Below are 121,058 nucleotides of genomic sequence, written 5' to 3' on the forward strand. Positions count from 1 at the left end.
CTCAGTGTGCTTCCTGAACTGGCGTAATACGTCTTTGGACGGATGTCCTAATCGACGATGCCAAGTGTCAAAGGTTACACTGTTCAATGCTATCGGAGTACAGTCAAACGATGTTGAATGTGACCCATTTCGAGACTGGAGATTTGTGGAAGACGCTCTAGTCCAATAGCACTGGTCTTCTAGACCACGGTGGTATCCAGTTAAGAATATCCGATCGTGCAGTGTTTTATTGATGTACTGCAAAACATCACGGTTACCTTCGAGTGTCACTTCTGGATTCATTAAGATGGTACCAGTGGACAACAATCGAGTGGAACCGAGGGATGGCATGTAATATGCCGGGTAAAGCCTCATGGTTTTGAATAGTCTCACGAGGTTGCCTTTCCTGTCATTCCGGAGTTGTTCGTACTTGAGTAAAATCGTTCCGACTCCAGTAATGAAAGCAGGTGTGCTGGCTGTTTTCACATGGATATGATCCTTAGTTTTGAAAGCAGTAAAGTCGACGAAGTCAGACTTATTACCAGTCACATGTTGTGAGCAACCTGTATCGTGTAACCACCAGTCCATGTCTGGTGCAGCTTCAATTTCGATATCAGAAACGTTGTATACATTTTTAGCATACAAATCATTAAATTGTCTACAGTGATCAATGGCGCGAGACAAATCTAATGTATCTAATGGTACATTTACATAGGCGCGGGGCCTTCGGCGGGCTCTTCGTAATAGAAGGGAGCGCTGGAGTAAAAGTTTCATTAGAACGTCTTCCGAATATGGAAAGAGCTGGTTAAGGGTTTCGTACCTGTCCTCTTCTTGGAGTGCAACATCCAAGAAGTTAGGTTCCGGACTCGGTTCTTTCGAGTCGCCAAAGATGGATTCCATCTCCACATCCTGTTCAGGGTAAGGAGTGGCGGACCGATGCCGCTTTCTAGGCGTGGTCTCCATCTCTTCATCTTCACCATCAGAAGGAGTATCTGGAATCTCGACAATTTTGGGAGAAGATTTCTCTACCATGTCGGAGTTGGATAGTTCCGGAAGCTTTCCGGCTATCTTTTCCAGTCTTCTGATACGTTCCGCACTCTGGGGAATCCCAGGCATCAAGTCGAGAAGTTGTCTCGTCTTGTGGTGCGTCTCGTAATCACCACCTCGGTATGTAGGCTTGTTAGTGCCTTGATACTTTTGGGGTGTTTCTTCCTTATGCCTATTGTTAAAAAACTTCGGCTTAGGAATTTGGTGAAGTCCGGCGAGTTTAACAGCTTTTGCTGTACTTCCGGAGATCAAAACGGACGGGCGTTTATCAGCCGTCAACTCAGGTCCGTTTAGTCCAACCAGTTCACGTGGTGGAGTACCAACTCGAAATTCGAATTGGGGGACCGACTGGTTTGATGAACTCGCACTGGGTGTGGTTCTTTCATACCATTGTTGCGGTTGAGGTGCCACGATCCTATTGATCAGGCGGCAAACTGGATCAGTCGGGAGAGGTGGGAATTGCCTCTGATCCTCGACTATTGGAAGCCTGCTCATGTTGAGCATCTGGGCGAATCCACCGTTAGGCAAGTCAGGGATAGCAGCGTGAGCATGCGTATGTCCTTGACTTTTGGTGCCCTTGCGAACACGCTTCCTCTTCTTCTGCTGTCCATCAGACTGCGGAAGCTTAGAGGGGCCAGCCTCAGCATTTTTGTTGCCTTGCTGTTTCTGCTGCTGGAATTGAGGCGCTTTGCCTTTTCCTTTTACAGCAGAAAGTTTGTTCGCATTGCCCTGCCTTGGCTGCTGCAGTTTATTTAGCTGTCTGCGCTGCCATTCGGCTTCGATGTACGCAATGAGTTCATCGAGGTCCAGATTTTCCAATTTCTTGTTAATCTGGGCCTGGGCAACTGATTCATACTCTTTGGGCAGAGCCGAGAGCATGATCAGGGCGAGGAGTTGACTCGATATGGGTTGATTCAACTCCTTGAGTTTTGCCTGTGCGGTCTGAAACTTAGCAATGTCCGCATGTGGGGCTGAATGGGAGCTGATCTTGAAATTCATGATCTGCTTCAACCATTCAAACGCAGCGGCAGTATTAGTGCCTGCATACGTGTCCTTAAGACTCTTCCAAGTTTCCTTGGAAGTGTCCTTCACATGGGTATTGAGATTCGCGGCTATATATAAAGTGATATAGCCGAGGGCCATGCCGTCTTCCTTTTTCCATTCGCGGATGAGTTTTACCTCATCTGCGGTGGGAGAGGAAGCGTCCTTTGGGGAAGGAAGCGGGTAGCTTCCGTCGACGTACATCCAAAGTCCTTTAGACTTCAGGAATGCAGTCATGGGGCCCTCCCAGGCGTTCCAGTTGGAACCGGTCAAGACCTTAAGGGTCTGGGTATGGTTCTCAGTTTGGTTCAACATTGTTTGTTCGGTTTGAGGTTGGTAAGCCTGCAAACGGAAAAACATGTCAGCGAACTGAACTTCGATCCATAGAGAGCAATCGAAAGAAGCTCTCAACAAAAGTCCCTTTTCCGCGGATATAGCATAAATATATAAATAGCTATTCCGGGGGTGAGTTGTGTAACGCGTCAAGCTGAAACACATTGCACCAGGTGGCTTTAACCCCTTCAGATCTCATCAAGAGATCTGGGGTGCGAGCATATAGGCGGCATTAATAGCAACGCCATGCTAGCTTATACCCAGGGTTAGGTTATGGCTGACATAGTCACCACTGGTGTGTACCTGCCGCTAGTTTCCTAGGAGTGCAGGGTCCACCAATGGGCGTCTCCAGGGCCCATAACCTGTTGAGCGAGCATCTGTCCATCAACCCTAACGGGGAGGACGAGCGTGCGCTGAGTGAAAGACTAGTGTCTACTCACTGGTTATAAAACTAGTACTACTTGTAGCTAGGTAGTCTTGATGCACACACTTAGGTAAGTTCTCTGGTAGAGCACTTGGTAGATTGTAGACGGATACAGGCTCCTTATATACTACTATCTACCTAAGATATAAATAGATGCGCAGTCAATACTTAGTCAGTATGACTCGGTATGAGTCGGTATGACTCACGTCATTAGTAAGATACTTCTATGAAGTTCTACTGCGGACTGCGTGTCTGACTCATGTCCTGATGGTCATGGTCATGTGGAGGTGCATGCGCAACATATAGTCCTTTAAACTCTCCTCCTCCGCGTCGGACCCTTCATAGAAATCCCTGTTGTTGTCGTTCAAGTCTGTATCGTCGCACAGTTCCATAGTGTCTGGTGATTGAGTGCGGGATGGGACAAGGGTCTGCTGATCACTTTCCCTGTTGGCCGAGTTCTTGGGAAGGTTCACCAAGAACCTGTCGAAGTCCATGTCCTAGTGCAGGGAACGTTGAACGTTGATGTATGGTCGACGGTGCGAGGCAAGAGCTCAACGGTCAATAAGCGCTGGTGAAATTGTGTTTGTTATACTTTAGGGAATTTTCCAAACTGGTCAATTATCTGAGATGTTCAAAATTTGTTACATTTCGATCGATTCCCAAGAAACCTCGAACACGCTGTAATAATTCAGAATACATGAAGTGTTCGGGGAAAACGGGAACAGTTTTCGTACTAGCGTAACGAATCGATGAACGGAAGTGGCACAATTTGTTCAGCACTTATTGATCCTTCAGTAGCGCAGGAAGTTGATGTAGTCTGCAAACAAGGATATGCGACTTAGATCTAGGCGCAGTAGTGGCAGGACTACCATACTATACGGTCCAAAAGTACCAGGCAAGCGAAACTACACAATATACAGACCAAATGAGGAACATCCACAAAACAACAATCTCGAAATACATCTAATACAGACCACAAATTCTATCCAAATGATAGTCACAGTCATAATCCTTTGGCGGCATCGAAGGCACTAAGCGCAACGTAGCCATTCGTGGTCCAACACCTTCTGGGCCAAACTCCCCTTCGATCTTCGCTTCTGTCGCCGCCGCCGTGCCGCAGACCTCCCAAAATACAAGGGAATCCGGTGTGAGGGGTTCATCGTCGGTAGCTGGAGACGAGTAGCAGCATCCGCCGGCAGTGTTGCTATTGCCATATCGTATCCCGATTCCCGGACCTCGGTTATAATCGGCCACACCTCCTCGAACATACTCCATCCCGTCCCTGGGCCTGCAAACCAAACATCTCTCTGCTCCTGCACCTTCGCCTGCCCACTGTGTCCATTCATCCTGCCCATAGAAAGCCGATTGGCTCACTCCCCGAATCCCTCGTCCAATACCGCCCGGCAACAGCCTCATATGCCTCGCGTGTGTGCTCTGCTGCTTGGTTGGGCGGCGGGAATGCTCTGGACGCGTTTCGATGCTGGCGAGTGAGCGCCGCGACGCCTGTATAATTGCCGTGTGAGGAGCTGATGAGGAAACGGCCTCTCGGTCGTAGCGATGCACATGAGGGCTTATGGATATGGGTTTCATTCCTACGAATTGAGGCTTCGAACGTCGCCCCGAGCGTTCGCTGAATTGTGCGTGGTTGGTCCCCTACAAGTGATCTCCTCTCATCGGTATTCATGATTATCGAGTCCGTTCGAATCGAGGGTGTTATTAATTAGCATATACACGAATAGCATTACATTGTTAAGCCGTAAATCCACCACATAAGAATAAATTTAAATGACATGCAGTCAGAAAGTTCCTGTTAAACGAATGTCTTTGATCGATGCTCCGATGTAGACTTTGAATTGTCCAGACGGTACAACCCATTTCTGGGTAACTACATCCCAGATACTGAAGAATACATCGGTCAGTCATATGTGCTGCGCAAGTAGATATAACCCACCTTCTGTCTCGGACTGATAGTTTTACCTCTACGGTCTTGCTGCTCCCCACAGTCAGCCCGACGTCTGAAAAGCCCCGAAGAACCTTCTTTGGCTCCCCAGAGCCGTTGGGGAAGCCCAAATACAACTGGGGGATTTCTGTCCCGTCAACGCTGCCGGAGTTTCGAACTTTGAATTTGATGACCTTGAAGGGACCTTGATTCGAGATTTGAAGGTTGCTGTAAGAGAATGCAGTGTATGAGAGCCCAAAGCCAAACTCGAAGCGGGGAGTAATGTTATTCTGTTCCATGTATCGGTAATCGAGGAACAAGCCCTCGGTATAGTCAATCTATGGAAAAGATCAGAACAAGAAAATGATACAATATACCAGGGAAATGTACCGTCAAAGGTCCGATTGTCTTATCGTAGACAATCTCGGTACCATAAGCGGCTTCGCTCTAATGGACGCGCAGATCAGTACCAAAAAGAGCGGGAAATGGGGTAATACCCACATCTGCGATACTGAAGGGGAGTCTGCCGCGTGGGTTGTAATGTCCGTATAAGACGTCAACGATTGACGGCCCAGTCTGTTCTCCGGGAGCTCCAGCGTAGACGATAGCAGTGATATTGGGATTCGTGGACCATGGCATGAGGACGGGACCGACGGAGTGGACGATGACAATGGTGTTATTGCAAACGGCTGCGACACTTTCAATCTAAGTCGATGTCAATTAGTACATTATCAATCGAAGTGAAAATGCGCAGCAACATACCAATTCTTTGCCGTTATAATACAATTCGAGATCGTTCCTGTCGCCTCCTTGGTCGTGTACAATATCGACGATCCATTCACCACTCATGCTAAGTAAGGGTTGGAGATCAATACATCGTTCGGGTTGACAAAGGCTCTGGATGCACTCACGCATTGACGAAGACAAACGCTACGTCTTTACCGGCGGCGGCAGCGGCACCAGCGGCAGCGTCGTTTGACAGGGAGCTGGCGATAGTCGCAGAGGTACCGACGTAGGCGGAGATAGCGTCTGCAGGCGCAACGAGGAATTCCAGGGAATTGGCACCCGAGCCCCATCTACCAGTGAAAGTCAGCAATTGACCACCGGTCGTAACAACAATACATACCCAACAGACATCGTGCCCAGGGTACATTCATTCAAGGAGTTGCACAAGGACCTGTCCATGAGCTTGGCGTCTTCACCGATGACAGCCATGTTCGCGATCTTGGACTTGGTGACGGGCAAGCCGTATTCGCGTTGGTTTTGGCCGCCATTTCCGTACCATTGCCCAGGACGCCTTATTGTCCGTACATTCTTGAGGAGGACGGCCGAGGCGGAAGCGATCTCTTTGGCGAGCGCAACGTGCTGAGGCGTACGGACCACGATGTTCTGGTTGTAAGGGCCACCAGTCTGCTGCGTGTGGAAGTTCGTCTCGGGAAAGCCCTATCGGATAGCCGGGAAAGTTAGACACATCCGTCGAGAAAATAAAGGAGTGACGTACGGAATCTTGACCAAGGCGGTAGAATGGTGTTAACACCCTTTTGACCATCTCATCAAGGCGCTGGGGAACCAGGATCCGTTAAAACCAGTATATGTGAAGTCCGGCGATCGGAAGACTTACAGCAGCCGACACAGTACCGTTCAAAACCGAATCCTTGAGACCACCATTGGCGAAGAGACCTCCACCCTCGACTAGAGGAGACGCTGAGATGCGCGATCGTTCGATGCCAATGAAACTACTTACGTTGAGGGTCGTACTCGCCAGGTTGCTCCATTTCCAGACCAGCGTTAGCATTTTCCGCAGCAAAGCCGTGATCAGCACCCCAGTCAGTGATGACATAACCCTTAAAACCGTTGGATCGAAGGAAGCCGGTATCGCTCAAGAGCTTTGGGGAGCTACATGTGAAGGTGCCGTTGATGCGATTGAAAGAGCACATGATTGCCGAAACGTCGGCCTAACGAAGTTGATGGTAAGTTTGGAGAAGATCAGTCAGTTGTGTCGAAGCGTTACCTCAATGCTGCGAAGGAATGGATAGCCGTACATCTCCCATAAAGAGCGGTCGTCCACTGTCGACGACCCGTTGTAACGATTGTGCTCCTGGTTGTTGGCAGTGAAATGCTTCGCGCAGGCTTGAACGCCTCTGCTTTGGATACCGACGATCGTCTCATAGCCGCCTTCGCCGTTGAGGTAAGGGTCCGGTCCGAAGCTTTCCCATCCACGACCTCCTTTGGGATTACGCATCTAGAAAGACAGATTAGGCGGCTAAGAAAGTCGCGTCCAAAAGGCTTGCGTACGAGATCCTGAGCGGGGCCAAACCAAACGCTACGGCATGTCTTAAAAATGGAAACACGATCAGAACGCTGCGAAGACGTACTGGATACCCTTGCCGCGTAGTTCGTCGCCAATTGCCGCGCCTCTCTCACGAATCAGACGACGGCTGAAAGTAGAGGCGGCGTTGATGCCTGAGGGCCAACCAGTCACTCCAGTTCCGGGACGAACACCGGCAGGACCGTCCATAAGACATAATGCCGGGATACCGAGGCGGGCTACCGGGTGTGTATCACCATTGCATCGACCTAGCGCGCTGAAGGTCAGGAAGCGGGCCGAGTGGGAGCAACTTCGGGGGACGTACTGCCAGCCATTGTCACCCCAGTCAACACACCAACCTTCTCATCTATGGTCATCGCCGCCGTCTTCTGAGCAGCTAGTTGGCTAGCAGCTTGCCACGAGCCTGTCAGCGTTATGTGAGCACCCTCGCTTATTCATGGAGTCACTGGACACGTACGGGTTGTGAATGCAGTGGCGCATAGGATGAAGTAAGGGAGTAGGAGGACAGTCAAACGAAGCTGGGAGAGAGCCATGACGCCTCGTTCAATCCTTGAAGCGGGGCACGGGGAATGCGGAATCGATCAACGGCAACATGGCTGCCTTATAAGCGATCATGACTTCGTATGGCGCGCGTGATTTGGTGATCTGGTGAGCGCGATAGCCAAGGCCCAAGGCGCACGTTGAGCAAGCCAATTTACTTCTGATTGGAAAAGCCACTTCGCCTGCGCGACTGTTGCGTTGGCCCTCCTGCAGAGAAGCGGGTTGCGGAATCAAAACATCGGTGTACGGAGGCACCAGGTACAAGGAGATAACATAGACCCACAGGGACCCTTGTCCGGAATGAGTAGCCGGGACAGTCAATCGTGTGGACGTCGGATTTCTGCCCTGTGGCTGTGATGGCATTTTTGAGAGATGGGATTAATATCACCGATGTGCCATGTCACTGAAAAGTGTCCATATGCGATTCGAGGATACAGGGCGATTCAGTGTTGAATGCGTAGGTAGAATAATGCAGCAAACTGGCATCCCCAAGGGAGTTTTGCTGGCGTACAGATACTCGAGCTTGAGATGTAAGAGTCTGGAAGTAGAAGTAGCGGTTAAATCTCGGAAGCAAAGCTTTGAGACGCCAACTCACTTTGTCTTCAATCACCTGATATCCACACGACGCTAGCAAACTTCACAGGACTCTCAAGAAAATAGTTTTCGTCGTCCAAGTCCTTGAAATGAAGTCTGACATGTACGACGCATGCGTTTGAGAAGATGTCGAGCCTCGTTACGACGTTTACTGTTTTCCTCTTTTTCAGCTGGATGAATGCGAACCATTCAGTGGGGTTCCACTTGCCTTCCCCGCATTGCACTTTTATCAGCCCATTTCGGGTTTCATATCGCTCGATCGTGCATGCATATGGGGCACCCCAGCTGATCGCTGCGCTTATGATGGTAATGCGATTCGTTCACGAATGCACGCTTGCGCGGCGCCAAGAAGGAACGACCGAGACTCGTCTGCCACGGTACCGATCAGGCATCTCTTCTCTTGTCCTTGGTGTAGGAACGAACGTTGGTTTGGGAGGGCAAGGCGACGGCATTCAGATTTCAGAGGGTCGCCAAATGGCACCGTCGTCGAGATCTTCCGGCCGCCGTCCTCGCTAAGTCATCCAGCGGTTATCATATAGGCGCGCCGATGATGGCCGTGCACGTCCAGGTCCGTCCTGGTGGGCACAATGATATAATGAGACTCTAAAGATCATCAATAATCAGTTTAGATATTAAGGAACGGAGATGCGCCGGGGACCAGAAAAGTGTGTTATCGGTGATCATTTCGATCCAAGGAACAGTGCTATAAGTGCTGACAGATATAAGATTATATTGGGCTACCCAAGACGTACCTCATATTCCGCCGACATAGCGTAGCGCACACGCGTCGTCTCCACCACGTCCAACACTTCCATGACACCCTCACCAGGCGCCTTCAGGCCGCCAGGGAATTCGAGGCACCATGTCAACATCGCCACTACTCTGATCGCAGACTGGGTGCCTCTGGATCCATCGGTACCGGCGGTAATGTTGTATTCCGAATGCGCAAATGGCAAACGTCAGTCATCTGGGTTCAGTCACAATACGCGTCAGAAGGCCATAAAAAAGGTAGTCGGAACACTGACCTCCAGCCTTCAGGCGCGGAGTCAGCCAGTCGCCGCTATTTACGATCCCAGACTCGCGTTTTCACTTGGGGAGGCCTAGAGGTATGAGCGCTGAGCTGGAAGTCTTCCTTGGTCTGCAACGGATGCAAGATCGAAGTGGCGAGCTCCGTTCTGATATCTTGATATAGCATTCACGTTCTGAATCGAAAGGCTCAAAGCTGGTCGTTCAACGCGTCGCCGAAAGGAAAGAACGCGTCGGCGCGACAGAACCAGACGGAAGTGGACGGGCCGACTCTGACTAGCGCCTCGTGGCAGAGCTCCCACGATCGTTGCGGTTTGAACTTGGAATCTACAAGTTAGATTCTTGGCGTCAATTCTTGCTCGCACTGTCCGTCCCCTGCACGCTCCTCCCGGTTCGTATACGGTTTCGCGTATGGGAGCTCTTATGCTCTCAGCTAGGCGCCTGATAGTCGAGCCTAGCAAGGGCAAGGGTCCATGCAGTATGTCCATCAAGCTCTCATCCGTGCCTCCGAAAGACAGCTGACCAACTTTATCCGCCATTCGCAAGGACAATAATATTCTGGTTCCGACCGTATGTGATGTGACACTCGAAGGTAGCCAGAGACAACCCTCGTGCTCGCCTGATCAGTGGGCTCCTCGGTACGACGGTTCGCGGTTCGCGACATCCACCGGGACCGCGACTATGGTGTCTCAGGGTGTGTCCGACGAACAGGTAGCCAAGTTGCGCCAGTGGTAGCTCGCGCGCTTGCTTTTAGGATTGAACGTTGAACGTTGAGAGCGCCACCTCCTTCTTCGTCCTCCTTCGTCTGGTGTCTGTGCCTGCGGGTGGGGTGACAGACCTGTACGCGCGAGCACATCTCGATGGACTCGAAGTCCGCGGGCCGTGGCCCTCTGTGGACGAGTTTCATACTGGGACGATGCACACTTGGATGGTTGTATGATTCCCAGGGCGCGCATTACCGCGCCGCCAGACGAATCCAAGGAGATATGGCGGCACATTCACGAACGCATCGCATCGAATACGGATGAACAACCCAATAATAATATCACTAACGTCACTGAATTCTGACTGCGGGGGGCGGCAGCACGGACGCCTCGCCTGAATACCGCTCAGTCGATACGTCGTTCGATTCTCTTTCTCTGGGGGATACCACTACTTAATCGCCTCCTCAAGGGTCTAGGGAATACGCGAAATATATCGATGTTCCTTCCTTGGGACAGGAAACATGAAAGGGTGGTGGTGCAAGTAACAAAATAATGCGAGATGCATGCGAGACGTGTGTGACCTCCCTCGGTATGAGGTTGAGGTTGAGTGCTAGGCTGCGCTCCATATGGAAGAATCAGAATGCGTGTTTCGGGAGGCGTATACCTACGGTCTGGAGCGATAATCTCTCGTACCTATCCGCGGAGTCCTTCTCTTCGATTGCAGTGCAATAGGCAATAGGTCTTACGCACCACCTCTAAATCACCTCGTAAATCACCTCGTGGATTCTCGCTGGCAGCTCTTATACCTGGGGACTGGGGTATTACCCCTACACGCCAATGTTCGCCAAAGCGCGCCTCCGGTTTACCCGATTGCGGGCGTATGCGTATGTCCTGGCGTGCGTGGACGAGGCGTTACGCGTTATCGATCATCCTTCTCTTCGCAATTGCTGTATCTAACCGCGTCGCGTCGCGTCGCCCCCGTGATACTTATGGTGACGCATGGGCACACTCTCCCCATAAACCCGTCCTCGTCTTGGTCGAAGCGTTAAAGTTAGTCTCCTGGCGCGTATCTGATATTGGAACGCGCAGCGCTTTGAAGAAAGAGTCCTCATGAAGATGCCGTGGAGAAGGGGATGTAGGAGTGAGGCGCGAGCTGCTGCAAACGTCGAAAGTGGGCGCGTTCAAGGAGGCACATTCGAGAGGATAACGTCGACCGTTTGAACATGATGTCGCTTTTGTGATAGCTCTTTAGCAAGCAAAAAACCTCTCATATTTTATACCTAGCACAGTGATGTGGCTCCCTAAGTGAGCAGGCTCCAGTGTTTCTGAAGAGCCGCCACTCGCCAACCACGGTTTCGTAGAATTTCGTATCCGCATACCTCAGACTTACCAAGCACCGAAGTATACTCAAAGCGTTCGTTTCAGCGCGACGCTTTGCTGCGGAGGGCGGTCTTCTCAGCCTGAGCGTGGCTGCGTGGGGGGAAAGTGTGATGTTCTCATCGGGCCGGAGCGCGAGCGTCTAATAGTAACCTCAAGGCCCTGAACGGTGGCAGTGCCTACCCACTGATCGCAGTCCTCTGCAGCCACAAGCAGTGTTGCGCAGTAAGCAGCCTTGATCCCAGTGTTATACGTGTCGCTGACCTCTACCTTTACTAGCCATGATCATCGAAAAGACCCCCCTTCCCGCGGATCCCACTCCGACTGACGCGCCCCCTTCCTACGACGATGTCGGCACCAGTGCCGGAGCGCCTCGTCTATTCCCCACAGACGCAAAATTACCACCCATTCCCGATGAACCCACCACCCCAATGCCCAAATCCCCGTATCTAAAATCGCCAGTACCGTCAGGATCGTCGCACAAGGGCAAAGGACCTGCGACATGGTTCAATTTTGGCTTCCCATCTCGCTCAGGTCGAGAAGTACGGACTACGGTTCTTGGCTTAGTCCGGGACTTGGTTCGGCACCACAACGCGGACTCTACGTCAGCCCTTGGCATACTGCAGAGCTGCGCCGAAGCATGCGCAGCATACGAACTCTCCTTGTCTACGATTCTCCAGGAGCGTTCCGTTGAAGACCACACGCCGTTATACTGGGCGGTCATCAAACGCCAACCAGACGAGTCCATGGACGACGATACCCAAATACCTGATCTACTAACGACCCTGCTGAGCTTCTCAGCACCTCTGACGCCGGAGACGATTTCAGAGATACGGCTGGCATGTCTTATCACGTCTGACCAACAGCTATTCCAGCGTCTTCGTCTTTCCCCCCAATTCTCTCCTCTATCGGGGACGGATGAGATCATCCTCGGGGGCCCCATCCCACCAGACGAAATAACGGTCGAAGACACCGTGGGCGACGAGGGCGCGTTCGCGGTGAACATGGCGATCGTGCAGTTCCAAAAGCGCATGCAAGTTTCGAGAGAGGTCATAGTCGAGTTTATCGCGCGATGTGAGCCTTTTTTTCGCCTTGTACACGTACCCGCCGGTTGACGATAGCAGCACGGATGTGGCGGCTTGCTTTCAGAGTGATGCCGAGTCAGGAACCAGCAGAAAGGTACCATACGCGGTCGTTGCGCCCGGGGACCTGGTGCGTCACGCTCTCGCTGCTGGAGCACAGCCCGCCGACTTGGATCGATTCGCGTCTTCTTATCGCCGACTCTGGAGATCCACAAAACGATTCCCTCCTCGACTCGACGCCTCCAACGACGCCATCAGGCTCTCCCTCGCTCATCTCACTCCCTTTCTCCCCTTCGCCGCCCTCTGCATCACGAAAACCCAAGCCCACCATCAGCCTTCGACTGAAATGCTCGGAGCAGCTCATTCCCGCCGAAGGAGCTCGTCGACATCCACGAAACGCGCAGTCATCATTGTGGCTTCCCTCGAGGATAGCCTGATGGGCGCAAGCTTGCAGTATTCGTGAGTAGCGTTATCAGTTGAAGGTTAAACTCGGCATCCTTTCTGACGCTCACCAGAGGCACGTCGTATATTGCCAGGGACGCCATGTTGAGGGCGCGCTTGGAAGCGCGACTACGCAAACCCGAAGCAGAATGTGTCATCTGCTAACTCCCGTTCTGACTATACTGCATCTGTATCGTTATTCGCTCTCACTTGTCGCGCACGTACAAACAATCTCAGAAACTCGACTGTGTCTCATTGTGCGCGTCCTGGCGAAGCGGCTAACTTCGCAGGTCAACGACATCTGCAGAGGCATTTTGATTCAATGTTACTCAGCGTCAAAGGGACACCTCGCTTCTCGTTTCAACGATCCTCGTCATGGGGCTAACCCCGCATTTTTGCTTCAGCGTCTTCCACCCCTTCAGGACATTTGGGCATTTACTTTTTCCTAGTCGACCGTGGTCAAAGGCCCTCGTCAGTGCAAGACTCGCTGCCGTCTTCATCGGCTAGACACTCTACTACATTTAGTATTGCTGTGAAGCTGCACCGTCGATCTAACGCGGGATCTGATACAGGACTCGCACCCTTTCAAACTTTTCCCTTACGACCACGATGCTGATATACAGTGCGCCACGCCGAGGAACGGTCTTCCAGGAATATCCTTGAGGAAGTGCGTAAACCTTCCGCGTGTCAAACAAGGCTGCCCCCCAGTCGAACTATCCGCACCCGCATTCCCTCGTCCCACCTCCCCAGCTTGGCGGATTCACGTTTCCGACCACGAGTACGCTGATGCGAGCATTGGAACCGGTCGACGAGCTACTGCGGCGAGCTCTCGTGCATACGCGTACGATGGGGTCAAGAACACCCAACACGCTCCTCTGCTCGAACACGCTCTTGCTTGGACAGGACATCGCACATCGCGCAGGCAGTTCCGCTCACACACGACCATTCGGACGAGCTGGATTGTGTGTTGAACGCTGAGCTGTCAGGCTCCGCGCGCGCGAAGCAAAAGCAAGGGCTATTCAGATGAAGATGCGGATAGCGAATGAGTCCCGCCGCGCAGTGTTGTTGGTGGTGTTGGGCGTCTGGAGATGGACATCGGGATGTGGTGTGCGTGTCGTACGGTGGAATCATGGGCGGAGGCTTTGGAGATGGGTCTTGGCCGAAGAGGTGTTCGGGAATGAAAATCACTTGATAATTGTGGGTAAATGAATTCAGTGCCACCAACTGTATGTGTGTAGCCAGGTTAGCGTGCTGATTACTCTCCGATACTCTCCTGGGTCGCGCACCCTGCTGGCTCGTAAGTTCGTTCCAATGCCGCTACGAATGGTCACCCGCCAACGCATGTGCTTCCTTTACACGTCACACTATAATTACGTCCAGAGCACCGACGCGAAGCGCAATTTCTACGAGACGGTCCGTTCGACGGCCCGCTGACACGGATGGTCCCAATATAAGCAGTGCACCATGCGCCATGCACCTGAGGACACCTTCGACACCATGATATACACGCTGTTGCTTTTGGCGGCGGCGGGGAATGCCCTAGCGCTGACGGAATATAGCGGTATGTTTGCGTTTTACGACCGAAGGCGCGTTGCATCTTAAATCAAACCTTTGGACCCGTCTTCAGGACCTGTCCCGAAGCTGAGCCACATGCCGTTTGGGTTTGCGGGGCAGGCTACAGGTGGTTCGACAAACGTGTCTGCAGTGTATGTCGTGTCCAATGCGGCGGAACTGCGCGAAGCAGTGGCCTTGCCCTACGCGAAGACCATTTATGTCAACGGGACCATTCAAGGTAACCAGCTTCCTAACGGTGAGTCGCACGGCCGTTGTACTTTCATCATGCCTTTCCTGGGCGCACTCCTCACGCAATTTAACCACATAGGTACACTAGCGAAGTGCCAGGACTACATAGACATGACTGGTTCGCCCGGCTCGGCGGTACACGGGTTCAACTTCGAAACCTACCTCCTCAGCTTGAACGCCACGTATGTCTCGCTTGTCGAGCAAGCCATCGCGGATAACGTGCCCTTTGATGGGCGCAATGCGACAGAGTACCGCACTTTGCTCGGCCATCAGAATGGGTATCGCCCGGTTGTCGCTGCAACGCAGAAAGCCCAGGTGGGGTTCAAGTTGACAAATAATACATCGTTGGTCGGTTTAGATGCGAATGCGGCGCTGAATGGGATCAACTTGTACCTTTCGTCCGTCAATAATATTTGGATACGGAATTTGAAACTGGTGCCGCCGCAAGATTGCTTCCCTGCCCCGGAGACCTTTCCATCTTCATGGAACGCTCTGTGAGTCGATGTTTGTCTTTTCGATCGAGCCAGCTAACACGGCATCTGACAGGTACGACGCTGTCGGACTTGTTACAGCAAGCAATGTCTGGGTCGACAATTGCGAGCTTCAAGATCAATTGAGCGGCGAATACGTGGAACCGGATATCATCGAGCCTGGGTGGCAGGTCAGTCGTCTTTTACATCCAGTGTCTTTATGTAAGATCCTTACGTCCCGCGCATGCGCATAGGTAGATCGCTTCGACGGTAGGCGCCAAAATATACCGGATGTTGGGATGAATTCTGCGTTCTTACTCTTTGTTAGGCTTGTTCGACTGTGAAGACGGCACAGACAATGTGACCTTTTCCCATAACATCGTTCGAAATCACCACAAATCCCTGCTCCTCGGCGGAGGAACAAAGGAAGCCGATCGTGATTTGGGCAAGATGCACTTCACTATCTTCGGGAACTACTTCAACGGTTCCGCTTCACGAAACCCCCTCATGCGCTTCGGCTCCTTCGATATCTTCTCGAACGTTTACAAAGCGCGCAATGACAATCCCCCGCGTTTCGGCGATGCAAGTCGGACACACCGAGGGAACGTCGAGAGGCATTGGATCAGACGCCGCTAGATGCAGTATTCCAGTACCATCTGGGCATTTACAATCAGTCGAGGGTGCAAGTTCAAGACAACGTGTTCCTCCAGTACGGCGCATTCCCGAACGACACTTCCCGCATCTTCACGGTCGGCGAAGCTGCCCTTTTGGATCGCCCCGCAAGGGTCTGCATCCGGGAAACACCCCCGCACGTTCCGCCGACTATGAATGGTGTGGCTATAGCCAGCCTGCACCAGGTCATGGCCGACACGGTGGATTTCTTCGTGGATTCTGGGAAGGCTGTGGAAGGAGCGGTGGTGCTGACTTGTGACGGATTCCAGGATTACGAGGTACCCAAAGTGTTTGAGGACTCGGAAGATGTTCTACAGTACGTACTATCAGAGGCGGGGCAGGTCCGTTGATCCCATGGTCAAGTAAGTAGTTCGTCAATGGCGCCATGCCTGAGCGAGGTAAACAATGCGCAATATTGTATTCTTACGCCCGCCGCTTCAGTTTGCCAGGTTCTCGACGAGACCAATTCTAGCAACGACGTGCGTGAGGATGTTCCCAAATCTAGTTCATTAGCCCGTTCTCCCTCGCCGAGAAACGAATTCACCTGTAGAAGCCCAGTTGAGCACTCAGTATCCAGTATTCAGTACTCGGTACCCCCCATTCGCACCACCAAGAGGTCTTGCAAGTGCGCCGATTATACATATTATATGCGAACATACCCAAATGCACCGTCGCTGAGCCCCCGGTACCCAATCGTCGGTGTTACTTGATGTTTAGAGCTTTCAACATGTGTCAACAATGCGAAGACCACGAGCCTCCTGCCAGTTTGAAGATTCGTACCACCATACTACATTCCCACCGCTCCTATGAAACGAATATCAAATCCTTGTCCGGTTGCCTTATCCTAAGCCCGAAATGTCAAAAGGTTGTGCGTGCGTTTGACCATTCAAACCGACCGCCGCTTCGCTTCGCCGCTCCTTTAATACCATGGTCTCTGCCAGTCTTTGAATCTTTCGGCTGTTTCAATGCGCTGCAGGACACGGGAGGCAGATGTTAAGAAACTCTCAGCGCATGCATCGGATACCGCGCTGGCGACTCTCAGATGTGCGTACCTACTTCTTGCCGCCCACGTATACAATAACTAAAGAGCCCCCAGGGAATATGTGCGGGCACGGCTTGCAATAGATATCGGTACAGGAATGAAAATGTTGCCTGGCGCCATGGTCCGGCTCAGCTGTCCCCATCCTTCGTAGCGCGGCGGGTCCAATCTTCAAACCAATGCGAATTGCCCTCACTATTATTGTCATTTCGCGTGCCCTTGCTTTTCGACATCATTCCCATCACGGCTCCACGCTATCTTCATATTTGAACCGTCTCAGGTATATTGTATACATCTTGTCAAGACCCTCCCGAGAATCCCGAAATACATCGGCTTCCGATGCCGCCTGTATGCATAGCATGATTGATACAACAAGACGACAGTAATCCTCACAATAACGAGGGACCCGGTCACTCCGGGTGTAGCGGACCGCATTTTGGCGATACAACGAAGTACCCGAGGCATCACTAGGAACGATCAGGCTTGTATTGTCTATGCTCTGGGACAGCATCGTGCTGCGGCTATTGTGGACGTCGGTCACCGCCCATGCGCTCGTGGGTCGTATATATACTGGAGTGATACTTCGTTCACTCCAACGGTCAGCAATCCCCTGGTAGAACATACGCCCTACTCAGGCCTCCGCCGATACATCACTTCCTCCGCGCACTCGGCGTCCTTCATCTACCCCCAACCGCGTCGCTGCCATGGACTCCTTCACTACCTTCCTCGCTAGCGCACTAGCACCAGAGATCACCTCTCCTGCGTCGATCAAAATCACACAATCGACATCCGACGTGGCAGACATTGAACTGGTTGACTCGGAACGCAACGGCAGCGGAGGCGGCTGCTACTGCGTTGTATCATGAACTTTGCGACCTTGCGTCTGCTCTTCCTCCGCCTTTGCGATATATTATCTTGTTCGTCACATTTAACATCCTTCGGAGTTCTTCTTCTAATTGCTTGTTATACTAATAGCACCGCCATCTCTCATCTGTATCCCTGCTGGCTCAACGCATTATACCATGGATCGGTTTTACCCATCATTTCAGCCGTTTTGGACTGAAGATACCCCCACTTCGTTGAACTGCTTACATTCAATTAGTCGTCCATTATGTTAGACCATCTCCCTCTCTGATTTCTGTTCGCTTATTTCGTTTCAACTTGCCACGTTCCTTGGATCCCCGTGATGTCGATTTTTCCCTCTATCTCTGTATGCTTTTGTAGTCTTACATCTATACCACCACGCATTGTATCTTTATCACATCCAGCTGGTCAACGTTCTTATCTGTAACCTCTTTTTGCATCACTGTACCGATGTGCATCGATTGCACCTTGCCTCCTATTACCCCTGTCCCCTGTATCCCCCCCAACGTGTTTGTGTCGGCTTCGGCATGGCTGTCGGGGGGTCAGTCGCATCGCTGCGCCCGCAGTTTGTGCCGACAGTACTCGTACACCATGCAGACAAGATATAAACTCCCCATAAGACCCTGGCTGGCTCCCCAATCAGCAATCACCTATCAAACGACATCCACCCTATAACCTATAACCCATGGGTCATCTTCTGGCTTTCCTCGCGGGCGCTGGCGTAGCGACGTGGTACGCCCGACGGCACTCACCCTACCACTTCCCTCCCTCCGGCGCCGGGCCGTACCACTCCGCATATCCATCGCAAGAAGAGCGGAACAAGGAATGGGAAGAGCATCGGGCGCGATTTAGGGATATGAGCGCTCAGGCGGGGAGCACGGTGCGTGGCTACGCGATCACTGCGTTGGAGCGGGGGTACTGATATGCTCGACGCTATTAGATGATGGACGTTACCGAAGCTTCGCTGGACGTTATGCAAGTCGCCGTTCAGACTCTTAGAGAGGTGCGTGCCGACTTCCTCTTCCTGTGTTCGTGTTGAGGAGACCAGCCGCTCAATCGTTTTTCTTTTTTCTGATTCTTAGAAGCTCGCGGAACATCGTACGATAAGAATGGAGCATCAGCAGCCTGTTTCTCCCCCGAAAGATCAGACACATAAGCCGCTGGAAGCATGATCAGTCAAATGCCTCTTATTAACGGTAGCCGGCACAACCCCCACTCGTGCTCTAATGAAGTGTAATAATAACATATCTAGCAATTGAACCCGCCGTCCACTTTGAGCACGCCGTGTGGCGGCCAAGGCTATTATGTGTGTCGAAGTACGTCGAGATCCAAGCAGCATGCATCATTGGGCAGTCTCGAGTCTTCAGAGTTGGGCGAACCATATGATGGACGCCTGGGGATTCCAACATGCAATGCCAGGACGTCCCTAGGAATAAGCTCATGCACTGGTATGCATCGCGGAGCAGAAGCAGACGAAAACATCGGCGACGAGCAACGCATCCCGATTGCTGAGTTTTCAGAATTTCAATACTCAAGCTGCATGCCCTACCCCCGCCACGCCACGTCCGAACTCTCCACGCCTCAAGAATTCACGCCTCAATAACTCACTTCGGAGGCCTTCCAGGTGTCCAAAGCGCTAACCGGGGAGACTGTTTGGTACTTCAAGTGCCATTAGTGCCTTTGAAAATACGTTAAGGAGTAGACGTGCATACTCTCAGCGGACACGCTTTCAACGGACGATGCTACGTATACTCCCACCCTAAGCGAGAGCGAGGACGACGATCATCCCTAAGGACTCGGGAGTCCCCACGAAGCTGACTCGGCCACAACTCCCCCGCGTTCGCTCTGTTCGCTACAGGCTTCTACTTACATTCTCGTTGATTATAGGCAGTATGCCACTGACTGGCTCGAGCCACGAACCCGAGGTCAGTGTCGACTGCCATCCTTTACATTTTACAGGAAGGATCTTTCCGTTCCCCACCGCTCCGTGTTCCGTGTTTCGAGCCGCAAGTTGCGAGAATTGCTGCATACCATTGGCGTTCCTCTCCTCCTCTCCTCTCCTCTCCTCTCCTCCGACGTTAGCTGTGGCTCATATGTCTTGGCTGCACGTTGTCAGGCTTCAACGGCTACCCTCCAGCAGCCAGCAATTCGAGCATGGAGCGTAGTGGGCACCCCAATTTGACTCCTGGTGCAACTCGTCGAGCTGAGTACTTCAGTTGCACACAACCAATCCCCTCCGTCTTCCCACCCTCTCCCCTGAGCCCAGGAGGAGGCCTGGGCCGCGCATCTCGCGAGTCCCAACGTGATGACGAAGAGATGCGTCCAAGCAGACCCCAGGCGACAGGCCGCGCCGTCAAATCTGGCCCGAAGATACACGAAGAACGGGATATGCGTATTGTCTACCGACGCCGCGCGGCCTGCGTTAAAATTCGAGTTAGACGCCTAAGTCTTGTGCGTGTGCATGTGCTCGAGAGTCTTGTATGAGCTGCGTCTTGCCCGCGTCAAGATAGTTGCTCAGGCATCTGTCTGGGCGCCACCCTACACCATGCCTTCACTCATTAACATCACGTCGGCATCGATATCGGTGCAGCACGGAAGGCGAAGAGCAGAGCTGCGATTTCGAGACCAATGGGAGGGGGAGACAGAAACTAAAGGCGGGCTCGGATGGATGGCTTGCACTGCCAATATACACGATTCTAGAGAAGGACGGCCGAAATATTGTTACCCTTTGGCCACCGATTTACGTACCGCATCGCTTCCATGAGACCAACGTCGGAAATACCAGAGCATGTCATTTATTCCACGTTTTCGTAGTGAGTCCCTACATCGTGCCATAGCTCACGCATCTGCGAAAATTGAGATATCGTACACAGTCTCGCGTTTCAGGAATGGACGCGCTACGTTGGGGACACAGCTTTGACAAGGTGGCCTTCCTTTTGGCCTTACACAGCCATCACCTCCCCTCACCCAAACGGACACCGAGATTCGATCACTAGATGTATTCGGAGGATCTATGCAAGTATTCACAAATGAAGCCATGGCTGTCACGATAACGATATCCTCACCGTATCCATCGGAGCCCTCTCCGCGGGGGAGGTGGTCAAGGAAGACATGAATATAACTTGCAATATCGGCACTGCGTCACGAATAAGCCATGATTTATATTGCCTATCTCATATGGCATATACGCACCGATATCGATCTGGCATAAGCTGATGGGTATGCCAGATGAGATCATCTCTCCACTGCGGGTCTCTTCGTTTGACGGTAACACTTCGCTCCAAGAAGTCATTGTACTGGTCGTAAGCCATATCCAGATCTTCATCAGAGGGTCCGCCAGCCCACCCTTGGCGATAGACATCCTCTATAAACCAACGCTGATGGTGTAACTTAAAGAGGTAAGGACTCAGTCTCAGACATTGTGTGCTCGTATACTCACAGCGGTAGTGACGTCTTGTGTGAAAGGATAAGAATGCTCAAAAGCTCGAAGAAGTAAAGGAATACTAAGGGAAAGGTGTTCAGCCCCTGGTAATGATTTCGTCGCTCGAGTGCTAACCTCTCTGGCCGCAGGGCAGAGTCAGGTAGGGTGAGCTTTTTCGCGATATATGTCATCATGTCGCCGCGCGCAGTAGCAGCTGACATTGCGAGATCTTTCAAGGAGTGGAACTGGCCATCACTGTTCTCGAAGCATCCAGAGACTTCATCGACAATGGCCGGGCAGCGAGCTTGAACGTCAAGGTGGGCTCCGAGAATTATAGACGTGTTCCTATGAACCAGAAGATATCAAGATCGATCAAGTCCATCGTTGCCACGCATAGAAATGAAGTACCCACGGTAGGCAGTATCCTCGATCTTTCTTGGCTTGATTAACAGCCTGGAGGAATTTTCCCGCCCGAAGCGTGTCGTGGGTGAAGAGCTCATGGCATTTGGGGCACTTGTGCTCGAAAGCGGCCTGAGCGAATCCTCGAGCCCCATTCCACAGGATGTCCTCAGTTTTGCCGCAGAAGGGACATTGTACGGACCTTGTGGTATCGACCCGCATCGATTCAATGGCGTCGAATGCGAATCCAGTGCGAGTCCGCCAGTATTCTGCTGCCAAATGGCATTTAACCTCGTCGTATCCCATCTTGTTTACGTCTAGGGCGGCTAGCTATAAAGAATAGTTAAGGGTAAGGGTCATAACCAGGCCTAGTCGTTAAGTAACGAAACACACTATCATCGAAAGAGGGTATTCGTTAATGCGTTTCAATTGTTTGAAACGAACCATCGAGTCTTCGAAGTATCGCCGAGGGCTCAACATCAGTGAATGCAACGCCAGAGCGACGTCAAGCGGCGGAAGTTCGCGATCCTGCAATGGTTTCTGCTCTTCATCGCTGGTACTGATGATCTTTTCGACCCATAGCTGAAGGCGATATGTAGACCGTTGAAAGAATTCGTCCAGAAGTTGCTCGTCAGCGTTCGCCTGAATCAGTTGGAAGAATGTCCCAAGTACTCTGAGATGGTCTCTGACGTAGCTTTGCGGGATATTGCTCTGGGATCTGATCTTGGGAGCTGTAGGCGATCGCGGCATCGTGTCAAGGATAATCTATCTCTGGTCCCTGGAGAGAGCCTTTAAGTACGCTGAACATACGATCAGGCTCTGGGTTGAGGGTGTGTAGCGTCTACTCATTCTTCCATCCGAAAGTCATTGTGGTTTCCGCATACATCTAATAGCACCGCGCCATGGCCATGTGTACTCTCCCACTTTCCATAAACCATCGATCATCTTTGATTCTTCCGCCTTCAGGCGATTATCGGTACACCTTAGAAACACCAAGGTAGCATCTTACTGATCCTACATTTTATCCGTGGATAGGTCAATCAGTAAAGGGTGTGCAGACTTTTCACTTACCTTTTGGTACTTTCGTAGTAATCTTGAATCCTACGCACCCTTTGATCAATCCTGCTGCTGCGGAACATCAGCGGAACTCATCAAATGATAGGTACATATGCTGTGAACAACATTTAATGTATCCTAAACCCTCGCTGTGAGAATGAGTTAGTGTGCCACGATATACGCTCCCGAAACCAAGTCCTCCAATGATGGCTCAAGCGCTTATCATCTATCATCTTTCCTTCCGACTGCCGAGTCCTTCGCAATTATAGCACCGCCCTCGAAGTTCTCGAACCGCCCTGACACCACTGCAGATATCAGACCAGAGAAATACTGTCCTACCAAGGACGCCACTTGAAAGTACTATTGCGAACAAGGGATACATAATTTGTGCTGCAAGCTCATGATCTAATTCAAACCAAAACCACCTACCCACAGTTCTACTGTGTGCACAGCCGATCCGTATGCGTCAAGTCATTTCATTGCCCACAACATCGCTCGCATCGTCAGGACGCTGAGGGCTGGGAGAAAGAAGGAGGGAACCTCGACTCCCGGGTTGTTGAACTTCCCACATGGAGTCCCGTCAACACGTAATATGCCGTATCAAACGGCCTCGAATCTAATCAAGCAACGAACTGCAGATAAAGTACTGATAAACGTCCAAGCCCTTGCTGGCACCGCCGTGTATTGAGTATTTTTGTTTTGTTTTCTGTAACATGCAGTGCTTATTCTTCACTACTTACTAGGCCTGAAGTTGTCAATCGATAACGGCATGGCGGTGTATTTCCTCACTTGGGAAAAACTTGACATGATACGACGGAAAGCGATTGTGGCGATTGCCAAGGTGTGTGGCATACGAGCCATGAACCAGGCAGTGCCGTTTATAATGGGTGGTAACTGAATTTCAAGGCAGGATTGTCATATATAATCCCTGCTCCTCCCCGTCCTGTCGTTCAGCTGAACCCACAAACACCTTCACTTCATGGCGCTGCACCGCAAACTCGCTGGCAAGGATTCTAGGGCACGTCAGGCTAACATCATTGCGAGTTCCATTCGCGTCTTCCGGGTCATCGAAGGACTGGCGGAGCTCCCGTATCTCTCGCCGCTCAAACCAATTTGCGGGCTGGCAATCGCGGTATTAGACGTTGTACAAGTCAGTCCCTCATGTTCGTTCCATGTATACTTTCTCCCTGAGACATGAACAGACCCTTACGAAATTGACGGACGATCACGCAGAGTTGATTTTGCGTATTCAACAGCTCGCTCAAGTCCTCGAGCCAATGAAAAATGATGCGCGAGCAACCGTCTCAGAGGTGGAAGACCTAGAGAAGTGTGCTTGCTTGCCTCGTTCAGTACTGCGGTTACTAACAGTGGTGGCAACAGAACGCTAGAAGAGGTACTCGTTATACTCAAAGCGGAGGGACGTTTGAGTCGTGTTCAGAGGGTACTCAAGATGCAAGAGCTCAAGAACAACATCTTAACGTGCACCGCAAAACTTGATTCTTGTATTCAACGCTTTACCGTGCGCATGGTCGATGTCAATAAGAACACTTTTCTCACTGATTTCGCAGGTCACATCGTTACTTCGAATATACCAGCTATTGATCGAAGACAGAGACGAGGTTATTCGTTTCTCCTTTCCATGATGTAGCTTCTATTCATTCGGAAAATATTTGCCCTTTTTGACAGATAAAGGTTTTCAGACGAACAGTGTAGGCGCGAAGTCGTATTCGCTGGTGTGAATGCGAGGACTGGGAATGGTGTGTTCCCACCAAAAGACGAAGTAAGAAGGAACGAATGAACGGGATCCGAACGCCACGTGACGAACGGAACGGAGGACGGAAACGCGACCAAGCAGCGCCGCGTGCGACTGCTGGACTCGACTCAAACGCAACGCAACGGAGGGAAGGGGGAAAGTGTACTTATTATTATTATTTCCAGGTAAGTAGCTAGGTACTATATACTATGTAAGTAGGTAAATAAGCACGCTAGTTCTGCGTGTGCTAGTAACTAAGTAATACCTAAGAAAGAATGTGCCGCAGCAGCTCGTGTTCGAGTGCTCGGACCGAACGAGGAAGTAAACGAAGTAATGTAATACGTACAATATACCGTGTATCAAGGGATGGACGATGTCCAATCCCTACAACAGACATAGATTTAGATCATCAGGTTCAGCCGTTCCCCCATGGCAAACTTTACCGAGGTACACTCGGCCGATTAGCTCCTCGAGTCATTGTAAAAAAATATCATCAAGATAACGTTGCGAAACAGATCTTCAGATCTGATCTAGAGCTATTCCGAAGACTTTGGTAAGTTTGATATATGTTTCCGAGTACAGTTCGCTGATCACTTAACACGTAGGCACCCGAATCTCCATAAGCTAATAGGGCAATCACCCTCAACAGCCGAGTTGCCCTTCCTAGTTTTCTCAGAGTGTACGCTATTCCGTGTATCTTGTTTATGTGTTCTCAACAAGCTGTAGATGAATCTGGCGGCGTGATTGGGTATATTGATCGTCAACTAGCGGGAAACGGGTCAGTTGTTGATAGTTTCATGGTGGCATTGCGTGTTGTATGTCCAAGTATTTCCCTCTTGGTGCATATGCTAACTATCACCTTGTAGTGCCAGGGCATCTCAGTAGGTGCTCACGTTCAATAGTTGCAACGCATGCCAATGGCTAGACCAGTCAGGAATGGAATACCTTCGTACAGAATGCATCGGACTTCATCAACGCGAACTAGAGGCATGTTTTGATGTACGTATTACATTGTTGACCTCACTCTTCATCTCTGATATAACGAACCAAGCCGTCTAATATCGTGCTGACACCAGACGGCCAGCCAATTGTTGGGCACAATCTGGTTATCAACGGGCCGAAACTCGTACCTATGCAACAATCGCCGGGGCTAGATGCATGGATGAAGATACAACTTCAAGATTTTGTCAATTCCGTGAGTTACAGAGCCCACTCCATCCGACGAAAAGTATGCCAACCGGCACTAGTTTACATATAGAAAATTGGATCTCTCCGACTGGGATCGTAAGCGCCTCCACTATCTTATCGCTCATTTGTTTGGCTGATCTGTGTCTGCGATAGTGCTTATGGCTCGTAAACACGGACGACGAGCTAGCCACATACGCCTGCTCGAACACTTTACTTCCCATGCCATCCCGAGCTTTTCGGAAGCGGCTGAATGCTTCGAATCACTCCTTGCCTCCCTCGAGCCAATATATCAGCGTCGTGAACTCACCTTCCAGACCATCCGATCTTCAGCGATTCAGACATGGACCGGGGCATATGTCTATCGACCCGCCGACGCCATCGATTGTGCGCTAGGCGACATTGGATACATGCGTGACGATGGGAAGTTTGTCGTCTTGACCAATGAATCAGACCCGGTGGTGCTGAGTGTGTATGAAGACTCAGTGGTCTCATTGAAATCGGACAGCAAGGATATTGTCAAGGGGTCTTCCAACGGGACTGGAGTGATACGGTAAGTGATGGCGTGACTCCAAGTACGTCTGGGAAGAATCATGTTCGATGCAGGCATCAATTTGGGAAAACTCACTTTGCATCAATACGGCATTCCGTAACATCAGAAATATGGAATACTTGGGACGCATGGAGCCATCTCATTGCCCGCGCGAAGCCAATATGTCGGGCGTTCTCTACGGATGAGATAGAGTTGAAGATCACCGATCTAGTCTTCAGTAAGCCTTCGACTTCTTATCCTCTAATACTTTTGAATGACGTATATTGATTGAAGTTGTTGGAGTGGAGGAGAACCTCCGAGTCTCTACCTTCGAAAGGAAAAGTGACTCTGACGAAGTTCCGAGCCACGTCGAATATATAGAATCGGAGAATGCAGAGGAGGAGCCACCTTGGGGGAAGTGGTACCCAGAAACGCCAGACGTGCGAATAACAAACAAGAGGTAAGAACCGCTCTGCGTTCATTAGCCCCAGTTCTGAATACGATTTCCAGCTGGGCGCAGAGTCTTCTCTTCATCCAACTGGAAGAAGAAGATGTGGAATAATTACCATCACTTATTTAGACATCGTGAACTGCACATTATTTGATTCACAACTTTATTGGCTCCGGGATCCGCCGGAACGCCCTTGAAGCAGACCACCAGTGACTTTGTGTGATGAGTTCATCATCTCTGCATCACTTCTTCCTTGAGCCTCTTCTTACCCGTAGTCGCACGGATGTCCCGTATAAGGGAGACAGAGGGACCTGCCAAGACTAGCGGCGGAGGATGGGGGGAGCAGGGGCTGCGTCAGGCAGCGCCGACGTGCGTATCATCGCCGGATATCCAGCGCGTTCCGCGAACGACGATGGCGGGACGAACCAGTGCAAATGTCTGCTTATCCCCGTCGCCAGGCATGGCCTTTCTTATTGGTGCTTTCACCATTCGCAATGCGCGCCGCATTCAGCCCCAATCGAAGCATGAACCCTGCGCAGAGGGCGCTAGCGAGATGGTGGGGAGAACCTATTTGTCGATATTCGTAGGGGACCTGGCGAGCCTTGCGTAGAGACACGTCTGGACGGTCTGGTAGCGCACCTTATGCTGCACCTCTCCTTCCGCCGCCCGCGCCGGTGGTGAACGTTGGAGGTGGTGGGTAATTTGTTTGGAGCGTGATCTGGTTGACGGTTGTCCACCGGCTGTGCATCCTTCCTCCTCTCGCCGCCTCTTCCCATCACCTCTTCGCACACACCGACCGTCCCATGCTCCACATGCTCCCAATCCTCTTCTCATCCACTCTCCCCCGCTCCGCCCACACCATTCTCGTGCCATCTTCGCCCGGAACTTCGTGGCGCGCTAGTGCTCGGGACGGGACGATGATGATGGTATAATGGTATGGCCGCTGTATGGTATTCAGGTATGCGGCATCCTACTCGTGTTCGCGCTTTTGCTGCTGCCTCGTCCGGCAGGCCGCGCCCCTCCTCCCCCTCTCCACTACACGCGTGCATTCACCCGCTCGCCTACGCAAATATCCCGCCAACCTCCGCCGATTTCCCCCTTCCAGTTTCCATCTGGCTGCATGACACCGAAACCAGGGATCCGGAAGGAAGGGTCCGAGACTCGAGTTGGCACGGGAGTAGAGGAGTCAGCGAGGGGGGGAGTTGAACGTCGAGCGCGATGGAAAATCTGCATGTATACGCTGATTTGAGCTTGATGCGCAGGAGGTAGTGCATGTGGTAGTCATAATCATGGATTCGGAGCTTGTGTTGTGGTTGTATCCTGTAGGGTTGGCACCCTGTTCAAGCCCGGATACACGATTTATTGTACGTATACTATCGTTTCGTTTACTTCCTGTTTCGGTCCGTCATCAGCTGCGGCCGCATTCTACGTTAGGTACTAGATTACTTACTTACACATGCGCATTCTGCATGTCTAGTTACATGTAGTACAAGTATATATAGTACCTACATATCTACCTATAAGAATAACAAGAAGTTTCCCCTTCCCTCAGTTGCGTTGCGAAAGTCGAGTCCAGCAGTCGCACGCGGCGCTGCTTGGTCGCGTTTCCGTCCTCCGTTCCGTTCGTCACGTGGCGTTCGGATCGCGTTCATTCGTTCCTTCTTACTTCGTCTTTTGGTGGGAACACACCATTCCCAGTCCTCGCATTCACACCAGCGAATACGACTTCGCACCTACAATCCCCTATTCCTTTGTTTGGTGCATGGGCGCTTCAAAGACGCTTTACGATGGGTATGCATCGTACTAATACTATGCGCGCGGTCACTGCAGGACATGTATATCAAACTTCATCGCATTCGTGATTCATGATAGGAAAAGCGCAGAGAACATGACACCTATAAGTGATACCAAGCCCGACGTCACGATGTTACCACCGTTGTCCGCCGTTTGGTTCGCATTTGGCGCGCTACCTGTGCCCGTCCCCGATGACCCGCCGCGTGTCCCAGCGGCACTGCTCCCTGACGCAGACAGCGTCTGGGATGCAGGCGCAGCACTCCCCGACGGTGTGACCGTGGCGAGCGCAGCGAACAGCTCCGTGCTCTCGAACGGCACGCAATCACTCGACGCCGGGACTCTCGGCTCGTACGGCAGCGTCGTAATAACACCCAGGGCCTCAGGGGGCTGCGTATACGTCAGCACCGCACCATTAAGAGTGTATACCCCAGGGAAGTCCTGGTTCTCGCCCGCGCACGCCTCGAAGGTGCCGTTCTGCGCGTTGTTGGGCGCGTTGTAGGCGCAGCCGATGCGGTCGTAGATGTGCTGGCAGAAGCTGGCGGCGTTGGGGCGCGAGGGGTCGCAGGCTTTGAAGCAGAAGGCGTCCCCGCCCATGAAACTACAGGGCCGGGCGGGGAGGTCAGCCAGGTGGGTACGTCAGTGAAGTGAGGGGGACGCACTTGTGCCATTCGATAACCTGCGTGAACGAGTTGTTGTTCCCAGACCAGGCGGTGGAGTAGACCAGACCACCGAGCGGATTGCCACGCTGCATGCAAACGTCAGGATCGTGGTAAGCGATGCACAGGCAGCAGTATACTCGCCAGATCAGCACCGTGAGGGTCGAGCTCTCCGCCGAAATCGCCGGTTTGGATGTTAATGAGGCGCTGGTCGATGAAGCCGACGACCTGGACGTAGTCGGGCGTGCGCATGAACTGGACGCCTTTGAGCGCGCCCGCGGGGATGAGGCGCGTGCCGCGCCCGGGCTTCGTGCACCACGCGACCTCCTCGCCCTCGGTGTCGGGGATCGTCGAGTTGGGGTTTATGGGCGCCCATAAGCAGAAGTCTGCGAACCGCGTGTAACGTGCAGTGGGGTGGCTGTGTGAGCAGGCGGGCCCGGGTGCGCAGGGAAGGTCGTGGGAGCTAGGACTCAGTACTCACCGTCGAGGGCGTTGAGGAAGGAGGTCTGGCACAGCGAATTCTGGTTCTCGGTCGTGGAATTGCAGATGTTGTACCCCGTCTGCGTCCCGCGTATGAGTTGTTCGGAGTCGGCTTGGTAGGGCTGATGTTCTCTGTTGAGCATCAACTAGGGCTGGGGAGGAGGCGTGTACTTACCAGGCCTGTGGGATAGGCGAAATGCTTCGAGGCGAGCGGTGTGGCTGGGAATGTTGCTAGGTTGCCCTGGGCATTGACGACGGTGCTTGGGAGCAGCAGCAACGAAGCGACCAGAGCTGGAAGAGTGATGAGAGCCATTGGGAGGGGAGGGAGGGAGGAGGACGCTTCGGACACACGCCGTCGACAATGAGAAGGGGTATGGGAACTCTACGCGTATATTTAGCCCACTTCTACCGTTTACCCAGGTCCTAGGCCCTAGCCTCATGTCGTGGCAGCGAGTTCCCTACTCATGTACATCGATGGGTGACTGCGAGAAAAGACAACGACGGCGCTTTCCGCTTGTAGACAGTGAAGCTTGAAACCTCCGTTGTCGGGTGCTACATATGGGGAGGGACGGAAGAGTATAGCGAGCTGCCCCTCTCCGAGCCTAGTTCCGCTTGGCCTCTGCGACTCCGCTCCCGTTGTCACTGGCACTAGCCACGGCTCTTCCCCATATCCCCGCCTTCCTCTCAGCATCCCCTTGTGCCGGCGATTCTAAACGCGCACCTACACTTCGACTCCAGCGTTTCAGAACGACGAGTCTCGTCGGCGACTACTTGTATCTCAATGGACGAGACATCAAGGAGCTAGCCCACTCTCTTGAGCTTTGCTTGACACGCGTCGCCACCCATCTTAGCACAGTACAGCAAGGACTGACCTTGTTGAAGAACGCGTGTCAAATTACGCCTCGCATTTCGAAGTTGTCGCAGCTGCGTGAAGAAGATGAATGGGGGACGCATAGATCCAGGGTCGGATCCGCGCGTGTGGATGGGGGTTGAACATCGCAGCGCGTTGGCGTGACTCAAGAGACACGTCGACGCTTCTGTTTATCTTATTTGTACACCTATGTTTGTACACCGGCTACCGATAAGCGCCTCCCGCGATGGCGCACTTACGATTGTAGATGTAAACGATGCAAAAAAGCCCAGGGGCAAGCTATGGGGATAGGAGGGCGATGGCATCAAAAGAGACTGGATAATTATCAGTGAGATACCAAGTAGGCTAATATCTCTCACCGTTACGCGCATCGCGGGCTTAGGCTTTACGTCGGCCTAGGTCAAGGCGTTGCAATTCCGAGCCTGGAGTTCATTCGACTTGAGGGCAAGGACGGCGCTGGAGGTTGCGACGAACAAGAGTTGCAAAGGAATAGGGTGATGCCATTGATGAAGGGAAAGCATAAGGTGTACCGTGGGTCTACGTGTTTCCCTCAGAATATTGAACGTTTAACGTTGAATATTGGATGGCGCTGCACGAGGCAGGAAGGCAAGACACGACTGAGCGCATTCGGGTCCCAGTTTGCCGTGCATAGCACTCTTGATCCATGCAAGGCGCATTAGCTACCTCGAATGCGCCACAAAGAGGGCTTTCGCTGCAAATTTAAAAAACCTGCAACCCACGAAAGAGACAAAATTTGAAGGAATGCCGGAATGAGGGCAGCGAAGCAGAACCCCGTTACGGATGAAAACGTGAGCCAGGCCCAAGGCTGTCCAGGCTGAGCGCTGGGGACTCGAGAAAATCCCGTCGAGTGAAAGAGATGATGGAAGGAAGGAAGGTAGAGCCAGAGGACGTGGCGTGGAGGGGGTCGGGCAGCGGAGTTGAAAAACACCAGATACTCAGCGACAGCTGTCGACTCGTACGTTGCGATCTTGGATCCGACGGTGGTCGATTCGAATTTTATCGAAAGTCGGCACCTTGTTCGTCTATATTACTTTGAGTCTAAATACTCATGATGTACTGATATCGCCCAGAGTATCGTGGATAACTGCCCACCGACAAACCCTCTATTCTGTGTCCTACAGCAAACCAGGATACGGCCTCTCCCCATCAGGGTGGTAGAGAATTAATCGCTTATCCGTAAAGTTTTCCACATCGAATCGCCCGTAACCTGATGACCCACTACACAATGCAGGCCGTAAGTCATGAGTTACAGGGGGGAAGGGAGAAATACAAAGAGTCATGGCAAACACACGAGGAATGTGAAAGATATGGCACTGAGTACTCACCCAAGGCCCACCACACCTACATATGCCTCGGAGTGAAAGGTCGGCCCATTAACGCTAGTGACGCCTGTGAATAGAGCGCCATAATCAGCGAGCGAGTCGAGTACACATTGGGAAGTATTTACGTACCAGCACGAATGCGTGGTGCAACAGACATTGCATAATGGATGTTTGTCGTCCACAAGGCCGCGCTGAGGGAGTAAGTGGTCGCATTCGCCATTTCCACGGCCTCATCAATGCTGTTAACCGACATAAAAACCGTAACTAAATAAACATGAAGCCATCCTCAGTTCTGAAGAGCTAAACGTGTAACCGGGGACTTACCTGGACCGAAAGACTCCTCCCTCCATATCCTCATCCCCACGTTCACATCCGCAAGTAAATGCGGCTGCACGACCGAACTTTCGTGCTTCAAATCTCCCAGCACAAGCCTCGCACCACCGTCCACCGCCTCCTGCATCATGCTCACTATGTTCCGCGCAGACGCCTCGGAGAACAGCGCTCCCAACTTCACCTGCCGGTCACTCGAGCGCGACGGGTCCCCCGCCTTGATACCCTCACAAAGGCGCTTGACCTCTCCCAGCAATTCCTCGGCAACGTCCTGATGAACGATGACACGTTCAGAGGACATGCAGACTTGACCGGAGTGAGCCATGGCTCCGAAGACGATGGATCGAGCGGCTTCGTTGATATTTGCGTCACTGAGGACCTGGATGGAGACAGCAAAATCAGTGAACAATATACGCAGAAGGAGAAGGAGACGTACGATGACGGGTGCCTTGCCCCCGAGCTCTAGGACACAAGGCTTCAAGGACTTGGCAGCCTCCATGGCTAATATCCGACCAACGCGTTCACTCCCCGTAAACTGATCACCCACCCTCATGAGATATGGTGATATTGACAATGACGCAGACGTACAGCGATTTTGCGAATCATCGGATGGGCGATAATCTCTGCCGTCAGATGCGGCGCCGTTTCTGGTGAAATCGAAATAATGTTGAGGACGCCTGATGGTAAACCCGCCTGTCCATTCAAGTAGTTCTCCGTGAGCCAGTGTCACGGGACGGAGACAACGATGGCTTACCTCTGCAAAGAGATCTGCAACAATCGCTTGGCTGCGTGGACTGAGCTCGGAGGATTTGAACACAATCGTGTTCCCACAGAGGATGGGGACGGCAATGGTTCGTAGAGTTAAGGTGAGCGCGGCATTCCATGGTGCGATAGCGAGGCTAGTGGTGTCATCAGCGGTGCGTAGTCGATTGCCTTGATAACTCGACTCACATCACACCCAAAGCCCTCCTCTGCGTGACGGCCTGCGCCCCCACTACGCTTCCACTAACGAATGACTCGCCTTTCAGCTCATTAGCCATGCTAGCCGTCGTTCTGAGGAAGTTCTGCGCTACCACCCACTGCCCATACCCCCATCCGTCGGTTGCCGCCGTCTCCTCACACTGGCTAGTAATCAACGCTCGCTTGTACTTTTCGGTGATAATGAGATCGGCTGCTTTGAGGAGTATGTCGCGGCGGTGCCAGGGGCTCGTCTTCTCCCATGAGACAAATGCTCTGCTAGCTGCCTCGATGGCGTCGCGGCAGTCCTGGCTGGACGCGGTGGAACACAAGCCGACGACTTGATGTGAATACGGATTAAGGACCTCGAAGATGGGAGGTTCGGATGACGACGGTCTGTATTCTCCATTGATAAAAAGCTCGGTGAGCGGCGGCATCGCTTGGATCGTTGTCTACTGAAATCGTGGAGGGCTGAGCACCGATGCAGCACTGAGCAGATGAGAAAGTTACACCATACCGAAGTTGCGGACCGACCACTAGAGCATATGGGTGCATTTTCACACACAAGAGATTCCAGCACGCCCAACGCTTTGCCTCCTCATCCGCTCGAGTTCGGCGACGAACGAGAGACAGTGGTCGTGGTAGGCGCGTCCTTAGGCGGCCTCAGGGGCGAGGTCACACGCAACAGGTACAAGTTTCTTCTCTTCCACGAACTCAACCTTTGCTGATTTGTAGCAATTTCATACGCTGAAAATACCCTCTTATAGATCCAAAACGATATTGACGATGACAGCCCCTCGAGCATTCCTTCCGAGGGCACTCGCGTCGAAGACAACGTAGTTCCTTGCCTTGCGTTTCGTGTCCGAGCCACAGATATCCAGGGCGATGCGCGGTTATGCACTATCATGCCTCGCGTCTCTACGCGTTGATGATGGAAGGGAAAGTTAACGTGAGCTCAATGTCTCAAGTGGGGGTTGGCAAAGAGCTTACAACAAGTCAGTGTTTGCCCAAAAGCGTGACGCCTTTGCCTATCGCCTCCATGCTTCAAAGCTTCATGTCTCATCTTCCGGAGCCCCGCAGCACCTTCCATTCTCATTCATCATTTGACGACACGTCCGGCTATCGACGTGGCCCCTGCAACTCGCTTCCCCACATCTCTGCATCATCGATCAGAGAGAGCCTCGTGATTTCGACGTGTGTCTTTATAAACGCTCTGCATTCGACATGTGCTAAGTACTCTCGACTCCTGCGCCTGCCATCATGGCCGTATCATTCGCCGAAACGCACTGGCAGCAACTACTTGCGAACTACTCCGAAGGAACCATCGAGATCATCGGGACTCTCGTCTTCCACCTCATCGCTTTCTATGTTCCATGCATAATTTACGCATCGCTTGAAGTCCTCTTCCCAGCGTTCAGTGAATCCCACAAGATCCAGCCCGCACCGAAGCAACCAACCCGCCCGGAAGTCTGGCAATGTCTCAAAGTCGTATTGCGCAACCAACTTCTGTCCTTCTTCCTCCAGCTCGGCTCGGTATACTTTACGTCGGGAACAGGCCACCACCCTTTCCGCTTTGACGCCAAACTCCCTGGGATCGCTGAGGTGGCGTTCCAATTCGTCGCGTGTATCCTCTTGCGCGAAATCTCCTTCTACTACGCCCACCGACTTCTCCACATCCCCGCTCTCTACCCAAAGATCCACAAATTCCATCACCGATTCACCGCTCCGGTAGCCCTCGCTGCGCAGTACGCGCACCCCATCGAGCACGTATTCGCAAACATCCTGCCGATATCCCTTCCGCCACAGCTCTTCCACGCTCATATCGTGACGTTCTGGGTGTTCATGAGCTTCGTGCTGTTCGAAACGGCAACGGTTCACTCGGGGTACGACTTCTTCGGAGGGGCAGCTAGGAAACACGACCTTCACCACGAGAAATTCATGATATGCTTTGGGACTATTGGGCTGTTGGATTGGTGGCATGGGACGGACGAGTTCAAGAGTCGGGCTGACTGACGGGGTTGTGTAGTGCATCCCTTGATGGGCATCTGGTATATCTCCCCTTCTGTAAAATCATCCCGCAGCATAGAATGGGAGTGGATATTCACATTGAAAAATATCCATGTCTTGCGGCGCTCCTTCGGACATTCAGCAAAATGCGGCGAGGCGAAAATATCGTTCGCATGAACTTTACAAACACGGCCCACCGGGACCGCCAGTGCCGCGGGCTGCCGCTTCGATGGTATGCCTGCCCGTCTCTGCTCATGCGACTATCTAAAAATGCACGATTTATTTATAAGTCCTCGTACATGCATCGTATCACCAGACCGTAATTCGGCGCAGTATCCAAGAAACCCCGCGCGTCAAGAACAGGGCATGACGCAGTGACCACCTCGAACGTGTGTTGTATCGACGATAAATAGGTCATCGTACACAGGATGCTCAGGTACTCGTTAGTCACTTGTGCTCTACTATGCTGGCATGAGCAACGGAGTCTTATATTTACTCTTCTCGAATTGCCTCCGTGACTATAGATAACTTATTCACTACGAATAAAGCGCCCTCATCCACTGAACTGAAGGTAAGGCCCCTGATATCTCATTATCTACTAGGCATGACCCGCGAGACGCAGCTTTCTTTCTCCAGCCGGCTAGCGGCGCTAGCATTGCTTGGCCTGGTTCAAGTGGTATCGGGAGGAGCAACAACTCAATCTCCAGCGCTCCCAGCCTTGACGTCTCCTCTTGGGCCCGTCGTCAACTTGGGATTCGCCGCCTTCGCAGGAAACGATACATCGCCTGCCGGAGAGCCTCACTCGACGGTGACTTTCTTCGGCAATATACCGTACGCTCAGCCTCCAGTAGGAAACCTCCGCTTCAGAGCTCCAAGACCGCTAGACGAAACAATCAGAAACCCTGCTCGTGTTCCCATATCCGATGCACGGGACTGGGGCGCTCCTTGTATTCAGCAGCCAGCGCAAGTTGGAATCGGCTCTGAAGGTTGGTGGAATTGTCTTACTCGTTCTCATGTCATATTTCTGACTTTCGACCATGTAGATTGCCTGAAGTTGAACATTTGGAAGCCTTCGAGCGCATCGGAAGGAAGTAACCTTCCCGTCATTGTATACTTCCACGTACGTCTTACCACTTTGAACTTGCGGGTTGCAAACTGGCTGACTTGCCCTTGGCGAAAGGGAGGTGGTTTTTTTGCGGGGGTAAGTTTATTTCATGTCTGACCACGACTTCATTGGCACTTATATCAGATTGATCAAGTCGCCTCTTGGGTTTCCCTTTTTCGACTGGCTAACACAAAATCAAGGTATCGTCGCCGTATCTGTTGCCTATCGACTTAACCTCCTGGGGTTCCTGGGGGGCGCTGCTGTCGCTGCTGACGGAGACTTGAACGCGGGACTTCGTGACCAGCGGGCTGCATTGGAATGGGTACAGAGGAATATCCATCGGTTGATCTATCTCGCACTTGCCCCACTCTCGTTACTGATCAACGATGTCCACAGATTCGGGGGGGATCCAGACGAAGTGACGATTGCAGGCGAAAGTGCGGGAGCTGCGAGCGTGGTCATGCAAACGGTGGCATTCGGCGGTACGCTTCGTAAATCGCAGCGTATGTCAATTCATCTCTGATGACCTACAATGTTTTAGGATCTAAGCCGCCTGTTTTCAAGCGCGCGATTACGCAATCGATTGGATTTGGGCCAACGCCTACTTCGGAGCAAGTCGAAGCTACCTTCCGTACGCCTCGTCTATATGGACTAAGAAAGAAACTGACTTGCCCGTTCCTTGTAGAAAACGTTTCTGCCGTAGTTGGTTGCTCAGGACGGAATGTTATGCAATGCTTGCGCAACGCCTCCATAGGTACGAATATCCCTTCTGTCGATGTAATCACTTACGACCCTCATCGTGCTTGATAGGTGCTATCGTCAGTGCAATCAATCACGCCAGTGTCCCACCTGTGATTGAGGGACCAAACGGGTTTCTCCCTGATCTCCCTTCACATCTTATCGTGTCTGGCAGGCTCAACAACGTCGGGTTCATTGGCGGCCATTGTACCAATGACGGGAGGACTTTTGTGGGCGGCACACCCGCACAATTCGTTTCGGAGGATGATATCAGAAGACTGCTCTTCGCTCGTTACTCAGGAGTGGTATGTACTCGTATTGCTTTGACTAGCAAAATATGGACTCATACTTTTATTTGATTGTGGATTAGACTGCTGCGACGATGCAGCGGGCTTTTGAACTCTACCCAGCACCGGACGTGGCTGGGAGCCCGTTCAAGACACAATACGAACGCGCTTCACAGATGTCTCAGGATATCGTACTCGGTTGCATGTACGTATCAGGCGTCTCTATGATATTACGCGCATCTCAAGGGCTTTTGCAGGGATCTACAGCTCGCTCAAACACTTACGAACCGCGGCGTAGATAATGTATTCACATTCAGGTTACAACACTTAACTCACCCTTCGCCCTCAAACCGAGATCTTACCTCCTGTTCTAGATGGAACTCTCCTCACGCAGTTTTGTTCGAAGAGACCCCTTTCGAAGGAGTCATGCATACATCTGACCTATACTTTCTGTTCGATGGTAAGTGAGATTGATGAGGGGCTTCCGGCCGCGCTAAGATCACTCTGTATGCATAGGTACCGTGTAAGTTACATGATTGGCTACGGGGGTGAATCGGACATTCACTTCGTGTCTGGTTTAGACGTTTACCCAATGCTTTGAATTCTTTCAAAGCTTTCAATGAAGTGTGTCCATTTCACTGTGGATCAATTGGCATCAGAGCTATATGTTGATTGTGAATCAGAGCGAGGCAAGGCTTTCTCAAGAAGCGATCGGCTTCTGGACTTCGTTCATCTCCTCAGGCAACCCCTCCACGGAGAATACACCGAAACGCATCACTTGGGCCCCCTTCGTGTCAAACACATCGTCAAATGCCACCAATATCACCCGTAATCGTATTGTATTGGAGAGAGGCAGCGATGAAGTGGCGCAGACAAACTCAGTGATCGAGTCGATTCCGAGCGTGGAGTTCGAGCGATGTAGCTTCTGGATGAGCGCAAATGTGACAGCGGAAACGAGGGTGTAGTCATCGCGAGCGTCTCAGTTTCACGACAGATTTCGATTATATCGATACCTCCACAAGCAGAGCTGCCTGTACTTATGAAGTGATCAAAGGAATCAGAAACACGTAGAACACGGCCACCCTTCTCCAAGTTCTGTTTGCCAGGTGACCAGCAAAGCAATATGTCCCACAGTCACAGATATATACCCACGATCACAATCGACAAGCAGCTCTTGACTTGGTCGTTGCGTCCCTGTTTCGCCCCTTCTCGTCACCATCTACGATACCGTCTTCGACCCTCTCAGCGCTAGAGGATGGCGAACGCTAATCTACTTTACGCGAACTTCAACCAGGACTACTCGTGCGCCGCTTACTTCGAGTGTTAAACACACAAAATGGGAGCTAATGGCAGTACGCAGATGCGTTTCGGTTGGAACGCGGAAGGGATACAGCATTACGAATTGCGAGCCATTTGGAAGGGTCTACACTATGAGTCAGTTCGCTCTGCTGGATATGTCGCCTCGAGATCTTATCTAGTGGGCTTCGTAGACAACGGCGCGCGCGGTATAGTTGAGATGCTATTTTGCACTTCTCTTCTCGCCCTGGTTGGGGTCGCAGACGTGTTAGGATCCAGCCCTCGAAAGCTGCAGATAGTCAATACTAAGGTACGCTCCCCTTCGGAATCTTGACAATTCCCTCAGATGAAGATGAACGACTCTTCTAGCGACAAACCATGATCTGCGAGCTCCTTTTCCCCTCGTCAATCCTCGCCGTCAAAATGAACCGAAGGGCACTCGTTGTCGTCCTGGAGACGGAGATATACATATACGACATAAGTAACATGCGGTTGCTGCACGTAATCGAGACGACTGCGAATCCGGAAGGTGCGTTAGCTACTCCGTTCTCGATGTCCAATATTGACATATCCTAGCGATCTGTGCTCTTTCCCCGAATGTGGAGGCGTCATATCTCGCTTATCCATCGCAAGTACCGTCGCCAAATTCTCCGCTATCTGCGTACCCTGGCTCCGACACGGCCGCAGCATCTTCAGCGGCCACCCCTCAGTCCAACGGCGACGTGACCATATTCTCAACCACATCCCTCACCACAGCAAATATAATACCATCCGCCCACAAGTCTCCCCTATCCATCGTCCAAATCTCCCAGAACGGATCGTTGCTAGCCACCGCCTCGGTCAAGGGCACGGTGATCCGCGTATGGAGTGTGCCGAAAGCGGAGAAGTTGTATCAGTTCAGGCGGGGGTCAAGGGAGGCGAGGATATACAGCATCGCGTTCAACTCTGTGGGCTCGCTCATGGCCGTCAGCTCGGCCAATGAGACGGTTCATCTATTTAAATTGGGACGTGGCCAAGACGCGCCGAAGGCTGCTTCGGAGGCGACGCCCGTCAGCCAAACGGGGTCGAACGAAAGTCATGGCGGGCCTCTAGAAGGTGGTTACGAGGCCAAGAAGGGCAGTAGCAGCGGCGTCTCGTGAGTACACAATCGTGTTTCTCTACCTAGTGCATCCTTTCTCATATTCCCAAGGTCGTCCCTACGGCGGAAATCGATGCAACTGTCCAAGACGCTGACGCACTCCGTTGGCGGTTACCTGCCTAATACCGTGACGGAGATGTGGGATCCGTCGCGCGACTTCGCGTGGCTGCGGCTGCCCAGTAGCCCGCTCGGAGTAAGGTCTATTGTTGGGTTGAGCGGGTGCGTTCTTTGCCCTCCGGTTTGTGTCGCGCTGACAGCTCTTTTCACGACCAGTACTATGCCCCAGATCATGGTCGTCTCCTCAGAAGGCTACTTCTACGCTTACAGCATCGATCTAGAAAAGGGGGGCGAGTGTGCGCTCATGAAGCAGTTTAGGTGAGCGTCCATCTGGCATTGTCTCAGCGTGATGGTTTACGCTTGCGTTGACAGTTTGCTGGAGTCGGGGGACGAGAGCTCGAGTGTCAGTATCACAGACTGATATTCCGGCTAGGACGAGGGCCACCCTCGGCCTGGATGGCTACTGAGTTAAACATACATCAGTGCAACCCCGATGCCCAATGATCGCCGACAGCTCATAAATCCCTTGAAGGATATGAAGAGGGTGGTGGCTCAGGATCGGCGGTGGGATGAATACTGCCTCAAAGAAGGCGCACAGCTGTAGTAGCCACCATGAGACAGTACAGCTTTTTGCATGCGGGCGCGCTCGAGGCTGCAGTTTGCTCTGGAACCTCGGAGCCTGATAATTGGGCCGGTTGTGCGCTCTGCCCGATGCTATGAAGCTTTGGCGTACTCCAAACCTATAATCTTGGGCTTCAACGTTATTGTTGTTTGTCGTTCTTACGGCGCGGCAACCCGTCGCGGACGCTGTTCCATACACAAGAAGAGCACTGTCTAATATCGATGATTTGTCTCACACCCACGTTACTCAAGTCGAAGCCTTCAATCCATTCCAGGTCAAAGACAGCAAGTCACGCTCAACGCTGCCTTCGCTGCAGAACTAACACTGCAGAAAGTAGGAATCCTGATTTATATAACCGACACCAATCGCACTTGCACGAGGATACCGAGTCAAAGATTGTATACCTCATGCTTGGTCATCGATCATTGGCGGTTCGTTCTACTCTACACGCGCCCGGCTCTTGAACCTGTCTGTCTGATGCCACCAATCCAGCAAACCAATCGTTCCGAAATAGATCATGAATTTCTCGTGATGCAGATCATGCTTCCTCGCCGCCCCTCCAAAGAAATCGTACCCCGAGTGCACCGTCGCCGTCTCGAACAGCACGAACGCCATGAACAGCCAAAACGTCACCACATGGGCGTGGAAGAGCTGCGGGGGAATGGTGATCGGCAGGATATTAGCAAAGACGTGCTCGATTGGGTGCGCGTACTGCGCGGCGAGGGCCACGGGCGCGGTGAAACGATGGTGGAATTTGTGGATCTTCGGGTACAGACTCGGTATGTGGAGGAGGCGGTGGGAGTAGTAGAACAGGACTTCGCGCATGAGGACGCACGCGACGAATTGGAGGGCTATCTCAGCGATCCCGGGAAGTTTGGCGTCAAAGCGGAAGGGGTGGTGGCGCGTGCCTGAGGTGAGGTGTACGGACCCAAGTTGGAGGGCGATGGAAAGCAATTGATTGCCCAAGACGACTTTGAAGCATTCCCAGACTTCGGAGCGGGTTGGCTGCTTTGGCGCGGGCTGGATTTTGTGCGATTCACTGTACACCGGGAAAAGAACCTCCAGCGAAGCGTATACACCGCATGGAATGTAGAACGTCAGGATCTGAATGAGGAGGGTCCCGATGATCTCAATGGATGCTTGCGAGTGATTTGCCAGCAGTTGCTGCCAATGTCTATGCGCAAACGCTTCGGCCATGGCGCTATATGAAGAAGACGGTGGCCAAGATACACTTGCGGTTGGGCGCCGTTTATAAAGACTGGGAGCACATGTCGTTATCACAAGGCTCCTTGAGGTTCCCTGATCGACGATGTGGGGAATGTCAGAACGCGGTATGCGAATTTCAGGGTCTGTTCCCAGGAGTAGTGCGCTGAGCGGTGCGCTCAACTGCGGAAAGCTGTAGGCGCGGTGCGAGAACGGCACTGCCATCAAGCCAGTGATGCAAGTCCAATCACTTTAAGAAGATCTTAGTTTGCCCCACTCTCGTCTTGTCTCTTCATCCGCCCATGACTATGCTAGCCGGAGAACACAACAAAGGCTTGCCCGCTGGGTACACCAAGCTCGATAGTACTCCCCCGCAATCCCATGAGACTTACCCCCCGCTCCCTCCATATTCTCGCCCTTCAGAACCCGGTAGCAGTAGCGCCCAAGGAGAGCCACCATGCAACTGGTTGAGCGTTTCTCGCGACAAGTCCGAAAGCATCAGAGGCGTGTACCTCGTCGACCCCTATCTCGACATCCCTGAGGTGCTACTCGCCGTCCCCCAGAAGGAAACAGAGAAACAGGCGAACTTGGTGCTTAAGACCGAGAGGGGGGACATAGACGTGACTGTGCGTATCCTTGGTGTGGAAGGGGGCACGTATATGAGGCCCTGCCGCGATGGAGATGCCGCGAGCGAGCAGGGGGATCCAGTGTGCATCACGATGTCCACATCAAAAGGGTCGATCACTAGTAGACTTGTATGTACCTCGAGTTGCAATCTCTCCTCCAGGATTTTCTGATTGTGCAGCCAAGGTTTCTGTCGAAGGTTCAGGCGCCAATCCCCGGGCTAAGCTCCAATTTATGGCCCGGGCGGACAATGGTTCAGTCAATCTTTTGCTCCCTCGATCATTTCTGGGGATGATCTCGACTCATCCGCCTCCGGCTTCAGTACCGTCGCCAATAGTACCTGTAGAGATATCCCCCGATCTCCAAAGCAATGCAACAGTAATCATGGACACCGACAGGAAGCGATTCTTCATCGGACACTCAACGCAGCTGCCCAATCACTCGAACTACGATAAAGTAGAAATTTGTATTGCTGGAGGCAGCGTGAAGTTGGGATACAATGACGAAGTTGACGCGGAGTGGTTGCTGCAACCGAAAACCTTCATTCAGAGGTTACAGGAGTGGCGAAGGATCTTATGTTGTTGATAATTTGCAGTTAGGTTCCGTATATGAGTAACACATATGTATCTGTCTTCGTCGAAATCTCGTCTTAAATCGGCCAAGGAGTTGACGGAGAACTCATAGGCTGATGATAAACCAGCCTCTCTTCGAGAGTATGACAGTTGATGCTCTCAAAAGAGATATCTAGGCGGCTTTAGAGGACACGATACTCACATATTCCACGGATGCATAGACAACCTGAAATAAACCGCACAATTCGGTACCGTCACACCCTCCACAGCCTTTCCAGAATGCGTGAATAGATCCGCGGTGTAGGCCGGGTGACGCTGGCTATCATATCAGCACTCATTGTCGACATAACATTAGTTGAACACAGATCTTTGCGGGGTGTTTCGAAACAAGTGGCTTCGCTATGCGAGAAGTACCCTCTGGGAAGACGCAGTTAGAGGAATGTGGTTTTCGTTTCGATGCCCTAACCAATGTGCGAGGACCAGAATCGTTGTCGTTAATTAAGATGGGTACTGGAATATTGCATCTAGTGGCGTTGTGTCCAACCCCTCCCGTCGTCGACGTCCTTCGTTCCATCACCGAGGAGCAGGATTTGTAGTAGTTTCGGATGATAGTGTGCGAGAAGGTCACATTGTCTGTCCCATTTACGCAGTCGAACAATCCTAGGTAGGAAGGAGGGGCTCTGGGTTAGAAAGCGTTCCACGAAGATGGAAACGTCTTTGACACGTTCCCTATAGATCTGGAATTGGATGCCAGAAGGGTGATAAGTTAGCGAGGGGATGCAAACAGGTGACCGTCGGCATGATAAGGACAGCGACCACTATGCAGACGAAAAGATATACACAACAAACGACAAAGATCCACGAAACAAGTCGATATTTAAACCAATCTAATACAAGCCTTGAATTCTATCCAAATGATCGTCGCAATCCTCTTGCGGTGTCGAAGGCACTAACCGCAGCGTAGCCATTCGTGGACCAACACGTTCTCCACCAAACTCCCCTTCGATCTTCGCTTCCGTCCCCCTCTCGGCACCACAACCCCCTCCAAAAACAAGGGAGTACGGCGTGAGGTGTTCGTCGTCGGTAGCTGGAGACGAGTAGCAGCATCCGCCAACAGCGTTGCTATTGCCGTATTCCATCCCGATACCCAGACCTCGATTGTAATCGACGGCACCTCCTCGAGCATACTCCATCCCGTCCCTAGGACGGCAATCATCTCTCTTCTCGTGCACCTTCGCCTGCTGCCCACCATTTCCACTCATTTTCCCCATAGAAATCCGATGCCTCACTCCCCGAATCCCTCGTCCAATACCACCCGGTCTTGCAAGCATGTGGTTCACCCGAGGCGGGATCTGTACTACACATGGTATTGTGAAGACTGAATAAATATATTATAGGTGCGTTACTTGAACAAACTGTCTACAACTAATGAAAGCGCCAAGGTTGACTAGGGATAGGTAAAGAAATACATGAGTTGTAGTAAAGTAGAAAATGACAGCGTAGAATCGCGATTAGTTCCGAGGAATTACTCAGGCGTCTGCCTGCCTTCGTCTAGCTTGAATGACGAAGACTGACGGCTCGGGAACAAGCTGAGGCTGGGCATCGCAGATGCAGACGAAGTGGAGCCTTTCAGAGCCTTCGCATTCATCCTATGTTGCCCTGATACTAAATGTTAGAAAAGAGCAAAGAGAAGCGTAGAGAACTACGTACGTTTCGATTGTGATTCCTCTCGTTCCGTTGAGTTCGCCCGTTTACGCCCGCTGAGAACCTGGCCGTGAATGGGATAGTTTTTTCCGGGCGCCATCTGCTTTCGTTCCTCCCGTGGGTACGACCGAGGAGTCACAGTGTCCAGCTCGACGTTCAACTTTTGACATTCCCAAAGGTGGACATGGTTGAGTATCAAGCGCTGCATGGCTTCGTGGAGATGAAGGGGTTTGGGTGCCGGAGTCACAAGTGCCCATTCAGGGGCGATTTGTTCGCCGAGATCCTTCATCAAGGGAACGATGAAGGAGAGGTCTTCGTGCAACCATAGCGCCCAGTAGCTCATCTGGAAGAAAGACGACCTTGAGTCCTGAATTTTCCCAACTTCATGCTCCGCAATGTTCGACCATATGTCACGAAGTCCCTTGGCGTTGTTGTCTTCGTCGTTGTTCAATGGCTTGGCAAGTAAGACGAACGCAACAATACACCAGTATACAGACTCGGCGTCGTGACGGGGTTGATGTTCAAAATTGGCCGACCGAAGGGCATCGTTATCTTTGTAAGCCTTCTGGAGCTTTTTTGAGAGATGGCCACCATGCGTAGTTGTGTCATCGTCAGAGAACTTTCGCATGTCGGAGGTGTCGTCGTGGTACACTTGATGGTACTTCTCCACGATGTCTGACTCTAGCTCCGGCATAGAGGGAAACCCATAGAGATCCAGGATTGCACCGAGAGCGACAGATCGAGAGATGAACTTTGGTGTACCCTACAGAGTTTGTCAGTCAGAAGCAGCGACGAGGTATAAATGATTGAACTCACAGTACGGTACCTCAATGGTTTGTCGTCGGTGTCCTCTCCCTTCGCCACGACCCTGGTTTTATCGAGGTTGGCACAATTGTCCATGTCGATTAGTCGCGCCATCGGATCTGCCCTCGCTTTGCTATGGGACCATTGTGAGCGCGTGATATTGTGACCGCTATCCCACTTACCCTGTCAAAACTTCGTTGATATACACTGGACGCTTCTCGCCTGTGAATGGGACAATGCCCGTCGCATCTTGAGCGTCGACAACAATGTTTCCGTGACTGATGTCCCGGTGGAGCAACTTGCGCTCCGAGAACATGAAGCGATGGGCTAAACGGTCTCAACATCAGCGAGCAGAAACAGAAGAGAAAGAAGATACTCACCTTCAAGAATGTCGTACATCCCTTTGAAGAAGTCCACGATGTTCTTGCATTTCGTGAGAGGCCGACCGTATGTCTGCATGATCAAGCGGGTCTTTATTCTTATGCAGTCGTTAATGCAGACCGTAATTGGGTACCCAGGGGCGTATTCGACCTCATATTCGCGCTCGACAGCGGCAAATCCAGGCACGGTCCCTTCTCGATGAAGGATTTCGTACATTTCGCCCTCCTTGAAGCGGGTCCGAGCGTCACGGTACGTGTCCTTGATCATGATAGGACTTTTTGGCTCGTCACCCCCCGACTTGACAACCCATGTCATCCGCGTCCACGGCTGTCCGACGAACGTGACTCGACAATTCTTGTAGATTTTGTTACCGACATCGATGTTCCAAGTAGGCGGCCGAAAGATGTCGTCGGTGGAAGCCAGGGTTATGGAGGGGTCTCCGGACGGCCTGTCGGGGCGGGGACAGTAAAGTGTGTAGACATACTGCAAGAGTCCGATGACATCGCCCCAGTCGAATTCTTCGGATGTGGTGAGCCCCGCAGAACAGCTGTACTGGATTTGGTAACCGCAAGGCGAGACAGAGAGGCCGTACATCCCCACCAAGTCTGGGCGGGACTGATTGCCACATGCAATGTAAGCGCCGCACTGCCCTGCACCGGCGCGTGAATCAGAGGCTTGCTTCTCCTCGATCGCTGACAGGACAAGGTGCCACGGCATTCGCTTCCGGGAGTCGAGATCGAGCATCGCAATGATACTCGCAAGTGCGCAAATGAGATCTGGCCGGCCGGTTTCTATTCCATTCGGGTGATGTGCTGGGGTATACCGGCTGTTGGTGCGAAAGGTGAGGGGTTCTACCTTCGGACAAATATTCTCTACAATAACCAACATGGTTAGTGGTGCGATGGAGAGGAAGAAAACGTAATTACCGTGTATCTTTCTACACATGTGGTTGAGAAGCTGCTCGACCATAGTGTAGTCAGTTTTCGTGCTGTCCCTGAAGGCCAATGCAAGTGCGAGTAATTCAGCGTCGGTGGAAAGAGCCTCGAGGTCGTCGTGCTTGTTCAGGAAAATTTGACAGAATTCGGGGTTGGGCACAAGCGAGCCCTTGGGGAGATGCGTCGATGTCATTTCTCTTCTAGTATTGGGAGGCGGCTTTGTCGCTTTCACTGGGCTGCTCTGAAGACGAACTGTTCGGTCAGACATGTTGGGTTGACAGAACGAGAAGCGGAGGCCATCACATTTATACTCACTTAAATGGCCACAGAAGTGATACAATGGATTTCTGCCAACTGCCCAGGTTGCTTGTTCTGGTAGATGTGGAAGTCAGTGGCAAGTCAGAACGAAGTGGCGTCCATTGTCGAACTCGAATATTGCCACACACGTGACCGCAATATTTGATCTCCGCACTTTCCCAATACACTACCTTCCAAAACAGGACAGTGGAACGCTCTTCGGCCACTCGAACCGACACCCCTGTTCTTCCTTCACAATGGATCTTTATGCAGGTGGCCTTGACATGATGGTTGAACGTTGGTCGTGTGGACTGGGTACGATATGTGGCTACGCCGGAGGAAATAACCACGAGAAGCAAGTCACATGGTCGCGATATGATTTCCTGAACTTGTCTGCGTGTTTCGACAATCCACGCGACATTGCATGTATGAAATGTAGAATAGAAGGGCAAAATAACCCTCAGTTGGGGGATGATTTGCGATACGTGGCGGCCTACTACGACTAACGATCATTACTCGACTGAGCGAACATGGAAGAAAGTTGCTCCGACTAGCTTGAGCCCGTACGTCTCGCCAAACTTGATCGCTCCCCAGCTCCTCCGCTCCTCGAGCGCCGCCCCGTATTCCGGCGAACCTGCTGGGATGGTAAATTCACCAGCGCTAGACGGCTCTTCGAAGAGCAAGAATACTGTCGGGGTGATCAGGGGCCAGGCGAGACTGAAGAGGGAGATCGCGCACCATAGCGATGTAGTCCGCTGCCTGGAGGTGGCCCAGGTGGTCTGTAAGGCGTGGTGGATGGCTTCGTCTTTAGAGCGCTCAAACTGCTCGTTTGGTCAGATGTTCTGGCAGGGGACTTGAGGCCAGTTATCTATGAAATAAGTCGTTTACTTTGTGCTTTGATTATAAATCAGAAGGCATAGTAAACGCACCACCCAGTGCCTGAACTCCTTATACTTTGGATCAGCCCGTGAGGGGGCGTCTGGATCGCACATAACCAACGTATAGCTCGTTTCGCTACTACCCTCCCCTGAGTTCGGTGTACCCATCGGAGTAAAGACGATATCTGGTTCATCGAGCGTTTCGTCCCTGGTTAGCTCGTTCCCAAGAAGCGCTTCCTTCCCAGTCGGCCATACGACGGAGAAGAGAACGGAAGGGGAGAACGCAGCAGACGGCGGGATGACGTCGGGGATCAGCTGGACTGAAGCGAGAGAGGCGGTCACTTCTGCCAAGGGGTCGACGTTAGACATTGTCGATGGACGACAGTAAACATCGACGTGGTGGTCTCAACAGAGAGTGGAGTTTAGTCGGACCGTTGACTGGTTGTCTCGGCCCGGCGAAGAAGGTTGCCATAATAGTGTACGTCCCCTCTAGTAGACGGCGCCCAATACCCTCCTTGTGGCTTCGACAATTACCTCCCACACTGAATTGTGTATTCTTTCCTCCAATGTTTCCATACTTTCCCCGGATCGCATGTATACTTCCCGGACCAATCCAGGTTGCCCTTGATCAAACACTCACTACGCGATGGACCGTCACTCCGGATTTGGTGATTTCTTCCTTTCGAAAGGCCTCGAACACGAGGTGGGTGGTGTGCATTCCGTCGAAAGCACCAGGGAGTACGGGATGCAGGCTGATCAACTGGATGCCACTCCTCCGATCAACTGGATGCCACTCCTCCGATCACCTGTGGACATATCCTCCAGAAGCCGAAGACGGCTGTACGACACATTCGACATCTCTATCTCAATCAGTCAGACATTCGCATAGGTTCGCTTCCAAGTAAACTGGCGAGATGTGTGCGGTTGGGGTCGGGGGTCGGATGCCTGTGATGCGCAAGCGATAAACCATATGCTGCCTTTCGATTCGAGGCTGGTTCCTGCGAGGAAATGAGGGCGCTTTGGCGTACAGGCGAAGACAGCGACTTACTACCTGACCCTCATATTACGACTATACGACTCCACAGCATCGGCCATCGTCGTTGCAGGTAAAAGGGAGGGGGGTGGCAATGAAACTTGGCCGTCTAGAGGGCATCCATCGCACACCAGAAATCAACATTATTGTGTTATCAACTTATCCAGTGTCCGGAACGCAGCATGGCCAGTTTTGTGGAGACTCGGGAGAGTAATTCCCGTGCGCAAACCTTGCGCTCATTATCACCGCCTCAACAAACATCAACGAGAAACGCCGAAGATATACAGAAAATCTTTTCCGCACCGCTGCACTGCCCTCTATGGATGACCCCATGGTTCTATACCCAGGGGATATATTCCATTCAGCAACGAGTTATATCCTATCCGTTCAATCCTGCCTCCTCGCTCTCTTTTCTATTGAAAGATAGACTATGTCATGATGGTGTACGCCTGTTCGGAGACGACAGTGAGGCTCTGGTGCTATTCCACATGTCCGAGTATAAGGATAACCACTGCGCCTGCCGTATAAGGTCATCTTCTACCTTCTATACACTAACTTGACTCACGTAGCGGATCATTTGTCGATATAGCACACTTTCAGAGTCACTGATGTTTCGAGGTTATGTCTGAGTTAGGTAACTTTCTGGTTCCGAGACCTGTCTCCTGAGTCATGTCGCCGGCCGGTCCGTCCTAGGCGCCAACGACCGGTATTTTGGCAGGCAGAATTGTGAGCAAGCTCTCGAATTGGACGAAAAATAGGAAGCCAATATTTGACTTTTAGTCGAAGACGGGCGTACCCCGAGAAGTCGAGCCTATTAACTCAGCATGCCAAAGTGCTAAGGATAAGAAAAGAAGTTTCAGCGCCATCGCTTTTCGGCGTATTGTATTATGTAAACAAAGCGCGAGGTGAATCGGAGCCCAAGTGTGGGAATTAGTCAGTCTTACTGGTTGTCGTCGACCCCCATCATCTCGCCTCGCATCCACGTCGTTGGGCACAAAACGCGCATTTGGACGGTCAAATTCGCCTCGAGAGCACCAGCTCATTGCCATACGGCATTTTCTCTCTTTTTCCTGCTTTCAATCGGTTCAAACTTCGCTTTCAATCACGTATCTTCAAAAACGCACCCCTCAACACTACACACGCTTTAATCTTGGTTCTACGTCGTCTCATACACCCTTATAATTATGCTGGGCCATCAGTTTGCCTTCTCTGCGGCCCCCATCCGCAAGGTGAAGGAGGTTCAGTTTGGGATTCTGTCCCCGGAGGAGATAGTAAGTTTTCCAACAACCGCCCAGCGTCACCCCTCATTTTTTTGCAGAAAGCCTATTCTGTCGCCAAAATCGAGCATCCGGAAGTAATGGATGAAGCTACTCATAAACCGAAAATTGGAGGTCTGATGGATCCGCGGATGGGGACTATAGATCGAAATTTCAAGTGTCAGACGTGCGGAGAAGGTATGTCTGAATGCCCAGGTCATTTCGGTCATATAGAGTTGGCAAGACCCGTCTTCCACCCTGGTGCGTCGCGTATTACAGTCGTCGTTTTCTCTCAGACTCAGCTCTCTGTAGGCTTCATCCTGAAAGTGAAGAAGATCCTTGAGTGTATCTGCGTAAATTGCGGGCGACTAAAGGCTGATATCGTGAGTTGACATCTTGCTTCCTCTACTCGTTTCGCACCCCCACCATCCCATTTTCTGGGGGCTCTCTCCAAATCCATGGAGAACCCCAAACCCGCACCACGTCAGTTTCTCGACAATCGAGGCGTTCTTCTGCTCGTGCGCATTCGGGGGACGAGGGAATCGAATGGGCTTGTCGCTTGACCGGTCTCGCTCTTTTCTTCTCGTTTCCCACCTGTACATATAATGCCACGAGCGGTTGGACACGAGGTTGCGTGGTGAAATGGGGGGCTGAACGAGATAGTGCGAAAACACAAATCTGGCTGTACCAGTTGACGCCCGCGTCGCTGATCGGTCGTGATGGACAGCTCCTCCGCTTCTCGCTGTGACGCAGCTTGAGGAGCGTGTGCTGGGCTTTTGCACTAGTTTTAGTCTCACCCCCTGTGTGTACTTCACCTTTAAGTGTCGGCCTGGATGTCCTTTTGTGTATATCCCATGGAAGACAGTCGCTGACGTCTACTGTCCCCTTTCCATGATGTCGTCGTCCTGGCCTTCCCCGTCCCTCGATCTGACCTCCGTTGTCTGAATGCTCGTGAACGTCTGTTGGACATGTAAGTCGGACCCCAACTTCTCGGACAAGATCCGCCACATTCGCGATCCCAAATTGCGTATGGCGGTCGTTTGGAGCCACTGCAAGACGAAGATGATTTGTGAACCCGATGAGCAGAAGGACGAGGCCGATGGTGCCGATGCCGAGGAACCCAAGAAGGGGCACGGCGGTTGCGGCCATACCCAACCCCAGGTGCGGAAAGAAGGTTTGAAGCTGTTCGTGCAATATAAGAAGTCGAAGGAAGACGACGAGGTCTGTATCACCTCGCCATTCCGCTGAGATCGCAGCTGACGAGATCCCGTAGGATGGCAAGTCGCTGCAGCCCGACAAACGGCTCATCACGCCGTCAGAGGTGTATACGACGTTCAAAAAGATGACGGACTCGGACCTCCATATTATCGGGCTATCCGAGGAGTATGCTCGGCCGGAATGGATGATCTTGACCGTCATGCCTGTTCCTCCGCCGCCTGTGAGGCCAAGTATTGCTGTAGACGGGGGCGCCATGCGAAGCGAGGACGATCTGACATACAAGCTCGGGGACATCATCAAAGCCTCGGCCAACGTGCGTAGATGTGAACAGGAGGGTGCTCCAGCCCACGTTATCTCCGAGTTTGAGCAGTTGCTCCAGGTCAGCTCGTGTTTGGATCTTTATGAAGTTTGAAGTTTACCTCTTGATGTTCAGTTCCACGTCGCTACCTACATGGATAATGACATCGCTGGGATACCCCAGGCGCTCCAGAAGTCGGGTCGACCTGTCAAGGCGATTCGTGCTCGTCTAAAGGGCAAGGAAGGAAGGCTACGTGGGAATCTGATGGGTAAACGTGTTGATTTCTCGGCGCGTACCGTCATCACAGGTGACCCAAATCTGGAGCTGGACGAAGTAGGCGTACCGAAGTCGATAGCCATGAACTTGACCTTCCCAGAACGAGGTGCGTGTGAAGTCAAGGTCTATGGGTCCCTCCTACTCACCGTGCCCGTGAATAGTCACACCGTACAACATCTCCTATCTACAGGAACTTGTTCGTAACGGTCCGACAACGTACCCTGGTGCTCGGTATGTCGTCAGAGATACGGGCGAGCGTATTGATCTGCGGTATAACAAGCGGGCGGATGCTTTCCTTCAATATGGCTGGATCGTTGAGAGGCATCTAAAGGATGGCGAGTAAGTTTACGTTTTTATATCTCCTGCCCGTCCATTAGCTCAACCCACCGCTAGCTACGTTCTTTTCAATCGACAGCCTAGTCTTCACAAGATGAGTATGATGAGTCATCGGGTGAAGCTCATGCCCTACTCGAGTACGTGCCTCCCTATAACGCCTGAAGCCCGATACTCATCTTTCCATCAGCGTTTCGCCTGAATCTTTCCGTGTAAGTGTATTGTGCATGGGTTATTTATGAAGCTAGACGTCTCGTTAGTACGCCGCCTTACAATGCCGATTTCGACGGTGACGAGATGAACATGCAGTACGTGTTGTGGTCCTCGTTTGTCGTTTGTATTCTCATAGCAGCCCAGTATACCACAGAGTGAGGAGACGCGCGCGGAACTGAGTCAGATAGCTTGGGTACCACGGCAGGTGAGTATTGACGTTCCGTCTGCCTTGCTCCAGCTCAAACCTTGCCGCAGATCGTATCCCCCCAAGCGAACAAGCCAGTCATGGGAATCGTGCAAGATACCCTTTGCGGTATACGCAAACTCACGCTGCGAGATACGTTCATGGACTGGAATGCCGTCCAGAACATCCTCTTGTGGGTTCCTGATTGGGATGGCATAGTGCCGATCCCAGCCATCATCAAACCCAAACCGATGTGGACGGGTAAGCAGATCCTCAGTTTGGCCATACCTCGGGGAATCAATATCTTCCGTGCGGCGGAACCTAAATCGTCGAACCCCGTTTTTGACGACGGCATGTGCATCGAGAACGGAGAGATCATCTGGGGGATAGTCGAGAAGAAGACCGTTGGTGCCTCTCAAGGCGGTCTCGTTCACGTCGTCTTCCGCGAGAAAGGTCCTGAGGGCGCGCGCGCGCTGTTCTCTGGATTGCAGAAGGTCGTGAATTACTGGCTTTTCCATAACGGGTTCAGCATTGGCATTGGGGACACGATCGCAGACGCCAAGACGATGGCGTTCATCACGCAAACTATCGCCAGCCACAAGGCCGAAGTCGCAGCCATCACCGAGCGAGCGACTATCGACGAGCTCAAGGCCGCCCCCGGTATGACGATCCGTGAATCCTTCGAAAGCCAAGTCGAGCGGCAACTCAATTTGGCCCGTGATACGTCTGGTCAGTACGCGCAAAAGAATCTGAAGGAGGACAACAATGTCAAGCAGATGGTGGTTGCCGGTTCGAAGGGTTCCTTCATCAACATCTCCCAGATGTCGGTTTGCGTGGGGCAACAGAGTGTGGAGGGGCGACGTATACCGTTCGGCTTCCGTCATCGAACGCTTCCTCACTTCACGAAGGACGATTTCAGTCCTGAGGCAAGAGGCTTCGTCGAGAACTCGTACCTTCGGGGGCTAACGCCCCAGGAGTTCTTCTTCCACGCCATGGCAGGTCGTGAGGGTCTCATCGATACCGCTGTCAAGACTGCCGAAACGGGTTACATCCAGCGTCGTCTCGTAAAGGCCTTGGAGGATGTTCAGGTCTGCTACGACGGGACCGTCAGGAACTCCCTCGGCGATCTTATCCAGTTCGTCTATGGCGAGGATGGTATGGATGGCGCCTTCATCGAAAAGCAGAACATCGCGACCTTCGGTGTCAACCATGCTCAATTCAAGCATAACTATCACGTCGACGTCGTTGATCCCGCTGGAGGTTTCTTGCCAGGCGTCCTGCAGGTTGGAGTCGACGACTCCTCCCCAGAGCTGCAGGCGAAGCTAGACGAGGAGTTCGCCCAACTCTGTGAAGACAGGAAACTCTTGCGCGAATTCGTTTTCCCTCGAGCAGTTCCTGGCTCGGCCCACTACCTTCCTGTCAATCTGAATCGAATCGTGCAGAATGCCTGCCAGATCTTCCACATTGACCGACGGAAACCGAGCGATCTCGAACCAGCCTACGTCGTCGATGCCGTAAGAGACCTCGTGAAGCGCCTCATCGTCGTTCGTGGCGACGACGCCTTGAGTCGCGAGGCGCAGACCAACGCCACCCTCAACTTCAGCATGCATCTTCGCGCTACGTTCGCATCTCGGAAGGTCCTCGAACAGCATCATCTAACCAGGGAAGCGTTCGACTGGGTTCTCGGCGAAGTCGAGGCGAAGTTCAACCAGTCCATTGCGAATCCCGGTGAGATGTGTGGCACGCTTGCTGCCCAGTCTATCGGTGAACCAGCCACTCAAATGACCCTCAATACCTTCCATTATGCCGGTGTATCGAGTAAAAACGTCACCCTCGGTGTACCGCGTCTGAAGGAAATCATCAACGTCGCTAATAACATCAAGACCCCTTCACTGTCGGTGTACTTGGAGCCTGAAATCTCAAAGAATCAATACCTCGCGAAGAATGTCCAACAGGAGCTCGCTTACACGACTCTTCGTACTGTCACGGCCGCTGTCGAAATTTGGTACGATCCTGACCCTTCCTCTACCATCATCGAAGACGACGCAGTGTTCGTCGAATCTTTCTTCGCAATCCCCGACGAGGAAATATCCAGCAAATTGCATCTCCAATCACCTTGGCTCCTGCGTTTAGAGCTTGATCGAGTCAAGATGATTGATCGCAAGCTTACTATGGCCTACGTCGCCGGGCGTATCTCCGAGTGTTTCAAAAACGACATCTTCGTAATCTGGAGTGAGGATAACGCGGAGAAGCTCATTGTTCGTTGCCGAGTACTCAGTACGCACGACAAGGAGGATGTCAGCGAGGTCGAGGAGGATGTTTTCTTGCGACAGCTAGAGAACACTATGCTCAGCTCCGTCAGCTTGCGCGGCGTGGAGAACATCAACCGTGTCTTCTTGATGGAACACGACAAGGTTACGACCGCTGAGGACGGCAGCATCCAGGCCAATCAGGAGAAAGAGTGGGTTTTGGAGACGGACGGGGCCAATCTCAAGGCAGTCATGTGCATCGATGGCGTCGATTTCGCGCGGACCTATTCAAATAACTGCGTCGAGGTTTTCAACGTGTTGGGGATTGAAGCTGCGCGCGGCGCTATCATGAAGGAACTGCGAAACGTCATCGAGTTCGATGGATCATACGTCAATTATCGCCATCTTGCCCTCCTTTGTGATCTCATGACGCATCGAGGAACTCTTATGGCCATCACCCGCCACGGCATCAATCGGGCAGATACTGGCGCTCTGATGCGATGCTCGTTCGAAGAAACGGTGGAGATTCTGATGGAGGCCGCTGCAGTAGGCGAAAAGGACGATTGCCACGGAATCGCGGAGAACGTCATGTTCGGACAGATGGCCCCCATGGGTACTGGCTCGTTCGACGTCGCCCTCGACATCGACATGCTCAAGGATGCCATCGTGGATCATCGCTTACCTGTACAGTCTTTGCTTGCTGCCCAAGCTGACGGTGGCATGACTCCTGGTCAGGTCGCGATGACACCTTACGACACCAATTCGCCTACATGGCAGGACGGCATCTTCAAGGCTGAGCAAGCCGCGTTCTCTCCTCTCGCCGTTAACGGTATTGAAGACGCTGCCAACATCCAGTACATGCCCTTCGGCCAAAGCCCCCTAGGCGCAGGCAGCATGTCACCTGGCGGCCCTATGTACAGCCCTAGTTCGCCAAACGCGTACTCTCCGACCTCACCCAGCTTCGTACCACAATCTCCCTTCGTTGGCGCTACATCGCCGTTCGATATATCTCCGTACAATACCTCGCCCTTCTACGATCGCAGTCGTGGGGCAACTTCTCCTACGTATTCACCCACCTCGCCCGCCCTCAATCTCACGTCTCCGAGCTACTCACCTACAAGCCCGCGACAATCATATTCCCCGACCTCGCCACGCTATAGTCCGCAATCCCCTTCATTCAGCCCAACATCACCTCGATACTCACCTACCAGTCCGTCGTTTAGTCCAGCTTCGCCGAGATGTAAGTAAAGTCTACTACCTTGTCCGTGCTTCATACTGATCTCCATGGGTTAACAGACTCTCCGAGTAAGTCGTGTCCAGTACTTTTTCTTACCATTCTTAACCGTCGCCCTCCTCCGTTTCTCCCTCTGCAGCATGTAAGTTCTCTATCGAACGCCATTGCTTCCCTTTGTCTTACTCTTTCTTAGCGCCAAATATGTCGCCGTCCTCTCCGAAATACTCCCCTACCTCGCCAGCCTCGCCTTCTTCCCCTAAATACTGTAAGTCATCGTGGATCACTCATAATCGCTTGCTAATTTCTCCCCAGCTCCCACTTCCCCTGCCTACTCACCAGCTTGTAAGTATTTACCACCTGTATCGTCGAAACTGACTGACTCATCGTTCCTGCGACTTCTTAGCGCCTGCTTATTGTTAGTGGATTCCTTCTACCGTCCGCTCTCCTAATGCTGATACACTTTTAGCCCCTGCTTCTCCCGCATATAGCCCCACGTCGCCGTCCTGGTCGCCGTCCAGCCCGGGGCACAACCAGCAGCAGAATGGCAATACACGCAAACCCGCATACTCTTCTTCGCCATCATGGGATTAAAGGGACGATATCCGACTGCGATGGACTGTTTACTCGTATGATCTTTACTGCCGTACATAGCGTCATTTTATCTAGCACTTCACCATATGTAGAATACCTTGCACTTTCCAATACAGCTAGATGTGGCTTTATTTACGCTCGAGCGGACTTGAACCAATCCCTTGCTACCTCCCACCCGACTTCTGTAGCTTCCACGCCTTCGAGGGGATGGCCCTCTTTTTCGAACCACAGCATCTCAACCTCCTTCGACCTGGCTTTGAGAGCATGGTAATATCTGATTGCCTGTGGGGGCGGGACACGCATGTCGCTACCGCCAATCAGCAATAACACTTTGGCCGACACGTTGTCCACATGGGCGATCGGCGAAGCGCGGTACAAGTGTTCATAGATTTCCGGAGTGACCAACGAATCCGGGGTGAATGGCAGGCCTAGCTCGGAGAAGGCCCAGTCAGGGATATCGGATATCGCAAGTTCGCCGCATGAGATGACGGGGTTGCGGAGGACTGCTGCGGAGAAGACGTCTGGGTACTGCCCGATGACTACATATCCCGCCATATGTCAGTTCAAGGCGAGAAGTTGCACGTTGAATGTTGATCAAGTTACGTACGGTGAGCAGCGAGGAATCCGCCATGGCTCCCTCCGGAAACGAACTGCTGCCCCTTGCCGAATTTCGCGATCCCGAGGTCGACGAGGTGCTTCACCGACGCCATGCAATCCTCGACGTCGAGCGAGCCGCAGTTTCCTCTCAGCGCCTGGACGTACTGCTCCCCGAAACCAAGGGAGCCGGTGTAATTCGGCAGGGAAAGTGTGTCTAATATTCTGGTTAGCCTCGTGTAGAGGTTTGATGTGGTGAGATATGAATATACATACATCCTTCGAGTGCCAACGCGATCGTTGCTGCAGAAAAGGCCGTGGTGGGAGTATAGTGGGGTCCGCCATGCGGGATCGTGATCAGCGGGGGTGTCGTCCCGACATCCTTGGATTTATATACGACCGTCTCCGTGGGGTATCGGCCTGGGATTGGCACTATTGATACATCCAACGTCTTCAGAGCCTTTTCGACTAAATTGATCAGTTAGTTGAAATACGTGGATCTCATCGGGTAAGGAGAACATACTAACCGTCGTTGGGTAATAGAGCATGATCGATGAGATATTGAGTCGGCGGGCTGAATGGATTCTGTGCGTTCAACTGGAGGACGAAAATGCCGTACGGCTCTGCGGGTGAACTGCGCACACATATTATCCTCGATGCACCGTCCGTTCCAAGGACGTTCCAGCTGTCCAGTTCCCCGGGGGTCAGCTCAAAGACCGAGCCCCCCTCAACGTCGATGAGGAAGATCGTCAAGCGTGACCGTTTCATCGAATGGCAGGCCATATATGTCTTGCCTTGCAACTTCAAGAAAGGACGTTGAGAAAGCCCGTCGAGATAGAGACCAGCGAAGGAGTCTTCTTGCGCTTCCCAGACAGTTTCTAGGACTATGCGCGGCTCCTCGCTAGTAGTGCGTGAATTATATCGGTGGAGAGTAGAGCACCCGGCATGCGCACCGCCCGTCGTTGTCGAGAGCCAGAAGACATCGTCACTCTGAGAATGCGGGTCGGAGACGATGCGTCTGAGAGACCTGCAAGACCTATCAGACGGTGTCAATTTCGTCGCACTGCAAGGAGCATCAGGCACGTCCGCGCCCGCATTAGGGATGATGATCCTCCATATACCAACCAGCCGATTGAAGCATCCTTTTATCCCAAGAAGTCGCCCGTCAGCGGTATACTCGTAGCCAGTGGCCAAGAGTTCCGTATCGCTGATAAACGTGGCCTGGCCGAAGAGTACAGTGGTGGAGTGCGACACGGAAATACGGCTGAAGGATGGCGTTGGGAGTATGGTGTCTTTATCGGTGATATCACGCCAGCGATATATAAATGTCGTCGGGCGCTTCCTGGTCGGTAAGCCTTCGCCGAAGCTGGGGGTGAACCTGAAGCGATCCAGCAAGCTGCTGTCCTTGCCCGGAGGGTTGGCCTCTGCAGTATATACTACCGCACCTTCTGTCGGCGAGAAGGAAAGCGTCGACAGATAATCTAGGTTGATTTATTTAGTGCTTCATCTTCATCGCGGGCAGCGAAACATCTCACCGTCAGAATAAAATGCCCCATGCTTGTCTGTAACTTCAGTAGATATCTCTAGACGATCGCCACGCCAAATCTCCACGAATCGCTTCTTGTCGTCTCCGTTCCCCGATTCTCGCAAGACGGCTCTGAGCTGCCCCGATGGCGATACAGCTGACAGTGCGATCTCGGGGGACACCTCCTGCATGTTCCCTGATCCTACCAGTCCTGCATCGTTAATAAAAATGGTCTTCGACAACGTCTTTTTTGCCTTCTGGACGTGGTCCCTCACGGAATATGTGACTTGTACAACTAACGCGGCAATTAGCTGCGGGGAAGTGAACGTCCTGGAAGAGCATGAGTACCATTGTCACTGATAGTTCCTGCGACTGGAATCGGAATTTCTGCAAGCCTTCGAAACATGGTGCTCATGGTGCTCGGTCGTTCGTGACTCGAAGGATGAAACCGTGAGCCTGAGATTCGTATAGAAGCGTTCAGCTTCGCTGAGACAGGGGCTACGAGCGCTTATACGCGTGACGGCGCTTGTCTTAAGCATGCGCAGGTTGTTTGCAGGCCAGTGGCTCTCATCGGTTCGTTCCTCTGCCCAGCATGTCAAGTGCAAACAACCTCGACGTGAGTCTATCGTCTACAGCAACGCTCGTTTCAACTAAATCTCCCACAGCGAGCCATTTCCATGGTGCAGAAGGCCATCGATGAAGATGTAAAGCAGAACTACACGGAAGCCTACAAACAATACATGAACTCTCTGGATTACTTTATGCTGGCACTGAAATGTGAGTACGTGTCCCGTATCTGCTCGTATTAAAACAGCGATCTTATCTACGCAGATGAGAAGAACGAGAAATCGAGGCTACTGATTCAGACAAAGATCAACGAGTATCTGACGCGCACCGAAGTGCTGAAAGAACATATCTCATCGCAAGGGGAGAAGCGCTCGAGGAGCGCGGTGGGCGTAAACGGGAGCGGTGGTAGCACCGGTGGCGGCGGAACCAAGTGCGTTCTCCTTATCTTTACGCGGTTCACACTTACTTATGAGATGACCTCGGCAGGAAGGACGACGACGATGGGCAGGACCCAGAGATGAAGAAGCTGCGGGCGGGGCTATCCAGCGCCATATTATCCGAGAAGCCGAATGTGAAATGGGAGGACGTTGCGGGCTTGGAAGCCGCGAAGGATGCGCTGAAAGAAGCGGTCATTCTGCCTATCAAGTTCCCCCATCTCTTTACCGGCAAGCGCACACCGTGGAAGGGAATCCTGCTCTATGGCCCTCCGGGCACGGGGAAATCGTTTCTCGCGAAAGCGGTGGCTACGGAAGCGAACGGCACGTTCTTCAGTGTCAGTTCCTCGGACCTGGTGAGCAAGTGGCAGGGTGACTCGGAACGGTGCGTGTATTGGTCAGAATGGTAGGCTATGGCCTCGGTCTGACTATGCTGCTGCGTAGGCTGGTCAAACAACTCTTCGAGATGGCGCGCGAGAATAAGCCGGCTATCATCTTCGTTGATGAAGTCGACTCACTGACTGGCACGCGGAATGAGTCTGAATCTGAGGGCTCGCGACGTATAAAGACGGAGTTCCTCGTGCAGATGAACGGGGTGGGCCACGATGACACTGGTGTGCTGGTGTTGGGCGCGACGAATATCCCGTGGCAGCTAGATAACGCTATCAAACGAAGGTCCGTTGTCTTCTTTGCTCTTGCGTCACTGCGATTTACCTTCATCGATTATGATCAGATTCGAGAAACGTATATATATCCCTCTGCCCGGGCCTGAAGCAAGAAGACGGATGTTCGAGCTACACGTTGGCTCAACGCCCTGCGAGCTGACCAAGGCAGAATATCGGATCCTTGGAGATAAAACAGAAGGGTATGCACGCCCCCCTTCTCCTCAGATCCGCTGACCACGACGCATTTCCAGCTACTCCGGCTCTGACATCTCCGTCGTCGTTCGGGATGCTCTCATGCAACCGGTCCGCAAGGTCATCTCGGCAACACACTTCAAGCGCATCCCGTGGCCAGACGCGCCCGAGATGATCAAATGGACACCGTGTTCCCCAGGCGATCCTGACGCCGTAGAAAAGTCGTGGACGGACGTGGCCTCAGATGAGCTAGTCGAGCCGCCGTTGCGGTTGCCTGATTTCCTGAAATCACTGGCCAGCGTGCGACCGACGGTCACTGAGGCGGATATCAAGAAGCATCAGGAGTGGACTGCGGAGAGCGGTGAGTTAGTATCTGCTTCTTAGCAGAGTGAGAATTAGTCGGATGTTGAGCTGATTGTGATCTGTTCCGCGTTCCGCTAGGCAATGAAGGCGCTTGATCTTGGTGGTAGAGGCGATCGGGCGACTGCTGTAATATTTTTATCGGCATTGTGTATGTATAATGTTCATGGGTTGAACGGAGAACACTTGGATCGCTCCGCCAGACTGAGCTTCGTCGGTTGGATCCATTTGTCTTTCTCCATCCGGCCATTCTCTTGGCGTGAACGGGGTACGGCGATAGCCTCGGTCGGCCGTTGAGCGGCTTCCTATTTCAGATAATCCTCCAGCGTCTTCATGACTACGCCATCTCGTTATTCTTATATCCATAACATAACACGAACAGCTGTAGGCTTCATGTCGTGGAAGAAGACCTGGCTATTAGCTAAAGACCACGAGTTGTGCTTCTGCCTTGCAGTAGCCTGTAGCTCAACAGCATGCCTTTACCGCACGGCCGTCAATCGATGCCATCATGCATCATGTTGAAGACTTTACTGACTTTGTGATGATCATCATATTTCTGTAGTCTTGCTCTTTCACACCACCCCAACAGTGGCGTGGCTTGCCTAGGCATCTCGCTGACCAGCCTCGCCGCGACAACACAGCTTTTTGCATTTGTGGATAACTTCCTCACATCCTCGATACAGGTGGCCACAGTGTTGCGACAGTGGGTCCACACTTTACGCCTGGTTCGGCAAAACAAAGATACAACCGCATTGTTTCCCTGCCACTCGCTTTGCCCTCTTTATCTTTATTATACTTTCATTGTCGCCACAGACCTCCGAAGGAAGTCGCAGTTCGCTCCCTCTCGGGTATATATATAAGGAGGTTGGTCCGTTGCCTCGTCATCCTTTCTTCAATCTTCCCATCATCCCAGCTAAGAACTAAGAACGCTCACTGCCCTAGCCCCCTTAGCGCCACTGCTCCTCTCTTACTACTACGTACACTACTTCACTACAAGTCTCCTTCAAGCAAGCTCGCCCTATAACAACCTGAAACAATGACGGTGACACCTAGCCCACGACGGAGTTCACGGTTATCCAAGACGTCGACGTCTCCACTGCACGGTCCGTCTTCACCACGCTCGCGGTCACGCCGCAGTAGTCCCCCCGGAAACAAGCTCCGCCCAGTCTCCCCTGAAGAGCTGGCGGAGTGGCAGGAGGGCGATCAGGACAGCGATGCGACGCTATCAGAGCCGCAACCATCTGAACTCGACGAACCCTGGCCGTTCACGTTTAGGGTAAGCACCCGTCCCCGTGTTACCCCGCATTGATCGTAATAGCGACTCACTGACGCACGCGCTTAATTACGAATGTAGCCCGGAGAAAGCGTGTGGATACGCACTGCTGGCGGTAACTGGTACCCCGGGAAGGTGTCCGGCCAAACGACACGAAAAGGCCAAACGCGAGAGGTATGATCATCACCTGTTCATTATAGTACATACTTTCTGATTATTATGATCATCATATTTATTGGCGTCGCATCGCACAGAGAGAAGGACTGTATTACCCCGTCGTATTCTGCGACAAGCTGCGCAAATACTTCGCTCCGCTGAATGGCGAGATCAAGCCCGACACCCTGCACGTTCGAGGACTCCTCAAGCAGGCTGGCTGGCTATGATATGTGATCATCTTGTCCTGATCATGATTCATCATCGATTCGATGCATGTTGTGTATTTATGTGTTACGATCACATCGTGCTGTTGCCCTGGTCCATGATGCAAACCTGCAGGCGAGTTTCTAGACTACTTGGGATGCGACGCCTTGTTATGAATAGAACCCATTGTAGTTTACTTTCACGATTCCGGAAGCCACGAACAATGAATATCTTGCTGTATTTGTACGTCAAACGGAGCCAAAAACTGCGACCCACATGTAAGCGACCGGGCTGCTTGTCAAGTACTTGGAAGTATCCGTTGAGGAGTTGAATGCTAAATCTGGGGTAGCTCTCGTACATATATCTACTGTACCTACTGGCTACCAGCTTACTCGCGAGGGTCAGTTCGAGCCGCCTCATCTGGACCTCTCTCACAACATGGCATTGAAACAGAGATCAAACTATAGACGTTCATGGAATTGGTGAATGGACAAGGTACGATGCGCACGAAAGACATGTTTCATAGTTCGATCACGAGGGACAAGCACCCATCCCTAGGAGACTCGTAGATCTATTCTTCTGACGGAGTCGCTCGTGTCTTAGAATGAAGTAGCTGTCAGGCACCCTCAATTGTGATCCCGTCGAGTCCTAAGTTATGAAGGAAATGGACATCGTGCACACCACGCCGCACGAACACCATCATAATGAAGTGCTGGGATCATGATTTGAATGCTAATTGCAGATATAATCATAACAAGCAGTGCATATTGCATGCATACAAGCGTAGGGTATATGTATATTTACAATACAATACAGCTGCAAGGGCGTTGCAATGGACGTACATTATCGATATCATTTAAATCTGGGGATCTGGGAATGCGGGCTCCTCGACACGCCATCAAGATATTGCAACAAAACGGACTATTTACTTAAGAATGTATGCACAATGAACGGTAGGACATTAACGCAAGGGATGCCTGCCGCCACCCGGGACTATCAGCGCAACTGCCGCCATCGCCATTGACGCTCTTCTCTTCATCCTGTGCGCTGTCAAAGCAGCATAAGGAATGGAAAGATGGAAGCGATGGAAGCGGTGATGAGAGATGGAAGGGGGGATGCTAGGAAGCAGGAAGACTGCGGAGCAGAACGCAAGAAGTTGTATGTATGTACGAGTATACCGATATCGGATAGGGACAGCAGCGAGAATGAAAACACCAAGCGACGCGGACGATGGTATCAGTGGCAAATTGTACATATAAAATAGAGGATTTGCTGAACATGCGCTGGTAGTAGAGGAAGAGAGTCAGGGTTTGGGGGGGGGGGGGAAAGAGCTAGCAAGAAGCACGGGAGAAGGAAAGAGTAGGTAAGAACTAGTCAAGGTTATCCAGGTCAAATTCGGAGAAGGATGGATAGATGGAACGCCCCCGAAGGCCGGAGGGCGACACGGTAGAGAACATGTCCTAATGAAGCGAGGATATTAGCACGTAGACACGAGGAAAGCTGATAAGACGTACCATCCTCCATTCGCCTATACACGTATATCACTTAGTTGAGCTGGGCCTGAGCCAGCGCCTGGGCATGGACATGTACATGGCTCGGCTTTTGCACCTCATGACAGACCTCAATCCCCTGTATCCACTCGTTCTTCAGCACTTCCTCAATCGGCGCCCTCCGTTTCGGGTCCGGCTCGAGCATGCTCCTTATTAACGGCCGGCACGCTCTCGGGGACAGATTATTGATCGTCGGGGGACACGCCGCCTGCGCGGGCTGCGATGACGAGCACGCGCCGGCATACGCGGCGTAGAGCTGATCCGACATCTGCGCAGCGCGCCACGGCAGCTCTTGGAAGTGCAGGCAATAATAGACAATGCCGCAGGCCCAGATGTCTACCAGCCGGGCGTCGTACGCTGTTGGTGGGGAAATGGGTACGGGGGTGATTAGAACATAGAGATATATAAGGGCATGCCAGTTAGAGCCCGCCGAAGCATAAAGGCTAGTCTGGCTTACGTTTGCCTAGGAACTGCTCTGGGGCGATGTAAGGCTCGCTCCCGCAGAGACCGGTTGACATGTGGATGGTCGATTCCCAGGGGAGGCGGTACACGGTCGATGCACCGTAATCACCGATCTGCAACATAGAAAACATGTGAGTATTGCCGCCACAACAAAATGAAGAGTCGATGGGTTTCGGAGGAGAAAAGGGAAGGACTAAGCAGACGCACCTTGAGATGCCCCTTCGTATCGAAGAACAGGTTCTCCGGTTTTATATCCCGATGAGCCACGCCCTGGCTATGGAGGTAGGACACGCCGCTGAGTATCTGCTTAAAACAGCACTCGACTTCGCTGGGTGACATCCCCCCTTTCTTGATCGCAGCGTACAGATCGCCTCCTGGACAAAACTCCATCACCTCGCACCAATGCTGGTTCTCATCTTGCACGAGATCGACGGTCTCGACGATGTTGGTGTGGTGGAGGGTAGAGGAGATGCAGAATTCGGCGGTGAGCTTCTTGACATATTCTTTTTCTGTTTCGTTCTTTCTTCTCTTGCGGAACTCCTGAGGTGATACGAGGGGGATGAGGAGATGAAAGAGAGAGAGGAGCGGAGGAACGTACTTTGACTGCGTACAGCTTCTCCTCAGCCCGATCCCACTTGTGCGCGAGGCGGACGACAGACGTCGCACCCTTTCCGATGGCGACCTTCTGGCACACTCCATACTTCTTCGTCAAACTGACATTGCTCTCCCCCGCAACAGACTTGGCTCCGCCATCCGAATCGCTCTTTTTACTGCTCCCCGTTGACCTCTGCGACGATTTCCGCGTGAGCTTCGGAGTTGATGCGAGAAGATCCTTGAGGTTAAACCGGTACTTATCGCCGTCGTTTGAGTGTACCGACGATGCTCGCCCGGTTTTCGATGGCGTGATATTCGGATCTGGGGTGGGTGGGGCAGAATTCTTGCCCGCCGAGGTGCTTCGGGCGGCGGCGGTCGGCGGTGGGGCGAGCTTTCCCCCGGAGACACCTGCGGACATGCTTGGGGCTCTGCTGGGGGCCTGACTGGGGGGTCTTGTCGAAGGAAGACTCCAGCTGTCGCGCTCTGAGAGTGTGGGAGAAGATGCTGATGACGCCGGTTGGGAGCTCTCGCTCGCGCGGGTCGACCCCTGCTGTTGCTTGAGCGTCAGCTTTTCGAGAGCCGGTCGGGTGTACCCCGGCTGCTTCTCGAGCGAGCCGCTTTCTGGCGGAGGCAGTGGGACGTGGTGGATGTGGTTCATGGTTTGTGGAGCGAAGTGGGTGTGGACGTTGGGTTTTGAGGTAGGGGCTGCTGGTGGTAATGTGACGCCTGCTTTGGGCACGGTGGTCTTATTGTTGATGTGCTGTGGCTGCAGTTTGTGCTGTGGCCGTTGCGTTGCTGATGGTGGTTGAGTTGTGTGGGATATGCCCTCATGCGGGGGTTTGTCAGAACCGTCCGGGCCTTCTCCGTCCGTCTGCGTGGTCTCTGAGGAGTCTGGGACGGTCATGAAGATTCGGTGCGTGGAAAATCAGATTGGGATTGGGTGATAACGGTGAAGATTGGGAGGTCTGAGGGGTGCTGGCGTGGTGGTTTATTGGGACATCATGTCGACGGCGTGCACGTTCCGGGGGTTTGCGTAGGGAAAATCGAGAAACGGGCCTGGAAAAAGGGAGACTTCGGGGGCGGGCACCAGGGCCCTGGACGGGGGAACGAGGAGGAGAGGAGATGATGGTGGTCAAGAGCAAAGAGGCGAAAAATTGGGAGACTGATTCTCCAGCAAGAGCCGGTGCTTACTTCAGCCGCGCCACCCAAGTTCACATGTCCTCCAAAACAGAAACATATTATCGTTCCAAATATTCCCTTTCGATTCGCTACGGTAAATACAGCACAGTGCTACAATACAGCGCCTCTGTTAAAGGAGAATGCGGACGATTGAAACCCCGAGAACAACACGACGCAAAGGGGCTATCAGCTGGCCCTGCTGGCAGGCAGCGTACAGGTAGCTCACATCAAGAAGCCTGAAATGGGTCCGGTGCTGCAGCCCATCATCTGCGCACACCATCATCGAACAAACTCAGGCCAAGACTTCATACGGGTCCCTGCCAATGAAATAAGCGCGATAAAGGTCCCAGCGTCCTCGCGAAATGAAAACAGGAAGCGCAGAAGGATATCGATGGCGAGCAGGCGATCTTGCAGGGTTTGATCACAAGAACTGAGGCTATTCCTGATATCGCGCCATGCACTGCCGTACTCACGTTCTTCGCCGATATCTCCCAGGCTCGGTGTCCGGGCGCTGTAACAAATCTATCAGCCGAAGGCAAAACAAACCCAGAACGTACCAGTGTCGGTCGGCTGGCCAGCGCGGACAAAAATAGTGCAACTAGCCCTGGGGCTGAATCAATTCTAATCACCATGTTGGTTCCTGCGAGCACGTTCCATGATGTTCAGAACCTTATTGGCGACGCAAATAGTTGTAGATGAGAAATGAAAGGCCAGAGTTGCCTGTGGTGGCCACTGCGTGCTAGTCGTCGCTGTCTCCGAGCGTCAGTCATATAGTCAATTGTGAGCATAATCCGAAACTCACCTCCACCTCCGCGACCATGCAATCGACCCGCTACGTCCCCACCCGAAATTGACTCCGATGGGGTGTGACTTCACGTACTGCTGCGCACGGCGAAGGGGTTATCGCTATTGGTGGTCCGGTCGCTGGGCCCATGTCATGCCCGGCCGTCTATTGACCGCGAAGGCGGGGTAGAGACCATGGTCGAGACTCGAAGCAATCAAGATATCAGGCAATCAAGATGGCCGGGCGTCTAACGGCAGGAGAAACTGTACAGCTGGTTCTCACGATCAACTGAGTTTCGAGTGGCTGAATTACGTAAGGTCGAGCCCATCGACAGACTTGGGGGCGTTCCCACTGACTCACCGACGACGAAACCTCAAGAACAAGGTATGCCCCCACTATGTCCCATAGCCCCCTCGCCGTCTCTGATAACACCCGACATTTTGTTTTCCAACAGAAGACTAAGACAAAATGGTCAACTTGCGCTCCCAAAAACGACTCGCCTCCTCCGTCGCTGGCGTCGGCAAGCGCAAGATCTGGCTTGATCCCGCCGAGCAAGCTGAAATCGGAAACGCTAACTCGCGCACGCATGTTAAGAAACTCATCAAGGACGGGCGCATCATCATCAAGCCGACAACCGTGCACTCGCGCGCGCGGACACAGGAGTTGCTGGCTGCGAAGAGAAAGGGGAGACATACCGGCCCTGGTAAGAGAAAGGGTACCTCAGAAGCGAGGATGCCGACGAAGGTGCAGTGGATGAGGAGACAGCGAGTTCTGAGACGGTTGTTGAGGAAGTACAGAGAGGCCGGGAAGATTGATAAGCACCTGTACGTCCCCTCCCGATATTTATTTTACTGTGCCAAACTGACGGCGGGGCAGCTACCACTCGCTGTACCAAAAGTCCAAGGGTAACGTCTTCAAGAACAAACGTGTCCTCATGGAGTACATCCACAAAGCCAAAGCCGAGAAGAACCGCACCAAGGTCCTCTCAGACCAGATGGAGGCCCGCCGTATCAAGAACAAGGTGAGCATCCTCGCCCCCTTCTTCCATTTCCTCGTTCACTGACCTTTTTATCCTTTTCAAAGGCTGCTCGTGAGCGCCGCGCCGCCCGCGTGGCCGAGAAGCGACAGGGATTCATTCCAGCTGAGACCGAGACCGCTGAGGCTTAAACGTACTCTTCTCGTCCACCTCGCTGTCTCCTTTGTATCGCTGTACCACGGTAGATATATTCGTCGTCTGTCTGTCCGTCGCTCGCTTTGCATACAACCTCGACCACAACTAAACTCCACCGCCACGTCCGTCTCTCGCTTCATAGCCGGCTTCGCCTACTACGTACATGACCGAACCCATGCGCACCATATGTATACATTATGCTGCAAAATCACTTTCTTCCCATGCAGCTCAACTGAGCCTTGAGACCCACGAGTTTCTTTAAAGTCCAGCTAAGTGCTCGCTCTAAATTTCATGATAAGATCTTTCGATAAGCTGATCAGGTCATTTATTTGGCTTTATTCACGATGCCTTCTCGACCAAACACAAGTACCTTGGTACCATTTCCCCTGTCCCCTAGCTTTCAGGTTACCGACGCGACACATATTGCTTCCCCTCGCTGGCAGCCACGCCCGCGACGCCTCCTTCTCCTTTCATTTTGTTACCTCCACCAATATCAGCGACCCTGCCACCGCTGTTGACGGCGATGGACAGCGACCACCCAAGGTATGTATATGCGGTCTTTCTTTACAAGTGATGTCCTCAGGGTCGAGGAACAGAGAAACCCTACCTCAGCGATATCCTCCTTCAGCGACGTCTAAAACGACGGTGAGCTCTACATGGGTTTCGTGTAGAATGACGCTCAAAGAGCCCGGGGATCGTCCAGCCGACTCCGACTCTCTTTCATTCGTTCCCAATCCCGCCAAGCGCGCCGTACAACCATAACTATAATAATCATGCCTATAACACGAACCCGCTCAATAGCGGTAATTTATATATGCACAATGCGGCGAGCGCGTCGACGTCGAGTCTGCTGCACAGTGGAAGGCCGTTACCGACACCGCCTACTACGGCCTCGCCATTCGCGATGTCGCCGCCGCCGCCGCCGCCTCAAGCAGCCACAGGATCCACAGGGACCAGCGGAAAGGTGGTACATGTAGGGCATGTACCAGCGTGGAAGCCCAAGTTGGAATTGGAGTCGATGGACACGTCGCCTTTCTCGGTACGCACCCTTCAGCCTCGGCGTCTCGTTATCGTTCCCCGCTAAAGCTGACTATGCGAAATAGGAATCCTTCTCCGCGATGTTTGACGATGGCGATACGTTGGAAATCGACACGTCCACTTGGGTGCCAGAGAAGAGTTTTAACATCGAGGTATTGTATACCCCCGCTTTGCAACATGTTCAGTAATAACGATGGCTAATGCGACTCAATTGCGTTACAGCGATACGCCGACCCAAAGGACCTGGACCCATCCTGGAAAGACGACTCAGACATCTCCGTAAGTCTTTGTCCTTATCCTCGTATTCCTCGTATTCTTCCTAATCGCGTTGATGCTGATATACATGTACGTGTTCTTCAGGAGATTCTGGTCATCTCCCCGAAACCCACGATACGCAGGAGAGCATCGAATCTGTCGACCGCGAACCCCAAGCTGCCTATAATACCAGAGTACGCGCCGGGTGTAAATCATGCGAAATACCAATCCGTACGCTTCCGTCAACGTACTTATAGAACCTAACTCACGAAGTGGGTGTTGCTTATTTATTTAGTTTGATGAGAGCATTAAACTCGCCGACTTCGAATTCCTGCCTACACCCTCCCCTACCCGACGCGCCAACAACCCATTGCCCTCCTCCCTTTCACGCATGTCCTCACGCGCGAAATTGACCTCCCATATATGCGCATACAGGAGGCCCGGCGGCGTCCTGCAGTACAACGGGCTGTACACTGTGAAACGGCGCGCGCATGCCCATGCGCAAGTCAACTCTAGTTCCGCATGGAGGGAGATGGATGTTATGCATATCCTATCGGGATCCTGTCCGGGGGCGGGAATGAGAGGTGACGTACCGTTCGTGGAGAAGATGTATGGGACGTTTATTGATAATAAGAATATTTATCTCGTTTTGGTGAGCTCTTCCGTGGTTTCCATTTCTGTGTGATTGCTGAGGCCATGCTGGCGGGTTTGGTATGTAGGGTCATCATACGAGGGGTACCCTGGCGGACCTGGTGGAGACGCATGGACCACTGAACGAGACTACGACAAAAGCCTACGCTTGCGAGCTGGTGCGTCACCTCTAAGTACCCGGCTTTCGGGCTACCTACTAAGCGCCGTCCTAGCTCTGCGCACTTGAGGCCATTGCACAATTGGGAGTTGTGCATAATGATATTTGCCCCGACAACATCCGAATCGACGCCTCGCGGCACCTCGTCCTCGTCAATTTCGAAGCCGCGGACTTGCCTGGAGAGTCGTCGATACAACCGGACTTGGATTCAGAATATACGGGGACCGCGGAGAGGAACAGGGAGAGTGTGTATAAGGCACCGGAGGTACTATTAGGCTGGACGCGCGATTCGGCGGTGGATGTTTGGGGGTTTGGAATGGTGCTCTATTGGATGGTCACTGGTCAAGTGAGTTGTGTTGCATTTTGGATGACTTCGGGCTGAAAAGTCGCTCGTGTAGCATCCATTTCTGGGAGGAGACGAGTGTGAGTCGTTGAGGGAAGCGGAACTGGAGGGCAAGATCCTCCATGGGCCACTCCTCCTCGACAATATTGAAGAGTCATGCCATGAGGCGAAGGGGCTTATCGCCAAGGTATGCTGTTGGCTGAAAATAACATCAAGGGGTTCAACTGAACGTATGGGTGGATGATTAGTGTCTAGAGCGAAACCCAGCGATTCGAATAAGGACCGGGCAGCTGAAAGGCGAGGCGTATTTCTCTCATGCGTGAGTATTCTTTCCTGCTTTGTATGATGTGATTGTTGCATCGGTTCTGACCCTGTTTTGCGTGTTGCGATAGTGATTGGGAGAGAATTACGACTAGAAAGGTCCCGAGTACGTGTTCTTATTGTCTTCTGATAGCTATACAACGACGGCTTACACGTTGAATTAGTTCTAAGCTTCAACCATAAACGGAAGCAAACGGGGGGTGCTACGTCCCGCCGTAAAGCGAGCATAGATGGCGACGTGAAGGTCGCTGCCTTCGATACACCGCCCCTTGAGCCGGCCCCGCTCATCAGCGAAGGCAACCGAAAAAGAGCAGCACCTGACATGTTCACTAGTTTCTCCAATCCCTCATTCAGCGCCAATGCGGCGCTGCCGATAATCAAAGCCGACGGAGAAGTCCCCGAGAGTCGTGTAGAAAATGCCCAAGTGAAAGAAGATGCATCCTCTCCCCCGCCTCCGGGAGCCCTGGATCCGACGGCAACCGCGGAGGAGTATATCGAGGAAGTGGAGATTAGTCGGGAGCATCCGCCTGAGATGTACGGGAAGGAACTGACGCCTCAAGAACGTATGGCGTTGTTCTGGGAGTCGCTTGATTCTGAGGAGGTTATGACGCAGATGCATCAAAGTACGACTGCTCTGGGCATAATTGGCGTTGGCGGTGGTGCGAATGGATCGCCACGACCTCGCAAGCTGCGGAAGAAGAGCAAATCGATGCGAACGTTGACCCATCGGATATCGACCTTCTCCTTGACGGGGCAGACTCCCAATAAGTTGCGGAAGAAGAATGTGAGGAAGATGGCGAGTGAGGCACATCTTTTGGCCCATGAGTCCGAGGCCAGGATCAGCGGTGGGACTGAGGGCGATGGAGATAGAGACGAGGGTATTGTCGTTGAGCCGATGAAAATACCGAACCTACCGCAAGGCGTAGAGCAGATTGGACACGGTATTGGGTTCACGTATGGGCTATCCAACGCTGCCAAGTCCAAGGCGTCGATATGCACGGACAAGTCGGCACCGGGATGGAAGCGGCATATGAGGCTGCTGCCGGGTGGTATTGGACGAGGGATTCGGGGAGTGAGGCATCGGCTTTCTATGGGCAAGATGAATGGAAATAGTGGGCAGCAGGCGAAGATGCACGGGAAGGGAGATGACTGCCGGCCTAGGGACGGGATGGAGTATGCTCGAGGAGGTGCCGTCGATTACAATCGAGGTCTGGGTATCGGGATGGAATACGGCAATAGCAACGCTGTTGGCGGATGCTGCTACTCGTCTCCAGCTACCGACGACGAACCCCTCACGCCGGATTCCCTTGTTTTTGGTTGTGGTACCGAGAGGGCGACAGAAGCGAAGATCGAAGGGGAGTTTGGCGGAGAACGTGTTGGACCACGAATGGCTACGCTGCGGTTAGTGCCTTCGACACCGCAAGAGGATTGCGACGATGATTTGGATAGAATTCAAGGCTTGTATTAGATATCGACTTGTTTCGTGGATCTTTGTCGTTTGTTGTGTATATCTTTTCGTCTGCATAGTGGTCGCTGTCTTCATCATGCCGACGGTCACCTAGCTATCAAAGCCTGCTCTGTGGCTGCGCAGGCATTATGTTAGACGACCAGCCATATGCATATGCGGGAGGCAAGGGGTATCTCACTGATATTTATCCAGTCTCTTTTGATGCCATCGCCCTAGTAGTGGTACTCATGCCTTTGTTTGATTCGTCAGCGCGGGCGTACAGATGCAGACGCAGACACTTGTGCTGTCGGCCATCTTCGCCTGCACGCCCGTCTTTGTCTTTTCATCATCTTTTCATCGTCTGGGCGGAGTGTGGGCGTAGTGTGCATAGCGTGGTTGCGGTGGACGTGCCGGGGCAGCATGGAGAGGGGATGCAAGGTGATGGGATGGGATACGATGGGAGGGAGGGAAGGTGGACTACGAGGCGAGGCGATGGGGCAAGCTGCGAGCGCAGGCGGGATGCAATGGGACGGTGGATTGAAGTGAAGGTGGGATGAGAGTGAAGGCGGGGAGTGGAGGCGGGGAGTGCGTGCGTGCGTGCATCCAGCAGGTGGTAACCCGTTGATTTTCGTTCCTCTTCATACCTTCGTTCGTCCATCCGCCGTTTGCGTTTGCGATCGTATCCCTTTCCTTCGCGTCCCATTCGTATTCCTTCCTGCCGTCGTCTCCTCCTTTCGTACCTCCCGTCTACCCAACTTCGTCTTTCTCCCGTCTGCTCGCATCCCTCCCTCGCGTACGTTCGTACCCAGCCCTCCCCTCCGTTCGTCGCTCCGTTGGTTCACTCATTCCCTCCCCCAAGCGTCCTGTCGTTTTCTATGGTTTGTCACGGCTGGTTTTTGAAGCGGCACCAGGCCGTCGAGGGAGATGCCAAAGGATGGTGGCAGGTCGCGCACTAGAGGAGTGGGTACCGGAGGCGGGGACATCGCGGAATGGTAGAGGGATGTGGGTGATGAAGGGAGGCACCGCGGGGAACGCTCTGAGAAAGGATATGTTCGTAAGTCGTTCCTGTTTCGTGGAGAGCACAGGAGCGCTTACCTTGTTGCTAGTTTACTGGTTCGTGGACTCCTTCGCCGCTCTCTCGTATGCCCAATCGCTAGAGGTAGCGCGTATTCGTGGTCGGCGCTGTGTCGTCTGCGGACGAGCCCAGCACTCCTCTCTGCGGTGCCAGTCCGCCCTTCGTTTTGTCGTCGCCAGCGGGGGTTTCGAGTGCGCTCTGTGCGGTGTGCGCAAGTAGGAAGCGGGAGACGAGAACGGTGGTGTCGTGCGCAAGGATGGATGGGCCCTCGAGGGTGGAGATGTCGTGGAGGGGGACAGTGTAGAAGTAGTAAACTCAGTATTGTGGGGGTACAATGACTCTATATTCATGTACCTATCTATCTTATGCCCGGCCAGTGCTAGCACTGGCTGGGCTAAGATAGATGGTGGGGATAACCGAAACACGGTGTCAGCAATCCGTAGCCACACTGTGGCTACGGTGGGAAAATTTTATATACCTTAGGGTTATAGGTCATATTTTGAAATCGTAGGATAATCCTACCCGCTAAATCCCCCCTACCCCAACTGTAGTTACCCTAAGTCTACTGTAGTTTACCCTAACTTATTCTAACGTTGCAGGCCTGCTGGATGGCCCTCCATGATTGTTTGAACACCCCAGAGGCCGTCTGGCCTTCCAGGAAGCCTGCTGTGTGAGATAGAACGGTTAGAAAAATACTGCATGGTGCGTAGATATAGCTGACGTACCTACAGTCACTCCCAGCCATGCGCGGGCAGCCAGGCGGCCCACGGTGACAGTCATATGCTTACTGGTACACGTATGGCGCGTGTAGCCACCCACACACGCTGTATGTGACACAGTGTGGCCATCCAGGCAGCCCATGCTTGCTTGGGAGTAATAAAGCAGTCCCAGTACAAGCATGGGCTGCCTGGATGGCCACGTCCACGAGGGGAGTCGGGGCGAATACCATATACACAGCCGAACACCATGGGACTCACCTTCATCAGCGCGGGCTGCCAGGAAGCCCACGCTGTCGGAGTCTACACCTGTTAGTCAAGAGAAAGTAAGTCAGTAATTGAATACACTCACCATGGCCTTCTAGGAATGCCACGCACGCAGTGGGCCAATCGAGGACTCACCTACATCAGTATGGGCTGCCAGGAAGCCCGCGCTAAGAACAAGTAAGTTAATATGTGATGACACTCACCGTGGCCTTCCAGGAATGCCACGCGCGCAGTGGGCCCACAGAGAATACGTGTACATCAGCGCGGGCTGCCAGGAAGCCCGTGCTGTCAGAGTCTACACCTGTTAGTCAAACATGAGTAAGTCAGTACGTATTCCGTTGGTCCTACACTCACTGTGGCCTTCCAGGAAGCCCATGCATGCAAGCGCCACATATATTCAGTCCACCTACAGCATGGGCCGCGTGGAAGCCCACGACGAGCATACGTACGTCCCCCATTGTATAAAGTTTGTATACCCTACTTACCATACATTCTCATTCACAACGCGGGCTGCCTGGCCGGCCACGACGTGTGTCGACAAGCCGTAGGACTTACAGCCCTCCATTCAGTGGGCTTCCTGGCCGCCCATACGGTGGCTTAGCATTGAGACTCTCACTCGAAGACATCACCTCACGCTGGCCTCATCGTCGACTGAGTTATTCCACTTGATCTACGGCTCAAAAATTCCTCTTTTCTATGTTTTGTAGTGATACATTTCTGTTCTTCATCTCACTGGGCCTCCGCGCCGCCCGTACTATGTATTGTAGTTAATATACTGTCGTTTATATGCATGATGAACGTACCTAAGTCATTCATCTGTGGGTGGGGGTGCTTGGCGCAGTCTATGTCGCATTTCCCTTCGTCCTACGCTCACGAATTGAATATTAGATCGCGTCTGGTGACTTGGTTAGGAAAACTCACGTCGTTCGATCCGGATCAAATTCCTCCACGTCGTGTACAGAGCGTACGCGATGCCGACGACGATCTGGGCGATATTGATAGCGTGCAAGATGTTCATGGTGGTGCTAAGCAGGTTCTGACGTACGTAAATGAGGCCTGCGCTTCACCACGGGCCGCCTGGAAGCCCACGCGGTGAGTACGTACTCCTCCCATCATACCGTACTCACTCGACTTCACTCACAGGGCGGGCTGCCTGGATGCCCATACGGCGCTCAAGTTCCCCTATCTATATTATCCGATGGATTACAGGGTGTAATCGGTCGACCTTCTCCGTTCGTAGCGCAACAACTTCACACACCTCCGTTAGGGTGTTCTGATGAAGAATCACCTTGTCGCGCCGAGTTGCGCCGCTTCCCCACGCTCCAGTGCCCCCTTCTTCGTCAAGAATCTCGCTGAGCGCAGCGAAGCAACCGTCGCTCCCCGACCCAGGGTTAGGTGACGAAATATGTCCGGGCATGTTAGGAGAGTATACTGATAAAATTCCTACAGAGATAGCTGCCCTCCTCCTCGTGCTGTAGCTCAAATACCGTTTCGGTACGAGGAGAAGAGGGTGCCAACGGCCAGGATGTTGGCGCGACTCGGCGCAACAAGTACCCATCTCTAGGTATACCCTCAAGGTATATGGGACAACTTGTTGCGCCGTGTTGCGCCGCTTCCTCATCATCCAGCAGCACGTTTACTACCTGCAAAACTACCATACTGGCCCCAGCCACTTCAAACAGTGGCGCAACTCGGCGCAACAGCTCCCAAAACCTCCCCATATATATCCCCCAGGACTGGGTCGTTGTTGCGCCGAGTTGCGCCACCATCTGAGGAAGCTGTGGAATTAACTTTGTGTTTTATTTAATGCGCCCCTGTTCCCCTTTTCCCCTGACCTGCCTATTCAGGCAGCTGAGTTTTCGCTTTTTCTCACAGTTACAATACATCACAACTCCGACCTATCTATATTATCCGACGGAATAGGCAGCTTATTCCGCTGACCTCCTCAGAACATAACGCCACAGGTGCACCCACCTCCGTTAGGGCCTACTGATGGAGGATCACCTTGTGGCGTTAGGTGTTTCTTGTCCCGTTGTCCCTCCACGCCCCCTTCTTTGTCGAGAATGTCGCTGAGCGTAGCAAAGCAACCGTCGCTCCCCGACCCAGGGTTAGGTGACGAAATATGTCCGGGCATGTTAGGAGAGTATACTGATAAAATTTCTACAGAGATAGCTTACCTCCTGCTCGTGCTATAGCTCAAATACCGTTTCGGTACGAGGAGAAGAGGGTGCCAATAGCCAGGATGTTGGTACAAGTTAACGCCACAAAGACCCATCTCTAGGTATACCCCCAGGCTATATGGGAAGGTTATGGGATTGTTTTTCATATTTCCTAGGGAATTTTTAGGGATGGAATTTTTTCCCTAGGGTAGGGTAAGTGATGGTAGGGAAATGGTGATAGGGAGGACGATAGGGATACAGAGATAGGGAAATGATACGGAGCTGGTGGCAGGGAATATGGTAGGGAAGTAGCAGGGTTCATATGAGAGAGATGGTAGGGAATTGGTGGTAGGGAAAATAGCAGGGATGCATAACACACAGATGCTAGGGGAAAATGTAGAGGAATGGTGGTAGAAAAAACATTAGGGACACAATAGGGTACATGAGAGAACACTGCTAGAAGACTAGTGACAGGGAAAACAGTAGCAAAGGCACTAGCATGAAGCTTAGGAGCAAGGAATGGGGAAACCATTAGGGATGGAGTGAGAAATGGTGCTGAAAATGCCAAAGATGAAAATAGGGATTGATAAGAAGATGTATAGAACAGTTGTGTGGCCGTCTTGGACGACCTGGTGTGTGGTGGGATGCATTGGTGGTGTGGGGAATGTTGTAACAGATTCCATCGATGTATATTATTACAAGACGGAGTCAATGGGTCAGTGCGTGGGAAGACGAAGTGGGTCAGTGCGTGGGATGTGGAATGGGACAGTGCGTGGGAAGGCGGAATGCACATCGGAGCGCTGACAGTTTCGTGGGAAAACGGAAGCAATTTCGGGGCGGTCATAATTTCGTGGGAAAGCGGGTAGACATCAGTCAATAGCGGGTGAGCACTATACGCGCTGCGTGGCCGTCCTATCTATATTATCCGACGGAATAGGCAGCTTATTCCGCTGACCTCCTCAGAACCTAACGCCACAGGTGCACCCACCTCCGTTAGGGCCTACTGATGGAGGATCACCTTGTGGCGTTAGGTGTTTCTTGTCCCGTTGTCCCTCCACGCCCCCTATCTATCAAAGCCTCAGCCAATGCTTGCATTGGCCGGGCTTTGATAGCGGGGGGCAGACCCAACAATGGGGAAATCCTAACTGTTTATCAGGTCCCTGGGTCGACACAAAGTGTCGAAACAGCAACCTGAACCCTAAAAAACCATTTTAAAGACATTGTATTACCTTATTTTACTTATACTACCTGAATATTCCATGCATTGAAACCACCATTGCCCATATATGAAACCTAAACAAGTCACTCACATCCTTTCCATCCCTTTGAGGCTCTCGCAGACAGAATCCATCCACAAATGTACATCTACATGTCCATGATTTCGCTGATGGATCCCATCAGCGAACTCTATACTCCCCTCGAGATCATTCGCAGACGGGATCCATCGGCGAAGGTATGCATGACTGCGATGAATTTCACCGCTGGATCCTGTCGGCGAACTCTCTCATCCCCTCGGAATCACTCGCAGACGGGATCCATCGGCGAACGTTAGCAATGGGATTCCGTCTGCAAACGTACACATGCCTGCGCTTAATTTCGCCGATGGATCCCGTCGGCGAGGATACGCATGCCTGCGATTAATGTCACCGATGGAATCCAACGGCGAACGGTTGACTACTCATTCATAATTTTGCCGATGGATCACATCGGCGAACATTTTCGGCCCTCGAGATCACTCGCAGACGGCATTCATCGGCGAACATTCTTCGAAGATCTGGCAGACGGGAACTGTTCGTCAGTTCCCTACCACTGGTAACACATGACGCACGAACGGTTCCCGTTCGTGCCCTTTACGCCCATCGTCCACACCCCCCCGCTCCTGTTTGACGTAGAGCCATGACCCATCTATTCCCATTCTTCCCATCCCTCCTTTGGCGGTTCCCGTTGACGCCCCCATCTTCTTCGCTCTCCTCAAAATCAGCATCCTCCGTTCTGAACAACGCAGCGACTACGACTTCGTTTAATGGCAACAGCGCCCGTCACCATTTGCGCTATCGCCTTGAATCTCTGAGGGACGTCGAGATCAATATATGCGCTTTGAGTCCGAGGCTATCGAGAACTGGAATCCCGGATAAGCGCATATATGCATCAACATGGTATACCACGTACCTGTGCCACCCACTGTGCCGTTGTCCACTCCGCCCACTGCCCCCCCCCTCGAGATCACTCGCAGACGGGTTCCATCGGCGAACGTACACCTACATGCCCTCAATTTCGCCCATGGATCCTGTCGGCGAACCATACACTTGGCTGTCCATAATTTCGCCGATGGATCCCGTCGGCGAACATACACTTGGCTGTCTAAGCTCAGCAGACGGGATCTCCAGTGTACACCTCACGTACGCACCCTTTTGTATTCGTCGTTTGTCATTCCCTGTTCCCCGTTTCCCGTTCCGCTGTTTACACGCTGCCCGCGTCGGCGCATTGGGCCACTTTTGTTTTCGTTGCCTCATTCCACTGGCGCACGTATTCTGTTCTGCTCCGTGTCCGTCGGGTTCTGCGTAGCGGGTTCTCCGTCTGGAGACTGTAGTTCGAAGTCTGGCAGATGGAAAGTAGTGCTGGGGTTGGCGGGTTGGTGTTTACGGTTTCGTTTTGCCGCCGCCACACCGCCTGCGTCGTTGACGTCGTCTGTACATCCTGCACACCCCCTTCGTATGCACCATCAGCGCACATTCGCCTGTTCGAAAGCGTCGACATACCTCTACGTTCCGTATTCTTGTTCTCGCATCCGAAACCGGTGTGTCGTCACTTATTCCCCCTTCGTTCGACCACTCCCCATTCGCTGTCCCGTTGCCTGCTTTGCTACTCCCCGTTCTCGCAATCCCTCTCGTCAATCCACCTATCTTCCCATATGTTTGCAGCGCCAAACAACCCTAGCACGTCGACAGTTTTAAGGACGTGCGGGCCAGCGCTGTAGAAGGGAGATCACGGGATTGACGCAAGCGGTGTGGCGTTGTGAGTTTTTGGTTGGTCATATGCAGGGCGACGTGGGGAACAGGTACAGCGTGTGCAATTGCGTTTGTCGTTGCATATGTACGTTTGTACTTCACACCGACGGCGCTGATTTCATCGTTGGCGACGGGTGCGCGAGGGACGGTAAGGGCAGCGTGCAAGCTGCTGGGCAGTAACCTCACGATTGAGGTCCGCATTCTTCAGCCCTGCCCTGTCCTGTCCTGCGTCGTCGTCGTCGTCGTCTACGACAACCCATGGCTGTCCTGACTTGGCCCCTTCCCCACTCTCCTTCCGTTCTCGTTACTTTAGCAGGCCAAGTGTTGCCGCCGTTGATGAGTGCTGGGTGCGACGCTGCGCGGGCTTTCGGTCGATGTGAGCAACACTGAAGACTGCAGATGGTGAAGAGGTTATGGTGTTGCAGTTGTAGTCAGGACGTGGCACGGAGCGGTTGGACGGCGTCGACGGGGCGCGGGGAAATGTGAGGGCTAGAGAGGGCGCTGTGGGGCGGGAAATCGCGGTGAGCTCGTTTTCACTAGTACGAGATGGGTGCTCACTTCTCCTTCGCTATTTGGTCTCCTCCTGCTGAATATCAGTTGTGGAAGGGGTTAGATATACTTTGAGGCTCACAGGACGAGCGTCACGCTGGCGATGAGGAACTAGAGGGATGCGAAGGGCAAGGAGAACGCTATCGGGGGAATATAAAGGTAAGTGACAAGGTTCCTCACCGCGATGGGTGCTCACCTTCAGCCGCGCAGCGGTGCTTGTTGTCGTTGTCTCCTCCCGCTGCGTTCTCCTGCTTCTGCCTAGTCCTCGTCCTTCACGCTGGCCTCCGAGGTTGTGCGACTCCTCTTTTGGTGTCGATTGGTGCGTTCGTCGCGGTTTTGGACATCCCGAGACACTTGCCTGACGTCTGTTTTCTAGCCATGCTTCCTCGTCATCGTTGAGGACATGCTCGGTTTCCGTAGGTGCCATGTCGCTACTAACCCAGCGTATACCAATATACATTGACGTTGGAGACCTCGAAACAGTCGTTAATATACATAAAACACATACAATACGGGCACACCACCGTTAGCCTACACATTACACTCGACCTTCCGCATCTTCGCGATGAACGCCTCGACGTAGGCGACGATCTCGTTCCGTTTGCTGATATACTTGAGCAGCGTAAGCACAAGTACGTCGTTATCGGACTGCGTCCCCGCGTTATACTTGACCATTCCCCTTCCGCTGATAAATCTGACGTTGTATTTCCCGCCACCTCCACTAATGAGCTCGTCAGACATAGCCCGTCGCATCGGTAAGTTGGCCATGAGGTATGGGAGGAACGTCGCGAATGACTGGCTTCGACTACTCTTCCCAAATCTCGACGGATTCCATCTTGGATCCAAGAGTACAGCCGACCCAAACTAGATATATACGTGAATCAACTTCGATGTAATAAACATAACTCTCACCTCATTGTAAAGCGCCAGTGTCCAGTTTCGTGCGGTGATAATGTCTTGCTGCCTGTCCTTGAATTTCCTTCTTTCCCCCGCAAACCACATATCAAAATCTCGTGTTGATATTCCCAATCTCATCTTATCAACTCTGTCACTATACGCCTCCACGAATTTCGCTTCCATATAGTTATCCTTCCATGCCGGCGGTTTGCTATTCCAGTCTACGGCCAGTTTCAAATGGAACACCGTAGCAAGGATGTTATGCACGAGATCCCGAGCCGCATGCGTACCCCGTACATGATCGATTAACTGCGAATGCTCACGTTAATAATCGTATCACGATCCTTGGTTCACTTACCCCTTCGCGTCGCGCGATGCGTTTGTCTATGTCCAGCGCATCTGTATCCTTATCCCAGTCCATCTGCTGCTTGAACGTGGCACTGCTATCGACGAACTCCTCAAAATACTCCTCCTAACCCTCTCAATTAGTACTCACACAATGAAAGTTTGATGTTACTCACGACGTATCCGCTTCTAGGCGAGTCGTACCCCGACAACAGCCTTGAAAACGCACGATCTTCTTCAATCTGATGCTCTTCTGAACATTCCTTATGCACGTTTAGCCACGCTGTCTCAACAGTACACTTCCTCCCGTCCGAGAGCATCCCCGATATATGCGCGAGCCGTTCCTGTCCAGACCATCAACTCACGATGAACACGCGACATTCATATACGGACCTCGTGAATACCGCACGCGACGAGGGTTTCAGCCGCCAACAGAGCCTCGTCACTATTATTGCTCGCGCCCCGTGTCTCCACGCCATCGTAGTCCACAGCCTGCCTCTTACCTTGCGTACTTGGAGCTTCCTTGTGCACTCTCTTACCACGACCACCGTCCGGGATGCATGCTATAGTCTGGCTTCGCTTAATACCTCTTGAAGGACTTAAGTCCCGCCCTGATGCGACGCACGAGTCGATATTCTTCCTGGAACCACGCACATACGGTACGTCTATCCTGTTCGAAGGCATGGCCCTGGTCGTAGCCAACATCCGCTCTATTCTGACAGATAAATCGTCTCGCATCGACTTCGTCAGTTGCCAAAACGATGCGCATATACAATGAAATACTCACAATAAGACAGCTCTGCCGCGTCGTCTATGTACTCCCAAGCTCGCGGAGCTCTCAAGTCTCGTATCGTCCGCAAAGTAGCGTCTGTAATCGTCTCTAAAAGGTCGAGTTGCTCGCGCAAACCGTCGACGCCGCGAGCCCCATTCATTCCGGCAATCGAGTCTGTCCTGACTCTGACCAAGTTTCTCATGCTGAGGAACATCTTGCACGCCGATTCTACGGCCACGTCTAGACTGGACTTCGTAGGAGCATTCGTCGACATCGGCTGCGCGCCAAGGAGACCAGAGGCGAACGTAGTCTATGCTTGAGCGCTCCCGATTCAATGTCCGTCTATACTAAGAATATACTACTTACCCACGCAAAAACCAGCGACTTCTTACGCGGGAAACATGAGAATCCTCCCAGCTTTATACAGGACCACTACAGTATATAAGCGGCTGCCCATTCGTACGGAAAATTCGACTACATAGGGATAATATCAAACGCCACGCTTACAGTCATAGTATTTCCCATACGTACTATGTGTTTGATTGATCGGCGCGGAGTTGGTTTACTTCTTGAATGTACCATTTGCGCGCACCAGCCTCTAGCCCGTACTGTAAACTCTCGCGCGCATAAGTAAGGCCAAACGACACGAGCGCCTAAGCGTCTATTTGTCTCTGCGATCACCAATACCGCTACCACATCGTCTATCACCACATACTAACTCAGCCGTAACTCGACACGCGGCACTCGTCTTAACAAGGATGCGGTCGCAGTCACAAGTACGCGTTCGTCTCTTTCATAACACGTCGACTCACTCCAACAGAGTCACCATCCAATGCCGTCGATTAGAGCCGTAGATGCCATCTGCGCACTTCCCAAACCCGAATTCAACGAAATAGTACATGCTATTCACGAGCTATTCACGAAGCGGAGGTTTAGAAAGGACGTCGAAGAGGTCACAGGCCGCAGGAATGAGGATCTGGTATGGGTAATCGCGTACGTTCCTCAATGTGACTATATGATGCAGTTTATACGGTGACCCCCGCAGTACCAACGTTCATCGCAGCCGGTCAGACCATCGGAGACATATAACCCTCAGAGGGTTCACTCGCCGCCATCTCAAGCGCATCAGCACCATACACGCCGTTGTGGCAACCCGACCCGGTACATTCGTCAGCGCCATAACCGTTTTCGACGGTTCTCCGCGATGGTCTCAACGCGCTTTCGACACCAGTAGTCGAATACGCTCTCGATCGCGCCGCTGAGCACATACAATATATACAACATGTACTGCGTCGATATCCTGGATACAACACCTTCTTGACTTGTTTGATTATCGCCGACGGTTCCGTCTGTATACACCTTAGTCAGCAATCTGAGCCAGGCGACGATCGCCTTCTATCCGTCAACCAGGGACTTTGGATATAGGGACTTCTTGAACTGGTCGATCGACGCCGACGGGAACCGTCTGCGTGCACCTGATCGGAAATCTGATACGCCAAGCGACGATCACCTTCTACCCGTCCACCAGTCATGTACGCCTGCTTCTCTGTCGTACGGAGCCAACCGACATTCACGTTTAAGTCGGACGCCTGAGTGAATTCGTCGACGCCCTCCTTCTTCTGAACCCCCTCTCTCGCGCGTTCTCTCTCCCTGAATAACGTTTGTGGTCGCCACAAAGTTAGCAAGATACGCCTGATTGCTTTGCCTGCGAGGAATATCCTGCAGCCAAACGCACGTCTGTCGATTTGGCCTGCTAGGAACATCCTGCAGCCCTTTTGCAATGTCGAGCCCGGGTGCCGAACCTCAAGAAGACGACATCAGTATATCCGTTAAACGTGAGTAAACGTACGCTTACCTGCTCATAACGACTCATGATTGTGTAGCTGGCGTTGTCGTGAATTTTCAACGGCTAGATGGTTTCTTTCACTGCTCTTGCGACTTCAAGACGTCGCACGAATCCGCCTTCCGACGGCATTATCGTGAACACCATTTGGACGAACCGTCTGGCGGGTTACTCGGGAGCGTATCTCGAACCTTTAGCTATGTCGCATCCGCGTTTTCGACTCCATCGTTTCGGAGGAGACATAGTCCTGCGCTAGAATATGAGACATCCAGTAAACGCAGGCGTATCGACTCGATACCAACTCCACGATTATCGATGCACGAGTCCTCTCGAGCCTCACCTATCCGATCCCTGTTCTCGACGCAGATACTCGCAACGCCAACAACCTTAATCCGCCCCGCTTTTTCACCGAAACACACTGACTTCGACGATGATAACGAAGACTCGATGTCGACATCCTCGTTTCGTATTCCTCCGCCAGGTCGTCTTTATCAACCGTCGCAGGCATTATCGTCAGGTCCACCGTCGAAGCGAGGCAGCATCTCGTCTATCGCGTCAATAGACTCTCAATCCAACGAAGAAACTGACTATGTGCAGCCCGTTTTGTCTGAACAACGTCTAGATCTTCAAACAGCCCATTCCTATATCCGCTCAGTCGGCCTTTTCGTTCACAAACCAACCAACATCACTGTTTGCGTACAATGCGCGAGCGGCGTATCCGCGGAAAATGCGATCGCCCATATTTCCAAGGCCTCATCGGGATGCAGGAGCTCTATATGGCGTTCACTCGACGTGGACTATATCGAACGATGTTTAAGATTATGCGATGCGTTTGAGCCTATCCAATTCCCTTCGCGCGAGTCTTCTACAGACGCAATTCCCGTAATACCCGTTATACAAGGCTGGCTATGTACCGTCGACCCATCCTCGCAATGCTTCAACGAGTGTTTTGCATCGGAGAGAGCGCGTGATCGACACTTTTTCGAGAATCATGGAGATATCGTCGACCGTACCAAGCATTACGCTCCTGTGAAAATACAGAGGATCTACAAGTATCGTGGCATTCAGCGATGTATCCGCGTCAACACCCTCCCCCTTAGCATTGAGCCTCCCCGTTACGACGCGTTTCTAGCATCTATTCCAGGGCATGAACCCTTGCCAATGTCAGACACGGTGTCCCTGATAACGAAGCCGACCGTATTCGAGTCTATTTTACATTGGGATACAGCATTAATTGGCGTCGACATCAAATACCTCAAGTCATACCCTCACCCGCCGTACGCAGACGCCCAAGACTACGATAACATGCCAGACATGATTGTCCGATACATCGTCACTATCGCAGAGGGTGTAAAACACGGGGGCCATCGTGAATTATTACAGCAAGTTCATTCTCCAGAGGTGTAAGTCGTTTTCTTTGCTCGAATAAGTCGTTCTGACTTGACGCGAAAGGACGAAGCTCCATCATTCCCCACTTCCATACCCTAAGCAAAAGTCCACGTTGGACAGTTACGCCCGTATATTTTCTTGTTATTTGACGATGCTGGTTCGTAGCGTCAAACAGCCCATCCCAGGATACCCCATTCACATGACCGCCGAGCAAACAAGACTCAGCTCCAGAGTGTATACGTCCTCCAACGATGACACCATATCCGAAGAAGACCTGCATTCCCACATACACGAACTGGCTTGGGCCCTATTATCGAGCCATCCAATAGAACACGCGAAGAGCGAGCTCAATACCCCCATACTTCGCTTCCTCATCGCGCATCACCTCGTGCCAGACGGCGATGGCAACTTCAAGAAAGCACAAGCGCTCTCCCATACGCTGAGCGCGATCCAATGGTGTTGGCAGGCCATAGGGTACACAGAGTGTCTCCGTCATGCCGCAGAATATACTGACGACGCTTTTGGGTGAGTTTTTATGTTACTACAATCGATAGAAGACTTACGTTCGATAACAAGAGCATATCGAGACCGAGTCAAGCCGTACCTTCAAGAGTTGGAACGTACGCCATTCACGACCCTCCGGACGATTATCCACGTCAACACTTCAATCGCCAAGTCAGAATATTCTCTTCCTAGGTTCGTAATGGCGATGGACAAGACATACTTCAGCGTAGATGGGCACCCTATCCCGTTCGCCAAGTTCAAAGAATACGCCGTCGGCCTGATATCGAACGCGGAATCTAAACTCGACGCGATACTCCGTGGTTGGCAGTTTGACGATATTGACAAGAAAATCAAGACCGCTTTACAGATAGGCGACCCTCAAAACACATACTTAGACAGATTACACGACGTGGGTGTGGGGTATTCGTTCTTTTCTGACCCTCGCAATCACCTCAAAAACGAACGCAACCTTCTGCTCAAGCATTTCCTTCGAGAAGGTTGCGACGAGTTCGCCACAAGTATACCTGGCGCCGCGCCATCGGAGATATTCAAACCAGGTAGGGTTCTGCCGTCATTCTGTCTGACACCTTAGCTTACACGTTTCAAGTCAACTGTCGTCTTTGGCTAGACGAAGTTGACTCTCTAGTCAGCACGTTATACGCGGCGACCGTCACCACCTGGCCAGGCGCTGGTAGAGGCTCCGAACTCGACCATCTGACGTATCGCAACGATCACGGAAAACGGCATATGTTCTTCATCAACAACATCCTTACTTTCGTGACGTCGTACATCAAGACTCAGCAGATAACTGGACGCGCTCCATTGATTCCCCGTGGCGTCGACCCGCGTCTCGCTAGAGTGTTGATCATCACTATAAACTTCGTGTATTACGCAGCGTCAGTGATATCGGCCCAATTTAAGCAGCACAAACAGGCTATTGCATATACTCGATACGTGTTCGTATATCACGGAGTTCCGATGAACGCAGAACGTATGACCCGTGTTCTTCGAGAGCATACTATGCCCGCTTTTCACGTAGAGTTCGGTATACGGGATTGGCGACACGTTATGAAGTTTGTACTGCGGCACAAGGCTAACATCGCGCTCGAGGCCACGGACGAAGAAGAGCAGAATAAGGACCCCTTGAACTCGCTGTTCGGGCATAGTGGTCGTATCGGGGACAGTGTATACGCTATTGAGAGTTCTGCATTGGACTCGATATCTACCGTAGACGTGACTCGCGCACAGAGATACGGTATTGGCTACCAAAAGTATCTCGGACTCTGGCCCGATCTGTCGAGTATAGACCTTGTAGATGACGAAGAGAGTAGAGAACTTGCTACAGTAAGCGTTTCGTTTACGGTCTATGTTTTACTTTGGTTAATACTGTTGCATAGTGTACCCGCGATACGTCTACCAACTCTAGCAATCCCCGAGACGCTGCCGATCTACTGGAACGAGCTCTTGAGCGTCTTTTACCGATAATAGGCGACCACCTTTCATCTATGGTTGCGGGAGCTCTATATAACGGTCTACCCCACCCTGCGCCCCCGTATCTTCCGTCTTCGTCCGCTGTAAACGTCCAACTGTCTCGTCTCGACGTCGTGAAGAAGCTATACGGCTCTGAGAGCTTCCGATCCCCTCAGCAAGCAACCATGTTCGAGTATATATTGCAAAACACGTATACGGTCGTCGGTATACTCCCGACCGGGGGTGGGAAGTCTCTCATGTTTTACGGTCCACCGCTGGCAGAAAAGGACGGCATTACCATTGTTATCTCACCGTTTGTCGCCTTGGCAGACGAACAGTTTGAGACGGCCCAGCAACTGGGTATACCCGTCAGTCGTTGGCCCTCTTCCGCTACAGATCTGTCGTCCACTCGTCTTCTCGTTGTATCTGCTCATGCAGCAGGCACAGCCGATTTCGTCCGATTTGTCCGCGCATCCGCTGAGATGGGCCTTATACGGCGCATCATCTTTGACGAAGCCCACCAAATAATACTCTCCGCCCAATACAGGCGTTGCTACGACACCCTCCCACTCTTGACTCGTACTGGGGTCCAAGTGCATTTCCTTAGCGCCACGCTACTTCAATGCAGCATCGACGAGATCATTCGAATCTCTTGCATTCCTGTGGACACCGTACATGTAATCCGAGCCCCCACGTTTAGACCCAATATCTGCTACGATGCTCAACACTTCTCAAACAATTCCGCCCTCAGCGCGTATGACCAGATGATGAATCAGGTCGAAGAAATATGCTCAGAACACGTGGATCAATTGGATGAAGACGGACGAGTGCTCATATATTGCAGCTCATACAGGGAATGCGACGACGTGTTCGAACGAACTCGTTACCCCATTCATCGTGCCAAAGGGTCTACTGGCGATGACGACGAAGACGACGCCAAGAAGAGGCAAGCGGTTGCACATGACTGGAGGGCTGGGCGCCCCAAAGTCTTGATTGCCACCACTGGATTTGGCAACGGTATTGACTACGCGCACGTCAGAGTCGTCATCTCCGTCAACGCTCGTAACGGCAGTGATGCGGTACAGCAGACGGGTCGCGCTGGTCGCGATGGAAAGCAAGCATACGCTTACATCCTTGGGTCTCTACCGCTGCTGGCGTCCGCCGTTCCTGATCCAGACTTTGCGGGCGTTGCCATCATGAACATGTTGTATGCGAAAAGGGACTGTATACGTATATGCATGGGCGAATTCGATACCGAATCATATAGCTGTGTATCTCACGGTAGCAGTCGAGCGGTTTTATGCACGCGCTGTAAGAGTTCGGAGGTAAGTCCAATAGACCAAGCCTCGTATACGTTGGCTAACGCTCACCTAGTTTACCAAGTCCATGTCTCTAATACCAACTCAACCAGGGCCTCGCAATTATCGCGTCCGCTCAACCAATACACCCGTCGTCTCATCTCAGATCACGCGCCCATCTCCCCATATCAATACCTCTCTTGTGCCGCCAGACAGCAAACGGCGATATATTCCTGGATCCGTCGACAGACCTCCGCAACCAACCGCAAACTTGATACACACAATCGACGACATATCAGACGATATGATAGCCGTTCATCCGTTCGACACTCCCGCCTCGCCAGACGATCGTTTACTGACACATAAGGCATATCCAACACCTGCCAGTCCCTTGCATACCGTCCAACGATCCCGAGCATCTAAACAATCAATGTCGAGACCATCAGCTATCAATTCATCCGAGGTTTGTAGGCACGTACGTTCTATTGCGTATAATATACTAACCACCCTTTTAGCTATCTCTACCCACAATTTCGGCACATCGGCAGAAAGGAAAAGGTCGTACCAATGCCACACATGAAACTAGCATGCCCCCCCCTCTTTTGCCCCAAGAGCGGGGTATAGCCAGAGGTCAACCATCCGTTACGCCAGACGATGATGTATTCAGCTCGCACTATCCGAATGTCCACGGCAACACGGGCCAGCCATCGGGCCAATCCGATCGATCAACATCGAGACCGTCTACTACGCGTTACCAGCTCACCCTACCATCCGTCCCGACGTATAAAGGGCCCACGTTACCCCATATTGTCGACGCTGCGTCCCCGCCAGTGGACATAGGCAACACACGACCCTCTGATACGTTACATACGAAGAAGCAAGCTCATCGACACAACACGGTCGTCTCTACGTTTACAACTTCGGCATACGCCTCTCCGCGTGGTCTTAGTGAACCAGCACCCGCACGATCCATCTCCGATCTAAGAAAAGAGGCAGTCGACGAGCGGCAAGAACTGTCGGATGTTCGTCGGGGGCATTTCGCGATTATAGACCAGTTCTTCTCTATTCGCCCGGCCACATGCGTTATATGCTGTTTACTCGGCAATGCGCATACTGGCTGCCAGGAAAACCTCTACATGACATGCGAGTCGGGTTTATTCAACCCTTGGCGATCATCGGTTAACTTGTCGGGCACTGTGACGGCGGCGAGCGAATTTAATAAATTTCGTACCACATTGCGTTTCCAAGAGGATCAACACGTTTGTTATCATTGTATGCGACAAACCGATATAGACGCACACCCGCATGTAACTACAGTCAAAACGTGTGACGAGTTTGCGGACGTGATCAAGAACTTTGCATGGGCGGTATATTGTTTACCGGCCGCTTGTTCCGAAGGTCGAGAAGAAGGCCGCAGGTGGAGGAAGGCTCTACTCGATACGTTCGACCCCCCACCTCCGACAACCCGCCCAGACTTTGAACAATGGTTATCGACAACTCCCGACCCTCAAGGACTTAATATCACTAACATATTGATGTTGTGTATCCATTGGACTGTGATGTATAAAAGCCACAGATGGCCGCCGCCGTAGGATAGACGTTACGTATATGCATGTGGTACACGGTGTAGTCGTTTAATCGTACTCGTTTGTTGTCTCGTCACTCCCTCCGTTCTCGCCACTCCCGCCAGTCTCGTCACTCCCATCGTTCTCGTTATCCTCTCTGTCCCCTCTGACTGCACGCTTCCCGCGCCTGATGCGTCGTTTCTTGATAAAATCTGCCACATAGCCTGCTACGGTATCGTCACCTGTTATGAACCTGACGGTCTCGATTACAGTGTGATCGTTGTTATCTTCATTACCGTAGTGATACTTGACCATCGGGGCTTCGACATCGTAGCGCAATTCATCGGGGTAACGGGTAGCTTCGTCTCCTACGGCGTAACGATGGGGTATGTTGTCGAAGAAGAACTGAAAGAACGATCCGAAACCTGCGCTATGTTGGTCTTTGCTATACCTACTCGCGTTCCAGCGACTGTCTAACAAGACGATCGAACCGAACTAAAAATACCATCAGAATATTATCATTTGCATAACTAAGACTAATGCTTGCCTCGTTGTAAACAGATAGCGTCCAATTACGCGCGGTCACAGCTTTGTGTTCGATATCTCTAAACCTGACGCGAGTTTTCTCGAACCAGGCCTGGAACTCCTTCGACGTCAGTTCGCTCTTCGCGTGTTGGATCTCCTTATGCTTCAAAATCTCGAACGAGTCGGTAATATATTTCGTCTTCCATGCCCTCCCGCGGCTTCCCCATTCCTCGGCCATTTGAATCTGCACGATAATCGACAGAACATTCTGGACGAGATCATGTACCTTTGACTTTGATTCGAACGTGGCCAACGACTGTTGTAGACGTCAGTACGATAATTTACATATTTGCGAGTCGACCCACCTTGCTCCAGTTCCCCATGCGCTCCATAGAATCTTCCGACTCATTCACCAGCGCGATCGCTTCGATTTGTACCCTGAAATTCCCGTCTTTTCTGACTACTTCCCCGAACCATGTATCCTGTATAATCGTCAAAAGGATCCGTATACAAGGTAATGTGTAGTCCCTCACCAAGTCCTTGCTCGTAAGCTTCATATAACCTTGCAACAATCGAGCAAACGACGTGATTTCTGCATCTCTATGATCCCCGTTCTCATAACCAATAGTACGGCGCCACAGAGAATGAACGCCGGCTTTATTCTTCATATTTACCGATCGAATAATGAAATCTAACTGCATCTAAAATACAGTACCGTTAAGTACGTGATAATAGATAGAATGAGCAGAATAGACTTACGGCATTTGCCTTCGCCCGTTCTTCGTTCTTGGTAGGCTGAGTAGGCTTAGGGTCGTCTTTGTTGCCCGAGTCATCCTTATTGTCGTCCTTGGATGTATTCTTATGCCCAGCCCTCTTTCCCCCGCTTCGCCTGGTCTTCTTTCTGGATGGTTTGTCAATTGCAGTGCCATCTTCGTCAGTTCCATCCGCTTGGTCGAGCAACCGCTTACTGGACGCGGTGGTGGTGTCCACTTGCGTAGGCGGCCAAGTGATAATCTCGTTATCCAATACCACATGAACCTCGTCTGCTATATCGTCTACAAACGAGTTGGTACTTATATGCGCATATATAGACAACACGTACCCCATGAATCTTCTTCTACATCGTATTCGCGGTCCCCTTGCTGCCTTCGCTGCAACTGTCGAAGCGCCGCGATCTCGGTGGCCGTGACTTTCTCTAGGAATATTATGCTAGCCTCGATCTCCTTGCGATCTAACCCTTCATCGCCATCGATCATGTTGCTGACATCGACTTCTTTAATTAGATTACGAGTATTCACGAGCAACTTGCAACCCAGTTGTATCAGGGCCTTAACGCGTTTCATGGCGGACGATTCAGACATTGTATAGGTGAAGAAGGACGAGTCGTTCGTGGCGACGAGAGGGATGATGGATGTAGAGGACGAAGAGGCGTATTGCGTTGACGAACGCCCGACAGTGTTGTTCTTATTTGGATCACCAAGTGCCAAACACGATCGAAAGTGGCCATTTCGGTCATCGGAATACGGAGACGACTTGGTCTGTGCGGTGACAGCATAAGACCTCGCACTATCCGTGCTTCCTTTCTTCCCTACCACCACGTCAACCCTCCCCTCATCCCCTGTCTACGCTACCGCCATCACCGTGTCCAAAGACGCGGAGAGAACGAACTAATATAGATGCCACGACTGACGCGTATATAGCCCTTGCTATCTACGACAAGATGATGACCATTCATCTGCTCGCGAACGCCCGTCGATCACGTTGGGTATTCACTTAATACGACGCGTTCAACTCCCAATGTATAGGCCTTCGGGACGTCTACGTGCCCCCCGTCGCCATGAGCCGCAAGTACATCAAGGCCATCGAGCGTGCGTTACGGACGGCGAGAACGTTATTCGAACAGGCCAATGACGAGCGATCCGGAGACGCTAAATGTACGTGGACACCACGTTGACCTTGGCCTTTTCAGCCTATCATCTAGGCCTTGGGGAGGGGGGCGGATAAGGATTGGCATGAATCGTATGGTCGACGGGGTATTGCCATCGCCAAGCTCATTACAAGCGTGGAGTAGACAGGATATGGATATACAGTACGGGACGTTCCCAGTACGATACATCGGGCATCCCGTAAGATCTATACACGGTACAGGATGTTCCTAGTACGGCGTATTCGCAGCGATCCACTAGTGAAATGGGACATCGGTACAAGAGAGTTCTTAGTACGGAGTCATCGATCGTCACGATCCCTGCAATCGAGTAAATCGTCATCAGTAACCACCCCACGACCTTGGAAAAGGACTGACTTACCATCAACCTATAGCACCCGATCGACCACAGACGCGTTCTCCTAGAGATATATACGTATGAGAGAGCCATTAGAATATCTCAACGACAATATATACACACTCACCTATCTATATTATCCGACGGATTACAGGGTGTAATCGGTCGACCTCCTCCAAAGTGGACGCAACAACTTCACACACCTCCGTTAGGGCCTACTGATGGAGAATCACCTTGTCGCGTCCACCTTTTCTTGTCCCGCTGTCCCTCCACGCCCCCTTCTTCGTCGAGAATCTCGCTGAGCGTAGCGAAGCAACCGTCGCTCCCCAACCCTATCCACTGAGTCCTGGCCTAATGCTGGGTTAATTTTGACCAAAACTTATACTTTTGACCTATTCACCCCCGTTTTTTGACCTATCTATATTATCCGACGGATTACAGGGTGTAATCGGTCGACCTCCTCCAAAGTGGACGCAACAACTTCACACACCTCCGTTAGGGTGTTCTGATGGAGAATCACCTTGTCGCGTCCACCTTTTCTTGTCCCGCCGTCCCTCCACACCCCCTTCTTCGTTGAGAATCTCGCTGAGCGTAGCGAAGCAACCGTCGCTCCCCAACCCAGGGTTAGGTGACGAAATATGTCCGGGCATGTTAGGAGAGTATACTGATCAAATTCCTACGGAGATATCTGCCCTCCTCCTCATGCTACAGCCCAAATACCGTTTCGGTACGAGGAGGAACAGGGCCCAAGTCGCAGGATGTGGGCCCAAGTGGACGCGACAAAATCCCATCTCTAGGTATACCTTCAGGCTATATGGGAAACCTTGTTGCGTCCACTTGGGCCACTTTCTCCTTGTTCAGCAGCTGCATTACTACCTGCAAAACCACTATACTGGTTCCATGGGTGTGGGAAATGGGCCCAAGTGGACGCAACAGCTCACCAAACCTCCCAATATATATTCCCTAGGACTGGGTCGTTGTTGCGTCCACTTGGGCCCACCTGGGCCTGACCTGTGGAATTATCTTTGTGTTTTATTTAATGTGCCCCTGTTCTCCTGTTCTCCTGACCTGCCTGTTCAGGCAGCTGAGTTTTCGCATTTTCTCACAGTCACAACTCATTACAAGTCCGACCTCATCACAAAATTAGTTTCTCACAGTCAGTAGCTCATATTAGGGACTTCAAATTCCGCTCTAATGACACTTTTTGTAATGAAACATGGTCAGAACCTGCTCCAATTGCTTAGGTATATAGGAGGATGTTGTTCAGAATAACAAAAAACATAAGATGCAAAAACTCCGAAGTAGTTAGGGCCATTTTATGGCAGTCAAGAAGGGCAAAAATGCGAACTTAAGTAGCAAATAGTGAGCTACTGACTTAGGGATTGATTTTCATGGCTTGCTTGAGTGGACAAAGTTGTTCAGAATGTAAAAAAACATAAGTCCGATGTGTGGAGCAATCTGTAGCACCAGGTCCTCTCATTTAAATTCAGCAAAAATGCGAAGTACAGCCAGAAGGTGACTCCTAGCCCCCCTAGATCATGTGCTTACAGAAAACCTCTGAAGTATTCTGTAAGCACATGATCCAGGGGACTCAAGGGGCATTCCCACCAGCAAAATCCGCTCCAAGTGCCTTTTTTTATTCAATACAAGGCCAGGACTGGCTCCAATCTCTTAGGTATGTAGAGTTAAGTTGTTTAGCATCATGAAAAACATAAAATACAAAAACTCCGGAGTAGTTATGGGCCTATCTATATTATCCGACGGATTACAGGGTGTAATCGGTCGACCTTCTCCGTTCGCGGCGCAACAACTTCACACACCTCCGTTAGGGTGTTCTGATGAAGAATCACCTTGTCGCGCCGAGTTGCGCCGCTTCCCCACGCTCCAGTGCCCCCTTCTTCGTCGAGAATCTCGCTGAGCGCAGCGAAGCAACCGTCGCTCCCCGACCCAGGGTTAGGTGACGAAATATGTCCGGGCATGTTAGGAGAGTATACTGATAAAATTCCTACGGAGATAGCTGCCCTCCTCCTTGTGCTGTAGCTCAAATACCGTTTCGGTACGAGGAGAAGAGGGTGCCAACGGCCAGGATGTTGGCGCGACTCGGCGCAACAAGTACCCATCTCTAGGTATACCCTCAAGGTATATGGGACAACTTGTTGCGCCGTGTTGCGCCGCTTCCTCATCATCCAGCAGCACGTTTACTACCTGCAAAACTACCATACTGGCCCCAGCCACTTCAAACAGTGGCGCAACTCGGCGCAACAGCTCCCCAAACCTCCCCATATATATTCCCCAGGACTGGGTCGTTGTTGCGCCGAGTTGCGCCACCATCTGAGGAAGCTGTGGAATTATCTTTGTGTTTTATTTAATGTGCCCCTGTTCCCTCTTTCCCCTGACCTGCCTATTCAGGCAGCTGAGTGTTCGCATTTTCTCACAGTTACAATACATCACAACTCCGACCTCACTACTAAATTAGTTTCTCACAGTCAGTAGCCCACATTAGGGACTTCAAATTCCGCTCTAATGACACTTTTTGTAATGAAACATGGTCAGAACCTGCTCCAATTGCTTAGGTATATAGAGGAATGTTGTTCAGAATAATAAAAAGCATAAGATGCAAAAGCTCCGAAGTAGTTAGGGCCATTTTAAGACAGTCAAAAGCTGGAAAAATGCGAACTTAAACAGCAAATACAGGGTTAGTGACTCAGGATTTGATTTTCATGACTTGCTTGAGGGTAGAAAAGTGTTCAGAATGCGAAATTACATGAGATACAATTGACAGTATATAGCTAGCATATTTGATGGACAAGCTACAGTCTCCAAAATGCGAAATTAGCAGGAAGAATGAGCTGTACTGCCTCAGGATTTGATTTACAGGTCTTGTTTGAGTGGACAAAGTTGTTCAGAATGTAAAGAAACATAAATCCGATGTGGGGGGCAATTTGTAGCAACAGGTATTGCCATTTAAATTGAGCAAAAATGCGAAGTACAGCCAGAAGGTGACTCCTAGCCCCCCTAGATCATGTGCTTACAGAAAACCTCTGAAGTATTCTGTAAGCACATGACCCAGGGGAGCTAGGGGACATTCCCACAGGCAAAGAACAACAAAATTCGCTCAGAGGGCCTTTTTTTTTGTGAGTACAAGGGCAGGACTTGTCCCAATTACTTAGGTATATAGAGGAAAGTTGCTCAGAATGATAAAATACATAAAATGCAAGAACTCCGAAGTAGTTAGGGCCATTTTAATGCAGTCAAGAAGGGCAAAAATGCGAACTTAAGTAGCAAATAGTGGGCTACTGACTTAGGGATTGACTTTCATGACTTGCTTGAGTGGCAAAAAGTGTTCAGAATGCGAAATTACATAGGATACAATTGATAGTATACCATTGGCATATTTTAGGGACAAGCTACAGTGTCCAAAATGCGAAATTAGCAACAAGATTGATTTATAATGCCTCTGGATTTGATTTTTATGACTTGCTTGAGTTGTTCAGAATGCGAAATTACATCGAACTGATTCAATACAATGTAAGATTAGAGGGTGAACCAGCAGCATCAGAAAGTACCAATGAGAAGGGAAGTCTCATCTTCCTTTAGTTTGTTCTTAACTCAAAGATGCAAAATCTATACTGACGTCCTGGCGTGGGAAAGTGTTATGGAAGAACTGTATAGCTAATTTACAGTTGAAGCGGAGTCCGAAATTATTATCTGACATCAATCCATCAATTTCTCTTCTTTCTTCTTTACCACTATCTGATCTTTGAGTGAATTGTTGTTCAACTGAATCCCTCAACAACTGCTTAGTTTTAGTTACTCCGTCTTGCTATACCAGTTTTCTACTACATAAATTGATACAGTATATACAAAAACAGATCAAATACATATAGTATATATAAAAAAAATGGCCTCTTTACTTCCTTTTGCTCAAGTTCTTGATAAATTTCCTTCTTTACTATCTTCTGATGCTTTACAACTTCCTCCTCCTGTAAAAATTCAAGTAGAGTCTGATGTTGTTAGTGCAGAAAGCCCTAGCGAGCTCAGTAGTTTACTGTCAGAGTTTGAACTTGGGCATTTTATTCTTGATTTGAATTATGCTCAGCCTCACCCAGGTACATTCTTTTCCCATTTTGAAGACCAAACTGATACATTTTTGCTAGATCAACGACCTCTGATTCCCGGCCATGTTCAGCAATTCGTCAACGACATTGAGAGTGGCCTGTTGGGTCCGTATCATCAGAACAGCCCTCTACTCGTCATCGCTCAGGGCCCTTGCCCAATCGTTACCGGCCCTGGCATATGGAGTCATCCTATTGTCGATGGCAAGCCTGTTGAGTTCCTGGTCATTGCTGGTCAGCATCGTCTTGCTGCGATTTGCGCCAGTAACCTCTGGCTGAAGCACTGGAAATGTTTGGTTTACCGTCGCGGTATGTTGAATCTTCTATTTTCAGTTGCAATAACTCACTCTTTACTCAGAGCTGCTTGATTTATCCAAGCCCCGGACTATGGAGCTCTACATGGCGCAGATCAACGAGAGGCAAACAGCGCTGGAGAACTCAGACGATGTTCTTCTTCCCTCGGTTATTAATGTTCTCATGGCTTGCTACAGCCATGGGAACAGGAATACTATCGCTGCAAAAACAATTCGGTCATTCCCCAACCGCGGTTATCTCAACTTCATTTTACGCATGCCTGCCGCCTTACGCCCATTACGAGATCTGCTCATCACCTGCCCCGACTTCGCACAATCTAGCAAGTTCGACATTATGATGAAAGAGTTAGGTGCAAGTCGCAATCCTGAGGTAAGGGCTCTCTTTAAGATTGCACTGTGAACTTATCTGTCTTGCGTATAGCTGGTTGCTATGATCTTGGAGACTTGCAAAGCCCATGGAGAGTTTCTATCCACTGGCGCGATACTTCGGCTGGAGCGGCTTTGCAACGCAGAGGACACAGACCAGCACTGGGGTAACAAGAGATCTCTGTTACGTACAGCGTGGTATGCATCCGATGCCGTCTCGTGGAACAGAGTCTTCAGTGGAGTCGTCAATAAAACACTCCTCAAAAGCTGGGTTGAACACTTGCCTACTTTACGCGGCTATCCTTGCGAAACATGGGACGATACTGAGTTCGTTCAAATGGGCTTTGAGTTTCACCACATACATGACGACTTTGGTATGCTGAACTCACGTTTGGTAAGCTATATGATTAATATACTGCTGCATACACACTCATCAAAATATTAGATGTTGACGCCTAGATCCTTTGTTGCGCGTCCAATCCGTGATGGTATCATGGCTCTTCCTCAAGGACATCCCATGCAAGTCATACATATCGTCAATACGATATTGCGGTTTGTAAGTCTATAATATTTGATGGTACTATTTGTAACTGAGAATATGCTTATTAGCTGATTGTAATCCTGGGTGACCCACAGTCCCTAGTATCAATCCTGAGTGTTGCAAAAGCTGCACCTTTGGATGATGAACAGCAATATCCCATGCTTGCCCTCAAAAGTGCCTTGCCTTTTTGTAAACCAGACAGCAACTTAAAGCTGGAGAACATTCAACAAGATAAGTGGCCACGAAAGGTATGATATTAGCTCAATTTAAAATCACTACACTCACCACTTTGGCAGCTTGTGGCTTATCTTTTGAACCATGGCTTGGTTCTATGGGCAGAGATCGACAAACTCTTCCCTGAGGACACGACATTCAGGAAGTTCATATGCGGTGCAAAACTCAAGAGCGAAGAAGTTTCCACTTTGTTTACCAGGGAGATCACTGTGGCACTCATAAACTTAGCTCATGTTCCGTCCTGGCATGCCCTTCTGAAGCAGTTTCTCTGCATTCAAACCGACACTATATTGCCTGGATTCCCCCCTGGTGCAATGTTTTTGTCTATAGCTAGTTCACCGTTTGTACGCACAGTTCAGCCATTGGATCCCATCGCTTCATCGTCTTCCTCATCACATCCTGCTGCTTCGACCTCCTCAAATTTACCACCACCACCTTCACCTTCACCACCACCACCACCGCCACCTTCACCTTCATCACCTTCGCCACCACCTCCTCCTTCGCCTTCACCACCTTCGCCGCCACCACCGCCTTCGCCTTCACCGCTTTCGCCGCCACCACCACCACCTTCGCCTTCACCTCCTCTTCCTCCTCCATCAAAGTCCCCAACGCCACCCTCTCGCACTCGCTCAGTCACGCCACGATTACCTTCTCCTACACAAAGGCAGACTTCACCAGATCATACTGAGCCGCATACTCCACCACCTCCTTCGCCGGCTCTTTCAGCAAGTCACCTTCAACTATCAGCTCCTCCATTGCAAACAGCATCACATACGCCTCGTAATTCGTCTTCTTCCCCAACTCCACAACAACCTATCTATATTATCCGACGGATTACAGGGTGTACATCAGCACGGGCTGCCAGGAAGCCCGTGCTGTCGGAGTCTACACCTGTTAGTCAAGCTACGAGTAAGTCAGTACGTATTCTGTTGGTCATACACTCACTGTGGCCTTCCAGGAAGCCCATGCATGCAAGCGGCCACATATATTCAGTCCACCTACAGCATGGGCCGCGTGGAAGCCCACGACGAGCATACGTACGTCTCCCCCCATTGTATAAAGTTTGTATACCCTACTTACCATACATTCTCATTCACAACGCGGGCTGCCTGGCCGGCCTACGACGTGTGTCGACCCAGCCGTAGGACTTACAGCCCTCCATTCAGTGGGCTTCCTGGCCGCCCATACGGTTGGCTTAGCATTGAGACTCTCACCGAAGACATCACCTCACGCTGGCCTCATCGTCGACTGAGTTATTTCCACTTGATTCTACGGCTCAAAAATTCCTCTTTTCTATGTTTTGTAGTGCATACATTTCTGTTCTTCATCTCACTGGGCCTCCGCGCCCGCCCCGTACTATGTATTGTAGTTAATATACTGTTGTTTATATGTCATGATGAACGTACCTAAGTCACTTCATCTGTGGGTGGGGGTGCTTGGCGCAGTCTACGTCGCATTTCCCTTCGTCCTATCTATATTATCCGACGGATTACAGGGTGTAATCGGTCGACCTTCTCCGTTCGCGGCGCAACAACTTCACACACCTCCGTTAGGGTGTTCTGATGAAGAATCACCTTGTCGCGCCGAGTTGCGCCACTTCCCCACGCTCCAGTGCCCCCTTCTTCGTCGAGAATCTCGCTGAGCACAGCGAAGCAACCGTCGCTCCCCGACCCAGGGTTAGGTGACAAAATATGTCCGGGCATGTTAGGAGAGTATACTGATAAAATTCCTACGGAGATAGCTGCCCTCCTCCTCGTGCTGTAGCTCAAATACCGTTTCGGTACGAGGAGAAGAGGGTGCCAACGGCCAGGATGTTGGCGCGACTCGGCGCAACAAGTACCCATCTCTAGGTATACCCTCAAGGTATATGGGACAACTTGTTGCGCCGTGTTGCGCCGCTTCCTCATCATCCAGCAGCACGTTTACTACCTGCAAAACTACCATACTGGCCCCAGCCACTTCAAACAGTGGCGCAACTCGGCGCAACAGCTCCCCAAACCTCCCCATATATATCCCCCAGGACTGGGTCGTTGTTGCGCCGAGTTGCGCCACCATCTGAGGAAGCTGTGGAATTATCTTTGTGTTTTATTTAATGTGCCCCTGTTCCCTCTTTCCCCTGACCTGCCTATTCAGGCAGCTGAGTGTTCGCATTTTCTCACAGTTACAATACATCACAACTCCGACCTCACTACTAAATTAGTTTCTCACAGTCAGTAGCCCACATTAGGGACTTCAAATTCCGCTCTAATGACACTTTTTGTAATGAAACATGGTCAGAACCTGCTCCAATTGCTTAGGTATATAGAGGAATGTTGTTCAGAATAATAAAAAGCATAAGATGCAAAAGCTCCGAAGTAGTTAGGGCCATTTTAAAGCAGTCAAGAAGGGCAAAAATGCGAACTTAAGTAGCAAATAGTGGGCTACTGACTTAGGGATTGACTTTCATGACTTGCTTGAGTGACCAAAAGTGTTCAGAATGCGAAATTACATAGGATACAATTGACAGTATATACCTAGCATATTTTAAGGACAAGCTACAGTCTCCAAAATGCGAAATTAGCAGGAAGAATGAGCTGTACTGCCTCAGGATTTGATTTTCATGGCTTGCTTGAGTGGACAAAGTTGTTCAGAATGTAAAAGAACATAAATCCGATGTGGGGCACAATTTGTAGCAGCAGATATTGCCATTTAAATTGAGCAAAAATGCGAAGTACAGCCAGAAGGTGACTCCTAGCCCCCCTAGATCATGTGCTTACAGAAAACCTCTGAAGTATTCTGTAAGCACATGACCCAGGGGAGCTAGGGGACATTCCCACAGGCAAAGAACAACAAAATTCGCTCAGAGGGCCTTTTTTTTTGTGAGTACAAGGGCAGGACTTGTCCCAATTACTTAGGTATATAGAGGAAAGTTGCTCAGAATGATAAAATACATAAAATGCAAGAACTCCGAAGTAGTTAGGGCCATTTTAATGCAGTCAAGAAGGGCAAAAATGCGAACTTAAGTAGCAAATAGTGGGCTACTGACTTAGGGATTGACTTTCATGACTTGCTTGAGTGGCAAAAAGTGTTCAGAATGCGAAATTACATAGGATACAATTGATAGTATACCATTGGCATATTTTAGGGACAAGCTACAGTGTCCAAACTGCGAAATTAGCAACAAGATTGATTTATAATGCCTCTGGATTTGATTTTTATGACTTGCTTGAGTTGTTCAGAATGCGAAATTACATCGAACTGATTCAATACAATGTAAGATTAGAGGGTGAACCAGCAGCATCAGAAAGTACCAATGAGAAGGGAAGTCTCATCTTCCTTTAGTTTGTTCTTAACTCAAAGATGCAAAATCTATACTGACGTCCTGGCGTGGGAAAGTGTTATGGAAGAACTGTATAGCTAATTTACAGTTGAAGCGGAGTCCGAAATTATTATCTGACATCAATCCATCAATTTCTCTTCTTTCTTCTTTACCACTATCTGATCTTTGAGTGAATTGTTGTTCAACTGAATCCCTCAACAACTGCTTAGTTTTAGTTACTCCGTCTTGCTATACCAGTTTTCTACTACATAAATTGATACAGTATATACAAAAACAGATCAAATACATATAGTATATATTAAAAAAATGGCCTCTTTACTTCCTTTTGCTCAAGTTCTTGATAAATTTCCTTCTTTATTATCTTCTGATGCTTTACAACTTCCTCCTCCTGTAAAAATTCAAGTAGAGTCTGATGTTGTTAGTGCAGAAAGCCCTAGCGAGCTCAGTAGTTTACTGTCAGAGTTTGAACTTGGGCATTTTATTCTTGATTTGAATTATGCTCAGCCTCACCCAGGTACATTCTTTTCCCATTTTGAAGACCAAACTGATACATTTTTGCTAGATCAACGACCTCTGATTCCCGGCCATGTTCAGCAATTCGTCAACGACATTGAGAGTGGCCTGTTGGGTCCGTATCATCAGAACAGCCCTCTACTCGTCATCGCTCAGGGCCCTTGCCCAATCGTTACCGGGCCTGGCATATGGAGTCATCCTATTGTCGATGGCAAGCCTGTTGAGTTCCTGGTCATTGCTGGTCAGCATCGTCTTGCTGCGATTTGCGCCAGTAACCTCTGGCTGAAGCACTGGAAATGTTTGGTTTACCGTCGCGGTATGTTGAATCTTCTATTTTCAGTTGCAATAACTCACTCTTTACTCAGAGCTGCTTGATTTATCCAAGCCCCGGACTATGGAGCTCTACATGGCGCAGATCAACGAGAGGCAAACAGCGCTGGAGAACTCAGACGATGTTCTTCTTCCCTCGGTTATTAATGTTCTCATGGCTTGCTACAGCCATGGGAACAGGAATACTATCGCTGCAAAAACAATTCGGTCATTCCCCAACCGCGGTTATCTCAACTTCATTTTACGCATGCCTGCCGCCTTACGCCCATTACGAGATCTGCTCATCACCTGCCCCGACTTCGCACAATCTAGCAAGTTCGACATTATGATGAAAGAGTTAGGTGCAAGTCGCAATCCTGAGGTAAGGGCTCTCTTTAAGATTGCACTGTGAACTTATCTGTCTTGCGTATAGCTGGTTGCTATGATCTTGGAGACTTGCAAAGCCCATGGAGAGTTTCTATCCACTGGCGCGATACTTCGGCTGGAGCGGCTTTGCAACGCAGAGGACACAGACCAGCACTGGGGTAACAAGAGATCTCTGTTACGTACAGCGTGGTATGCATCCGATGCCGTCTCGTGGAACAGAGTCTTCAGTGGAGTCGTCAATAAAACACTCCTCAAAAGCTGGGTTGAACACTTGCCTACTTTACGCGGCTATCCTTGCGAAACATGGGACGATACTGAGTTCGTTCAAATGGGCTTTGAGTTTCACCACATACATGACGACTTTGGTATGCTGAACTCACGTTTGGTAAGCTATATGATTAATATACTGCTGCATACACACTCATCAAAATATTAGATGTTGACGCCTAGATCCTTTGTTGCGCGTCCAATCCGTGATGGTATCATGGCTCTTCCTCAAGGACATCCCATGCAAGTCATACATATCGTCAATACGATATTGCGGTTTGTAAGTCTATAATATTTGATGGTACTATTTGTAACTGAGAATATGCTTATTAGCTGATTGTAATCCTGGGTGACCCACAGTCCCTAGTATCAATCCTGAGTGTTGCAAAAGCTGCACCTTTGGATGATGAACAGCAATATCCCATGCTTGCCCTCAAAAGTGCCTTGCCTTTTTGTAAACCAGACAGCAACTTAAAGCTGGAGAACATTCAACAAGATAAGTGGCCACGAAAGGTATGATATTAGCTCAATTTAAAATCACTACACTCACCACTTTGGCAGCTTGTGGCTTATCTTTTGAACCATGGCTTGGTTCTATGGGCAGAGATCGACAAACTCTTCCCTGAGGACACGACATTCAGGAAGTTCATATGCGGTGCAAAACTCAAGAGCGAAGAAGTTTCCACTTTGTTTACCAGGGAGATCACTGTGGCACTCATAAACTTAGCTCATGTTCCGTCCTGGCATGCCCTTCTGAAGCAGTTTCTCTGCATTCAAACCGACACTATATTGCCTGGATTCCCCCCTGGTGCAATGTTTTTGTCTATAGCTAGTTCACCGTTTGTACGCACAGTTCAGCCATTGGATCCCATCGCTTCATCGTCTTCCTCATCACATCCTGCTGCTTCGACCTCCTCAAATTTACCACCACCACCCTCACCTTCACCACCACCACCACCGCCACCTTCACCTTCATCACCTTCGCCACCACCTCCTCCTTCGCCTTCACCACCTTCGCCGCCACCACCGCCTTCGCCTTCACCGCTTTCGCCGCCACCACCACCACCTTCGCCTTCACCTCCTCTTCCTCCTCCATCAAAGTCCCCAACGCCACCCTCTCGCACTCGCTCAGTCACGCCACGATTACCTTCTCCTACACAGCACGAGTAAGTCAGTACGTATTCTGTTGGTCCTACACTCACTGTGGCCTTCCAGGAAGCCCATGCATGCAAGCGCCACATATATTCAGTCCACCTACAGCATGGGCCGCGTGGAAGCCCACGACGAGCATACGTACGTCCCCCATTGTATAAAGTTTGTATACCCTACTTACCATACATTCTCATTCACAACGCGGGCTGCCTGGCCGGCCACGACGTGTGTCGACCAGCCGTAGGACTTACAGCCCTCCATTCAGTGGGCTTCCTGGCCGCCCATACGGTGGCTTAGCATTGAGACTCTCACTCGAAGACATCACCTCACGCTGGCCTCATCGTCGACTGAGTTATTCCACTTGATCTACGGCTCAAAAATTCCTCTTTTCTATGTTTTGTAGTGATACATTTCTGTTCTTCATCTCACTGGGCCTCCGCGCCGCCCCGTACTATGTATTGTAGTTAATATACTGTTGTTTATATGCATGATGAACGTACCTAAGTCATTCATCTGTGGGTGGGGGTGCTTGGCGCAGGTCTACGTCGCATTTCCCTTCGTCCTATCTATATTATCCGACGGATTACAGGGTGTAATCGGTCGACCTCCTCCAAAGTGGACGCAACAACTTCACACACCTCCGTTAGGGTGTTCTGATGGAGAATCACCTTGTCGCGTCCACCTTTTCCTTGTCCCGCCGTCCCTCCACACCCCCTTCTTCGTTGAGAATCTCGCTGAGCGTAGCGAAGCAACCGTCGCTCCCCAACCCAGGGTTAGGTGACGAAATATGTCCGGGCATGTTAGGAGAGTATACTGATCAAATTCCTACGGAGATATCTGCCCTCCTCCTCATGCTACAGCCCAAATACCGTTTCGGTACGAGGAGGAACAGGGCCCAAGTCGCAGGATGTGGGCCCAAGTGGACGCGACAAAATCCCATCTCTAGGTATACCTTCAGGCTATATGGGAAACCTTGTTGCGTCCACTTGGGCCACTTTCTCCTTGTTCAGCAGCTGCATTACTACCTGCAAAACCACTATACTGGTTCCATGGGTGTGGGAAATGGGCCCAAGTGGACGCAACAGCTCACCAAACCTCCCAATATATATTCCCTAGGACTGGGTCGTTGTTGCGTCCACTTGGGCCCACCTGGGCCTGACCTGTGGAATTATCTTTGTGTTTTATTTAATGTGCCCCTGTTCTCCTGTTCTCCTGACCTGCCTGTTCAGGCAGCTGAGTTTTCGCATTTTCTCACAGTCACAACTCATTACAAGTCCGACCTCATCACAAAATTAGTTTCTCACAGTCAGTAGCTCATATTAGGGACTTCAAATTCCGCTCTAATGACACTTTTTGTAATGAAACATGGTCAGAACCTGCTCCAATTGCTTAGGTATATAGGAGGATGTTGTTCAGAATAACAAAAAACATAAGATGCAAAAACTCCGAAGTAGTTAGGGCCATTTTATGGCAGTCAAGAAGGGCAAAAATGCGAACTTAAGTAGCAAATAGTGAGCTACTGACTTAGGGATTGATTTTCATGGCTTGCTTGAGTGGACAAAGTTGTTCAGAATGTAAAAAAACATAAGTCCGATGTGTGGAGCAATCTGTAGCACCAGGTCCTCTCATTTAAATTCAGCAAAAATGCGAAGTTAGCATGAAGAATGAGCTCTATCCACTGAGTCCGGGCCTAATGCTGGGTTAGGCCGGACCAATATTATGACTTTTTGGCCCATTCAGGCCCTTTTTCTACTGAAATGTAGACCAGAATCAAGTATAAGGTACACAATAAGTATTATATGCGTCTGAACTACAAGCGTTAGAGCTCGCGCATGCGAGCTCTAACGCGAACTTACAATTGAATTTGCACTGACACGTACTAAACACTAAGTAGCTTTAGGGATATTAGGGATTATTAGGACTTTAAGGCTTCGGGTTTCAGAACGTTTATTTCAGAGCTCGTTTACGAGCGATTGTCTCGGTGGTTAGGTTAGGTGAGTGGGCAAAGTTATGGACTAAGCATTGCCTACAAGCTAGAAGTGTTAGAGCTCGTTTACGAGCTCTAACATGGACTCACTACTGAATATTCAAGTATCAGCACATATATATACATCGGAAATCTATGCTACACACTATCTACAAGCTCACAGCCATTCTACTCTTGACACCCCATCATGTGATGAGACTGCGCCCGCATAACAGAGACATTGCTGCGAAGGGAGGTAGAGGAAGATAGGGGCTCCCTCGACGAGGGAATGGCTTCAGGGGATTGCGCTGAAGGGAGGCAAAGGGAGTGATGTGATACAGGGGCCCACACCAGTTGGGGATAGCGTTGGGAATGGCAACGAAGGAGAGGTGCACGTCATCATGTAGTGACACGCACATGACATAGGGGCCCCACATGGTTGGGATGGCCTCAGGAATCGCGTCGACGAAGAGGCGAAGGGAGGGATGGGAGATAGGGGCCCCCCACATTGTGGGGGGTGGTTGCGGCCATCTCGGTGAAGTGGAAGAGGACAGGGCTGCCATTGGGGCACGGACATGCATGTCATCACACCGAAAGAGACAGGGGTCCCTCAAGTTGGGGGCGGTTTTGGCAATTGCGGGGGAAGCAGGCAGCAGAGGGAGCGATGGGAGATAGGGGCTCCCCCGGTGAGGGAGTGGTTGCGGTCATCTCGGTCGAAGGAGGGCGCGGTCAGCGAGACAGCAGCATCGCAACCCATCCAGTAGCCGCCAGGCTAATCTACTGCGTGTCAGTGCATATATGCGCATGGACTCAACAGCAACGTACCACGGTAGTGCTACCAGTTGTAGCCTAGTCCTCTGCGCCCTACAGCCCTCCTGTTCTACCCTCCGCCTGCACCTGTACGCCCGCTAGTCAATACCCGCGTGTCGCCAATATCGCGTTTGACATGAATATATGCGCCCGTATGATTCCCCCTTGAGCTTCCTCTGCGAACCACGACTGTGGGTGAGGGCACTAAGGGGGACGTAACGTGGTCGCAAATTTGAAGACGGCGGTAGAGTGAGGACTATGGACGCGCCAGTCATGGATGGAACGCGCCAGGCGCGATGCTGATGTGGGGAACTCGACGACGCCTGGCAGAGCTTGAAGATGACGGCATCAGGTTGGGCTCGTATTCGCTTTCGTTCGCGCACCCGCAGCGGTCGCGCGCGTCCACTTCAGGCTACAAGAATGAGACGGCCTTCCCAACTGCGCAGAGACTCACCTGACGGCTTCAGGGGAGGATCCTCTCCGTCTCCACTCCATCTCTCCTTCACCCAACGTTCTGGGACCCCCGTTCGCCGCCTCGTTCGCCTTGAGAACAAGCACAATTGGATCCTGGCATGTTCTCCGTTGGTGGTTACGCGCCAGAGCCCTCTCACTCAGGGAGACACGGAGTAGGGGGATCTGGAGTGAATTGGGGGCGCAGCGGCCCTCCCCTAGCTGTCGTCAATGTCCTTAGTGTCGTTGCTGTCGTTGTGGTTAGGCATGAGAGAGTGGTGAGCTTGAAGTCGGGAACTTGGTCGACGGATTAGGGCGGAGTTCGATTTCCAAGTGGTGCTAGTTCGAGCGTCAATAATGCGCCTCTCGCACTCATCTCCTTCCCCGCTCCACATGCCAGACTCTCATTCGCCACTTCCACACATCATCCTGCCCTCAATTGACGCATACACCAGCACCGCGCCGTCTCTTCTCCATCGTCTATGGAGCTCAGGTAGCAAAGCGGCGCCTTCGTGGCGTCGTAATGGGTCTTTACACCGGTACGTAACCCCATTGGTTCGTTCTGGATCCTTACTCACGCACTCCTCGCTCACACTTATCTATTACCCGCGCCAGAACACCGCCAAGACGTCGTCTACGTCGTCTACGACGCCTCGAACCTGTTCCACCATCCAATCAGACGCGAATTCCCCGCCAATCACACCCCAAACGTTCCGCGCTTAGCGCCAAGTCTGTACGCGACAACTGAAACACCGCAAACGAAACGGGGAGTCAAGAGATAACGAAAACAAAGGGGAGGCGAATGGAACGGCAAGAACGACCATACGGAGAAACGTACGCGAGAGAAAGGAAAACGGCGGCAGGTTGCGACGGCAGGGCTGCGCGCGAACTAGCAAATGAACCAAGGTGAGTGCATTGTGTTTGATTACGAGGCCAGCGACCTCATGCACCCGTAGACGTGCTCGATGGCGAGCACGCATGCACGCCATGAGGGTGGAGAAACGGGGGAGGGAAGACGAAGGAGACGGGGAAGACGAAGGAAATCGCCCTCTTCCTCACTGTCGTATACCCTCCGCGAGTCGTTGATCCTCTATCGCCCTAGAAGCTCAGGGCCCCGTCACTCTGGTGCCGCCCGCCCACTGCGGGATTTCTCGCGAGCAGACGGCCTGTTCGAGGATAAGCGTAGGAGGGCGACATCCGGTCATCGAGCTTATCGAGCAGGCGGAGAGGGAGTGGGAGGGAAAGCATGAGCGGGCGAGCAAGACCCTGAGCGAGGGCCGTCGTTTGAGTATAACGCCGGTACAACGCTTGCCACCTAAAGGGTTCGACGATTGGTGCGTCGATGATCTTACGCCACTTTATTAGGTTAAACCTAATTTGCAAGTATGGAATTCTTCAAATCTTGTTGCATTATATCCCATGTATACATACTAATAATGTACTCTACAAAGTCTGACGGTGTTCGGCGGTCCGTTTGTGAGCAATGAGGCATACAAATTGTGTCTGACAGTCATGACCGTCATGGGCGCTTGATTGACGGTCAGTGACAGTTATGACCCACGCCATGCTAGGGACATCTGAAGGACATCGCAGGCTGTGTCTACCACGCTGCACACTGGTGAGTACTCCTCCAGTGACTGTTGTGACTCTCCCATGACGGCAAGTTGACCGTCAAGTTGACCGTCATGACCGTCAGCCCTGACCGTCAAGTTGACCGTTCATGATCGTCAGCCTGACCGTTCAAGTTGACCGTCATGGACCGTCATGACCATCAGCCTGACCGTCAAGTAAGCGCCAATGGACCGTCATGACCGTCAGCCTGACCGTCAAGTAAGCGCCGATGGACCGTCAGCTCTGACCGTCAAGTAAGCGCCAATGGACCGTCAAGTAAGCGCGATGACCGTCAGAGGTTCTCACGCATTCTCCATTGTCTGAGGTTCCTCCTCCATTAAAATGAATGTATTCAGCAACATATTCTGCGCATATTTCCCTGACCGACCCCTGAGATCACTTGCTCAAGTTGCACCCGGAATTCCCGAGCAAATAAGCGCCCGTTGACCGTCAATCTGGGCGCTAATGACTCCGGAAAACCGGAAGCCTATCCACTGCGTCCTGGTGCAGGCAAGAAAGAACCCAAATCTGCTCAGAGGGATGAATATAAAGAACAAAGTACAAAATATAAAGCTATAATTGTTAAAGCAAGGACATGTTCTTCTAATACAGCCGTCACCGTACTATACAAGACATCGCTCTTATCGTTCACAGTGTTTGTGAATAAGCAGGCACCCCATCCATGGCTCTATCTCGCTCACCCAGAAGGAGTATTGGCCGTTTTCAGTCCTGAAGGACACCAATATCCAGCCTAGCAAAAAAGCCGAAGGTCGGACCAAAGGTTCCTTTCCCCCGCACCAACCTTCTTCCAATCTTCTTCCTGCCTCGTGATAAACTTGTAGAGGATATTGGTGGCGAAGCTACGAAGTCGCTCAAAAGCCATGGGAACCCAACCAGAATGGGACATTGCTATCCAACATGTCGAACACCTCCTGATTGGATATCATGGACGCCGTTTGTTTGATTGTCCCCATCACCAGCACTGAGAAAATAATGCTGTGAACAAAAGATAGCAACTCAGAGGTGTCTCACTCACCGTAGCTTTTCCAACGGGATGATGCTTACAGGCTCCATGGACACCATTTTGGGACCCACCCGCACGCGTACCAACCGTTGTAGATCAACTCGCCTCCAGCAAAAAAGCACCTCACCTCACCCTTCTGCTGCATCTCCTGGATGAGCGGTTGAATGAAGTAGTGAGGTCTTGGAATGGTCGCGTTCGCTGTTTGCCCACATCTTTTTCGGTCTTCTTCATGTCGTCCTTCACCTTTTTCAAGACTTTGCCTTGCCATGTTGTTATCATCCACCTTCCAGACATGGCTTGAGCTTGCCCACCATAGTTCGCTTGATCACAATGGAATTGAGATCGACGTTCATCTGGCGCAGTTCCCTCCATGTCATTGAAGCCCAATACTGCCGGGAATTTGCCAAGGGCGTCCATGAGGCCAACAGAGCAGTGAGCGACAGACAAAAGAATATTCCTTTTGTCTGATAACCACCATAGCTGGAATGGGTCGGGGAAAAAAGACGACGGATTGGCTCAAATGTCTCAACCCATTCAAGTAAGGAGCCAAGTCCTTTGCCGGCATGGCGTTCGGGCTGTAGGTGGGAATCTCTGAATGAACGTGAGCCACGGAACCACCGCAGGAAAGAGATCGACTCACAGAGGATCGAGAATGAAGTCCATTCCCCCGCAAATCAGGTCGAAGGACTGGAGTTGAATCCAACCCGGAGTCTTGGATCCTTTGAGCACGAGACGCATTCCACTGTCCCATGTCCATGAACGTAATGTCCCAGGCATCCTTTCTAACCCACATCTCGATGGCCAAGGCTGACTGGAGCAGACCTTGTCAGGTCTGGGTGATGAGGACGAGCGGAAGGAGGCTTACAAATTCATCCACCACATAGGGCACATTCGCCAAAGCATTTCCAAGCTCCTTCGCACGCAGCTTGTCCACTGAAAAATGATCTGGCCACGCCTTCAAAAGGATTTCTGCCAGTTCCTCGTCCACATGCTCTAGCCTCTTTGAAGCCTAAGAGATCCCCTTCGTATTTCAAAAAATCGAGAGGACTGGGTTTCGAAAGTTTGGCAACCAAAGGACCTTTTCTCCTGCAAGCCCCCTGATTTTATGCCCGTCCTTTTGCCTTGGGAAAGGGAACGACCTGTTGGGACCTTGGGCAGGCTGGATGCCGGTCTCTGACAGCCCAATCCGGCGTTTCATGCTCCTAGCACAATCGGAAGGTTGAGCTGTGCCGTGCCAGGGGGTTGGCGTGGCTGAGGGTTCCCGAGCAAGGCCAAAGTCGCGTGGATTGCGGGGCGTCAACCAACGTGTTTCATGGATGGGCGTCTCTGCACTTAGAGGGTCGTGGCAGCTGGGATGTCCTCAGGGGTAAAGAGGTGTAGGGGATCTTGGGGAGGTAGTGAGATGCGCGGTGGGGAAATCGGTAGGTGAGAGGGGCCTGCTGTGGGTGGCTGCTGTGGGGAGAAGAACGGCTGGTGTTGAGATTCAGCCGAGCCGCCCCCTTCCTGCTCGTAGATATCCGGCGGGAATTCTGCCCTTTGAAATTGTCCAGATGAGCCTTTTGATTGCTCAGTTTCCCCTCCGTAATGAAAAGGTAGAAGCCATAGGCGTTCTCTTCCCCACTGTCTGCCGCGTGGGTTGCAACAGTTTCGTCAGGAAGTTTGACAGGCTTGGGGCATGGCTCATTTCCCTGACGCAAGGATTATCCTTCTTGCATAGAAGGTGGTGCATCGGACATTCAGCTGTGCATTTTTGGGTGGACCCGGTTGTTCGGGAGGTGCTTTCGAAAACGGCTGCCTCCTTCTTTTATGAACAGGAGACAGGTCTTGGAGGCAGAGTCTTGTCCCACGGCGCGAGCAGTTTTTAACATATGGTTGCTATCGTGGACGCAGGTTGTGGGGGCAGGCTCAGATCTTCATGGTGTAGGTGGAGGAGGATCGCATTTTTTTTGTACCATACCTGTGATGGTCGTGACCGTCAGATAGGGGTTCATTTTCTGTCGCACACTTAGCTTACTCAGATGAATCTCATTCAAACCGTCATGTCGTTCAATCGCAAACGCTCAGACTCTTCTAGCTCTGAATTCTGAAAACAGGGAATCTTGCTCGCAGATCCCAAACTTCTTGGATGTGGAGGATGACGATGCAATGGTAATTCCATCTCTTCTTAGAGCGCAGCTGAGCTAACCCTGTCCAGAAAAAGCGGAAAGCAAAGTTGGACCCGCTCAGATCCCGCTGCGCCGTACCCCCCATTGAAGGCAATCTCACGTCTCCTTTTTCTCAGCACGCAAAGAAGAACTCAGCGAAGAAATCCTTCGCCAGAGGTTTGCATGAGCAAATGGGGAAGGAAACTTGCCAGCTTCAACAAGTACGCTCCTACGTTCAGAACAAAGTTTCGGTTGGACGAACTGCAGCCCATCAACGCCAGGCAACATGGCAGAATATGCGCGGAAACACCTTGGAGATGACGTTCTACCTCAGGTCATATCGGGGAAGTGGGTTGACGCCGACGACGAGCCTCTCCTGTTTCTATCTTGGACAGCGAGATAAGAATGGACAACACGGAGAAGAAGCCGGTTAAGTCTTTTTCACTTGTCTTTGGCCAGATATCATATTCACAGGTTGTTTACAGATGGCTGAAGATCTGGACGCTCAATATGTTCCTGAGAGAACCAGCCTCGATCACCCAGTGGCCAGTTACGTCCACGATGGTCTGCCAGTAAGTCTGTAAGTTGTATATAAGAGTCCCTTTCTGATGTCTCTGACAGCCAGCCGCACTTGAGCGGCTCTGGCAGGCCACACAAGATCTTTGCTCCCCAATTGCCGCCCAAAATCCCGCCCGAGCTGACTCGGCATGGGCTGCAGCGCCGGGACGGAGGAGATGGACCGTGTTATGGAATACAGGATGGAGGATGGAAGTATCCGAGAGGAACGGCGAGGAGTACACCATCTCGTCCAAGGGTGGGTAATGCAAGGACACCACGATGTACGTCCCGCACTTTCAAGGCTTTCTCATCCTCACCAATTTCATGCGGCAGAAACTCTACCTATCGGCGGACATCCACGAGTCTTCTTCAGGCGTGGCAGCGACCAGAGCATATTACGCAGCCACGAAGGAGATAGCAGGACTCCTCGGCCTCGTTGTCAAGACGCTCCTTCCGGAGCAGTACGAAAAGTACCAGGAGGCTTTTGAAGCGGGAGTTTGGTTCGCAGATGAAGATCCTGGGCCCTTTCCTGGGCCGTGCTGTAGTATGGAAGCTTCAACTTAGGATGCATAAGGATAAAGCAGACGCAGGCTTTCTATCAGCGTTCCCATTTGGTGCCTATACAGGTGGTTATATGATCATCCCTCAAACTCCATGCCAAGCTCAGGTAAATCACTCTTCGAAAATTCTTTCTCAACTCAACATCTTCGTGATTAGCTACCGCCCTGGGGACTTGTGTATTATTTCTGTCGTCCCAAGCTATATCATCAAGTTTCAAGATGGGAACCTACAGATGGCATGCAGAAGGGTGGCCTCACTCCGGGCAGATCTGCCCACGTATTTTTCTTTCCCAAGCCCCACTTTTCAAACTCCTTCAGGATAAACCCAAGTTTTGGGGGCGTAACACGGCTTATGGGAATGTGGGCGACGTATCAAAAGTTGTATGGGTAGCTACTATTTTGTTTTTTGCCCAACAATGTATTCGCTAGTCTTGAAATGAAGCGTAAGGATTCTACAGCGCTCACAAATTGAAAGCTAGTGATCCAGATACTATATACTTCTAAATTTGAGAACACTTCACACTTGAGAACTTACTTCTAAGCAGGACCTGTACTATCACTGCGCTAGATGTGCAAATATTTGGCACTCTTTCACAGAAACGAAATTCTACGACCACAAGTTCGCGCTGGATCCCCTTTCTGCATGAGTGGTCAAGTAGTATACATTGTAATCTACCTTAAGAAATAATCCAGAGGTGCTCTATCCAGAATTCAAGAGGTTATAGACATGCGGGAGTGCGCAGTGCAAATGGATCCTCTAATGCAAAATGCCAAGACGCAGTTCTGTCTCGATCTGTTAGCAATATTTGCACTCCGCCATCATGCTGCTATGCTTTCCCTGAGCCGCGTCCAAGTCGCGTCAGACGCGTCGCGCCGAGACCTCAAGAGCAGTGGAATGACAAGGAGAAGAATTGAATACTAAACTCTAATACGACTAAAGCTATGAAGGATTATGCGGGTGATAGTGGTTATAGTATGAATTAGTAAAATAAGCAGCCATTCAGACTTAACGCAGAAGTTGAGGGCTGAGGACGCGTCGATGGAGTTTGAACTTTATCGCTGTTGTCCATGCCAACCATGCCCGCCACCCATTCCTTTTTTGTAGCTCGCATTCCAGGTAGCCAATCTTGTAGAAACTTGATGTAATGTCTTACGATGACAATATCCGCACGACGCATTTCAGCTCTGAACGATGCTGCCAGCTCGCTGGACTGTGATTTGCACCCCAAATGCAAACAACCATTTGCTTACCTATCTATATATATCCGACGGATTACAGGGTTGTAATCGGTCGACCTCCTCCAAAGTGGACGCAACAACTTCACACACCTCCGTCTAGGGTGTTCTGATGGAGAATCACCTTGTCGCGTCCACCTTTTTCTTGTCCCGCCGTCCCTCCACACCCCCCTTCTTCGTCGAGAATCTCGCTGAGCGTAGCGAAGCAACCGTCGCTCCCCAACCCAGGGTTAGGTGACGAAATATGTCCCGCGCATGTTAGGAGAGTATACTGATCAAATTCCTACGGAGATATCTGCCCTCCTCCTATCTATATTATCCGACGGAATAGGCAGCTTATTCCGCCGACCCTCCTCCAAGTGGACGCAACAACTTCACACAACCTCCGTTAGGGTGTTCTGATGGAGAATCACCCTTGTCGCGTCCACCTTTTTCTTGTCCCGCCGTCCCTCCCACGCCCCCTTCTTCGTCGAGAATCTCGCTGAGCGTAGCGAAGCAACCCGTCGCTCCCTGACCCAGGGTTAGGTGACGAAATATGTCCGGGCATGTTAGGAGAGTATACTGATCAAATTCCTACGGAGATATCTGCCCTCCTCCTCATGCTACAGCCCAAATACCGTTTCGGTACGAGGAGGAACAGGGCCCAAGTCGCAGGATGTGGGCCCAAGTGGACGCGACAAAATCCCATCTCTAGGTATACCTTCAGGCTATATGGGAAACCTTGTTGCGTCCACTTGGGCCACTTTCTCCTTGTTCAGCAGCTGCATTACTACCTGCAAAACCACTATACTGGTTCCATGGGTGTGGGAAATGGGCCCAAGTGGACGCAACAGCTCACCAAGCCTCCCCAATATATATTCCCTAGGGACTGGGTCGTTGTTGCGTCCACTTGGGCCCACCTGGGCCTGACCTGTAGAATTATCTTTGTGTTTTTATTTAATGTACCCCTGTTCTCCTGTTCTCCTGACCTGCCTGTTCAGGCAGCTGAGTTTTCGCATTTTCTCACAGTTACAACTTATTACAAGTCCGACCTCATTACAAAATTAGTTTCTCACAGTCAGTAGCTCATATTAGGGACTTCAAATTCCGCTCTAATGACACCTTTTGTAATGAAACCATGGTCAGAACCTGCTCCAATTGCTTAGGTATATAGGAGGATGTTGTTCAGAATAATAAAAAAACATAAGATGCAAAAACTCCGAAGTAGTTAGGGCCATTTTATGGCAGTCAAAAGCTAGAAAAATGCGAACTTAAACAGCAAATAGTGAGCTACTGACTTAGGGATTGATTTTTCATGGCTTGCTTGAGTGGACAAAGTTGTTCAGAATGTAAAAAAACATAAGTCCAATGTGGGGAGCATCTTGTAGCAGCAAGTATTGCTAGTTAAATTGAGCAAAAATGCGAAGTACAGCCAGAGGATGACTCCTAGACCTCCCTAGATCATGTGCTTACAGAAAACCTCTGAAGTATTCTGTAAGCACATGATCCAGGGGACTCAAGGGGCATTCCCACAGCAAAATCCGCTCCAAGTGGCCCTTTTTTTTATTCAATACAAGGCCAGGACTGGCTCCAATCTCTTAGGTATGTAGAGTAAAACTGTTTAGCATCATGAAAAACTAAAAATACAAAAACTCCGGAGTAGTTATGGGCCTTTTAAGGCAATCAAACAGTGCAAAAATGCGATCTTCAGCAGCAAATAGTGGAATAGTCAGTCAGGATTTGGTTTTCATGCCTTCCTTTAGCAGTTACAGAGTGTTCAAAGTGCGAATTTTGCATATATCCCAACATCATTACAGCTTTTAGGGACCACCTGCAGGCTCAAAATGCGAAGTTACCAGGAAGAGGAAGCTGTTACTGCCTCAGGAATTGTTTTTTCAGGTCTTCTTTGAGGGAGGAAAGTTGTTCAGAATGTAAAAAAACATGAAGTCCACATTGTAGGACAATTTTGTAGCAAACAAGTATTGCCTAGTTAAATTGAGCAAAAATGCGAAGTGCAGCCAGAAGGTGACTCCTAGCCCCCCTAGATCATGTGCTTACAGAAAACCTCTGAAGTATTCTGTAAGCACATGGACCCAGGGGAGGCAAGGGGCATTCCCACACTGAGTACCTGCCTCAACCAAGTACAAAAATTCGCTCTGAGGCCTTTTTTTTTTGTGAATTACAAGGCCAGGACTTGTTCCAATTGCTTAGGTGTATAGAGGAATGTTGTTCAGAATAATAAAAAGCATAAAATGCAAGAACTCGGAGTAGTTAGGGCCATTTTTCATGCAGTCAAGAGGTGCAAAAATGCGAATTTTAAACAGCAAATAGTGGATTACTGGCTTAGAAATTGATTTCCATGGCTTGCTTGAGTGGAGAAAAGTGTTCAGAATGCGAGATTACATTACACTCCAGTTTACAGTATATCAGTAGCATTTTTTAGGGACAAGCTACAGGCTCAAAAATGCGAAATTAGCAGGAAGATTGAGCTGTAGTGCATCAGAATTTGATTTTTCATTGCTTGCTTGAGTGGACAAAGTGGTTTAGAATGTCAAAAAGCATAAGTCCAATGTGGGGAAACAGTTTGTAGCAGCAAGTATTGCTAGTTAAATTGAGCAAAAATGCGAAGTACAGCCAGAGGATGACTCCTAGACCTCCTAGATCATGTGCTTACAGAAAACCTCTGAAGTATTCTGTAAGCACATGACCCAGGGGCTAGGACTCTGAGTTCCAAATGTGAAAAAATGCGAAATGAACCCCCTATTGTCTCTACCTGCACACTACTGCACTCTATTTTTTGCATCCCCTTCACCTCTCCATTCCTGCAACTTTTCACCAAAGCAATGGCATCATCTCAAGGGTATGTAGCTATTCTTAGAGCTCTTCTAGTCCCAGAATCATAGCTCCTTTCATGGTCTCTGTAGAAAGCTTTTCTGCTCTGTCTGCAACAAGGATTGGTTCTAGAAAGAAGAGCTACAATGAGCATATCAAGACTCTTCACCATGAGAGATATATCCTCTCTTTTGGTGAGTTACCATGCTCCCTTGCTGATCTTGTAGTTGTACCAACTGTAATTAGATAGCAAAGATTACTTGGTGGTTAGGGATGGCACTCAGCATTTGCTTTGCTGTCCCTTATGTGAAGTTCAACATGAGAATGTCAAGAACTTCAGCCACCACTCCAGGAGTGCTCATAAGGTGGTTAAGTTCTCTTGGAAGACTTTGGAAGGAGATGAGGGAGTTGAATTGGAGGATAAGTTTATGGATGTGGATTTCCCAGCCCCAGTTTGTATTTAATCTCATTCAATTTGATGTTAACTAACTTCATATTTGTTAAGGATCAGCCCGTCTCTTCGCCCTACTCCAAAGGCGACACCCCTTCGTCTCCCGTCTTCTGGTCTTCGCTCCACGCCTTTACCTTCTCCACCAGCCCAGCCCTCTACTCCGCCACGTCTCGAATCGCCTCACTCGTCTTCAATGGATCTTGAACTCACTCCTCGTCCACTTCCAAGTCTGCCTACGCAACGCATTACAGCTGCTGAACCTGCCCATGAGCGACTTAACAACAACAGATACATTGGCCAAGTATGGTCTCATGGTGCACCGTCACTATTCTACGCTTCACTGCATGGCCTGTCTCGATACTTGGGTTCCTTCAAAGGTAGTGGCGCATCTTCGGTCTCACAGCTTTACCATCTCCCGTGAAGATGAATCCCAACTGCTACATGTACTCCGCCCAGCTCCATATCGTCTCCACAGAAACTGCTTTGGCGCCCAAGACGTTAGGGCCACCAGTTGAAGGTCTCGCTATTCACACTGGCTTTCGCTGCAACTTCTGCACGTACTGTACTCTGAAGAAGACGTCTATGGGAAAGCATGTATGCAAAGAAGCTCCTGTTGGTCACAATTCGGTTCACCCCTTCCGCACCGCTACTGTGCAAACATTCTGGTCTGTACTACACCGCCACTACTTCGAGGTTACGGCTCCGCTTTCAACACAACCTGATGACATCTCCTTGCTTGACATCTACGCCTCCAAGCTACTGCCAGATCTCACTACCACCACCCACATCCTACAGCCTATTCATCCGCATGAACTACCACTCATGGTTCAGATGACTGGCTGGCATACGCATCTAGCAGATTATCTGAAGGATCGACGTCTCGTGGGGGATCTTCTGGACTTGGTTCAGCTGCCTACACGTGGGTCTGGAAGTCGCCTGGCTAAGCTTGGTGATGTGGCGAATGAGTATCTTGAAATCGCTGGGCGCAGAATCAGCAAGTCACCCTTTGAAGTTCGCAAGATGTTGAAACGGTATCCAATGTATGTCTTATTTATATTGTCCTGGTCATTTCTAATCTTTAATTGAAGGGAAAGCGTCCACTTCAAGCCACTTGAAGACTCCTCCACCATTCGCAACTACTCTACGGTTCTCGCTAAGCTTGCCAACGCCATTATCAAGTCAATAGATAGTAAACGCAACAAGTCTGGCTACCAGTTCCCGCTATCTGAAGGACGACATCAGACATGCTCATGCCCTCCTTGCATCACTAGAAGATGGAGTCCATATGAAGAGCCGGGTCGTGGCCATGCATACACTGGTCCAGCCAATGCTGAGTCGCTTCGCTAACGTTTACGGAGTCAGAAGATGGCAGCAGCAAATGGAGTAGATTCATTGAATGCTTCATAGCGCTGCTTTCAATTCAAGATGACGGATCTTTTCAAACCGCCTCAGTACATGACGCAACCACTGGCTATTCTCAAGTATCTCTGCCGGGTTACATGCTTCATCCACGCCCTTGGGCCATCTTGATGGTTCTGGAAAGGAATTTGAGGAGTAAGTTCCTTGTCATATCCTATCTATATTATCCGACGGATTACAGGGTGTAATCGGTCGACCTTCTCCGTTTCGCGGCGCAACAACTTCCACACACCTCCGTTAGGGTGTTCTGATGAAGAATCACCTTGTCGCGCCGAGTTGCGCCGCCTTCCCCACGCTCCAGTGCCCCCCCTTCTTCGTCGAGAATCTCGCTGAGCGCAGCGAAGCAAACCGTCGCTCCCCGACCCAGGGTTAGGTGACGAAATATGTCCGTGGCATGTTAGGAGAGTATACTGATAAAATTCCTACGGAGATAGCTGCCCTCCTCCTTGTGCTGTAGCTCAAATACCGTTTCGGTACGAGGAGAAGAGGGTGCCAACGGCCAGGATGTTGGCGCGACTCGGCGCAACAAGTACCCATCTCTAGGTATACCCTCAAGGTATATGGGACAACTTGTTGCGCCGTGTTGCGCCGCTTCCTCATCATCCAGCAGCACGTTTACTACCTGCAAAACTACCATACTGGCCCCAGCCACTTCAAACAGTGGCGCAACTCGGCGCAACAGCTCCCCAAACCTCCCCATATATATTCCCCAGGACTGGGTCGTTGTTGCGCCGAGTTGCGCCACCATCTGAGGAAGCTGTGGAATTATCTTTGTGTTTTATTTAATGTGCCCCTGTTCCCTCTTTCCCCTGACATGCCTATTCAGGCAGCTGAGTGTTCGCATTTTCTCACAGTTTACAATACATCACAACTCCGACCTCACTACTAAATTAGTTTTCTCACAGTCAGTAGCCCACATAGGGACTTCCAAATTCCGCTCTAATGACACTTTTTGTAATGAAACATGGTCAGAACCTGCTCCAATTGCTTAGGTATATAGAGGAATGTTGTTCAGAATAATAAAAAGCATAAGATGCAAAAGCTCCGAAGTAGTTAGGGCCATTTTAAGACAGTCAAAATGCTGGAAAAATGCGAACTTAAACAGCAAATACAGGGTTAGTGACTCAGGATTTGATTTTTCATGACTTGCTTGAGGGTAGAAAAGTGTTCAGAATGCGAAATTACATGAGATACAATTGACAGTATATAGCTAGCATATTTGATGGACAAGCTACAGTCTCCAAAATGCGAAATTAGCAGGAAGAATGAGCTGTACTGCCTCAGGATTTGATTTACAGGTCTTGTTTGAGTGGACAAAGTTGTTCAGAATGTAAAGAAACATAAATCCGATGTGGGGGGCAATTTGTAGCAACAGGTATTGCCATTTAAATTGAGCAAAAATGCGAAGTACAGCCAGAAGGTGACTCCTAGCCCCCCTAGATCATGTGCT

At 51.3% G+C, this 121,058-nt stretch overlaps 30 protein-coding genes across 30 annotated transcripts; 16 read left to right on the forward strand and 14 right to left on the reverse strand.

The window, feature by feature from the left end:
• Positions 1–4,620: 4,620 nt before the first annotated feature.
• On the reverse strand, positions 4,621–7,625 carry PC9H_004422 (uncharacterized protein; the record flags this gene model as incomplete). The annotated part of the gene is made up of 15 exons (XM_036774006.1): positions 4,621–4,723; positions 4,776–5,101; positions 5,154–5,210; positions 5,265–5,468; positions 5,526–5,613; positions 5,675–5,839; positions 5,890–6,206; positions 6,265–6,324; positions 6,385–6,455; positions 6,508–6,718; positions 6,775–7,005; positions 7,059–7,086; positions 7,139–7,340; positions 7,397–7,495; positions 7,550–7,625. The coding sequence occupies 15 exons, from the start codon at positions 7,623–7,625 to the stop codon at positions 4,621–4,623; spliced, it is 2,238 nt and encodes a 745-aa protein (XP_036635479.1).
• A 3,989-nt stretch (positions 7,626–11,614) lies between these two features.
• PC9H_004423 (uncharacterized protein) lies at positions 11,615–12,448 on the forward strand (the record flags this gene model as incomplete). The annotated part of the gene is made up of 1 exon (XM_036774007.1): positions 11,615–12,448. One exon carries the CDS (start codon positions 11,615–11,617, stop codon positions 12,446–12,448), a length of 834 nt encoding a protein of 277 aa, XP_036635480.1.
• Positions 12,449–12,761: 313 nt separating this feature from the next.
• On the forward strand, positions 12,762–13,021 carry PC9H_004424 (uncharacterized protein; the record flags this gene model as incomplete). The annotated part of the gene is made up of 2 exons (XM_036774008.1): positions 12,762–12,874; positions 12,931–13,021. The coding sequence occupies 2 exons, from the start codon at positions 12,762–12,764 to the stop codon at positions 13,019–13,021; spliced, it is 204 nt and encodes a 67-aa protein (XP_036635481.1).
• A 1,299-nt stretch (positions 13,022–14,320) lies between these two features.
• On the forward strand, positions 14,321–16,151 carry PC9H_004425 (uncharacterized protein; the record flags this gene model as incomplete). Its single annotated transcript, XM_036774009.1, has 7 exons — positions 14,321–14,417; positions 14,484–14,666; positions 14,739–15,153; positions 15,206–15,320; positions 15,384–15,399; positions 15,458–15,715; positions 15,766–16,151. 7 exons carry the CDS (start codon positions 14,321–14,323, stop codon positions 16,149–16,151), a joined length of 1,470 nt encoding a protein of 489 aa, XP_036635482.1.
• Positions 16,152–17,544: 1,393 nt separating this feature from the next.
• PC9H_004426 (uncharacterized protein) lies at positions 17,545–17,796 on the forward strand (the record flags this gene model as incomplete). The annotated part of the gene is made up of 2 exons (XM_036774010.1): positions 17,545–17,697; positions 17,785–17,796. The coding sequence occupies 2 exons, from the start codon at positions 17,545–17,547 to the stop codon at positions 17,794–17,796; spliced, it is 165 nt and encodes a 54-aa protein (XP_036635483.1).
• A 593-nt stretch (positions 17,797–18,389) lies between these two features.
• On the forward strand, positions 18,390–18,876 carry PC9H_004427 (uncharacterized protein; the record flags this gene model as incomplete). Its single annotated transcript, XM_036774011.1, has 3 exons — positions 18,390–18,584; positions 18,645–18,707; positions 18,787–18,876. The coding sequence occupies 3 exons, from the start codon at positions 18,390–18,392 to the stop codon at positions 18,874–18,876; spliced, it is 348 nt and encodes a 115-aa protein (XP_036635484.1).
• A 1,725-nt stretch (positions 18,877–20,601) lies between these two features.
• Positions 20,602–22,274, reverse strand: PC9H_004428 (uncharacterized protein; the record flags this gene model as incomplete). Its single annotated transcript, XM_036774012.1, has 7 exons — positions 20,602–20,645; positions 20,698–20,840; positions 20,897–21,081; positions 21,144–21,207; positions 21,261–21,470; positions 21,538–21,854; positions 21,918–22,274. 7 exons carry the CDS (start codon positions 22,272–22,274, stop codon positions 20,602–20,604), a joined length of 1,320 nt encoding a protein of 439 aa, XP_036635485.1.
• A 1,285-nt stretch (positions 22,275–23,559) lies between these two features.
• PC9H_004429 (uncharacterized protein) lies at positions 23,560–26,612 on the forward strand (the record flags this gene model as incomplete). Its single annotated transcript, XM_036774013.1, has 15 exons — positions 23,560–23,730; positions 23,783–23,907; positions 23,961–24,099; positions 24,149–24,199; positions 24,267–24,272; positions 24,849–24,886; positions 24,939–25,012; positions 25,060–25,158; positions 25,259–25,332; positions 25,385–25,528; positions 25,581–25,617; positions 25,675–26,071; positions 26,125–26,288; positions 26,345–26,510; positions 26,561–26,612. The coding sequence occupies 15 exons, from the start codon at positions 23,560–23,562 to the stop codon at positions 26,610–26,612; spliced, it is 1,737 nt and encodes a 578-aa protein (XP_036635486.1).
• A 1,752-nt stretch (positions 26,613–28,364) lies between these two features.
• Positions 28,365–29,744, reverse strand: PC9H_004430 (uncharacterized protein; the record flags this gene model as incomplete). The annotated part of the gene is made up of 5 exons (XM_036774014.1): positions 28,365–28,893; positions 28,955–29,040; positions 29,078–29,337; positions 29,433–29,553; positions 29,607–29,744. 5 exons carry the CDS (start codon positions 29,742–29,744, stop codon positions 28,365–28,367), a joined length of 1,134 nt encoding a protein of 377 aa, XP_036635487.1.
• Positions 29,745–31,438: 1,694 nt separating this feature from the next.
• On the reverse strand, positions 31,439–33,369 carry PC9H_004431 (uncharacterized protein; the record flags this gene model as incomplete). Its single annotated transcript, XM_036774015.1, has 8 exons — positions 31,439–31,541; positions 31,649–31,712; positions 31,775–31,909; positions 31,970–32,354; positions 32,412–32,510; positions 32,564–32,668; positions 32,730–32,874; positions 32,927–33,369. The coding sequence occupies 8 exons, from the start codon at positions 33,367–33,369 to the stop codon at positions 31,439–31,441; spliced, it is 1,479 nt and encodes a 492-aa protein (XP_036635488.1).
• An 823-nt stretch (positions 33,370–34,192) lies between these two features.
• On the forward strand, positions 34,193–34,945 carry PC9H_004432 (uncharacterized protein; the record flags this gene model as incomplete). Its single annotated transcript, XM_036774016.1, has 1 exon — positions 34,193–34,945. The coding sequence occupies one exon, from the start codon at positions 34,193–34,195 to the stop codon at positions 34,943–34,945; it is 753 nt and encodes a 250-aa protein (XP_036635489.1).
• A 598-nt stretch (positions 34,946–35,543) lies between these two features.
• On the forward strand, positions 35,544–38,117 carry PC9H_004433 (uncharacterized protein; the record flags this gene model as incomplete). The annotated part of the gene is made up of 15 exons (XM_036774017.1): positions 35,544–35,925; positions 35,983–36,059; positions 36,120–36,140; positions 36,199–36,386; positions 36,441–36,526; positions 36,586–36,675; positions 36,730–36,798; positions 36,855–37,087; positions 37,153–37,274; positions 37,327–37,386; positions 37,444–37,529; positions 37,586–37,592; positions 37,651–37,693; positions 37,753–38,010; positions 38,064–38,117. The coding sequence occupies 15 exons, from the start codon at positions 35,544–35,546 to the stop codon at positions 38,115–38,117; spliced, it is 1,776 nt and encodes a 591-aa protein (XP_036635490.1).
• A 207-nt stretch (positions 38,118–38,324) lies between these two features.
• Positions 38,325–39,981, forward strand: ATG18_1 (autophagy protein; the record flags this gene model as incomplete). The annotated part of the gene is made up of 8 exons (XM_036774018.1): positions 38,325–38,371; positions 38,430–38,503; positions 38,560–38,675; positions 38,735–38,894; positions 38,942–39,500; positions 39,555–39,722; positions 39,777–39,878; positions 39,933–39,981. 8 exons carry the CDS (start codon positions 38,325–38,327, stop codon positions 39,979–39,981), a joined length of 1,275 nt encoding a protein of 424 aa, XP_036635491.1.
• Positions 39,982–40,620: 639 nt separating this feature from the next.
• On the reverse strand, positions 40,621–41,610 carry PC9H_004435 (uncharacterized protein; the record flags this gene model as incomplete). Its single annotated transcript, XM_036774019.1, has 1 exon — positions 40,621–41,610. One exon carries the CDS (start codon positions 41,608–41,610, stop codon positions 40,621–40,623), a length of 990 nt encoding a protein of 329 aa, XP_036635492.1.
• A 77-nt stretch (positions 41,611–41,687) lies between these two features.
• Positions 41,688–42,594, forward strand: PC9H_004436 (uncharacterized protein; the record flags this gene model as incomplete). Its single annotated transcript, XM_036774020.1, has 2 exons — positions 41,688–42,140; positions 42,196–42,594. 2 exons carry the CDS (start codon positions 41,688–41,690, stop codon positions 42,592–42,594), a joined length of 852 nt encoding a protein of 283 aa, XP_036635493.1.
• An 874-nt stretch (positions 42,595–43,468) lies between these two features.
• Positions 43,469–43,912, reverse strand: PC9H_004437 (uncharacterized protein; the record flags this gene model as incomplete). The annotated part of the gene is made up of 1 exon (XM_036774021.1): positions 43,469–43,912. The coding sequence occupies one exon, from the start codon at positions 43,910–43,912 to the stop codon at positions 43,469–43,471; it is 444 nt and encodes a 147-aa protein (XP_036635494.1).
• Positions 43,913–44,106: 194 nt separating this feature from the next.
• On the reverse strand, positions 44,107–46,673 carry PC9H_004438 (uncharacterized protein; the record flags this gene model as incomplete). The annotated part of the gene is made up of 5 exons (XM_036774022.1): positions 44,107–44,240; positions 44,292–45,048; positions 45,102–45,222; positions 45,272–45,416; positions 45,470–46,673. The coding sequence occupies 5 exons, from the start codon at positions 46,671–46,673 to the stop codon at positions 44,107–44,109; spliced, it is 2,361 nt and encodes a 786-aa protein (XP_036635495.1).
• A 541-nt stretch (positions 46,674–47,214) lies between these two features.
• PC9H_004439 (uncharacterized protein) lies at positions 47,215–47,949 on the reverse strand (the record flags this gene model as incomplete). Its single annotated transcript, XM_036774023.1, has 3 exons — positions 47,215–47,390; positions 47,441–47,570; positions 47,632–47,949. The coding sequence occupies 3 exons, from the start codon at positions 47,947–47,949 to the stop codon at positions 47,215–47,217; spliced, it is 624 nt and encodes a 207-aa protein (XP_036635496.1).
• Positions 47,950–49,797: 1,848 nt separating this feature from the next.
• RPB1_1 (DNA-directed RNA polymerase II subunit rpb1) lies at positions 49,798–56,465 on the forward strand (the record flags this gene model as incomplete). The annotated part of the gene is made up of 16 exons (XM_036774024.1): positions 49,798–49,884; positions 49,932–50,130; positions 50,182–50,252; positions 50,845–51,090; positions 51,161–51,466; positions 51,521–51,767; positions 51,823–52,000; positions 52,055–52,134; positions 52,185–52,206; positions 52,255–52,302; positions 52,352–52,412; positions 52,463–55,880; positions 55,937–55,945; positions 56,068–56,139; positions 56,187–56,216; positions 56,341–56,465. 16 exons carry the CDS (start codon positions 49,798–49,800, stop codon positions 56,463–56,465), a joined length of 5,199 nt encoding a protein of 1,732 aa, XP_036635497.1.
• A 132-nt stretch (positions 56,466–56,597) lies between these two features.
• Positions 56,598–58,999, reverse strand: PC9H_004441 (uncharacterized protein; the record flags this gene model as incomplete). The annotated part of the gene is made up of 6 exons (XM_036774025.1): positions 56,598–57,004; positions 57,073–57,276; positions 57,336–57,527; positions 57,587–58,540; positions 58,595–58,879; positions 58,933–58,999. 6 exons carry the CDS (start codon positions 58,997–58,999, stop codon positions 56,598–56,600), a joined length of 2,109 nt encoding a protein of 702 aa, XP_036635498.1.
• Positions 59,000–59,176: 177 nt separating this feature from the next.
• Positions 59,177–60,900, forward strand: VPS4 (Vacuolar protein sorting-associated protein 4; the record flags this gene model as incomplete). Its single annotated transcript, XM_036774026.1, has 8 exons — positions 59,177–59,200; positions 59,250–59,361; positions 59,416–59,581; positions 59,638–59,970; positions 60,030–60,260; positions 60,319–60,450; positions 60,502–60,803; positions 60,884–60,900. The coding sequence occupies 8 exons, from the start codon at positions 59,177–59,179 to the stop codon at positions 60,898–60,900; spliced, it is 1,317 nt and encodes a 438-aa protein (XP_036635499.1).
• A 938-nt stretch (positions 60,901–61,838) lies between these two features.
• On the forward strand, positions 61,839–62,458 carry PC9H_004443 (uncharacterized protein; the record flags this gene model as incomplete). The annotated part of the gene is made up of 3 exons (XM_036774027.1): positions 61,839–62,078; positions 62,157–62,249; positions 62,330–62,458. The coding sequence occupies 3 exons, from the start codon at positions 61,839–61,841 to the stop codon at positions 62,456–62,458; spliced, it is 462 nt and encodes a 153-aa protein (XP_036635500.1).
• A 1,522-nt stretch (positions 62,459–63,980) lies between these two features.
• On the reverse strand, positions 63,981–65,945 carry SAT4 (serine/threonine-protein kinase HAL4/sat4; the record flags this gene model as incomplete). The annotated part of the gene is made up of 4 exons (XM_036774028.1): positions 63,981–64,342; positions 64,443–64,560; positions 64,655–64,987; positions 65,046–65,945. 4 exons carry the CDS (start codon positions 65,943–65,945, stop codon positions 63,981–63,983), a joined length of 1,713 nt encoding a protein of 570 aa, XP_036635501.1.
• Positions 65,946–67,472: 1,527 nt separating this feature from the next.
• On the forward strand, positions 67,473–68,171 carry RPL19C (60S ribosomal protein L19C; the record flags this gene model as incomplete). The annotated part of the gene is made up of 3 exons (XM_036774029.1): positions 67,473–67,828; positions 67,881–68,025; positions 68,088–68,171. The coding sequence occupies 3 exons, from the start codon at positions 67,473–67,475 to the stop codon at positions 68,169–68,171; spliced, it is 585 nt and encodes a 194-aa protein (XP_036635502.1).
• Positions 68,172–69,079: 908 nt separating this feature from the next.
• Positions 69,080–72,408, forward strand: PC9H_004446 (uncharacterized protein; the record flags this gene model as incomplete). The annotated part of the gene is made up of 11 exons (XM_036774030.1): positions 69,080–69,214; positions 69,279–69,365; positions 69,436–69,492; positions 69,574–69,699; positions 69,764–70,120; positions 70,188–70,277; positions 70,332–70,622; positions 70,675–70,806; positions 70,868–70,938; positions 71,012–71,046; positions 71,105–72,408. The coding sequence occupies 11 exons, from the start codon at positions 69,080–69,082 to the stop codon at positions 72,406–72,408; spliced, it is 2,685 nt and encodes an 894-aa protein (XP_036635503.1).
• Positions 72,409–73,540: 1,132 nt separating this feature from the next.
• Positions 73,541–75,010, reverse strand: PC9H_004447 (uncharacterized protein; the record flags this gene model as incomplete). Its single annotated transcript, XM_036774031.1, has 7 exons — positions 73,541–73,776; positions 74,188–74,286; positions 74,440–74,487; positions 74,581–74,612; positions 74,649–74,740; positions 74,800–74,851; positions 74,931–75,010. 7 exons carry the CDS (start codon positions 75,008–75,010, stop codon positions 73,541–73,543), a joined length of 639 nt encoding a protein of 212 aa, XP_036635504.1.
• A 5,229-nt stretch (positions 75,011–80,239) lies between these two features.
• PC9H_004448 (uncharacterized protein) lies at positions 80,240–80,588 on the reverse strand (the record flags this gene model as incomplete). The annotated part of the gene is made up of 2 exons (XM_036774032.1): positions 80,240–80,272; positions 80,358–80,588. 2 exons carry the CDS (start codon positions 80,586–80,588, stop codon positions 80,240–80,242), a joined length of 264 nt encoding a protein of 87 aa, XP_036635505.1.
• Positions 80,589–80,692: 104 nt separating this feature from the next.
• On the reverse strand, positions 80,693–82,449 carry PC9H_004449 (uncharacterized protein; the record flags this gene model as incomplete). The annotated part of the gene is made up of 6 exons (XM_036774033.1): positions 80,693–81,025; positions 81,074–81,367; positions 81,417–81,530; positions 81,580–81,747; positions 81,797–82,134; positions 82,191–82,449. 6 exons carry the CDS (start codon positions 82,447–82,449, stop codon positions 80,693–80,695), a joined length of 1,506 nt encoding a protein of 501 aa, XP_036635506.1.
• A 1,506-nt stretch (positions 82,450–83,955) lies between these two features.
• Positions 83,956–90,271, forward strand: PC9H_004450 (uncharacterized protein; the record flags this gene model as incomplete). The annotated part of the gene is made up of 8 exons (XM_036774034.1): positions 83,956–84,010; positions 84,059–85,421; positions 85,471–85,932; positions 85,984–86,468; positions 86,519–87,255; positions 87,309–88,706; positions 88,756–89,142; positions 89,195–90,271. 8 exons carry the CDS (start codon positions 83,956–83,958, stop codon positions 90,269–90,271), a joined length of 5,964 nt encoding a protein of 1,987 aa, XP_036635507.1.
• Positions 90,272–90,313: 42 nt separating this feature from the next.
• On the reverse strand, positions 90,314–92,130 carry PC9H_004451 (uncharacterized protein; the record flags this gene model as incomplete). Its single annotated transcript, XM_036774035.1, has 6 exons — positions 90,314–90,739; positions 90,804–91,085; positions 91,135–91,251; positions 91,303–91,470; positions 91,529–91,824; positions 91,872–92,130. 6 exons carry the CDS (start codon positions 92,128–92,130, stop codon positions 90,314–90,316), a joined length of 1,548 nt encoding a protein of 515 aa, XP_036635508.1.
• Positions 92,131–121,058: the final 28,928 nt, after the last annotated feature.

This window comes from Pleurotus ostreatus (assembly GCF_014466165.1).
Source record: "Pleurotus ostreatus strain PC9 chromosome Unknown scaffold_2, whole genome shotgun sequence".
Lineage (NCBI taxonomy): Eukaryota > Fungi > Basidiomycota > Agaricomycetes > Agaricales > Pleurotaceae > Pleurotus > Pleurotus ostreatus.